The sequence below is a fragment of the Symphalangus syndactylus genome, chromosome 4, assembly GCF_028878055.3.
Source record: "Symphalangus syndactylus isolate Jambi chromosome 4, NHGRI_mSymSyn1-v2.1_pri, whole genome shotgun sequence".
Classification (NCBI taxonomy): domain Eukaryota; kingdom Metazoa; phylum Chordata; class Mammalia; order Primates; family Hylobatidae; genus Symphalangus; species Symphalangus syndactylus.
In genome coordinates this window covers 3,337,605-3,481,783 of record NC_072426.2, presented here as the reverse complement: position 1 = coordinate 3,481,783, position 144,179 = coordinate 3,337,605, and positions in this window count along the sequence as shown.

The following is a 144,179-nucleotide window of genomic DNA, read 5'->3' as shown; positions in this document are numbered from 1 at the left end:
TTGGAGCGCTAAGAGAGTAGTATTGGAAAAAGGAATATATTCAAATATAAACTACACAGAAGCATTCTGTGAAACTTCTTTCTGATCTGAGCATTCAGCTAACAGAGTTAAACCATACTTTTGATTGAGCAGTTTTGAAACACTCTGTCTGTAGAAAATGCAACTGGACATTCGTAGCGCTAAGTGGGTAATAGTGGAAAAAAGAATATGTTCAAATATAAACTACACAGAAGCATTGTATGAAACTTCTTGCTGTTCTGTGCATTCAACTAACAGAGTTGAACCTTACTTTTGATTGAGCCGTTCTGAAACACTCTTTGTGTAGAAACTGCAATTGGACATTCTGAGCGCTAAGAGGCCTATATTGGGAAAAAGAATGTCTACAAATAAAAACTACACAGAAGAATTGTGTGAAACTTCTTTCTGTTCTGTTTGTTCAACTAAAAGAGTTGAACCTTAGTTTTGATTGAGCCGTTCTGAAACACTCTTTCTGTAGAAAATGCAAGTGGAGATTCGGAGCGCTAAGAGGGTAATAGTGGAAAAAGGAATGTCTCCAAATATAAACTACACAGAATCATTCTGTGAAACTTCTTTCTGATCTGTGCATTCAGCTAACAGATTTAAACCATACTTTTGATTGAGCAGATCTGAAAACTCTTTCTGTAGAAAATGCAACTGGACATTTGAGCGCTAAGAGAGTAGTAGTGGAAAAAGTAATATATTCAAATATAAACTACACAGAAGCATTCTGTGAAACTTCTTTCTGATCTGAGCATTCAGCTAACAGAGTTAAACCATACTTTTGATTGAGCAGTTTTGAAACACTCTGTCTGTAGAAAATGCAACTGGACATTCGTAGCGCTAAGTGGGTAATAGTGGAAAAAAGAATATGTTCAAATATAAACTACACAGAAGCATTGTTTGAAACTTCTTTCTGTTCTGTGCATTCAACTAACAGAGTTGAACCTTACTTTTGATTGAGCCGTTCTGAGACACTCTTTCTGTAGAAACTGCAATTGGACATGCTAAGCGCTAAGAGGCCTACATTGGGAAAAAGAATATCTTCAAATAAAAACTACACAGATGCATTCTGTGAAACTTATTTCTGATCTGTAAATTCAGTTAACAGAGATAAAACATATTTTTGATTGAGCAGTTATGAAACACTCTTTTTGTAGAAAATGCAAGTGGAGATTCGGAGCGCTAAGAGGGTAATAGTGGAAAAAGGAATGTCTTCAAATATAAACTACACAGAATCATTCGGTGGAACTTCTTTCTGATCTGTGCATTCAGCTAACAGAGTTAAACCATACTTTTGATTGAGCAGATCTGAACACTCTTTCTGTAGAAAATGCAACTGGACATTTTGAGCGCTAAGAGAGTAGTAGTGGAAAAAGGAATATATTCAAATATAAACTACACAGAAGCATTCTGTGAAACTTCTTTCTGATCTGAGCATTCAGCTAACAGAGTTAAACCATACTTTTGATTGAGCAGTTTTGAAACACTCTGTCTGTAGAAAATGCAACTGGACATTCGTAGCGCTAAGTGGGTAATAGTGGAAAAAAGAATATGTTCAAATATAAACTACATAGAAGCATTGTATGAAACTACTTTCTGTTCTGTGCATTCAACTAACAGAGTTGAACCTTACTTTTGATTGAGCCGTTCTGAAACACTCTTTCTGTAGAAACTGCAATTGGACATTCTGAGCGCTAAGAGGCCTATATTGGGAAAAAGAATGTCTACAAATAAAAACTACACAGAAGAATTGTGTGAAACTTCTTTCTGTTCTGTTTGTTCAACTAAAAGAGTTGAACCTTAGTTTTCATTGAGCCGTTCTGAAACACTCTTTCTGTAGAAAATGCAAGTGGAGATTCGGAGCGCTAAGAGGGTAATAGTGGAAAAAGGAATGTCTCCAAATATAAACTACACAGAATCATTCTGTGAAACTTCTTTCTGATCTGTGCATTCAGCTAACAGAGTTAAACCATACTTTTGATTGAGCAGATCTGAACACTCTTTCTGTAGAAAATGCAACTGGACATTTGGAGCGCTAAGAGAGTAGTAGTGGAAAAAGGAATATATTCAAATATAAACTACACAAAAGCATTCCTTGAAACTTCTTTCTGATCTGAGCATTCAGCTAACAGAGTTAAACCATACTTTTGATTGAGCAGTTTTGAAACTCTCTGTCTGTAGAAAATGCAACTGGACATTCGTAGCGCTAAGTGGGTAATAGTGGAAAAAAGAATATGTTCAAATATAAACTACACAGAAGCATTGTATGAAACTTCTTTCTGTTCTGTGCATTCAACTAACAGAGTTGAACCTTACTTTTGATTGAGCCGTTCTGAAACACTCTTTCTGTAGAAACTGCAATTGGACATGCTAAGCGCTAAGAGGCCTACATTGGGAAAAAGAATATCTTCAAATAAAAACTACACAGATGCATTCTGTGAAACTTATTTCTGATCTGTAAATTCAGTTAACAGAGATAAAACATATTTTTGATTGAGCAGTTATGAAACACACTTTTTGTAGAAAATGCAAGTGGAGATTCGGAGCGCTAAGAGGGTAATAGTGGAAAAAGGAATGTCTTCAAATATAAACTACACAGAATCATTCGGTGAAACTTCTTTCTGATCTGTGCATTCAGCTAACAGAGTTAAAACATACTTTTGATTGAGCAGATCTGAACACTCTTTCTGTAGAAAATGCAACTGGACATTTGGAGCGCTAAGAGCGTAGTAGTGGAAAAAGGAATATATTCAAATATAAACTACACAGAAGCATTCTGTGAAACTTCTTTCTGATCTGAGCATTCAGCTAACAGAGCTAAACCATACTTTGGATTGAGCAGATTTGAAACACTCTGTCTGTAGAAAATGCAACTGGACATTCGTAGCGCTAAGTGGGTAATAGTGGAAAAAAGAATATGTTCAAATATAAACTACACAGAAGCATTGTATGAAACTTCTTTCTGTTCTGTGCATTCAACTAACAGAGTTGAACCTTACTTTTGATTGAGCCGTTCTGAAACACTCTTTCTGTAGAAACTGCAATTGGACATTCTGAGCGCTAGGAGGCCTATATTGGGAAAAAGAATGTCTACAAATAAAAACTACACAGAAGAATTGTGTGAAACTTCTTTCTGTTCTGTTTGTTCAACTAAAAGAGTTGAACCTTAGTTTGATTGAGCCGTTCTGAAACACTCTTTCTGTAGAAAATGCAAGTGGAGATTCGGAGCGCTAAGAGGGTAATAGTGGAAAAAGGAATGTCTCCAAATATAAACTACACAGAATCATTGTGTGAAACTTCTTTCTGATCTGTGCATTCAGCTAACAGAGTTAAACCATACCTTTGATTGAGCAGATCTGAACACTCTTTCTGTAGAAAATGCAACTGGACATTTGGAGCGCTAAGAGAGTAGTAGTGGAAAAAGGAATATATTAAAATATGAACTACACAGAAGCATTCTGTGAAACTTCTTTCTGATCTGAGCATTCAGCTAACAGAGTTAAACCATACTTTGGATTGAGCAGTTTTGAAACACTCTGTCTGTAGAAAATGCAACTGGACATTCGTAGCGCTAAGTGGGTAATAGTGGAAAAAAGAATATGTTCAAATATAAACTACACAGAAGCATTGTATGAAACTTCTTTCTGTTCTGTGCATTCAACTAACAGAGTTGAACCTTACTTTTGATTGAGCCGTTCTGAAACACTCTTTCTGTAGAAACTGCAATTGGACATTCTGAGCGCTAAGAGGCCTATATTGGGAAAAAGAATGTCTACAAATTAAATCTACACAGAAGAATTGTGTGAAACTTCTTTCTGTTCTGTTTGTTCAACTAAAAGAGTTGAACCTTAGTTTTGATTGAGCCGTTCTGAAACACTCTTTCTGTAGAAAATGCAAGTGGAAGTTCGGAGCGCTAAGAGGGTAAAAGTGGAAAAAGGAATGTCTCCAAATATAAACTACACAGAATCATTCTGTGAAACTTCTTTCTGATCTGTGCATTCAGCTAACAGAGTTAAACCATACTTTTGATTGAGCAGATCTGAACACTCTTTCTGTAGAAAATGCAACTGGACATTTGGAGCGCTAAGAGAGTAGTAGTGGAAAAAGGAATATATTCAAATATAAACTACACAGAAGCATTCTGTGAAACTTCTTTCTGATCTGAGCATTCAGCTAACAGAGTTAAACCATACTTTTGATTGAGCAGTTTTGAAACACTCTGTCTGTAGAAAATGCAACTGGACATTCGTAGCGCTAAGTGGGTAATAGTGGAAAAAAGAATATGTTCAAATATAAACTACACAGAAGCATTGTATGAAACTTCTTTCTATTCTGTGCATTCAACTAACAGAGTTGAACCTTACTTTTGATTGAGCCTTTCTGAAACACTCTTTCTGTAGAAACTGCAATTGGACATTCTGAGCGCTAAGAGGCCTCTATTGGGAAAAATAATATCTTCAAATAAAAACTACACAGAAGCATTGTGTGAAACTTATTTCTGATATGTTCATTAAGCTAACAGAGTTAAACCATACTTTTGATTGCGCAGTTCTGAACACTCTTTCTGTAGAAAATGCAAGTGGACATTCGGAGCGCTAAGAGGGTAATAGTGGAAAAAGGAATATATTCAAATATAAACTACACAGTAGCATTCTGTGAAAATTCTTTCTGTTCTGTGCATTCAACTAACAGAGTTGAACCTTACTTTTGATTGAGCCGTTCTGAAACACTCTTTCTGTAGAAACTTCAATTGGACATGCTAAGCGCTAAGAGGCCTACATTGGGAAAAAGAATATCTTCAAATAAAAACTACACAGATGCATTCTGTGAAACTTATTTCTGATCTGTAAATTCAGTTAACAGAGATAAAACATATTTTTGATTGAGCAGTTATGAAACACTCTTTTTGTAGAAAATGCAAGTGGAGATTCGGAGCGCTAAGAGTGTAATAGTGGAAAAAGGAATGTCTTCAAATATAAACTACACAGAATCATTCGGTGAAACTTCTTTCTGATCTGTGCATTCAGCTAACAGAGTTAAACCATACTTTTGATTGAGCAGATCTGAACACTCTTTCTGTAGAAAATGCAACTGGACATTTGGAGCGCTAAGAGCGTAGTAGTGGAAAAAGGAATATATTCAAATATAAACTACACAGAAGCATTCTGTGAAACTTCTTTCTGATCTGAGCATTCAGCTAACAGAGTTAAACCATACTTTGGATTGAGCAGTTTTGAAACACTCTGTCTGTAGAAAATGCAACTGGACATTCGTAGCGCTAAGTGGTTAATAGTGGAAAAAAGAATATGTTCAAATATAAACTACACAGAAGCATTGTATGAAACTTCTTTCTGTTCTGTGCATTCAACTAACAGAGTTGAACCTTACTTTGATTGAGCCTTTCTGAAACACTCTTTCTGTAGAAACTGCAATTGGACATTCTGAGCTCTAAGAGGTCTATATTGGGAAAAATAATATCTTCAAATAAAAACTACACAGAAGCATTGTGTGAAACTTATTTCTGATATGTTCATTAAGCTAACAGAGTTAAACCATACTTTTGATTGCGCAGTTCTGAACACTCTTTCTGTAGAAAATGCAAGTGGACATTCGGAGCGCTAAGAGGCAAATAGTGGAAAAAGGAATATATTCAAATATAAACTACACAGTAGCATTCTGTGAAAATACTTTCTGTTCTGTGCATTCAACTAACAGAGTTGAACCTTACTTTTGATTGAGCCGTTCTGAAACACTCTTTCTGTAGAAACTGCAATTGGACATGCTAAGCGCTAAGAGGCCTACATTGGGAAAAAGAATATCTTCAAATAAAAACTACACAGATGCATTCTGTGAAACTTATTTCTGATCTGTAAATTCAGTTAACAGAGATAAAACATATTTTTGATTGAGCAGTTATGAAACACTCTTTTTGTAGAAAATGCAAGTGGAGATTCCGAGCGCTAAGAGGGTAATGGTGGAAAAAGAATGTCTTCAAATATAAACTACACAGAATCATTCGGTGAAACTTCTTTCTGATCTGTGCATTCAGCTAACAGAGTTAAACCATACTTTTGATTGAGCAGATCTGAACACTCTTTCTGTAGAAAATGCAACTGGACATTTGGAGCGCTAAGAGCGTAGTAGTGGAAAAAGTAATATATTCAAATATAAACTACACAGAAGCATTCTGTGAAACTTCTTTCTGATCTGAGCTTTCAGCTAACAGAGTTAAACCATACTTTTGATTGAGCAGTTTTGAAACACTCTGTCTGTAGGAAATGCAACTGGACATTCGTAGCGCTAAGTGGGTAATAGTGGAAAAAAGAATATGTTCAAATATAAGCTACACAGAAGCATTGTATGAAGCTTCTTTCTGTTCTGTGCATTCAACTAACAGAGTTGAACCTTACTTTTGATTGAGCCGTTCTGAAACACTCTTTCAGTAGAAACTGCAATTGGACATTCTGAGCGCTAAGAGGCCTATATTGGGAAAAAGAATGTCTACAAATAAAAACTACGCAGAAGAATTGGGTGAAACTTCTTTCTGTTCTGTTTGTTCAACTAAAAGAGTTGAACCTTAGTTTTGATTGAGCCGTTCCGAAACACTCTTTCTGTAGAAAATGCAAGTGGAGATTCGGAACGCTAAGAGGGTAATAGTGGAAAAAGGAATGTCTCAAACTATAAACTACACAGAATCATTCTTTGAAACTTCTTTCTGATGTGTGCATTCAGCTAACAGAGTTAAACCATACTTTTGATTGAGCAGATCTGAACACTTTTTCTGTAGAAAATGCTACTGGACATTTGGAGCGCTAAGAGAGTAGTAGTGGAAAAAGGAATATATTCAAATATAAACTACAAAGAAGCATTCTGTGAAACTTCTTTCTGATCTGAGCATTCAGCTAACAGAGTTAAACCATACTTTTGATTGAGCAGTTTTGAAACACTCTGTCTGTAGAAAATGCAACTGGACATTCGTAGCGCTAAGTGGGTAATTGTGGAAAAAAGAATATGTTCAAATATAAACTACACAGAAGCATTGTATGAAACTTCTTTCTGTTCTGTGCATTCAACTAACAGAGTTGAACCTTACTTTTGATTGAGCCGTTCTGAAACACTCTTTCTGTAGAAACTGCAATTGGACATGCTAAGCGCTAAGAGGCCTACATTGGGAAAAAGAATATCTTCAAATAAAAACTACACAGATGCATTCTGTGAAACTTATTTTTGATCTGTAAATTCAGTTAACAGAGATAAAACATATTTTTGATTGAGCAGTTATGAAACACACTTTTTGTAGAAAATGCAAGTGGAGATTCGGAGCGCTAAGAGGGTAATAGTGGAAAAAGGAATGTCTTCAAATATAAACTACACAGAATCATTCGGTGAAACTTCTTTCTGATCTGTGCATTCAGCTAACAGAGTTAAACCATACTTTTGATTGAGCAGATCTGAACACTCTTTCTGTAGAAAATGCAACTGGACATTTGGAGCGCTAAGAGCGTAGTAGTGGAAAAAGGAATATATTCAAATATAAACTACACAGAAGCATTCTGTGAAACTTCTTTCTGATCTGAGCATTCAGCTAACAGAGTTAAACCATGCTTTGTATTGAGCAGTTTTGAAACACTCTGTCTGTAGAAAATGCAACTGGACATTCGTAGCGCTAAGTGGGTAATAGTGGAAAAAAGAATATGTTCAAATATAAACTACACAGAATTATTTTATGAAACTCCTTTCTGTTCTGTGCATTCAACTAACAGAGTTGAACCTTACTTTTGATTGAGCCGTTCTGAAACACTCTATCTGTAGAAACTGCAATTGGACATTCTGAGCGCTAAGAGGCCTATATTGGGAAAAAGAATGTCTACAAATAAAAACTACACAGAAGAATTTGGTGAAACTTCTTTCTGTTCTGTTTGTTCAACTAAAAGAGTTGAACCTTAGTTTTGATTGAGCCGTTCTGAAACACTCTTTCTGTAGAAAATGCAAGTGGAGATTCGGAGCGCTAAGAGGGTAAAAGTGGAAAAAGGAATGTCTCCAAATATAAACTTCACAGAATCATTCTGTGAAACTTCTTTCTGATCTGTGCATTCAGCTAACAGAGTTAAACCATACATTTGATTGAGCAGATCTGAACACTCTTTCTGTAGAAAATGCAAATGGACATTTGGAGCGCTAAGAGAGTAGTAGTGGAAAAAGGAATATATTCAAATATAAACTACACAGAAGCATTCTGTGAAACTTCTTTCTGATCTGAGCATTCAGCTAACAGAGTTAAACCATACTTTTGATTGAGCAGTTTTGAAACACTCTGTCTGTAGAAAATGCAACTGGACATTCGTAGCGCTAAGTGGGTAATAGTGGAAAAAAGAATATGTTCAAATATAAACTACACAGAAGCATTGTATGAAACTTCTTTCTGTTCTGTGCATTCAATTAACAGAGTTGAACCTTACTTTTGATTGAGCCTTTCTGAAACACTCTTTCTGTAGAAACTGCAATTGGACATTCTGAGCGCTAAGAGGTCTATATTGGGAAAAATAATATCTTCAAATAAAAACTACACAGAAGCATTGTGTGAAACTTATTTCTGATATGTTCATTAAGCTAACAGAGTTAAACCATACTTTTGATTGCGCAGTTCTGAACACTCTTTCTGTAGAAAATGCAAGTGGACATTCGGAGCGCTAAGAGGGTAATAGTGGAAAAAGGAATATATTCAAATATAAACTACACAGTAGCATTCTGTGAAAATTCTTTCTGTTCTGTGCATTCAACTAACAGAGTTGAACCTTACTTTTGATTGAGCCGTTCTGAAACACTCTTTCTGTAGAAACTGCAATTGGACATGCTAAGCGCTAAGAGGCCTACATTGGGAAAAAGAATATCTTCAAATAAAAACTACACAGATGCATTCTGTGAAACTTATTTCTGATCTGTAAATTCAGTTAACAGAGATAAAACATATTTTTGATTGAGCAGTTATGAAACACTCTTTTTGTAGAAAATGCAAGTGGAGATTCCGAGCGCTAAGAGGGTAATGGTGGAAAAAGGAATGTCTTCAAATATAAACTACACAGAATCATTCGGTGAAACTTCTTTCTGATCTGTGCATTCAGCTAACAGAGTTAAACCATACTTTTGATTGAGCAGATCTGAACACTCTTTCTGTAGAAAATGCAACTGGACATTAGGAGCGCTAAGAGCGTAGTAGTGGAAAAAGTAATATATTCAAATATAAACTACACAGAAGCATTCTGTGAAATTTCTTTCTGATCTGAGCATTCAGCTAACAGAGTTAAACCATACTTTTGATTGAGCAGTTTTGAAACACTCTGTAGAAAATGCAACTGGACATTCATAGCGCTAAGTGGGTAATAGTGGAAAAAAGAATATGTTCAAATATAAACTACACAGAAGCATTGTATGAAACTTCTTTCTGTTCTGTGCATTCAACTAACAGAGTTGAACCTTACTTTTGATTGAGCCGTTCTGAAACACTCTTTCTGTAGAAACTGCAATTGGACATTCTGAGCGCTAAGAGGCCTATATTGGGAAAAAAAATGTCTACAAATTAAATCTACACAGAAGAATTGTGTGAAACTTCTTTCTGTTCTGTTTGTTCAACTAAAAGAGTTGAACCTTAGTTTTGATTGAGCCGTTCTGAAACACTCTTTCTGTAGAAAATGCAAGTGGAAGTTCGGAGCGCTAAGAGGGTAAAAGTGGAAAAAGGAATGTCTCCAAATATAAACTACACAGAATCATTCTGTGAAACTTCTTTCTGATCTGTGCATTCAGCTAACAGAGTTAAACCATACTTTTGATTGAGCAGATCTGAACACTCTTTCTGTAGAAAATGCAACTGGACATTTGGAGCGCTAAGAGAGTAGTAGTGGAAAAAGGAATATATTCAAATATAAACTACACAGAAGCATTCTGTGAAACTTCTTTCTGATCTGAGCATTCAGCTAACAGAGTTAAACCATACTTTTGATTGAGCAGTTTTGAAACACTCTGTCTGTAGAAAATGCAACTGGACATTCGTAGCGCTAAGTGGGTAATAGTGGAAAAAAGAATATGTTCAAATATAAACTACACAGAAGCATTGTATGAAACTTCTTTCTGTTCTGTGCATTCAACTAACAGAGTTGAACCTTACTTTTGATTGAGCCTTTCTGAAACACTCTTTCTGTAGAAACTGCAATTGGACATTCTGAGCGCTAAGAGGCCTCTATTGGGAAAAATAATATCTTCAAATAAAAACTACACAGAAGCATTGTGTGAAACTTATTTCTGATATGTTCATTAAGCTAACAGAGTTAAACCATACTTTTGATTGCGCAGTTCTGAACACTCTTTCTGTAGAAAATGCAAGTGGACATTCGGAGCGCTAAGAGGGTAATAGTGGAAAAAGGAATATATTCAAATATAAACTACACAGTAGCATTCTGTGAAAATTCTTTCTGTTCTGTGCATTCAACTAACAGAGTTGAACCTTACTTTTGATTGAGCCGTTCTGAAACACTCTTTCTGTAGAAACTTCAATTGGACATGCTAAGCGCTAAGAGGCCTACATTGGGAAAAAGAATATCTTCAAATAAAAACTACACAGATGCATTCTGTGAAACTTATTTCTGATCTGTAAATTCAGTTAACAGAGATAAAACATATTTTTGATTGAGCAGTTATGAAACACTCTTTTTGTAGAAAATGCAAGTGGAGATTCGGAGCGCTAAGAGTGTAATAGTGGAAAAAGGAATGTCTTCAAATATAAACTACACAGAATCATTCGGTGAAACTTCTTTCTGATCTGTGCATTCAGCTAACAGAGTTAAACCATACTTTTGATTGAGCAGATCTGAACATTCTTTCTGTAGAAAATGCAACTGGACATTTGGAGCGCTAAGAGCGTAGTAGTGGAAAAAGGAATATATTCAAATATAAACTACACAGAAGCATTCTGTGAAACTTCTTTCTGATCTGAGCATTCAGCTAACAGAGTTAAACCATACTTTGGATTGAGCAGTTTTGAAACACTCTGTCTGTAGAAAATGCAACTGGACATTCGTAGCGCTAAGTGGGTAATAGTGGAAAAAAGAACATGTTCAAATATAAACTACACAGAAGCATTGTATGAAACTTCTTTCTGTTCTGTGCATTCAACTAACAGAGTTGAACCTTACTTTGATTGAGCCTTTCTGAAACACTCTTTCTGTAGAAACTGCAATTGGACATTCTGAGCGCTAAGAGGTCTATATTGGGAAAAATAATATCTTCAAATAAAAACTACACAGAAGCATTGTGTGAAACTTATTTCTGATATGTTCATTAAGCTAACAGAGTTAAACCATACTTTTGATTGCGCAGTTCTGAACACTCTTTCTGTAGAAAATGCAAGTGGACATTCGGAGCGCTAAGAGGCTAATAGTGGAAAAAGGAATATATTCAAATATAAACTACACAGTAGCATTCTGTGAAAATACTTTCTGTTCTGTGCATTCAACTAACAGAGTTGAACCTTACTTTTGATTGAGCCGTTCTGAAACACTCTTTCTGTAGAAACTGCAATTGGACATGCTAAGCGCTAAGAGGCCTACATTGGGAAAAAGAATATCTTCAAATAAAAACTACACAGATGCATTCTGTGAAACTTATTTCTGATCTGTAAATTCAGTTAACAGAGATAAAACATATTTTTGATTGAGCAGTTATGAAACACTCTTTTTGTAGAAAATGCAAGTGGAGATTCCGAGCGCTAAGAGGGTAATGGTGGAAAAAGGAATGTCTTCAAATATAAACTACACAGAATCATTCGGTGAAACTTCTTTCTGATCTGTGCATTCAGCTAACAGATTTAAACCATACTTTTGATTGAGCAGATCTGAACACTCTTTCTGTAGAAAATGCAACTGGACATTTGGAGCGCTAAGAGCGTAGTAGTGGAAAAAGGAATATATTCAAATATAAACTACACAGAAGCATTCTGTGAAACTTCTTTCTGATCTGAGCTTTCAGCTAACAGAGTTAAACCATACTTTTGATTGAGCAGTTTTGAAACACTCTGTCTGTAGGAAATGCAACTGGACATTCGTAGCGCTAAGTGGGTAATAGTGGAAAAAAGAATATGTTCAAATATAAGCTACACAGAAGCATTGTATGAAACTTCTTTCTGTTCTGTGCATTCAACTAACAGAGTTGAACCTTACTTTTCATTGAGCCGTTCTGAAACACTCTTTCTGTAGAAACTGCAATTGGACATTCTGAGCGCTAAGAGGCCTATATTGGGAAAAAGAATGTCTACAAATAAAAACTACGCAGAAGAATTGGGTGAAACTTCTTTCTGTTCTGTTTGTTCAACTAAAAGAGTTGAACCTTAGTTTTGATTGAGCCGTTCTGAAACACTCTTTCTGTAGAAAATGCAAGTGGAAGTTCGGAGCGCTAAGAGGGTAAAAGTGGAAAAAGGAATGTCTCCAAATATAAACTACACAGAATCATTCTGTGAAACTTCTTTCTGATCTGTGCATTCAGCTAACAGAGTTAAACCATACTTTTGATTGAGCAGATCTGAACACTCTTTCTGTAGAAAATGCAACTGGACATTTGGAGCGCTAAGAGAGTAGTAGTGGAAAAAGGAATATATTCAAATATAAACTACACAGAAGCATTCTGTGAAACTTCTTTCTGATCTGAGCATTCAGCTAACAGAGTTAAACCATACTTTTGATTGAGCAGTTTTGAAACACTCTGTCTGTAGAAAATGCAACTGGACATTCGTAGCGCTAAGTGGGTAATAGTGGAAAAAAGAATATGTTCAAATATAAACTACACAGAAGCATTGTATGAAACTTCTTTCTGTTCTGTGCATTCAACTAACAGAGTTGAACCTTACTTTTGATTGAGCCTTTCTGAAACACTCTTTCTGTAGAAACTGCAATTGGACATTCTGAGCGCTAAGAGGCCTCTATTGGGAAAAATAATATCTTCAAATAAAAACTACACAGAAGCATTGTGTGAAACTTATTTCTGATATGTTCATTAAGCTAACAGAGTTAAACCATACTTTTGATTGCGCAGTTCTGAACACTCTTTCTGTAGAAAATGCAAGTGGACATTCGGAGCGCTAAGAGGGTAATAGTGGAAAAAGGAATATATTCAAATATAAACTACACAGTAGCATTCTGTGAAAATTCTTTCTGTTCTGTGCATTCAACTAACAGAGTTGAACCTTACTTTTGATTGAGCCGTTCTGAAACACTCTTTCTGTAGAAACTTCAATTGGACATGCTAAGCGCTAAGAGGCCTACATTGGGAAAAAGAATATCTTCAAATAAAAACTACACAGATGCATTCTGTGAAACTTATTTCTGATCTGTAAATTCAGTTAACAGAGATAAAACATATTTTTGATTGAGCAGTTATGAAACACTCTTTTTGTAGAAAATGCAAGTGGAGATTCGGACCGCTAAGAGTGTAATAGTGGAAAAAGGAATGTCTTCAAATATAAACTACACAGAATCATTCGGTGAAACTTCTTTCTGATCTGTGCATTCAGCTAACAGAGTTAAACCATACTTTTGATTGAGCAGATCTGAACACTCTTTCTGTAGAAAATGCAACTGGATATTTGGAGCGCTAAGAGCGTAGTAGTGGAAAAAGGAATATATTCAAATATAAACTACACAGAAGCATTCTGTGAAACTTCTTTCTGATCTGAGCATTCAGCTAACAGAGTTAAACCATACTTTGGATTGAGCAGTTTTGAAACACTCTGTCTGTAGAAAATGCAACTGGACATTCGTAGCGCTAAGTGGGTAATAGTGGAAAAAAGAATATGTTCAAATATAAACTACACAGAAGCATTGTATGAAACTTCTTTCTGTTCTGTGCATTCAACTAACAGAGTTGAACCTTACTTTGATTGAGCCTTTCTGAAACACTCTTTCTGTAGAAACTGCAATTGGACATTCTGAGCGCTAAGAGGTCTATATTGGGAAAAATAATATCTTCAAATAAAAACTACACAGAAGCATTGTGTGAAACTTATTTCTGATATGTTCATTAAGCTAACAGAGTTAAACCATACTTTTGATTGCGCAGTTCTGAACACTCTTTCTGTAGAAAATGCAAGTGGACATTCGGAGCGCTAAGAGGCTAATAGTGGAAAAAGGAATATATTCAAATATAAACTACACAGTAGCATTCTGTGAAAATACTTTCTATTCTGTGCATTCAACTAACAGAGTTGAACCTTACTTTTGATTGAGCCGTTCTGAAACACTCTTTCTGTAGAAACTGCAATTGGACATGCTAAGCGCTAAGAGGCCTACATTGGGAAAAAGAATATCTTCAAATAAAAACTACACAGATGCATTCTGTGAAACTTATTTCTGATCTGTAAATTCAGTTAACAGAGATAAATCATATTTTTGATTGAGCAGTTATGAAACACTCTTTTTGTAGAAAATGCAAGTGGAGATTCCGAGCGCTAAGAGGGTAATGGTGGAAAAAGGAATGTCTTCAAATATAAACTACACAGAATCATTCGGTGAAACTTCTTTCTGATCTGTGCATTCAGCTAACAGAGTTAAACCATACTTTTGATTGAGCAGATCTGAACACTCTTTCTGTAGAAAATGCAACTGGACATTTGGAGCGCTAAGAGCGTAGTAGTGGAAAAAGGAATATATTCAAATATAAACTACACAGAAGCATTCTGTGAAACTTCTTTCTGATCTGAGCTTTCAGCTAACAGAGTTAAACCATACTTTTGATTGAGCAGTTTTGAAACACTCTGTCTGTAGGAAATGCAACTGGACATTCGTAGCGCTAAGTGGGTAATAGTGGAAAAAAGAATATGTTCAAATATAAGCTACACAGAAGCATTGTATGAAACTTCTTCCTGTTCTGTGCATTCAACTAACAGAGTTGAACCTTACTTTTCATTGAGCCGTTCTGAAACACTCTTTCTGTAGAAACTGCAATTGGACATTCTGAGCGCTAAGAGGCCTATATTGGGAAAAAGAATGTCTACAAATAAAAACTACGCAGAAGAATTGGGTGAAACTTCTTTCTGTTCTGTTTGTTCAACTAAAAGAGTTGAACCTTAGTTTTGATTGAGCCGTTCTGAAACACTCTTTCTGTAGAAAATGCAAGTGGAAGTTCGGAGCGCTAAGAGGGTAAAAGTGGAAAAAGGAATGTCTCCAAATATAAACTACACAGAATCATTCTGTGAAACTTCTTTCTGATCTGTGCATTCAGCTAACAGAGTTAAACCATACTTTTGATTGAGCAGATCTGAACACTCTTTCTGTAGAAAATGCAACTGGACATTTGGAGCGCTAAGAGAGTAGTAGTGGAAAAAGGAATATATTCAAATATAAACTACACAGAAGCATTCTGTGAAACTTCTTTCTGATCTGAGCATTCAGCTAACAGAGTTAAACCATACTTTTGATTGAGCAGTTTTGAAACACTCTGTCTGTAGAAAATGCAACTGGACATTCGTAGCGCTAAGTGGGTAATAGTGGAAAAAAGAACATGTTCAAATATAAACTACACAGAAGCATTGTATGAAACTTCTTTCTGTTCTGTGCATTCAACTAACAGAGTTGAACCTTACTTTGATTGAGCCTTTCTGAAACACTCTTTCTGTAGAAACTGCAATTGGACATTCTGAGCGCTAAGAGGTCTATATTGGGAAAAATAATATCTTCAAATAAAAACTACACAGAAGCATTGTGTGAAACTTATTTCTGATATGTTCATTAAGCTAACAGAGTTAAACCATACTTTTGATTGCGCAGTTCTGAACACTCTTTCTGTAGAAAATGCAAGTGGACATTCGGAGCGCTAAGAGGCTAATAGTGGAAAAAGGAATATATTCAAATATAAACTACACAGTAGCATTCTGTGAAAATACTTTCTGTTCTGTGCATTCAACTAACAGAGTTGAACCTTACTTTTGATTGAGCCGTTCTGAAACACTCTTTCTGTAGAAACTGCAATTGGACATGCTAAGCGCTAAGAGGCCTACATTGGGAAAAAGAATATCTTCAAATAAAAACTACACAGATGCATTCTGTGAAACTTATTTCTGATCTGTAAATTCAGTTAACAGAGATAAAACATATTTTTGATTGAGCAGTTATGAAACACTCTTTTTGTAGAAAATGCAAGTGGAGATTCCGAGCGCTAAGAGGGTAATGGTGGAAAAAGGAATGTCTTCAAATATAAACTACACAGAATCATTCGGTGAAACTTCTTTCTGATCTGTGCATTCAGCTAACAGATTTAAACCATACTTTTGATTGAGCAGATCTGAACACTCTTTCTGTAGAAAATGCAACTGGACATTTGGAGCGCTAAGAGCGTAGTAGTGGAAAAAGGAATATATTCAAATATAAACTACACAGAAGCATTCTGTGAAACTTCTTTCTGATCTGAGCTTTCAGCTAACAGAGTTAAACCATACTTTTGATTGAGCAGTTTTGAAACACTCTGTCTGTAGGAAATGCAACTGGACATTCGTAGCGCTAAGTGGGTAATAGTGGAAAAAAGAATATGTTCAAATATAAGCTACACAGAAGCATTGTATGAAACTTCTTTCTGTTCTGTGCATTCAACTAACAGAGTTGAACCTTACTTTTCATTGAGCCGTTCTGAAACACTCTTTCTGTAGAAACTGCAATTGGACATTCTGAGCGCTAAGAGGCCTATATTGGGAAAAAGAATGTCTACAAATAAAAACTACGCAGAAGAATTGGGTGAAACTTCTTTCTGTTCTGTTTGTTCAACTAAAAGAGTTGAACCTTAGTTTTGATTGAGCCGTTCTGAAACACTCTTTCTGTAGAAAATGCAAGTGGAAGTTCGGAGCGCTAAGAGGGTAAAAGTGGAAAAAGGAATGTCTCCAAATATAAACTACACAGAATCATTCTGTGAAACTTCTTTCTGATCTGTGCATTCAGCTAACAGAGTTAAACCATACTTTTGATTGAGCAGATCTGAACACTCTTTCTGTAGAAAATGCAACTGGACATTTGGAGCGCTAAGAGAGTAGTAGTGGAAAAAGGAATATATTCAAATATAAACTACACAGAAGCATTCTGTGAAACTTCTTTCTGATCTGAGCATTCAGCTAACAGAGTTAAACCATACTTTTGATTGAGCAGTTTGAAACACTCTGTCTGTAGAAAATGCAACTGGACATTCGTAGCGCTAAGTGGGTAATAGTGGAAAAAAGAATATGTTCAAATATAAACTACACAGAAGCATTGTATGAAACTTCTTTCTGTTCTGTGCATTCAACTAACAGAGTTGAACCTTACTTTTGATTGAGCCTTTCTGAAACACTCTTTCTGTAGAAACTGCAATTGGACATTCTGAGCGCTAAGAGGCCTCTATTGGGAAAAATAATATCTTCAAATAAAAACTACACAGAAGCATTGTGTGAAACTTATTTCTGATATGTTCATTAAGCTAACAGAGTTAAACCATACTTTTGATTGCGCAGTTCTGAACACTCTTTCTGTAGAAAATGCAAGTGGACATTCGGAGCGCTAAGAGGGTAATAGTGGAAAAAGGAATATATTCAAATATAAACTACACAGTAGCATTCTGTGAAAATTCTTTCTGTTCTGTGCATTCAACTAACAGAGTTGAACCTTACTTTTGATTGAGCCGTTCTGAAACACTCTTTCTGTAGAAACTTCAATTGGACATGCTAAGCGCTAAGAGGCCTACATTGGGAAAAAGAATATCTTCAAATAAAAACTACACAGATGCATTCTGTGAAACTTATTTCTGATCTGTAAATTCAGTTAACAGAGATAAAACATATTTTTGATTGAGCAGTTATGAAACACTCTTTTTGTAGAAAATGCAAGTGGAGATTCGGACCGCTAAGAGTGTAATAGTGGAAAAAGGAATGTCTTCAAATATAAACTACACAGAATCATTCGGTGAAACTTCTTTCTGATCTGTGCATTCAGCTAACAGAGTTAAACCATACTTTTGATTGAGCAGATCTGAACACTCTTTCTGTAGAAAATGCAACTGGATATTTGGAGCGCTAAGAGCGTAGTAGTGGAAAAAGGAATATATTCAAATATAAACTACACAGAAGCATTCTGTGAAACTTCTTTCTGATCTGAGCATTCAGCTAACAGAGTTAAACCATACTTTGGATTGAGCAGTTTTGAAACACTCTGTCTGTAGAAAATGCAACTGGACATTCGTAGCGCTAAGTGGGTAATAGTGGAAAAAAGAATATGTTCAAATATAAACTACACAGAAGCATTGTATGAAACTTCTTTCTGTTCTGTGCATTCAACTAACAGAGTTGAACCTTACTTTGATTGAGCCTTTCTGAAACACTCTTTCTGTAGAAACTGCAATTGGACATTCTGAGCGCTAAGAGGTCTATATTGGGAAAAATAATATCTTCAAATAAAAACTACACAGAAGCATTGTGTGAAACTTATTTCTGATATGTTCATTAAGCTAACAGAGTTAAACCATACTTTTGATTGCGCAGTTCTGAACACTCTTTCTGTAGAAAATGCAAGTGGACATTCGGAGCGCTAAGAGGCTAATAGTGGAAAAAGGAATATATTCAAATATAAACTACACAGTAGCATTCTGTGAAAATACTTTCTATTCTGTGCATTCAACTAACAGAGTTGAACCTTACTTTTGATTGAGCCGTTCTGAAACACTCTTTCTGTAGAAACTGCAATTGGACATGCTAAGCGCTAAGAGGCCTACATTGGGAAAAAGAATATCTTCAAATAAAAACTACACAGATGCATTCTGTGAAACTTATTTCTGATCTGTAAATTCAGTTAACAGAGATAAATCATATTTTTGATTGAGCAGTTATGAAACACTCTTTTTGTAGAAAATGCAAGTGGAGATTCCGAGCGCTAAGAGGGTAATGGTGGAAAAAGGAATGTCTTCAAATATAAACTACACAGAATCATTCGGTGAAACTTCTTTCTGATCTGTGCATTCAGCTAACAGAGTTAAACCATACTTTTGATTGAGCAGATCTGAACACTCTTTCTGTAGAAAATGCAACTGGACATTTGGAGCGCTAAGAGCGTAGTAGTGGAAAAAGGAATATATTCAAATATAAACTACACAGAAGCATTCTGTGAAACTTCTTTCTGATCTGAGCTTTCAGCTAACAGAGTTAAACCATACTTTTGATTGAGCAGTTTTGAAACACTCTGTCTGTAGGAAATGCAACTGGACATTCGTAGCGCTAAGTGGGTAATAGTGGAAAAAAGAATATGTTCAAATATAAGCTACACAGAAGCATTGTATGAAACTTCTTCCTGTTCTGTGCATTCAACTAACAGAGTTGAACCTTACTTTTCATTGAGCCGTTCTGAAACACTCTTTCTGTAGAAACTGCAATTGGACATTCTGAGCGCTAAGAGGCCTATATTGGGAAAAAGAATGTCTACAAATAAAAACTACGCAGAAGAATTGGGTGAAACTTCTTTCTGTTCTGTTTGTTCAACTAAAAGAGTTGAACCTTAGTTTTGATTGAGCCGTTCTGAAACACTCTTTCTGTAGAAAATGCAAGTGGAAGTTCGGAGCGCTAAGAGGGTAAAAGTGGAAAAAGGAATGTCTCCAAATATAAACTACACAGAATCATTCTGTGAAACTTCTTTCTGATCTGTGCATTCAGCTAACAGAGTTAAACCATACTTTTGATTGAGCAGATCTGAACACTCTTTCTGTAGAAAATGCAACTGGACATTTGGAGCGCTAAGAGAGTAGTAGTGGAAAAAGGAATATATTCAAATATAAACTACACAGAAGCATTCTGTGAAACTTCTTTCTGATCTGAGCATTCAGCTAACAGAGTTAAACCATACTTTTGATTGAGCAGTTTTGAAACACTCTGTCTGTAGAAAATGCAACTGGACATTCGTAGCGCTAAGTGGGTAATAGTGGAAAAAAGAACATGTTCAAATATAAACTACACAGAAGCATTGTATGAAACTTCTTTCTGTTCTGTGCATTCAACTAACAGAGTTGAACCTTACTTTGATTGAGCCTTTCTGAAACACTCTTTCTGTAGAAACTGCAATTGGACATTCTGAGCGCTAAGAGGTCTATATTGGGAAAAATAATATCTTCAAATAAAAACTACACAGAAGCATTGTGTGAAACTTATTTCTGATATGTTCATTAAGCTAACAGAGTTAAACCATACTTTTGATTGCGCAGTTCTGAACACTCTTTCTGTAGAAAATGCAAGTGGACATTCGGAGCGCTAAGAGGCTAATAGTGGAAAAAGGAATATATTCAAATATAAACTACACAGTAGCATTCTGTGAAAATACTTTCTGTTCTGTGCATTCAACTAACAGAGTTGAACCTTACTTTTGATTGAGCCGTTCTGAAACACTCTTTCTGTAGAAACTGCAATTGGACATGCTAAGCGCTAAGAGGCCTACATTGGCAAAAAGAATATCTTCAAATAAAAACTACACAGATGCATTCTGTGAAACTTATTTCTGATCTGTAAATTCAGTTAACAGAGATAAAACATATTTTTGATTGAGCAGTTATGAAACACTCTTTTTGTAGAAAATGCAAGTGGAGATTCCGAGCGCTAAGAGGGTAATGGTGGAAAAAGGAATGTCTTCAAATATAAACTACACAGAATCATTCGGTGAAACTTCTTTCTGATCTGTGCATTCAGCTAACAGATTTAAACCATACTTTTGATTGAGCAGATCTGAACACTCTTTCTGTAGAAAATGCAACTGGACATTTGGAGCGCTAAGAGCGTAGTAGTGGAAAAAGGAATATATTCAAATATAAACTACACAGAAGCATTCTGTGAAACTTCTTTCTGATCTGAGCTTTCAGCTAACAGAGTTAAACCATACTTTTGATTGAGCAGTTTTGAAACACTCTGTCTGTAGGAAATGCAACTGGACATTCGTAGCGCTAAGTGGGTAATAGTGGAAAAAAGAATATGTTCAAATATAAGCTACACAGAAGCATTGTATGAAACTTCTTTCTGTTCTGTGCATTCAACTAACAGAGTTGAACCTTACTTTTCATTGAGCCGTTCTGAAACACTCTTTCTGTAGAAACTGCAATTGGACATTCTGAGCGCTAAGAGGCCTATATTGGGAAAAAGAATGTCTACAAATAAAAACTACGCAGAAGAATTGGGTGAAACTTCTTTCTGTTCTGTTTGTTCAACTAAAAGAGTTGAACCTTAGTTTTGATTGAGCCGTTCTGAAACACTCTTTCTGTAGAAAATGCAAGTGGAAGTTCGGAGCGCTAAGAGGGTAAAAGTGGAAAAAGGAATGTCTCCAAATATAAACTACACAGAATCATTCTGTGAAACTTCTTTCTGATCTGTGCATTCAGCTAACAGAGTTAAACCATACTTTTGATTGAGCAGATCTGAACACTCTTTCTGTAGAAAATGCAACTGGACATTTGGAGCGCTAAGAGAGTAGTAGTGGAAAAAGGAATATATTCAAATATAAACTACACAGAAGCATTCTGTGAAACTTCTTTCTGATCTGAGCATTCAGCTAACAGAGTTAAACCATACTTTTGATTGAGCAGTTTTGAAACACTCTGTCTGTAGAAAATGCAACTGGACATTCGTAGCGCTAAGTGGGTAATAGTGGAAAAAAGAATATGTTCAAATATAAACTACACAGAAGCATTGTATGAAACTTCTTTCTGTTCTGTGCATTCAACTAACAGAGTTGAACCTTACTTTTGATTGAGCCTTTCTGAAACACTCTTTCTGTAGAAACTGCAATTGGACATTCTGAGCGCTAAGAGGCCTCTATTGGGAAAAATAATATCTTCAAATAAAAACTACACAGAAGCATTGTGTGAAACTTATTTCTGATATGTTCATTAAGCTAACAGAGTTAAACCATACTTTTGATTGCGCAGTTCTGAACACTCTTTCTGTAGAAAATGCAAGTGGACATTCGGAGCGCTAAGAGGCTAATAGTGGAAAAAGGAATATATTCAAATATAAACTACACAGTAGCATTCTGTGAAAATACTTTCTATTCTGTGCATTCAACTAACAGAGTTGAACCTTACTTTTGATTGAGCCGTTCTGAAACACTCTTTCTGTAGAAACTGCAATTGGACATGCTAAGCGCTAAGAGGCCTACATTGGGAAAAAGAATATCTTCAAATAAAAACTACACAGATGCATTCTGTGAAACTTATTTCTGATCTGTAAATTCAGTTAACAGAGATAAATCATATTTTTGATTGAGCAGTTATGAAACACTCTTTTTGTAGAAAATGCAAGTGGAGATTCCGAGCGCTAAGAGGGTAATGGTGGAAAAAGGAATGTCTTCAAATATAAACTACACAGAATCATTCGGTGAAACTTCTTTCTGATCTGTGCATTCAGCTAACAGAGTTAAACCATACTTTTGATTGAGCAGATCTGAACACTCTTTCTGTAGAAAATGCAACTGGACATTTGGAGCGCTAAGAGCGTAGTAGTGGAAAAAGGAATATATTCAAATATAAACTACACAGAAGCATTCTGTGAAACTTCTTTCTGATCTGAGCTTTCAGCTAACAGAGTTAAACCATACTTTTGATTGAGCAGTTTTGAAACACTCTGTCTGTAGGAAATGCAACTGGACATTCGTAGCGCTAAGTGGGTAATAGTGGAAAAAAGAATATGTTCAAATATAAGCTACACAGAAGCATTGTATGAAACTTCTTCCTGTTCTGTGCATTCAACTAACAGAGTTGAACCTTACTTTTCATTGAGCCGTTCTGAAACACTCTTTCTGTAGAAACTGCAATTGGACATTCTGAGCGCTAAGAGGCCTATATTGGGAAAAAGAATGTCTACAAATAAAAACTACGCAGAAGAATTGGGTGAAACTTCTTTCTGTTCTGTTTGTTCAACTAAAAGAGTTGAACCTTAGTTTTGATTGAGCCGTTCTGAAACACTCTTTCTGTAGAAAATGCAAGTGGAAGTTCGGAGCGCTAAGAGGGTAAAAGTGGAAAAAGGAATGTCTCCAAATATAAACTACACAGAATCATTCTGTGAAACTTCTTTCTGATCTGTGCATTCAGCTAACAGAGTTAAACCATACTTTTGATTGAGCAGATCTGAACACTCTTTCTGTAGAAAATGCAACTGGACATTTGGAGCGCTAAGAGAGTAGTAGTGGAAAAAGGAATATATTCAAATATAAACTACACAGAAGCATTCTGTGAAACTTCTTTCTGATCTGAGCATTCAGCTAACAGAGTTAAACCATACTTTTGATTGAGCAGTTTTGAAACACTCTGTCTGTAGAAAATGCAACTGGACATTCGTAGCGCTAAGTGGGTAATAGTGGAAAAAAGAACATGTTCAAATATAAACTACACAGAAGCATTGTATGAAACTTCTTTCTGTTCTGTGCATTCAACTAACAGAGTTGAACCTTACTTTGATTGAGCCTTTCTGAAACACTCTTTCTGTAGAAACTGCAATTGGACATTCTGAGCGCTAAGAGGTCTATATTGGGAAAAATAATATCTTCAAATAAAAACTACACAGAAGCATTGTGTGAAACTTATTTCTGATATGTTCATTAAGCTAACAGAGTTAAACCATACTTTTGATTGCGCAGTTCTGAACACTCTTTCTGTAGAAAATGCAAGTGGACATTCGGAGCGCTAAGAGGCTAATAGTGGAAAAAGGAATATATTCAAATATAAACTACACAGTAGCATTCTGTGAAAATACTTTCTGTTCTGTGCATTCAACTAACAGAGTTGAACCTTACTTTTGATTGAGCCGTTCTGAAACACTCTTTCTGTAGAAACTGCAATTGGACATGCTAAGCGCTAAGAGGCCTACATTGGGAAAAAGAATATCTTCAAATAAAAACTACACAGATGCATTCTGTGAAACTTATTTCTGATCTGTAAATTCAGTTAACAGAGATAAAACATATTTTTGATTGAGCAGTTATGAAACACTCTTTTTGTAGAAAATGCAAGTGGAGATTCCGAGCGCTAAGAGGGTAATGGTGGAAAAAGGAATGTCTTCAAATATAAACTACACAGAATCATTCGGTGAAACTTCTTTCTGATCTGTGCATTCAGCTAACAGATTTAAACCATACTTTTGATTGAGCCGATCTGAACACTCTTTCTGTAGAAAATGCAACTGGACATTTGGAGCGCTAAGAGCGTAGTAGTGGAAAAAGGAATATATTCAAATATAAACTACACAGAAGCATTCTGTGAAACTTCTTTCTGATCTGAGCTTTCAGCTAACAGAGTTAAACCATACTTTTGATTGAGCAGTTTTGAAACACTCTGTCTGTAGGAAATGCAACTGGACATTCGTAGCGCTAAGTGGGTAATAGTGGAAAAAAGAATATGTTCAAATATAAGCTACACAGAAGCATTGTATGAAACTTCTTTCTGTTCTGTGCATTCAACTAACAGAGTTGAACCTTACTTTTCATTGAGCCGTTCTGAAACACTCTTTCTGTAGAAACTGCAATTGGACATTCTGAGCGCTAAGAGGCCTATATTGGGAAAAAGAATGTCTACAAATAAAAACTACGCAGAAGAATTGGGTGAAACTTCTTTCTGTTCTGTTTGTTCAACTAAAAGAGTTGAACCTTAGTTTTGATTGAGCCGTTCTGAAACACTCTTTCTGTAGAAAATGCAAGTGGAAGTTCGGAGCGCTAAGAGGGTAAAAGTGGAAAAAGGAATGTCTCCAAATATAAACTACACAGAATCATTCTGTGAAACTTCTTTCTGATCTGTGCATTCAGCTAACAGAGTTAAACCATACTTTTGATTGAGCAGATCTGAACACTCTTTCTGTAGAAAATGCAACTGGACATTTGGAGCGCTAAGAGAGTAGTAGTGGAAAAAGGAATATATTCAAATATAAACTACACAGAAGCATTCTGTGAAACTTCTTTCTGATCTGAGCATTCAGCTAACAGAGTTAAACCATACTTTTGATTGAGCAGTTTGAAACACTCTGTCTGTAGAAAATGCAACTGGACATTCGTAGCGCTAAGTGGGTAATAGTGGAAAAAAGAATATGTTCAAATATAAACTACACAGAAGCATTGTATGAAACTTCTTTCTGTTCTGTGCATTCAACTAACAGAGTTGAACCTTACTTTTGATTGAGCCTTTCTGAAACACTCTTTCTGTAGAAACTGCAATTGGACATTCTGAGCGCTAAGAGGCCTCTATTGGGAAAAATAATATCTTCAAATAAAAACTACACAGAAGCATTGTGTGAAACTTATTTCTGATATGTTCATTAAGCTAACAGAGTTAAACCATACTTTTGATTGCGCAGTTCTGAACACTCTTTCTGTAGAAAATGCAAGTGGACATTCGGAGCGCTAAGAGGGTAATAGTGGAAAAAGGAATATATTCAAATATAAACTACACAGTAGCATTCTGTGAAAATTCTTTCTGTTCTGTGCATTCAACTAACAGAGTTGAACCTTACTTTTGATTGAGCCGTTCTGAAACACTCTTTCTGTAGAAACTTCAATTGGACATGCTAAGCGCTAAGAGGCCTACATTGGGAAAAAGAATATCTTCAAATAAAAACTACACAGATGCATTCTGTGAAACTTATTTCTGATCTGTAAATTCAGTTAACAGAGATAAAACATATTTTTGATTGAGCAGTTATGAAACACTCTTTTTGTAGAAAATGCAAGTGGAGATTCGGACCGCTAAGAGTGTAATAGTGGAAAAAGGAATGTCTTCAAATATAAACTACACAGAATCATTCGGTGAAACTTCTTTCTGATCTGTGCATTCAGCTAACAGAGTTAAACCATACTTTTGATTGAGCAGATCTGAACACTCTTTCTGTAGAAAATGCAACTGGATATTTGGAGCGCTAAGAGCGTAGTAGTGGAAAAAGGAATATATTCAAATATAAACTACACAGAAGCATTCTGTGAAACTTCTTTCTGATCTGAGCATTCAGCTAACAGAGTTAAACCATACTTTGGATTGAGCAGTTTTGAAACACTCTGTCTGTAGAAAATGCAACTGGACATTCGTAGCGCTAAGTGGGTAATAGTGGAAAAAAGAATATGTTCAAATATAAACTACACAGAAGCATTGTATGAAACTTCTTTCTGTTCTGTGCATTCAACTAACAGAGTTGAACCTTACTTTGATTGAGCCTTTCTGAAACACTCTTTCTGTAGAAACTGCAATTGGACATTCTGAGCGCTAAGAGGTCTATATTGGGAAAAATAATATCTTCAAATAAAAACTACACAGAAGCATTGTGTGAAACTTATTTCTGATATGTTCATTAAGCTAACAGAGTTAAACCATACTTTTGATTGCGCAGTTCTGAACACTCTTTCTGTAGAAAATGCAAGTGGACATTCGGAGCGCTAAGAGGCTAATAGTGGAAAAAGGAATATATTCAAATATAAACTACACAGTAGCATTCTGTGAAAATACTTTCTATTCTGTGCATTCAACTAACAGAGTTGAACCTTACTTTTGATTGAGCCGTTCTGAAACACTCTTTCTGTAGAAACTGCAATTGGACATGCTAAGCGCTAAGAGGCCTACATTGGGAAAAAGAATATCTTCAAATAAAAACTACACAGATGCATTCTGTGAAACTTATTTCTGATCTGTAAATTCAGTTAACAGAGATAAATCATATTTTTGATTGAGCAGTTATGAAACACTCTTTTTGTAGAAAATGCAAGTGGAGATTCCGAGCGCTAAGAGGGTAATGGTGGAAAAAGGAATGTCTTCAAATATAAACTACACAGAATCATTCGGTGAAACTTCTTTCTGATCTGTGCATTCAGCTAACAGAGTTAAACCATACTTTTGATTGAGCAGATCTGAACACTCTTTCTGTAGAAAATGCAACTGGACATTTGGAGCGCTAAGAGCGTAGTAGTGGAAAAAGGAATATATTCAAATATAAACTACACAGAAGCATTCTGTGAAACTTCTTTCTGATCTGAGCTTTCAGCTAACAGAGTTAAACCATACTTTTGATTGAGCAGTTTTGAAACACTCTGTCTGTAGGAAATGCAACTGGACATTCGTAGCGCTAAGTGGGTAATAGTGGAAAAAAGAATATGTTCAAATATAAGCTACACAGAAGCATTGTATGAAACTTCTTCCTGTTCTGTGCATTCAACTAACAGAGTTGAACCTTACTTTTCATTGAGCCGTTCTGAAACACTCTTTCTGTAGAAACTGCAATTGGACATTCTGAGCGCTAAGAGGCCTATATTGGGAAAAAGAATGTCTACAAATAAAAACTACGCAGAAGAATTGGGTGAAACTTCTTTCTGTTCTGTTTGTTCAACTAAAAGAGTTGAACCTTAGTTTTGATTGAGCCGTTCTGAAACACTCTTTCTGTAGAAAATGCAAGTGGAAGTTCGGAGCGCTAAGAGGGTAAAAGTGGAAAAAGGAATGTCTCCAAATATAAACTACACAGAATCATTCTGTGAAACTTCTTTCTGATCTGTGCATTCAGCTAACAGAGTTAAACCATACTTTTGATTGAGCAGATCTGAACACTCTTTCTGTAGAAAATGCAACTGGACATTTGGAGCGCTAAGAGAGTAGTAGTGGAAAAAGGAATATATTCAAATATAAACTACACAGAAGCATTCTGTGAAACTTCTTTCTGATCTGAGCATTCAGCTAACAGAGTTAAACCATACTTTTGATTGAGCAGTTTTGAAACACTCTGTCTGTAGAAAATGCAACTGGACATTCGTAGCGCTAAGTGGGTAATAGTGGAAAAAAGAACATGTTCAAATATAAACTACACAGAAGCATTGTATGAAACTTCTTTCTGTTCTGTGCATTCAACTAACAGAGTTGAACCTTACTTTGATTGAGCCTTTCTGAAACACTCTTTCTGTAGAAACTGCAATTGGACATTCTGAGCGCTAAGAGGTCTATATTGGGAAAAATAATATCTTCAAATAAAAACTACACAGAAGCATTGTGTGAAACTTATTTCTGATATGTTCATTAAGCTAACAGAGTTAAACCATACTTTTGATTGCGCAGTTCTGAACACTCTTTCTGTAGAAAATGCAAGTGGACATTCGGAGCGCTAAGAGGCTAATAGTGGAAAAAGGAATATATTCAAATATAAACTACACAGTAGCATTCTGTGAAAATACTTTCTGTTCTGTGCATTCAACTAACAGAGTTGAACCTTACTTTTGATTGAGCCGTTCTGAAACACTCTTTCTGTAGAAACTGCAATTGGACATGCTAAGCGCTAAGAGGCCTACATTGGCAAAAAGAATATCTTCAAATAAAAACTACACAGATGCATTCTGTGAAACTTATTTCTGATCTGTAAATTCAGTTAACAGAGATAAAACATATTTTTGATTGAGCAGTTATGAAACACTCTTTTTGTAGAAAATGCAAGTGGAGATTCCGAGCGCTAAGAGGGTAATGGTGGAAAAAGGAATGTCTTCAAATATAAACTACACAGAATCATTCGGTGAAACTTCTTTCTGATCTGTGCATTCAGCTAACAGATTTAAACCATACTTTTGATTGAGCAGATCTGAACACTCTTTCTGTAGAAAATGCAACTGGACATTTGGAGCGCTAAGAGCGTAGTAGTGGAAAAAGGAATATATTCAAATATAAACTACACAGAAGCATTCTGTGAAACTTCTTTCTGATCTGAGCTTTCAGCTAACAGAGTTAAACCATACTTTTGATTGAGCAGTTTTGAAACACTCTGTCTGTAGGAAATGCAACTGGACATTCGTAGCGCTAAGTGGGTAATAGTGGAAAAAAGAATATGTTCAAATATAAGCTACACAGAAGCATTGTATGAAACTTCTTTCTGTTCTGTGCATTCAACTAACAGAGTTGAACCTTACTTTTCATTGAGCCGTTCTGAAACACTCTTTCTGTAGAAACTGCAATTGGACATTCTGAGCGCTAAGAGGCCTATATTGGGAAAAAGAATGTCTACAAATAAAAACTACGCAGAAGAATTGGGTGAAACTTCTTTCTGTTCTGTTTGTTCAACTAAAAGAGTTGAACCTTAGTTTTGATTGAGCCGTTCTGAAACACTCTTTCTGTAGAAAATGCAAGTGGAAGTTCGGAGCGCTAAGAGGGTAAAAGTGGAAAAAGGAATGTCTCCAAATATAAACTACACAGAATCATTCTGTGAAACTTCTTTCTGATCTGTGCATTCAGCTAACAGAGTTAAACCATACTTTTGATTGAGCAGATCTGAACACTCTTTCTGTAGAAAATGCAACTGGACATTTGGAGCGCTAAGAGAGTAGTAGTGGAAAAAGGAATATATTCAAATATAAACTACACAGAAGCATTCTGTGAAACTTCTTTCTGATCTGAGCATTCAGCTAACAGAGTTAAACCATACTTTTGATTGAGCAGTTTTGAAACACTCTGTCTGTAGAAAATGCAACTGGACATTCGTAGCGCTAAGTGGGTAATAGTGGAAAAAAGAATATGTTCAAATATAAACTACACAGAAGCATTGTATGAAACTTCTTTCTGTTCTGTGCATTCAACTAACAGAGTTGAACCTTACTTTTGATTGAGCCTTTCTGAAACACTCTTTCTGTAGAAACTGCAATTGGACATTCTGAGCGCTAAGAGGCCTCTATTGGGAAAAATAATATCTTCAAATAAAAACTACACAGAAGCATTGTGTGAAACTTATTTCTGATATGTTCATTAAGCTAACAGAGTTAAACCATACTTTTGATTGCGCAGTTCTGAACACTCTTTCTGTAGAAAATGCAAGTGGACATTCGGAGCGCTAAGAGGGTAATAGTGGAAAAAGGAATATATTCAAATATAAACTACACAGTAGCATTCTGTGAAAATTCTTTCTGTTCTGTGCATTCAACTAACAGAGTTGAACCTTACTTTTGATTGAGCCGTTCTGAAACACTCTTTCTGTAGAAACTTCAATTGGACATGCTAAGCGCTAAGAGGCCTACATTGGGAAAAAGAATATCTTCAAATAAAAACTACACAGATGCATTCTGTGAAACTTATTTCTGATCTGTAAATTCAGTTAACAGAGATAAAACATATTTTTGATTGAGCAGTTATGAAACACTCTTTTTGTAGAAAATGCAAGTGGAGATTCGGACCGCTAAGAGTGTAATAGTGGAAAAAGGAATGTCTTCAAATATAAACTACACAGAATCATTCGGTGAAACTTCTTTCTGATCTGTGCATTCAGCTAAGAGAGTTAAACCATACTTTTGATTGAGCAGATCTGAACACTCTTTCTGTAGAAAATGCAACTGGATATTTGGAGCGCTAAGAGCGTAGTAGTGGAAAAAGGAATATATTCAAATATAAACTAGACAGAAGCATTCTGTGAAACTTCTTTCTGATCTGAGCATTCAGCTAACAGAGTTAAACCATACTTTGGATTGAGCAGTTTTGAAACACTCTGTCTGTAGAAAATGCAACTGGACATTCGTAGCGCTAAGTGGGTAATAGTGGAAAAAAGAATATGTTCAAATATAAACTACACAGAAGCATTGTATGAAACTTCTTTCTGTTCTGTGCATTCAACTAACAGAGTTGAACCTTACTTTGATTGAGCCTTTCTGAAACACTCTTTCTGTAGAAACTGCAATTGGACATTCTGAGCGCTAAGAGGTCTATATTGGGAAAAATAATATCTTCAAATAAAAACTACACAGAAGCATTGTGTGAAACTTATTTCTGATATGTTCATTAAGCTAACAGAGTTAAACCATACTTTTGATTGCGCAGTTCTGAACACTCTTTCTGTAGAAAATGCAAGTGGACATTCGGAGCGCTAAGAGGCTAATAGTGGAAAAAGGAATATATTCAAATATAAACTACACAGTAGCATTCTGTGAAAATACTTTCTATTCTGTGCATTCAACTAACAGAGTTGAACCTTACTTTTGATTGAGCCGTTCTGAAACACTCTTTCTGTAGAAACTGCAATTGGACATGCTAAGCGCTAAGAGGCCTACATTGGGAAAAAGAATATCTTCAAATAAAAACTACACAGATGCATTCTGTGAAACTTATTTCTGATCTGTAAATTCAGTTAACAGAGATAAATCATATTTTTGATTGAGCAGTTATGAAACACTCTTTTTGTAGAAAATGCAAGTGGAGATTCCGAGCGCTAAGAGGGTAATGGTGGAAAAAGGAATGTCTTCAAATATAAACTACACAGAATCATTCGGTGAAACTTCTTTCTGATCTGTGCATTCAGCTAACAGAGTTAAACCATACTTTTGATTGAGCAGATCTGAACACTCTTTCTGTAGAAAATGCAACTGGACATTTGGAGCGCTAAGAGCGTAGTAGTGGAAAAAGGAATATATTCAAATATAAACTACACAGAAGCATTCTGTGAAACTTCTTTCTGATCTGAGCTTTCAGCTAACAGAGTTAAACCATACTTTTGATTGAGCAGTTTTGAAACACTCTGTCTGTAGGAAATGCAACTGGACATTCGTAGCGCTAAGTGGGTAATAGTGGAAAAAAGAATATGTTCAAATATAAGCTACACAGAAGCATTGTATGAAACTTCTTCCTGTTCTGTGCATTCAACTAACAGAGTTGAACCTTACTTTTCATTGAGCCGTTCTGAAACACTCTTTCTGTAGAAACTGCAATTGGACATTCTGAGCGCTAAGAGGCCTATATTGGGAAAAAGAATGTCTACAAATAAAAACTACGCAGAAGAATTGGGTGAAACTTCTTTCTGTTCTGTTTGTTCAACTAAAAGAGTTGAACCTTAGTTTTGATTGAGCCGTTCTGAAACACTCTTTCTGTAGAAAATGCAAGTGGAAGTTCGGAGCGCTAAGAGGGTAAAAGTGGAAAAAGGAATGTCTCCAAATATAAACTACACAGAATCATTCTGTGAAACTTCTTTCTGATCTGTGCATTCAGCTAACAGAGTTAAACCATACTTTTGATTGAGCAGATCTGAACACTCTTTCTGTAGAAAATGCAACTGGACATTTGGAGCGCTAAGAGAGTAGTAGTGGAAAAAGGAATATATTCAAATATAAACTACACAGAAGCATTCTGTGAAACTTCTTTCTGATCTGAGCATTCAGCTAACAGAGTTAAACCATACTTTTGATTGAGCAGTTTTGAAACACTCTGTCTGTAGAAAATGCAACTGGACATTCGTAGCGCTAAGTGGGTAATAGTGGAAAAAAGAATATGTTCAAATATAAACTACACAGAAGCATTGTATGAAACTTCTTTCTGTTCTGTGCATTCAACTAACAGAGTTGAACCTTACTTTTGATTGAGCCTTTCTGAAACACTCTTTCTGTAGAAACTGCAATTGGACATTCTGAGCGCTAAGAGGCCTCTATTGGGAAAAATAATATCTTCAAATAAAAACTACACAGAAGCATTGTGTGAAACTTATTTCTGATATGTTCATTAAGCTAACAGAGTTAAACCATACTTTTGATTGCGCAGTTCTGAACACTCTTTCTGTAGAAAAAGCAAGTGGACATTCGGAGCGCTAAGAGGGTAATAGTGGAAAAAGGAATATATTCAAATATAAACTACACAGTAGCATTCTGTGAAAATTCTTTCTGTTCTGTGCATTCAACTAACAGAGTTGAACCTTACTTTTGATTGAGCCGTTCTGAAACACTCTTTCTGTAGAAACTTCAATTGGACATGCTAAGCGCTAAGAGGCCTACATTGGGAAAAAGAATATCTTCAAATAAAAACTACACAGATGCATTCTGTGAAACTTATTTCTGATCTGTAAATTCAGTTAACAGAGATAAAACATATTTTTGATTGAGCAGTTATGAAACACTCTTTTTGTAGAAAATGCAAGTGGAGATTCGGAGCGCTAAGAGTGTAATAGTGGAAAAAGGAATGTCTTCAAATATAAACTACACAGAATCATTCGGTGAAACTTCTTTCTGATCTGTGCATTCAGCTAACAGAGTTAAACCATACTTTTGATTGAGCAGATCTGAACACTCTTTCTGTAGAAAATGCAACTGGACATTTGGAGCGCTAAGAGCGTAGTAGTGGAAAAAGGAATATATTCAAATATAAACTATACAGAAGCATTCTGTGAAACTTCTTTCTGATCTGAGCATTCAGCTAACAGAGTTAAACCATACTTTGGATTGAGCAGTTTTGAAACACTCTGTCTGTAGAAAATGCAACTGGACATTCGTAGCGCTAAGTGGGTAATAGTGGAAAAAAGAATATGTTCAAATATAAACTACACAGAAGCATTGTATGAAACTTCTTTCTGTTCTGTGCATTCAACTAACAGAGTTGAACCTTACTTTGATTGAGCCTTTCTGAAACACTCTTTCTGTAGAAACTGCAATTGGACATTCTGAGCGCTAAGAGGTCTATATTGGGAAAAATAATATCTTCAAATAAAAACTACACAGAAGCATTGTGTGAAACTTATTTCTGATATGTTCATTAAGCTAACAGAGTTAAACCATACTTTTGATTGCGCAGTTCTGAACACTCTTTCTGTAGAAAATGCAAGTGGACATTCGGAGCGCTAAGAGGCTAATAGTGGAAAAAGGAATATATTCAAATATAAACTACACAGTAGCATTCTGTGAAAATACTTTCTGTTCTGTGCATTCAACTAACAGAGTTGAACCTTACTTTTGATTGAGCCGTTCTGAAACACTCTTTCTGTAGAAACTGCAATTGGACATGCTAAGCGCTAAGAGGCCTACATTGGGAAAAAGAATATCTTCAAATAAAAACTACACAGATGCATTCTGTGAAACTTATTTCTGATCTGTAAATTCAGTTAACAGAGATAAAACATATTTTTGATTGAGCAGTTATGAAACACTCTTTTTGTAGAAAATGCAAGTGGAGATTCCGAGCGCTAAGAGGGTAATGGTGGAAAAAGGAATGTCTTCAAATATAAACTACACAGAATCATTCGGTGAAACTTCTTTCTGATCTGTGCATTCAGCTAACAGAGTTAAACCATACTTTTGATTGAGCAGATCTGAACACTCTTTCTGTAGAAAATGCAACTGGACATTTGGAGCGCTAAGAGCGTAGTAGTGGAAAAAGGAATATATTCAAATATAAACTACACTGAAGCATTCTGTGAAACTTCTTTCTGATCTGAGCTTTCAGCTAACAGAATTAAACCATACTTTTGATTGAGCAGTTTTGAAACACTCTGTCTGTAGGAAATGCAACTGGACATTCGTAGCGCTAAGTGGTTAATAGTGGAAAAAAGAATATGTTCAAATATAAGCTACACAGAAGCATTGTATGAAACTTCTTTCTGTTCTGTGCATTCAACTATCAGAGTTGAACCTTACTTTTCATTGAGCCGTTCTGAAACACTCTTTCTGTAGAAACTGCAATTGGACATTCTGAGCGCTAAGAGGCCTATATTGGGAAAAAGAATGTCTACAAATAAAAACTATGCAGAAGAATTGGGTGAAACTTCTTTCTGTTCTGTTTGTTCAACTAAAAGAGTTGAACCTTAGTTTTGATTGAGCCGTTCCGAAACACTCTTTCTGTAGAAAATGCAAGTGGAGATTCGGAGCGCTAAGAGGGTAATAGTGGAAAAAGGAATGTCTCAAACTATAAACTACACAGAATCATTCTTTGAAACTTCTTTCTGATGTGTGCATTCAGCTAACAGAGTTAAACCATACTTTTGATTGAGCAGATCTGAACACTTTTTCTGTAGAAAATGCAACTGGACATTTGGAGCGCTAAGAGAGTAGTAGTGGAAAAAGGAATATATTCAAATATAAACTACAAAGAAGCATTCTGTGAAACTTCTTTCTGATCTGAGCATTCAGCTAACAGAGTTAAACCATACTTTTGATTGAGCAGTTTTGAAACACTCTGTCTGTAGAAAATGCAACTGGACATTCGTAGCGCTAAGTGGGTAATTGTGGAAAAAAGAATATGTTCAAATATAAACTACACAGAAGCATTGTATGAAACTTCTTTCTGTTCTGTGCATTCAACTAACAGAGTTGAACCTTACTTTTGATTGAGCCGTTCTGAAACACTCTTTCTGTAGAAACTGCAATTGGACATGCTAAGCGCTAAGAGGCCTACATTGGGAAAAAGAATATCTTCAAATAAAAACTACACAGATGCATTCTGTGAAACTTATTTTTGATCTGTAAATTCAGTTAACAGAGATAAAACATATTTTTGATTGAGCAGTTATGAAACACTCTTTTTGTAGAAAATGCAAGTGGAGATTCGGAGCGCTAAGAGGGTAATAGTGGAAAAAGGAATGTCTTCAAATATAAACTACACAGAATCATTCGGTGAAACTTCTTTCTGATCTGTGCATTCAGCTAACAGAGTTAAACCATACTTTGATTGAGCAGATCTGAACACTCTTTCTGTAGAAAATGCAACTGGACATTTTGAGCGCTAAGAGCGTAGTAGTGGAAAAAGGAATATATTCAAATATAAACTACACAGAAGCATTCTGTGAAACTTCTTTCTGATCTGAGCATTCAGCTAACAGAGTTAAACCATGCTTTGTATTGAGCAGTTTTGAAACACTCTGTCTGTAGAAAATGCAACTGGACATTCGTAGCGCTAAGTGGGTAATAGTGGAAAAAAGAATATGTTCAAATATAAACTACACAGAATTATTTTATGAAACTTCTTTCTGTTCTGTGCATTCAACTAACAGAGTTGAACCTTACTTTTGATTGAGCCGTTCTGAAACACTCTATCTGTAGAAACTGCAATTGGACATTCTGAGCGCTAAGAGGCCTATATTGGGAAAAAGAATGTCTACAAATAAAAACTACACAGAAGAATTGGGTGAAACTTCTTTCTGTTCTGTTTGTTCAACTAATAGAGTTGAACCTTAGTTTTGATTGAGCCGTTCTGAAACACTCTTTCTGTAGAAAATGCAAGTGGAGATTCGGAGCGCTAAGAGGGTAAAAGTGGAAAAAGGAATGTCTCCAAATATAAACTACACAGAATCATTCTGTGAAACTTCTTTCTGATCTGTGCATTCAGCTAACAGTGTTAAACCATACATTTGATTGAGCAGATCTGAACACTCTTTCTGTAGAAAATGCAACTGGACATTTGGAGCGCTAAGAGAGTAGTAGTGGAAAAAGGAATATATTCAAATATAAACTACACAGAAGCATTCTGTGAAACTTCTTTCTGATCTGAGCATTCAGCTAACAGAGTTAAACCATACTTTTGATTGAGCAGTTTTGAAACACTCTGTCTGTAGAAAATGCAACTGGACATTCGTAGCGCTAAGTGGGTAATAGTGGAAAAAAGAATATGTTCAAATATAAACTACACAGAAGCATTGTATGAAACTTCTTTCTGTTCTGTGCATTCAACTAACAGAGTTGAACCTTACTTTTGATTGAGCCTTTCTGAAACACTCTTTCTGTAGAAACTGCAATTGGACATTCTGAGCGCTAAGAGGCCTCTATTGGGAAAAATAATATCTTCAAATAAAAACTACACAGAAGCATTGTGTGAAACTTATTTCTGATATGTTCATTAAGCTAACAGAGTTAAACCATACTTTTGATTGCGCAGTTCTGAACACCCTTTCTGTAGAAAATGCAAGTGGACATTCGGAGCGCTAAGAGGGTAATAGTGGAAAAAGGAATATATTCAAATATAAACTACACAGTAGCATTCTGTGAAAATTCTTTCTGTTCTGTGCATTCAACTAACAGAGTTGAACCTTACTTTTGATTGAGCCGTTCTGAAACACTCTTTCTGTAGAAACTGCAATTGGACATGCTAAGCGCTAAGAGGCCTACATTGGGAAAAAGAATATCTTCAAATAAAAACTACACAGATGCATTCTGTGAAACTTATTTCTGATCTGTAAATTCAGTTAACAGAGATAAAACATATTTTTGATTGAGCAGTTATGAAACACTCTTTTTGTAGAAAATGCAAGTGGAGATTCGGAACGCTAAGAGGTTAATAGTGGAAAAAGGAATGTCTTCAAATATAAACTACACAGAATCATGCGGTGAAACTTCTTTCTGATCTGTGCATTCAGCTAACAGAGTTAAACCATACTTTTGATTGAGCAGATCTGAACACTCTTTCTGTAGAAAATGCAACTGGACATTTGGAGCGCTAAGAGCGTAGTAGTGGAAAAAGGAATATATTCAAATATAAACTACACAGAAGCATTCTGTGAAACTTCTTTCTGATCTGAGCATTCAGCTAACAGAGTTAAACCATACTTTGGATTGAGCAGTTTTGAAACACTCTGTCTGTAGAAAATGCAACTGGACATTCGTAGCGCTAAGTGGGTAATAGTGGAAAAAAGAATATGTTCAAATATAAACTACACAGAAGCATTGTATGAAACTTCTTTCTGTTCTGTGCATTCAACTAACAGAGTTGAACCTTACTTTTGATTGAGCCGTTCTGAAACACTCTTTCTGTAGAAACTGCAATTGGACATTCTGAGCGCTAGGAGGCCTATATTGGGAAAAAGAATGTCTACAAATAAAAACTACACAGAAGAATTGTGTGAAACTGCTTTCTGTTCTGTTTGTTCAACTAAAAGAGTTGAACCTTAGTTTTGATTGAGCCGTTCTGAAACACTCTTTCTGTAGAAAATGCAAGTTGAGATTCGGAGCGCTAAGAGGGTAATAGTGGAAAAAGGAATGTCTCCAAATATAAACTGCACAGAATCATTGTGTGAAACTTCTTTCTTATCTGTGCATTCAGCTAACAGAGTTAAACCATACTTTTGATTGAGCAGATCTGAACACTCTTTCTGTAGAAAATGCAACTGGACATTTGGAGCGCTAAGAGAGTAGTAGTGGAAAAAGAAATATATTCAAATATTAACTACACAGAAGCATTCTGTGAAACTTCTTTCTGATCTGAGCATTCAGCTAACAGAGTTAAACCATACTTTTGACTGAGCAGTTTAGAAACACTCTGTCTGTAGAAAATGCAACGGGACATTCGTAGCGCTAAGTGGGTAATAGTGGAAAAAAGAATATGTTCAAATATAAACTACACAGAAGCATTATATGAAACTTCTTTCTGTTCTGTGCATTCAACTAACAGAGTTGAACCTTATTTTGATTGAGCCTTTCTGAAACACTCTTTTTGTAGAAACTGCAATTGGTCATTCTGAGCGCTAAGAGGCCTCTATTGGGAAAAATAATATCTTCAAATAAAAACTACACAGAAGCATTGTGTGAAACTTATTTCTGATATGTTCATTAAGCTAACAGAGTTAAACCATACTTTTGATTGCGCAGTTCTGAACACTCTTTCTGTAGAAAATGCAAGTGGACATTCGGAGCGCTAAGAGGGTAATAGTGGAAAAAGGAATATATTCAAATATAAACTACACTGTAGCATTCTGTGAAAATTCTTTCTGTTCTGTGCATTCAACTAACAGAGTTGAACCTTACTTTTGATTGAGCCGTTCTGAAACACTCTTTCTGTAGAAACTGCAATTGGACATGCTAAGCGCTAAGAGGCCTACATTGGGAAAAAGAATATCTTCAAATAAAAACTACACAGATGCATTCTGTGAAACTTATTTCTGATCTGTAAATTCAGTTAACAGAGATAAAACATATTTTTGATTGAGCAGTTATGAAACACTCTTTTTGTAGAAAATGCAAGTGGAGATTCGGAGCGCTAAGAGGGTAATAGTGGAAAAAGGAATGTCTTCAAATATAAACTACACAGAATCATTCGGTGAAACTTCTTTCTGATCTGTGCATTCAGCTAACAGAGTTAAACCATACTTTTGATTGAGCAGATCTGAACACTCTTTCTGTAGAAAATGCAACTGGACATTTGGAGCGCTAAGAGCGTAGTAGTGGAAAAAGTAATATATTCAAATATAAACTACACAGAAGCATTCTGTGAAACTTCTTTCTGATCTGAGCATTCAGCTAACAGAGTTAAACCATACTTTGGATTGAGCAGTTTTGAAACACTCTGTCTGTAGAAAATGCAACTGGACATTCGTAGCGCTAAGTGGGTAATAGTGGAAAAAAGAATATGTTAAAATATAAACTACACAGAAGCATTGTATGAAACTTCTTTCTGTTCTGTGCATTCAACTAACAGAGTTGAACCTTACTTTTGATTGAGCCTTTCTGAAACACTCTTTCTGTAGAAACTGCAATTGGACATTCTGAGCGCTAAGAGGCCTCTATTGGGAAAAATAATATCTTCAAATAAAAACTACACAGAAGCATTGTGTGAAACTTATTTCTGATATGTTCATTAAGCTAACAGAGTTAAACCATACTTTTGATTGCGCAGTTCTGAACACCCTTTCTGTAGAAAATGCAAGTGGACATTCGGAGCGCTAAGAGGGTAATAGTGGAAAAAGGAATATATTCAAATATAAACTACACAGTAGCATTCTGTGAAAATTCTTTCTGTTCTGTGCATTCAACTAACAGAGTTGAACCTTACTTTTGATTGAGCCGTTCTGAAACACTCTTTCTGTAGAAACTGCAATTGGACATGCTAAGCGCTAAGAGGCCTACATTGGGAAAAAGAATATCTTCAAATAAAAACTACACAGATGCATTCTGTGAAACTTATTTCTGATCTGTAAATTCAGTTAACAGAGATAAAACATATTTTTGATTGAGCAGTTATGAAACACTCTTTTTGTAGAAAATGCAAGTGGAGATTCGGAGCGCTAAGAGGGTAATAGTGGAAAAAGGAATGTCTTCAAATATAAACTACACAGAATCATGCGGTGAAACTTCTTTCTGCTCTGTGCATTCAGCTAACAGAGTTAAACCATACTTTTGATTGAGCAGATCTGAACACTCTTTCTGTAGAAAATGCAACTGGACATTTGGAGCGCTAAGAGCGTAGTAGTGGAAAAAGGAATATATTCAAATATAAACTACACAGAAGCATTCTGTGAAACTTCTTTCTGATCTGAGCATTCAGCTAACAGAGTTAAACCATACTTTGGATTGAGCAGTTTTGAAACACTCTGTCTGTAGAAAATGCAACTGGACCTTCGTAGCGCTAAGTGGGTAATAGTGGAAAAAATAATATGTTCAAATATAAACTACACAGAAGCATTGTATGAAACTTCTATCTGTTCTGTGCATTCAACTAACAGAGTTGAACCTTACTTTTGATTGAGCCTTTCTGAAACACTCTTTCTGTAGAAACTGCAATTGGACATTCTGAGCGCTAAGAGGCCTATATTGGAAAAAAGAATGTCTACAAATAAAATCTACACAGAAGAATTGTGTGAAACTTCTTTCTGTTCTGTTTGTTCAACTAAAAGAGTTGAGCCTTAGTTTTGATTGAGCCGTTCTGAAACACTCTTTCTGTAGAAAATGCAAGTGGAGATTCGGAGCGCTAAGAGGGTAAAAGTGGAAGACGGAATGTCTCCAAATATAAACTACACAGAATCATTCTGTGAAACATCTTTCTGATCTGTGCATTCAGCTAACAGAGTTAAACCATACATTTGATAGAGCAGATCTGAACACTCTTTCTGTAGAGAATGCAACTGGACATTTGGAGCGCTAAGAGAGTAGTAGTGGAAAAAGGAATATATTCAAATATAAACTACACAGAAGCATTCTGTGAAACTTCTTTCTGATCTGAGCATTCAGCTAACAGAATTAAACCATACTTTTGATTGAGCAGTTTTGAAACACTCTGTCTGTAGAAAATGCAACTGGACATTCGTAGCGCTAAGTGGGTAATAGTGGAAAAAAGAATATCTTCAAATATAAACTACACAGAAGCATTGTATGAAACTTCTTTCTGTTCTGTGCATTCAACTAACAGAGTTGAACCTTACTTTTGATTGAGCCTTTCTGAAACACTCTTTCTGTAGAAACTGCAATTGGACATTCTGAGCGCTAAGAGGCCTCTATTGGGAAAAAAAATATCTTCAAATAAAAACTACACAGAAGCATTGTGTGAAACTTATTTCTGATATGTTCATTAAGCTAACAGAGTTAAACCATACTTTTGATTGCGCAGTTCTGAACACTCTTTCTGTAGAAAATGCAAGTGGACATTCGGAGCGCTAAGAGGGTAATAGTGGAAAAAGGAATATATTCAAATATAAACTACACAGTAGCATTCTGTGAAAATTCTTTCTGTTCTGTGCATTCAACTAACAGAGTTGAACCTTACTTTTGATTGAGCCGTTCTGAAACACTCTTTCTGTAGAAACTGCAATTGGACATGCTAAGCGCTAAGAGGCCTACATTGGGAAAAAGAATATCTTCAAATAAAAACTACACAGATGCATTCTGTGAAACTTATTTCTGATCTGTAAATTCAGTTAACAGAGATAAAACATATTTTTGATTGAGCAGTTATGAAACACTCTTTTTGTAGAAAATGCAAGTGGAGATTCGGAGCGCTAAGAGGGTAATGGTGGAAAAAGTAATGTCTTCAAATATAAACTACACAGAATCATTCGGTGAAACTTCTTTCTGATCTGTGCATTCAGCTAACAGAGTTAAACCATACTTTTGATTGAGCAGATCTGAACACTCTTTCTGTAGAAAATGCAACTGGACATTTGGAGCGCTAAGAGCGTAGTAGTGGAAAAAGGAATATATTCAAATATAAACTACACAGAAGCATTCTGTGAAACTTCTTTCTGATCTGAGCATTCAGCTAACAGAGTTAAACCATACTTTTGATTGAGCAGTTTCGAAACACTCTGTCTGTAGAAAATGCAACTGGACATTCGTAGCGCTAAGTGGGTAATAGTGGAAAAAAAATATGTTCAAATATAAACTACACAGAAGCATTGTATGAAACTGCTTTCTGTTCTGTGCATTCAACTAACAGAGTTGAACCTTACTTTTGATTGAGCCGTTCTGAAACACTCTTTCTGTAGAAACTGCAATTGGACATTCTGAGCGCTAAGAGGCCTATATTGGGAAAAAGAATGTCTACAAATAAAATCTACACAGAAGAATTGTGTGAAACATCTTTCTGTTCTGTTTGTTCAACTAAAAGAGTTGAACCTTAGTTTTGATTGAGCCGTTCTGAAACACTCTTTCTGTAGAAAATGCAAGTGGAGATTCGGAGCGCTAAGAGGGTAATAGTGGAAAAAGGAATGTCTCCAAATATAAACTACACAGAATCATTCTGTGAAACTTCTTTCTGATCTGTGCATTCAGCTCACAGAGTTAAACCACACTTTTGATTGAGCAGATCTGAACACTCTTTCTGTAGAAAATGCAACTGGACATTTGGAGCATTAAGAGAGTAGTAGTGGAAAAAGGAATATATTCAAATATAAACTACACAGAAGCATTCTGTGAAACTTCTTTCTGATCTGAGCATTCAGCTAACAGAGTTAAACCATACTTTTGATTGAGCAGTTTTGAAACACTCTGTCTGTAGAAAATGCAACTGGACATTCGTAGCGCTAAGTGGCTAATAGTGGAAAAAAGAATATGTTCAAATATAAACTACACAGAAGCATTGTATGAAACTTCTTTCTGTTCTGTGCATTCAACTAACAGAGTTGAACCTTACTTTTGATTGAGCCTTTCTGAAACACTCTTTCTGTAGAATCTGCAATTGTACATTCTGAGCGCTAAGAGGCCATATTGGGAAAAATAATATCTTCAAATAAAAACTACACAGAAGCATTGTGTGAAACTTATTTCTGATATGTTCATTAAGCTAACAGAGTTAAACCATACTTTTGATTGCGCAGTTCTGAACACTCTTTCTGTAGAAAATGCAAGTGGACATTCGGAGCGCTAAGAGGGTAATAGTGGAAAAAGGAATATATTCAAATATAAACTACACAGTAGCATTCTGTGAAAATTCTTTCTGTTCTGTGCATTCAACTAACAGAGTTGAACCTTACTTTTGATTGAGCCGTTCTGAAACACTCTTTCTGTAGAAACTGCAATTGGACATGCTAAGCGCTAGGAGGCCTACATTGGGAAAAAGAATATCTTCAAATAAAAACTACACAGATGCATTCTGTGAACCTCATTTCTGATCTGTAAATTCAGTTAACAGAGATAAAACATATTTTTGATTGAGCAGTTATGAAACACTCTTTTTGTAGAAAATGCAAGTGGAGATTCGGAGCGCTAAGTGGGTAATAGTGGAAAAAGGAATGTCTTCAAATATAAACTACACAGAAACATTCGGTGAAACTTCTTTCTGATCTGTGCATTCAGCAAACAGAGTTAAACCATACTTTTGATTGAGCAGATCTGAACACTCTTTCTGTAGAAAATGCAACTGGACATTTGGAGCGCTAAGAGAGTAGTAGTGGAAAAAGGAATATATTCAAATATAAGCTACACAGAAGCATTCTGTGAAACTTCTTTCTGATCTGAGCATTCAGCTAACAGAGTTTAACAATACTTTTGATTGAGCAGTTTTGAAACACTCTGTCTGTAGAAAATGCAACTGGACATTCGTAGCGCTAGGTGGGTAATAGTGGAAAAAAGAATATGTTCAAATATAAACTACACAGAAGCATTGTATGAAACTTCTTTCTGTTCTGTGCGTTCAACTAAAAGAGTTGAACCTTACTTTTGATTGAGCCTTTCTGAAACACTCTTTCTGTAGAAACTGCAATTGGACATTCTGAGCGCTAAGAGGCCTATATTGGGAAAAATAATATCTTCAAATAAAAACTACACAGAAGCATTGTGTGAAACTTATTTCTGATATGTTCATTAAGCTAACATAGTTAAACCATACTTTTGATTGCGCAGTTCTGAACACTCTTTCTGTAGAAAATGCAAGGGGACATTCGGAGCGCTAAGAGGGTAATAGTGGAAAAAGGAATATATTCAAATATAAACTACACAGTAGCATTCTGTGAAAATTCTTTCTGTTCTGTGCATTCAACTAACAGAGTTGAACCTTACTTTTGATTGAGCCGTTCTGAAACACTCTTTCTTTAGAAACTGCAATTGGACATGCTAAGCGCTAAGAGGCCTACATTGGGAAAAAGCATATCTTCAAATAAAAACAACACAGATGCATTCTGTGAAACTTATTTCTGATCTGTAAATTCAGTTAACAGAGATAAAACATATTTTTGATTGAGCAGTTATGAAACACTCTTTTTGTAGAAAATGCAAGTGGAGATTCGGAGCGCTAAGAAGGTAATAGTGGAAAAAGGAATGTCTTCAAATATAAACGACACAGAATCGTTCGGTGAAACTTCTTTCTGATCTGTGCATTCAGCTAACAGAGTTAAACCATACTTTTGATTGAGCAGATCTGAACACTCTTTCTGTAGAAAATGCAACTGGACATTTGGAGCGCTAAGAGCGTAGTAGTGGAAAAAGGAATATATTCAAATATAAACTACACAGAAGCATTCTGTGAAACTTCTTTCTGATCTGAGCATTCAGCTAACAGAGTTAAACCATACTTTGGATTGAGCAGTTTTGAAACACTCTGTCTGTAGAAAATGCAACTGGACATTCGTAGCGCTAAGTGGGTAATAGTGGAAAAAAGAATATGTTCAAATATAAACTACACAGAAGCATTGTATGAAACTTCTTTCTGTTCTGTGCATTCAACTAACAGAGTTGAACCTTACTTTTGATTGAGCCGTTCTGAAACACTCTTTCTGTAGAAACTGCAATTGGACATTCTGAGCGCTAAGAGGCCTATATTGGGAAAAAGAATATCTTCAAATAAAAACTACACAGATGCATTCTGTGAAACTTATTTCTGATCTGTAAATTCAGTTAACAGAGATAAAACATATTTTTGATTGAGCAGTTATGAAACACTCTTTTTGTAGAAAATGCAAGTGGAGATTCGGAGCGCTAAGAGGGTAATAGTGGAAAAAGGAATGTCTTCAAATATAAACTACACAGAATCATTCGGTGAAACTTCTTTCTGATCTGTGCATTCAGCTAACAGAGTTAAACCATACTTTTGATTGAGCAGATCTGAACACTCTTTCTGTAGAAAATGCAACTGGACATTCGTAGCGCTAAGTGGGTAATAGTGGAAAAAAGAATATGTTCAAATAAAAACTACACAGAAGCATTTTATGAAACTTCTTTCTGTTCTGTGCATTCAACTAACAGAGTTGAACCTTACTTTTGATTGAGCCGTTCTGAAACACTCTATCTGTAGAAACTGCAATTGGACATTCTGAGCGCTAAGAGGCCTATATTGGGAAAAAGAATGTCTACAAATAAAAACTACACAGAAGAATTGGGTGAAACTTCTTTCTGTTCTGTTTGTTCAACTAAAAGAGTTGAACCTTAGTTTTGATGGAGCCGTTCTGAAACACTCTTTCTGTAGAAAATGCAAGTGGAGATTCGGAGCGCTAAGAGCGTAAAAGTGTAAAAAGGAATGTCTCCAAATATAAACTACACAGAATCATTCTTTGAAACTTCTTTCTGATCTGTGCATTCAGCTAACAGAGTTAAACCATACATTTGATTGAGCAGATCTGAACACTCTTTCTGTAGAAAATGCCACTGGACATTTGGAGCGCTAAGAGAGTAGTAGTGGAAAAAGGAATATATTCAAATATAAACTACACAGAAGCATTCTGTGAAACTTCTTTCTGATCTGAGCATTCAGCTAACAGAGTTAAACCATACATTTGATTGAGCAGTTTTGAAACACTCTGTCTGTAGAAAATGCAACTGGACATTCGTAGCGCTAAGTGGGTAATAGTGGAAAAAAGAATATGTTCAAATATAAACTACACAGAAGCATTGTATGAAACTTCTTTCTGTTCTGTGCATTCAACTAACAGAGTTGAACCTTACTTTTGATTGAGCCCTTCTGAAACACTCTTTCTGTAGAAACTGCAATTGGACATTCTGAGCGCTAAGAGGCCATATTGGGAAAAAAAATATCTTCAAATAAAAACTACACAGAAGCATTGTGTGAAACTTATTTCTGATATGTTCATTAAGCTAACAGAGTTAAACCATACTTTTGATTGCGCAGTTCTGAACACTCTTTCTGTAGAAAATGCAAGTGGACATTCGGAGCGCTAAGAGGGTAATAGTGGAAAAAGGAATATATTCAAATATAAACTACACAGTAGCATTCTGTGAAAATTCTTTCTGTTCTGTGCATTCAACTAACAGAGTTGAACCTTACTTTTGATTGAGCCGTTCTGAAACACTCTTTCTGTAGAAACTGCAATTGGACATTCTGAGCGCTAAGAGGCCTATATTGGGAAAAAGAATGTCTGCAAATAAAAACTACACAGAAGAATTGTGTGAAACTTCTTTCTGTTCTGTTTGTTCAACTAAAAGAGTTGAACCTTAGTTTTGATTGAGCCGTTCTGAAACACTCTTTCTGTAGAAAATGCAAGTGGAGATTCGGAGCGCTAAGAGGGTAATAGTGGAAAAAGGAATGTCTTCAAATATAAACTACACAGAATCATTCGGTGAAACTTCTTTCTGATCTGTGCATTCAGCTAACAGAGTTAAACCATACTTTTGATTGAGCAGATCTGAACACTCTTTCTGTAGAAAATGCAACTGGACATTTGGAGCGCTAAGAGAGTAGTAGTGGAAAAAGGAATATATTCAAATACAAACTACACAGAAGCATTCTGTGAAACTTCTTTCTGATCTGAGCATTCAGCTAACAGAGTTTAACAATACTTTTGATTGAGCAGTTTTGAAACACTCTGTCTGTAGTAAATGCAACTGGACATTCGTAGCGCTAAGTGGGTAATAGTGGAAAAAAGAATATGTTCAAATATAAACTACACAGAAGCATTGTATGAAACTTCTTTCTGTTCTGTGCATTCAACTAACAGAGTTGAACCTTACTTTTGATTGAGCCGTTCTGAAACACTCTTTCTGTAGAAACTGCAATTGGACATTCTGAGCGCTAAGAGGCCTATATTGGAAAAAGAATGTCTATAAATAAAATCTACACAGAAGAATTGTGTGAAACATCTTTCTGTTCTGTTTGTTCAACTAAAAGAGTTGAACCTTAGTTTTGATTGAGCCGTTCTGAAACACTCTTTCTGTAGAAAATGCAAGTGGAGATTCGGAGCGCTAAGAGGGTAATAGTGGAAAAAGGAATGTCTCCAAATATAAACTACACAGAATCATTCTGTGAAACTTCTTTCTGATCTGTGCATTCAGCTAACAGAGTTAAACCACACTTTTGATTGAGCAGATCTGAACACTCTTTCTGTAGAAAATGCAACTGGACATTTGGAGCATTAAGAGAGTAGTAGTGGAAAAAGGAATATATACAAATATAAACTACACAGAAGCATTCTGTGAAACTTCTTTCTGATCTGAGCATTCAGCTAACAGAGTTAAACCATACTTTTGATTGAGCAGTTTTGAAACACTCTGTCTGTAGAAAATGCAACTGGACATTCGTAGCGCTAAGTGGGTAATAGTGGAAAAAAGAATATGTTCAAATATAAACTACACAGAAGCATTGTATGAAACTTCTTTCTGTTCTGTGCATTCAACTAACAGAGTTGAACCTTACTTTTGATTGAGCCTTTCTGAAACACTCTTTCTGTAGAAACTGCAATTGGACATTCTGAGCGCTAAGAGGCCATATTGGGAAAAATAATATCTTCAAATAAAAACTACACAGAAGCATTGTGTGAAACTTATTTCTGATATGTTCATTAAGCTAACAGAGTTAAACCATACTTTTGATTGCGCAGTTCTGAACACTCTTTCTGTAGAAAATGCAAGTGGACATTCGGAGCGCTAAGAGGGTAATAGTGGAAAAAGGAATATATTCAAATATAAACTACACAGTAGCATTCTGTGAAAATTCTTTCTGTTCTGTGAATTCAACTAACAGAGTTGAACCTTACTTTTGATTGAGCCGTTCTGAAACACTCTTTCTGTAGAAACTGCAATTGGACATGCTAAGCGCTAGGAGGCCTACATTGGGAAAAAGAATATCTTCAAATAAAAACTACACAGATGCATTCTGTGAAACTTATTTCTGATCTGTAAATTCAGTTAACAGAGATAAAACATATTTTTGATTGAGCAGTTATGAAACACTCTTTTTGTAGAAAATGCAAGTGGAGATTCGGAGCGCTAAGAGGGTAATAGTGGAAAAAGGAATGTCTTCAAATATAAACTACACAGAATCATTCGGTGAAACTTCTTTCTGATCTGTGCATTCAGCTAACAGAGTTAAACCATACTTTTGATTGAGCAGATCTGAACACTCTTTCTGTAGAAAATGCAACTGGACATTTGGAGCGCTAAGAGAGTAGTAGTGGAAAAAGGAATATATTCAAATATAAACTACACAGAAGCATTCTGTGAAACTTCTTTCTGATCTGAGCATTCAGCTAACAGAGTTTAACAATACTTTTGATTGAGCAGTTTTGAAACACTCTGTCTGTAGAAAATGCAACTGGACATTCGTAGCGCTAAGTGGGTAATAGTGGAAAAAAGAATATGTTCAAATATAAACTACACAGAAGCATTGTATGAAACTTCTTTCTGTTCTGTGCGTTCAACTAACAGAGTTGAACCTTACTTTTGATTTAGCCTTTCTGAAACACTCTTTCTGTAGAAACTGCAATTGGACATTCTGAGCGCTAAGAGGCCTATATTGGGAAAAATAATATCTTCAAATAAAAACTACACAGAAGCATTGTGTGAAACTTATTTCTGATATGTTCATTAAGCTAACAGAGTTAAACCATACTTTTGATTGCGCAGTTCTGAACACTCTTTCTGTAGAAAATGCAAGTGGGCATTCGGAGCGCTAAGAGGGTAATAGTGGAAAAAGGAATATATTCAAATATAAACTACACAGTAGCATTCTGTGAAAATTCTTTCTGTTCTGTGCATTCAACTAACAGACTTGAACCTTACTTTTGATTGAGCCGTTCTGAAACTCTCTCTCTTTAGAAACTGCAATTGGACATGCTAAGCGCTAAGAGGCCTACATTGGGAAAAAGCATATCTTCAAATAAAAACCACACAGATGCATTCTGTGAAACTTATTTCTGATCTGTAAATTCAGTTAACAGAGATAAAACATATTTTTGATTGAGCAGTTATGAAACACTCTTTTTGTAGAAAATGCAAGTGGAGATTCGGAGCGCTAAGAGGGTAATAGTGGAAAAAGGAATGTCTTCAAATATAAACTACACAGAATCGTTCTGTGAAACTTCTTTCTGATCTGTGCATTCAGCTAACAGAGTTAAACCATACTTTTGATTGAGCAGATCTGAACACTCTTTCTGTAGAAAATGCAACTGGACATTTGGAGCGCTAAGAGCGTAGTAGTGGAAAAAGGAATATATTCAAATATAAACTACACAGAAGCATTCTGTGAAACTTCTTTCTGATCTGAGCATTCAACTAACAGAGTTAAACCATACTTTTGATTGAACAGTTTTGAAACACTCTGTCTGTAGAAAATGCAACTGGACATTCGTAGTGCTAAGTGGGTAAGAGTGGAAAAAAGAATATGTTCAAATATAAACTACACAGAAGCATTGTATGAAACTTCTTTCTGTTCTGTGCATTCAACTAACAGAGTTGAACCTTACTTTTGATTGAGCCGTCCTGAAACACTCTTTCTGTAGAAACTGCAATTGGACATTCTGAGCGCTAAGAGGCCTATATTGGGAAAAAGAATGTCTACAAGTAAAAACTACACAGAAGAATTGGGTGAAACTACTTTCTGTTATGTTTGTTCAACTAAAAGAGTTGAACCTTAGTTTTGATTGAGCCGTTCTGAAACACTCTTTCTGTAGAAAATGCAAGTGGAGATTCGGAGCGCTAAGAGGGTAAAAGTGGAAAAAGGAATGTCTCCAAATATAAACTACACAGAATCATTCTGTGAAACTTCTTTCTGATCTGTGCATTCAGCTAACAGAGTTAAACCATACTTTTGATTGAGCAGATCTGAACACTCTTTCTGTAGAAAATGCAACTGGACATTTGGAGCGCTAAGAGCGTAGTAGTGGAAAAAGGAATATATTCAAATATAAACTACACAGAAGCATTCTGTGAAACTTCTTTCTGATCTGAGCATTCAGCTAACAGAGTTAAACCATACATTTGATTGAGCAGTTTTGAAACACTCTGTCTGTAGAAAATGCAACTGGACATTCGTAGCGCTAAGTGGGTAATAGTTGAAAAAAGAATATGTTCAAATATAAACTACACAGAAGCATTGTATGAAACTTCTTTCCGTTCTGTGCATTCAACTAACAGAGTTGAACCTTACTTTTGATTGAGCCGTTCTGAAACACTCTTTCTGTAGAAACTGCAATTGGACATTCTGAGCGCTAAGAGGACTATATTGGGAAAAAGAATGTCTACAAATAAAAACTACACAGAAGAATTGTGTGAAACTTCTTTCTGTTCTGTTTGTTCAACTAAAATAGTTGAACCTTAGTTTTGATTGAGCCGTTCTGAAACACTCTTTCTGTAGAAAATGCAAGTGGAGATTCGGAGCGCTAAGAGGGTAATAGTGGAAAAAGGAATGTCTCCAAATATAAACTACACAGAATCATTCTGTGAAACTTCTTTCTGATCTGTGCATTCAGCTAACAGAGTTAAAATATACTTTTGATTGAGCAGATCTGAACACTCTTTCTGTAGAAAATGCAACTGGACATTTTGAGCGCTAAGAGAGTAGTAGTGGAAAAAGGAATATATTCAAATATAAACTACACAGAAGCATTCTGTGAAACTTCTTTCTGATCTGAGCATTCAGCTAACAGAGTTAAACCATACTTTTGATTGAGCAGTTTTGAAACACTCTGTCTGTAGGAAATGCAACTGGACATTCGTAGCGCTAAGTGGGTAATAGTGGAAAAAAGAATATGTTCAAATATAAACTACACAGAAGCATTGTATGAAACTTCTTTCTGTTCTGTGCATTCAACTAACAGAGTTGAACCTTACTTTTGATTGAGCCTTTCTGAAACACTCTTTCTGTAGAAACTGCAATTGGACATTCTGAGAGCTAGGAGGCCTAAATTGGGAAAAATAATATCTTCAAATAAAAACTACTCAGAAGCATTGTGTGAAACTTATTTCTGATATGTTCATTAAGCTAACAGAGTTAAACCATACTTCTGATTGCGCAGTTCTGAACACTCTTTCTGTAGAAAATGCAAGTGGACATTCGGAGCGCTAAGAGGGTCATAGTGGAAAAAGGAATATATTCAAATATAAACTACACAGTAGCATTCTGTGAAAATTCTTTCTGTTCTGTGCATTTAACTAACAGAGTTGAACCTTACTTTTGATTGAGCCGTTCTGAAACACTCTTTCTGTACAAACTGCAATTGGACATGCTAAGCGCTAAGATGCCTACATTGGGAAAAAGAATATCTTCAAATAAAAACTACACAGATGCATTCTGTGAAACTTATTTCTGATCTGTAAATTCAGTTAACAGAGATAAAACATATTTTTGATTGAGCAGTTAAGAAACACTCTTTTTGTAGAAAATGCAAGTGGAGATTCGGAGCGCTAAGAGGGTAACAGTGGAAAAAGGAATGTCTTCAAATATAAACTACACAGAATCATTCGGTGAAACTTCTTTCTGATCTGTGCATTCAGCTAACAGAGTTAAACCATACTTTTGATTGAGCAGACACTCTTTCTGTAGAAAATGCAACTGGACATTTGGAGCGCTAAGAGAGTAGTAGTGGAAAAAGGAATATATTCAAATATAAACTACACAGAAGCATTCTGTGAAACTTCTTTCTGATCTGAGCATTCAGCTAACAGAGTTAAACCATACTTTTGATTGAGCAGTTTTGAAACACTCTGTCTGTAGAAAATGCAACTGGACATTCGTAGCGCTACGTGGGTAATAGTGGAAAAAAGAATATGTTCAAATATAAACTTCACAGAAGCATTGTATGAAACTTCTTTCTGTTCTGTGCATTCAACTAACAGAGTTGAACCTTACTTTTGATTGAGCCTTTCTGAAACACTCTTTCTGTAGAAACTGCAATTGGACATTCTGAGCGCTAGGAGGCGTATATTGGGAAAAATAATATCTTCAAATAAAAACTACACAGAAGCATTGTGTGAAACTTATTTCTGATATGTTCATTAAGCTAACAGAGTTAAACCATACTTTTGATTGCGCAGTTCTGAACACTCTTTCTGTAGAAAATGCAAGTGGACATTCGGAGCGCTAAGCGGGTAATAGTGGAAAAAATAATATATTCAAATATAAACTACACAGTAGCATTCTGTGAAAATTCTTTCTGTTCTGTGCATTCAGCTAACAGAGTTGGACCTTAGTTTTGATTGAGCCGTTCTGAAACACTCTTTCTGTACAAACTGCAATTGGACATGCTAAGCGCTAAGAGGCCTACATTGGGAAAAAGAATATCTTCAAATAAAAACTACACAGATGCATTCTGTGAAACTTATTTCTGATCTGTAAATTCAGTTAACAGAGATAAAACATATTTTTGATTGAGCAGTTATGAAACACTCTTTTTGTAGAAAATGCAAGTGGAGATTCGGAGCGCTAAGAGGGTAATAGTGGAAAAAGGAATGTCTTCAAATATAAACTACGAAGAATCATTCAGTGAAACTTCTTTCTAATCTGTGCATTCAGCTAACAGAGTTAAACCATACTTTTGATTGAGCAGATCTGAACACTCTTTCTGTAGAAAATGCAACTGGACATTTGGAGCGCTAAGAGCGTAGTAGTGGAAAAAGGAATATATTCAAATATAAACTACACAGAAGCATTCTGTGAAACTTCTTTCTGATCTGAGCATTCAGCTAACAGAGTTAAACCATACTTTTGATTGAGTAGTTTTGAAACAGTCTGTCTGTAGAAAATGCAACTGGACATTCGTAGCGCTAAGTGGGCAATAGTGGAAAAAAGAATATGTTCAAATATAAACTACACAGAAGCATTGTATGAAACTTCTTTCTGTTCTGTGCATTCAACTAACAGAGTTGAACCTTACTTTTGATTGAGCCTTTCTGAAACACTCTTTCTGTAGAAACTGCCATTGGACATTCTGAGCGCTAAGAGGCCATATTGGGAAAAATAATATCTTCAAATAAAAGCTACACAGAAGCATTGTGTGAAACTTATTTCTGATATGTTCATTAAGCTAACAGAGTTAAACCATACTTTTGATTGCGCAGTTCTGAACACTCTTTCTGTAGAAAATGCAAGTGGACATTCGGAGCGCTAAGAGGGTAATAGTGGAAAAAGGAATATATTCAAATATAAACTACACAGTAGCATTCTGTGAAAATTCTTTCTGTTCTGTGCATTCAACTAACAGAGTTGAACCTTACTTTTGATTGAGCCGTTCTGAAACACTCTTTCTGTAGAAACTGCAATTGGACATGCTAAGCGCTAGGAGGCCTACATTGGGAAAAAGAATATCTTCAAATAAAAACTACACAGATGCATTCTGTGAAACTTATTTCTGATCTGTAAATTCAGTTAACAGAGATAAAACATATTTTTGATTGAGCAGTTATGAAACACTCTTTTTGTAGAAAATGCAAGTGGAGATTCGGAGCGCTAAGAGGGTAATAGTGGAAAAAGGAATGTCTTCAAATATAAACTACACAGAATCATTCGGTGAAACTTCTTTCTGATCTGTGCATTCAGCTAACAGAGTTAAACCATACTTTTGATTGAGCAGATCTGAACACTCTTTCTGTAGAAAATGCAACTGGACATTTGGAGCGCTAAGAGAGTAGTAGTGGAAAAAGGAATATATTCAAATATAAACTACACAGAAGCATTCTGTGAAACTTCTTTCTGATCTGAGCATTCAGCTAACAGAGTTTAACAATACTTTTTATTGAGCAGTTTTGAAACACTCTGTCTGTAGAAAATGCAACTGGACATTCGTAGCGCTAAGTGGGTAATAGTGGAAAAAAGAATATGTTCAAATATAAACTACACAGAAGCATTGTATGAAACTTCTTTCTGTTCTGTGCGTTCAACTAACAGAGTTGAACCTTACTTTTGATTTAGCCTTTCTGAAACACTCTTTCTGTAGAAACTGCAATTGGACATTCTGAGCGCTAAGAGGCCTATATTGGGAAAAATAATATCTTCAAATAAAAACTACACAGAAGCATTGTGTGAAACTTATTTCTGATATGTTCATTAAGCTAACAGAGTTAAACCATACTTTTGATTGCGCAGTTCTGAACACTCTTTCTGTAGAAAATGCAAGTGGACATTCGGAGCGCTAAGAGGGTAATAGTGGAAAAAGGAATATATTCAAATATAAACTACACAGTAGCATTCTGTGAAAATTCTTTCTGTTCTGTGCATTCAACTAACAGAGTTGAACCTTACTTTTGATTGAGCCGTTCTGAAACACTCTCTCTTTAGAAACTGCAATTGGACATGCTAAGCGCTAAGAGGCCTACATTGGGAAAAAGCATATCTTCAAATAAAAACCACACAGATGCATTCTGTGAAACTTATTTCTGATCTGTAAATTCAGTTAACAGAGATAAAACATATTTTTGATTGAGCAGTTATGAAACACTCTTTTTGTAGAAAATGCAAGTGGAGATTCGGAGCGCTAAGAGGGTAATAGTGGAAAAAGGAATGTCTTCAAATATAAACTACACAGAATCGTTCTGTGAAACTTCTTTCTGATCTGTGCATTCAGCTAACAGAGTTAAACCATACTTTTGATTGAGCAGATCTGAACACTCTTTCTGTAGAAAATGCAACTGGACATTTGGAGCGCTAAGAGCGTAGTAGTGGAAAAAGGAATATATTCAAATATAAACTACACAGAAGCATTCTGTGAAACTTCTTTCTGATCTGAGCATTCAACTAACAGAGTTAAACCATACTTTTGATTGAACAGTTTTGAAACACTCTGTCTGTAGAAAATGCAACTGGACATTCGTAGCGCTAAGTGGGTAAGAGTGGAAAAAAAAATATGTTCAAATATAAACTACACAGAAGCATTGTATGAAACTTCTTTCTGTTCTGTGCATTCAACTAACAGAGTTGAACCTTACTTTTGATTGAGCCGTTCTGAAACACTCTTTCTGTAGAAACTGCAATTGGACATTCGGAGCGCTAAGAGGCCTATATTGGGAAAAAGAATGTCTACAAGTAAAAACTACACAGAAGAATTGGGTGAAACTACTTTCTGTTATGTTTGTTCAACTAAAAGAGTTGAACCTTAGTTTTGATTGAGCCGTTCTGAAACACTCTTTCTGTAGAAAATGCAAGTGGAGATTCGGAGCGCTAAGAGGGTAAAAGTGGAAAAAGGAATGTCTCCAAATATAAACTACACAGAATCATTCTGTGAAACTTCTTTCTGATCTGTGCATTCAGCTAACAGAGTTAAACCATACTTTTGATTGAGCAGATCTGAACACTCTTTCTGTAGAAAATGCAACTGGACATTTGGAGCGCTAAGAGCGTAGTAGTGGAAAAAGGAATATATTCAAATATAAACTACACAGAAGCATTCTGTGAAACTTCTTTCTGATCTGAGCATTCAGCTAACAGAGTTAAACCATACATTTGATTGAGCAGTTTTGAAACACTCTGTCTGTAGAAAATGCAACTGGACATTCGTAGCGCTAAGTGGGTAATAGTTGAAAAAAGAATATGTTCAAATATAAACTACACAGAAGCATTGTATGAAACTTCTTTCCGTTCTGTGCATTCAACTAACAGAGTTGAACCTTACTTTTGATTGAGCCGTTCTGAAACACTCTTTCTGTAGAAACTGCAATTGGACATTCTGAGCGCTAAGAGGACTATATTGGGAAAAAGAATGTCTACAAATAAAAACTACACAGAAGAATTGTGTGAAACTTCTTTCTGTTCTGTTTGTTCAACTAAAAGAGTTGAACCTTAGTTTTGATTGAGCCGTTCTGAAACACTCTTTCTGTAGAAAATGCAAGTGGAGATTCGGAGCGCTAAGAGGGTAATAGTGGAAAAAGGAATGTCTCCAAATATAAACTACACAGAATCATTCTGTGAAACTTCTTTCTGATCTGTGCATTCAGCTAACAGAGTTAAAATATACTTTTGATTGAGCAGATCTGAACACTCTTTCTGTAGAAAATGCAACTGGACATTTTGAGCGCTAAGAGAGTAGTAGTGGAAAAAGGAATATATTCAAATATAAACTACACAGAAGCATTCTGTGAAACTTCTTTCTGATCTGAGCATTCAGCTAACAGAGTTAAACCATACTTTTGATTGAGCAGTTTTGAAACACTCTGTCTGTAGATAATGCAACTGGACATTCGTAGCGCTAAGTGGGTAATAGTGGAAAAAAGAATATGTTCAAATATAAACTACACAGAAGCATTGTATGAAACTTCTTTCTGTTCTGTGCATTCAACTAACAGAGTTGAACCTTACTTTTGATTGAGCCTTTCTGAAACACTCTTTCTGTAGAAACTGCAATTGGACATTCTGGGAGCTAGGAGGCCTAAATTGGGAAAAATAATATCTTCAAATAAAAACTACTCAGAAGCATTGTGTGAAACTTATTTCTGATATGTTCATTAAGCTAACAGAGTTAAACCATACTTTTGATTGCGCAGTTCTGAACACTCTTTCTGTAGAAAATGCAAGTGGACATTCGGAGCGCTAAGAGGGTCATAGTGGAAAAAGGAATATATTCAAATATAAACTACACAGTAGCATTCTGTGAAAATTCTTTCTGTTCTGTGCATTTAACTAACAGAGTTGAACCTTACTTTTGATTGAGCCGTTCTGAAACACTCTTTCTGTACAAACTGCAATTGGACATGCTAAGCGCTAAGATGCCTACATTGGGAAAAAGAATATCTTCAAATAAAAACTACACAGATGCATTCTGTGAAACTTATTTCTGATCCGTAAATTCAGTTAACAGAGATAAAACATATTTTTGATTGAGCAGTTATGAAACACTCTTTTTGTAGAAAATGCAAGTGGAGATTCGGAGCGCTAAGAGGGTAACAGTGGAAAAAGGAATGTCTTCAAATATAAACTACACAGAATCATTCGGTGAAACTTCTTTCTGATCTGTGCATTCAGCTAACAGAGTTAAACCATACTTTTGATTGAGCAGATCTGAACACTCTTTCTGTAGAAAATGCAACTGGACATTTGGAGCGCTAAGAGAGTAGTAGTGGAAAAAGGAATATATTCAAATATAAACTACACAGAAGCATTCTGTGAAACTTCTTTCTGATCTGAGCATTCAGCTAACAGAGTTAAACCATACTTTTGATTGAGCAGTTTTGAAACACTCTGTCTGTAGAAAATGCAACTGGACATTCGTAGCGCTACGTGGGTAATAGTGGAAAAAAGAATATGTTCAAATATAAACTTCACAGAAGCATTGTATGAAACTTCTTTCTGTTCTGTGCATTCAACTAACAGAGTTGAACCTTAATTTGATTGAGCCTTTCTGAAACACTCTTTCTGTAGAAACTGCAATTGGACATTCTGAGCGCTAGGAGGCGTATATTGGGAAAAATAATATCTTCAAATAAAAACTACACAGAAGCATTGTGTGAAACTTATTTCTGATATGTTCATTAAGCTAACAGAGTTAAACCATACTTTGGATTGCGCAGTTCTGAACACTCTTTCTGTAGAAAATGCAAGTGGACATTCGGAGCGCTAAGAGGGTAATAGTGGAAAAAGGAATATATTCAAATATAAACTACACAGTAGCATTCTGTGAAAATTCTTTCTGTTCTGTGAATTCAACTAACAGAGTTGAACCTTACTTTTGATTGAGCCGTTCTGAAACACTCTTTCTGTAGAAACTGCAATTGGACATGCTAAGCGCTAGGAGGCCTACATTGGGAAAAAGAATATCTTCAAATAAAAACTACACAGATGCATTCTGTGAAACTTATTTCTGATCTGTAAATTCAGTTAACAGAGATAAAACATATTTTTGATTGAGCAGTTATGAAACACTCTTTTTGTAGAAAATGCAAGTGGAGATTCGGAGCGCTAAGAGGGTAATAGTGGAAAAAGGAATGTCTTCAAATATAAACTACACAGAATCATTCGGTGAAACTTCTTTCTGATCTGTGCATTCAGCTAACAGAGTTAAACCATACTTTTGATTGAGCAGATCTGAACACTCTTTCTGTAGAAAATGCAACTGGACATTTGGAGCGCTAAGAGAGTAGTAGTGGAAAAAGGAATATATTCAAATATAAACTACACAGAAGCATTCTGTGAAACTTCTTTCTGATCTGAGCATTCAGCTAACAGAGTTTAACAATACTTTTGATTGAGCAGTTTTGAAACACTCTGTCTGTAGAAAATGCAACTGGACATTCGTAGCGCTAAGTGGGTAATAGTGGAAAAAAGAATATGTTCAAATATAAACTACACAGAAGCATTGTATGAAACTTCTTTCTGTTCTGTGCGTTCAACTAACAGAGTTGAACCTTACTTTTGATTTAGCCTTTCTGAAACACTCTTTCTGTAGAAACTGCAATTGGACATTCTGAGCGCTAAGAGGCCTATATTGGGAAAAATAATATCTTCAAATAAAAACTACACAGAAGCATTGTGTGAAACTTATTTCTGATATGTTCATTAAGCTAACAGAGTTAAACCATACTTTTGATTGCGCAGTTCTGAACACTCTTTCTGTAGAAAATGCAAGTGGGCATTCGGAGCGCTAAGAGGGTAATAGTGGAAAAAGGAATATATTCAAATATAAACTACACAGTAGCATTCTGTGAAAATTCTTTCTGTTCTGTGCATTCAACTAACAGACTTGAACCTTACTTTTGATTGAGCCGTTCTGAAACTCTCTCTCTTTAGAAACTGCAATTGGACATGCTAAGCGCTAAGAGGCCTACATTGGGAAAAAGCATATCTTCAAATAAAAACCACACAGATGCATTCTGTGAAACTTATTTCTGATCTGTAAATTCAGTTAACAGAGATAAAACATATTTTTGATTGAGCAGTTATGAAACACTCTTTTTGTAGAAAATGCAAGTGGAGATTCGGAGCGCTAAGAGGGTAATAGTGGAAAAAGGAATGTCTTCAAATATAAACTACACAGAATCGTTCTGTGAAACTTCTTTCTGATCTGTGCATTCAGCTAACAGAGTTAAACCATACTTTTGATTGAGCAGATCTGAACACTCTTTCTGTAGAAAATGCAACTGGACATTTGGAGCGCTAAGAGCGTAGTAGTGGAAAAAGGAATATATTCAAATATAAACTACACAGAAGCATTCTGTGAAACTTCTTTCTGATCTGAGCATTCAACTAACAGAGTTAAACCATACTTTTGATTGAACAGTTTTGAAACACTCTGTCTGTAGAAAATGCAACTGGACATTCGTAGTGCTAAGTGGGTAAGAGTGGAAAAAAGAATATGTTCAAATATAAACTACACAGAAGCATTGTATGAAACTTCTTTCTGTTCTGTGCATTCAACTAACAGAGTTGAACCTTACTTTTGATTGAGCCGTCCTGAAACACTCTTTCTGTAGAAACTGCAATTGGACATTCTGAGCGCTAAGAGGCCTATATTGGGAAAAAGAATGTCTACAAGTAAAAACTACACAGAAGAATTGGGTGAAACTACTTTCTGTTATGTTTGTTCAACTAAAAGAGTTGAACCTTAGTTTTGATTGAGCCGTTCTGAAACACTCTTTCTGTAGAAAATGCAAGTGGAGATTCGGAGCGCTAAGAGGGTAAAAGTGGAAAAAGGAATGTCTCCAAATATAAACTACACAGAATCATTCTGTGAAACTTCTTTCTGATCTGTGCATTCAGCTAACAGAGTTAAACCATACTTTTGATTGAGCAGATCTGAACACTCTTTCTGTAGAAAATGCAACTGGACATTTGGAGCGCTAAGAGCGTAGTAGTGGAAAAAGGAATATATTCAAATATAAACTACACAGAAGCATTCTGTGAAACTTCTTTCTGATCTGAGCATTCAGCTAACAGAGTTAAACCATACATTTGATTGAGCAGTTTTGAAACACTCTGTCTGTAGAAAATGCAACTGGACATTCGTAGCGCTAAGTGGGTAATAGTTGAAAAAAGAATATGTTCAAATATAAACTACACAGAAGCATTGTATGAAACTTCTTTCCGTTCTGTGCATTCAACTAACAGAGTTGAACCTTACTTTTGATTGAGCCGTTCTGAAACACTCTTTCTGTAGAAACTGCAATTGGACATTCTGAGCGCTAAGAGGACTATATTGGGAAAAAGAATGTCTACAAATAAAAACTACACAGAAGAATTGTGTGAAACTTCTTTCTGTTCTGTTTGTTCAACTAAAATAGTTGAACCTTAGTTTTGATTGAGCCGTTCTGAAACACTCTTTCTGTAGAAAATGCAAGTGGAGATTCGGAGCGCTAAGAGGGTAATAGTGGAAAAAGGAATGTCTCCAAATATAAACTACACAGAATCATTCTGTGAAACTTCTTTCTGATCTGTGCATTCAGCTAACAGAGTTAAAATATACTTTTGATTGAGCAGATCTGAACACTCTTTCTGTAGAAAATGCAACTGGACATTTTGAGCGCTAAGAGAGTAGTAGTGGAAAAAGGAATATATTCAAATATAAACTACACAGAAGCATTCTGTGAAACTTCTTTCTGATCTGAGCATTCAGCTAACAGAGTTAAACCATACTTTTGATTGAGCAGTTTTGAAACACTCTGTCTGTAGGAAATGCAACTGGACATTCGTAGCGCTAAGTGGGTAATAGTGGAAAAAAGAATATGTTCAAATATAAACTACACAGAAGCATTGTATGAAACTTCTTTCTGTTCTGTGCATTCAACTAACAGAGTTGAACCTTACTTTTGATTGAGCCTTTCTGAAACACTCTTTCTGTAGAAACTGCAATTGGACATTCTGAGAGCTAGGAGGCCTAAATTGGGAAAAATAATATCTTCAAATAAAAACTACTCAGAAGCATTGTGTGAAACTTATTTCTGATATGTTCATTAAGCTAACAGAGTTAAACCATACTTCTGATTGCGCAGTTCTGAACACTCTTTCTGTAGAAAATGCAAGTGGACATTCGGAGCGCTAAGAGGGTCATAGTGGAAAAAGGAATATATTCAAATATAAACTACACAGTAGCATTCTGTGAAAATTCTTTCTGTTCTGTGCATTTAACTAACAGAGTTGAACCTTACTTTTGATTGAGCCGTTCTGAAACACTCTTTCTGTACAAACTGCAATTGGACATGCTAAGCGCTAAGATGCCTACATTGGGAAAAAGAATATCTTCAAATAAAAACTACACAGATGCATTCTGTGAAACTTATTTCTGATCTGTAAATTCAGTTAACAGAGATAAAACATATTTTTGATTGAGCAGTTAAGAAACACTCTTTTTGTAGAAAATGCAAGTGGAGATTCGGAGCGCTAAGAGGGTAACAGTGGAAAAAGGAATGTCTTCAAATATAAACTACACAGAATCATTCGGTGAAACTTCTTTCTGATCTGTGCATTCAGCTAACAGAGTTAAACCATACTTTTGATTGAGCAGACACTCTTTCTGTAGAAAATGCAACTGGACATTTGGAGCGCTAAGAGAGTAGTAGTGGAAAAAGGAATATATTCAAATATAAACTACACAGAAGCATTCTGTGAAACTTCTTTCTGATCTGAGCATTCAGCTAACAGAGTTAAACCATACTTTTGATTGAGCAGTTTTGAAACACTCTGTCTGTAGAAAATGCAACTGGACATTCGTAGCGCTACGTGGGTAATAGTGGAAAAAAGAATATGTTCAAATATAAACTTCACAGAAGCATTGTATGAAACTTCTTTCTGTTCTGTGCATTCAACTAACAGAGTTGAACCTTACTTTTGATTGAGCCTTTCTGAAACACTCTTTCTGTAGAAACTGCAATTGGACATTCTGAGCGCTAGGAGGCGTATATTGGGAAAAATAATATCTTCAAATAAAAACTACACAGAAGCATTGTGTGAAACTTATTTCTGATATGTTCATTAAGCTAACAGAGTTAAACCATACTTTTGATTGCGCAGTTCTGAACACTCTTTCTGTAGAAAATGCAAGTGGACATTCGGAGCGCTAAGCGGGTAATAGTGGAAAAAATAATATATTCAAATATAAACTACACAGTAGCATTCTGTGAAAATTCTTTCTGTTCTGTGCATTCAGCTAACAGAGTTGGACCTTAGTTTTGATTGAGCCGTTCTGAAACACTCTTTCTGTACAAACTGCAATTGGACATGCTAAGCGCTAAGAGGCCTACATTGGGAAAAAGAATATCTTCAAATAAAAACTACACAGATGCATTCTGTGAAACTTATTTCTGATCTGTAAATTCAGTTAACAGAGATAAAACATATTTTTGATTGAGCAGTTATGAAACACTCTTTTTGTAGAAAATGCAAGTGGAGATTCGGAGCGCTAAGAGGGTAATAGTGGAAAAAGGAATGTCTTCAAATATAAACTACGAAGAATCATTCAGTGAAACTTCTTTCTAATCTGTGCATTCAGCTAACAGAGTTAAACCATACTTTTGATTGAGCAGATCTGAACACTCTTTCTGTAGAAAATGCAACTGGACATTTGGAGCGCTAAGAGCGTAGTAGTGGAAAAAGGAATATATTCAAATATAAACTACACAGAAGCATTCTGTGAAACTTCTTTCTGATCTGAGCATTCAGCTAACAGAGTTAAACCATACTTTTGATTGAGTAGTTTTGAAACAGTCTGTCTGTAGAAAATGCAACTGGACATTCGTAGCGCTAAGTGGGCAATAGTGGAAAAAAGAATATGTTCAAATATAAACTACACAGAAGCATTGTATGAAACTTCTTTCTGTTCTGTGCATTCAACTAACAGAGTTGAACCTTACTTTTGATTGAGCCTTTCTGAAACACTCTTTCTGTAGAAACTGCCATTGGACATTCTGAGCGCTAAGAGGCCATATTGGGAAAAATAATATCTTCAAATAAAAGCTACACAGAAGCATTGTGTGAAACTTATTTCTGATATGTTCATTAAGCTAACAGAGTTAAACCATACTTTTGATTGCGCAGTTCTGAACACTCTTTCTGTAGAAAATGCAAGTGGACATTCGGAGCGCTAAGAGGGTAATAGTGGAAAAAGGAATATATTCAAATATAAACTACACAGTAGCATTCTGTGAAAATTCTTTCTGTTCTGTGCATTCAACTAACAGAGTTGAACCTTACTTTTGATTGAGCCGTTCTGAAACACTCTTTCTGTAGAAACTGCAATTGGACATGCTAAGCGCTAGGAGGCCTACATTGGGAAAAAGAATATCTTCAAATAAAAACTACACAGATGCATTCTGTGAAACTTATTTCTGATCTGTAAATTCAGTTAACAGAGATAAAACATATTTTTGATTGAGCAGTTATGAAACACTCTTTTTGTAGAAAATGCAAGTGGAGATTCGGAGCGCTAAGAGGGTAATAGTGGAAAAAGGAATGTCTTCAAATATAAACTACACAGAATCATTCGGTGAAACTTCTTTCTGATCTGTGCATTCAGCTAACAGAGTTAAACCATACTTTTGATTGAGCAGATCTGAACACTCTTTCTGTAGAAAATGCAACTGGACATTTGGAGCGCTAAGAGAGTAGTAGTGGAAAAAGGAATATATTCAAATATAAACTACACAGAAGCATTCTGTGAAACTTCTTTCTGATCTGAGCATTCAGCTAACAGAGTTTAACAATACTTTTTATTGAGCAGTTTTGAAACACTCTGTCTGTAGAAAATGCAACTGGACATTCGTAGCGCTAAGTGGGTAATAGTGGAAAAAAGAATATGTTCAAATATAAACTACACAGAAGCATTGTATGAAACTTCTTTCTGTTCTGTGCGTTCAACTAACAGAGTTGAACCTTACTTTTGATTTAGCCTTTCTGAAACACTCTTTCTGTAGAAACTGCAATTGGACATTCTGAGCGCTAAGAGGCCTATATTGGGAAAAATAATATCTTCAAATAAAAACTACACAGAAGCATTGTGTGAAACTTATTTCTGATATGTTCATTAAGCTAACAGAGTTAAACCATACTTTTGATTGCGCAGTTCTGAACACTCTTTCTGTAGAAAATGCAAGTGGACATTCGGAGCGCTAAGAGGGTAATAGTGGAAAAAGGAATATATTCAAATATAAACTACACAGTAGCATTCTGTGAAAATTCTTTCTGTTCTGTGCATTCAACTAACAGAGTTGAACCTTACTTTTGATTGAGCCGTTCTGAAACACTCTCTCTTTAGAAACTGCAATTGGACATGCTAAGCGCTAAGAGGCCTACATTGGGAAAAAGCATATCTTCAAATAAAAACCACACAGATGCATTCTGTGAAACTTATTTCTGATCTGTAAATTCAGTTAACAGAGATAAAACATATTTTTGATTGAGCAGTTATGAAACACTCTTTTTGTAGAAAATGCAAGTGGAGATTCGGAGCGCTAAGAGGGTAATAGTGGAAAAAGGAATGTCTTCAAATATAAACTACACAGAATCGTTCTGTGAAACTTCTTTCTGATCTGTGCATTCAGCTAACAGAGTTAAACCATACTTTTGATTGAGCAGATCTGAACACTCTTTCTGTAGAAAATGCAACTGGACATTTGGAGCGCTAAGAGCGTAGTAGTGGAAAAAGGAATATATTCAAATATAAACTACACAGAAGCATTCTGTGAAACTTCTTTCTGATCTGAGCATTCAACTAACAGAGTTAAACCATACTTTTGATTGAACAGTTTTGAAACACTCTGTCTGTAGAAAATGCAACTGGACATTCGTAGCGCTAAGTGGGTAAGAGTGGAAAAAAAAATATGTTCAAATATAAACTACACAGAAGCATTGTATGAAACTTCTTTCTGTTCTGTGCATTCAACTAACAGAGTTGAACCTTACTTTTGATTGAGCCGTTCTGAAACACTCTTTCTGTAGAAACTGCAATTGGACATTCGGAGCGCTAAGAGGCCTATATTGGGAAAAAGAATGTCTACAAGTAAAAACTACACAGAAGAATTGGGTGAAACTACTTTCTGTTATGTTTGTTCAACTAAAAGAGTTGAACCTTAGTTTTGATTGAGCCGTTCTGAAACACTCTTTCTGTAGAAAATGCAAGTGGAGATTCGGAGCGCTAAGAGGGTAAAAGTGGAAAAAGGAATGTCTCCAAATATAAACTACACAGAATCATTCTGTGAAACTTCTTTCTGATCTGTGCATTCAGCTAACAGAGTTAAACCATACTTTTGATTGAGCAGATCTGAACACTCTTTCTGTAGAAAATGCAACTGGACATTTGGAGCGCTAAGAGCGTAGTAGTGGAAAAAGGAATATATTCAAATATAAACTACACAGAAGCATTCTGTGAAACTTCTTTCTGATCTGAGCATTCAGCTAACAGAGTTAAACCATACATTTGATTGAGCAGTTTTGAAACACTCTGTCTGTAGAAAATGCAACTGGACATTCGTAGCGCTAAGTGGGTAATAGTTGAAAAAAGAATATGTTCAAATATAAACTACACAGAAGCATTGTATGAAACTTCTTTCCGTTCTGTGCATTCAACTAACAGAGTTGAACCTTACTTTTGATTGAGCCGTTCTGAAACACTCTTTCTGTAGAAACTGCAATTGGACATTCTGAGCGCTAAGAGGACTATATTGGGAAAAAGAATGTCTACAAATAAAAACTACACAGAAGAATTGTGTGAAACTTCTTTCTGTTCTGTTTGTTCAACTAAAAGAGTTGAACCTTAGTTTTGATTGAGCCGTTCTGAAACACTCTTTCTGTAGAAAATGCAAGTGGAGATTCGGAGCGCTAAGAGGGTAATAGTGGAAAAAGGAATGTCTCCAAATATAAACTACACAGAATCATTCTGTGAAACTTCTTTCTGATCTGTGCATTCAGCTAACAGAGTTAAAATATACTTTTGATTGAGCAGATCTGAACACTCTTTCTGTAGAAAATGCAACTGGACATTTTGAGCGCTAAGAGAGTAGTAGTGGAAAAAGGAATATATTCAAATATAAACTACACAGAAGCATTCTGTGAAACTTCTTTCTGATCTGAGCATTCAGCTAACAGAGTTAAACCATACTTTTGATTGAGCAGTTTTGAAACACTCTGTCTGTAGATAATGCAACTGGACATTCGTAGCGCTAAGTGGGTAATAGTGGAAAAAAGAATATGTTCAAATATAAACTACACAGAAGCATTGTATGAAACTTCTTTCTGTTCTGTGCATTCAACTAACAGAGTTGAACCTTACTTTTGATTGAGCCTTTCTGAAACACTCTTTCTGTAGAAACTGCAATTGGACATTCTGGGAGCTAGGAGGCCTAAATTGGGAAAAATAATATCTTCAAATAAAAACTACTCAGAAGCATTGTGTGAAACTTATTTCTGATATGTTCATTAAGCTAACAGAGTTAAACCATACTTTTGATTGCGCAGTTCTGAACACTCTTTCTGTAGAAAATGCAAGTGGACATTCGGAGCGCTAAGAGGGTCATAGTGGAAAAAGGAATATATTCAAATATAAACTACACAGTAGCATTCTGTGAAAATTCTTTCTGTTCTGTGCATTTAACTAACAGAGTTGAACCTTACTTTTGATTGAGCCGTTCTGAAACACTCTTTCTGTACAAACTGCAATTGGACATGCTAAGCGCTAAGATGCCTACATTGGGAAAAAGAATATCTTCAAATAAAAACTACACAGATGCATTCTGTGAAACTTATTTCTGATCCGTAAATTCAGTTAACAGAGATAAAACATATTTTTGATTGAGCAGTTATGAAACACTCTTTTTGTAGAAAATGCAAGTGGAGATTCGGAGCGCTAAGAGGGTAACAGTGGAAAAAGGAATGTCTTCAAATATAAACTACACAGAATCATTCGGTGAAACTTCTTTCTGATCTGTGCATTCAGCTAACAGAGTTAAACCATACTTTTGATTGAGCAGATCTGAACACTCTTTCTGTAGAAAATGCAACTGGACATTTGGAGCGCTAAGAGAGTAGTAGTGGAAAAAGGAATATATTCAAATATAAACTACACAGAAGCATTCTGTGAAACTTCTTTCTGATCTGAGCATTCAGCTAACAGAGTTAAACCATACTTTTGATTGAGCAGTTTTGAAACACTCTGTCTGTAGAAAATGCAACTGGACATTCGTAGCGCTACGTGGGTAATAGTGGAAAAAAGAATATGTTCAAATATAAACTTCACAGAAGCATTGTATGAAACTTCTTTCTGTTCTGTGCATTCAACTAACAGAGTTGAACCTTAATTTGATTGAGCCTTTCTGAAACACTCTTTCTGTAGAAACTGCAATTGGACATTCTGAGCGCTAGGAGGCGTATATTGGGAAAAATAATATCTTCAAATAAAAACTACACAGAAGCATTGTGTGAAACTTATTTCTGATATGTTCATTAAGCTAACAGAGTTAAACCATACTTTGGATTGCGCAGTTCTGAACACTCTTTCTGTAGAAAATGCAAGTGGACATTCGGAGCGCTAAGCGGGTAATAGTGGAAAAAATAATATATTCAAATATAAACTACACAGTAGCATTCTGTGAAAATTCTTTCTGTTCTGTGCATTCAGCTAACAGAGTTGGACCTTACTTTTGATTGAGCCGTTCTGAAACACTCTTTCTGTACAAACTGCAATTGGACATGCTAAGCGCTAAGAGGCCTACATTGGGAAAAAGAATATCTTCAAATAAAAACTACACAGATGCATTCTGTGAAACTTATTTCTGATCTGTAAATTCAGTTAACAGAGATAAAACATATTTTTGATTGAGCAGTTATGAAACACTCTTTTTGTAGAAAATGCAAGTGGAGATTCGGAGCGCTAAGAGGGTAATAGTGGAAAAAGGAATGTCTTCAAATATAAACTACGCAGAATCATTCAGTGAAACTTCTTTCTAATCTGTGCATTCAGCTAAAAGAGTTAAACCATACTTTTGATTGAGCAGATCTGAACACTCTTTCTGTAGAAAATGCAACTGGACATTTGGAGCGCTAAGAGCGTAGTAGTGGAAAAAGGAATATATGCAAATATAAACTACACAGAGGCATTCTGTGAAACTTCTTTCTGATCTGAGCATTCAGCTAACAGAGTTAAACCATACTTTTGATTGAGTAGTTTTGAAACAGTCTGTCTGTAGAAAATGCAACTGGACATTCGTAGCGCTAAGTGGGCAATAGTGGAAAAAAGAATATGTTCAAATATTAACTACACAGAAGCATTGTATGAAACTTCTTTCTGTTCTGTGCATTCAACTAACAGAGTTGAACCTTACTTTTGATTGAGCCGTTCTGAAACACTCTTTCTGTAGAAAGTGCAATTGGACATTCTGAGCGCTAAGAGGCCTATATTGGGAAAAAGAATGTCTACAAATAAAAACTACACAGAAGAATTTGGTGAAACTTCTTTCTGTTCTGTTTGTTCAACTAAAAGAGTTGAACCTTAGTTTTGATTGAGCCGTTCTGAAACACTCTTTCTGTAAAAAATGCAAGTGGAGATTCGGAGCGCTAAGAGGGTAATAGTGGAAAAAGGAATGTCTCCAAATATAAACTACACAGAATAATTCTGTGAAACTTCTTTCTGATCTGTGCATTCAGCTAACAGAGTTAAACCATACTTTTGATTGAGCAGATCTGAACACTCTTTCTGTAGAAAATGCAACTGGACATTTGGAGCGCTAAGAGCGTAGTAGTGGAAAAAGGAATATATTCAAATATAAACTACACAGAAGCATTCTGTGAAACTTTTTTCTGATCTGAGCATTCAGCTAACAGAGTTAAACCATACTTTTGATTGAGCAGTTTTGAAACACTCTGTCTGTAGGAAATGCAACTGGACATTCGTAGCACTAAGTGGGTAATAGTGGAAAAAAGAATATGTTCAAATATAAACTACACAGAAGCATTGTATGAAACTTCTTTCTGTTCTGTCCATTCAACTAACAGAGTTGAACCTTACTTTTGATTGAGCCTTTCTGAAACACACTTTCTGTAGAAACTGCAATTGGACATTCTGACCGCTAAGAGGCCTGTATTGGGAAAAATAATATCTTCAAATAAAAACTACACAGAAGAATTGTGTGAAACTTCTTTCTGTTCTGTTTGTTCAACTAAAAGAGTTGAACCTTAGTTTTGATTGAGCCGTTCTGAAACACTCTTTCTGTAGAAAATGCAAGTGGAGATTCGGAGCGCTAAGAGGGTAATAGTGGAAAAAGGAATGTCTCCAAATATAAACTACACAGAATCATTCTGTGAAACTTCTTTCTGATCTGAGCATTCAGCTAACAGAGTTAAACCATACTTTTGATTGAGCAGTTTTGAAACACTCTGTCTGTAGAAAATGCAACTGGACATTCGTAGCGCTAAGTGGGTAATAGTGGAAAAAAGAATATGTTCACATATAAACTACACAGAAGCATTGTATGAAACTTCTTTCTGTTCTGTGCATTCAACTAACAGATTTGAACCTTACTTTTGATTGAGCCTTTCTGAAACACTCTTTCTGTAGAAACTGCAATTGGAAATTCTGAGCGCTAAGAGGCCTCTATTGGGAAAAATAATATCTTCAAATAAAAACTACACAGAAGCATTGTGTGAAACTTATTTCTGATATGTTCATTAAGCTAACAGAGTTAAACCATACTTTTGATTGCGCAGTTCTGAACACTCTTTCTGTAGAAAATGCAAGTGGACATTCGGAGCGCTAAGAGGGTAATAGTGGAAAAAGGAATATATTCAAATATAAACTACACAGTAGCATTCTGTGAAAATTCTTTCTGTTCTGTGCATTCAACTAACAGAGTTGAACCTTACTTTTGATTGAGCCGTTCTGAAACACTCTTTCTGTAGAAACTGCAATTGGACATTCTGAGCGCTAAGAGGCCTATATTGGGAAAAATAATATCTTCAAATAAAAACTACACAGAAGAATTGTGTGAAACTTCTTTCTGTTCTGTTTGTTCAACTAAAAGAGTTGAACCTTAGTTTTGATTGAGCCGTTCTGAATCACTCTTTCTGTAGAAAATGCAAGTGGAGATTCGGAGCGCTAAGAGGGTAATAGTGGAAAAAGGAATGTCTCCAAATATAAACTACACAGAATCATTCTGTGAAACTTCTTTCTGATCTGTGCATTCAGCTAACAGAGTTAAACCATACTTTTGATTGAGCAGATCTGAACACTCTTTCTGTAGAAAATGCAACTGGACATTTGGAGCGCTAAGAGAGTAGTAGTGGAAAAAGGAATATATTCAAATATAAACTACACAGAAGCATTCTGTGAAACTTCTTTCTGATCTGAGCATTCAGCTAACAGAGTTAAACCATACTTTTGATTGAGCAGTTTTGAAACACTCTGTCTGTAGAAAATGCAACTGGACATTCGTAGCGCTAAGTGGGTAATAGTGGAAAAAAGAATATGTTCAAATATAAACTACACAGAAGCATTGCATGAAACTTCTTTCTGTTCTGTGCATTCAACTAACAGATTTGAACCTTACTTTTGATTGAGCCTTTCTGAAACACTCTTTCTGTAGAAACTGCAATTGGAAATTCTGAGCGCTAAGAGGCCTCTATTGGGAAAAATAATATCTTCAAATAAAAACTACACAGAAGCATTGTGTGAAACTTATTTCTGATATGTTCATTAAGCTAACAGAGTTAAACCATACTTTTGATTGCGCAGTTCTGAACACTCTTTCTGTAGAAAATGCAAGTGGACATTCGGAGCGCTAAGAGGGTAATAGTGGAAAAAGGAATATATTCAAATATAAACTACACAGTAGCATTCTGTGAAAATTCTTTCTGTTCTGTGCATTCAACTAACAGAGTTGAACCTTACTTTTGATTGAGCCGTTCTGAAACACTCTTTCTGTAGAAACTGCAATTGGACATTCTGAGCGCTAAGAGGCCTATATTGGGAAAAAGAATGTCTACAAATAAAAACTACACAGAAGAATTGTGTGAAACTTCTTTCTGTTCTGTTTGTTCAACTAAAAGAGTTGAACCTTAGTTTTGATTGAGCCGTTCTGAAACACTCTTTCTGTAGAAAATGCAAGTGGAGATTTGGAGCACTAAGAGGGTAATAGTGGAAAAAGGAATGTCTCCAAATATAAACTACACAGAATCATTCTGTGAAACTTCTTTCTGATCTGTGCATTCAGCTAACAGAGTTAAACCATACTTTTGATTGAGCAGATCTGAACACTCTTTCTGTAGAAAATGCAACTGGACATTTGGAGCGCTAAGAGAGTAGTAGTGGAAAAAGGAATATATTCAAATATAAACTACACAGAAGCATTCTGTGAAACTTCTTTCTGATCTGAGCATTCAGCTAACAGAGTTAAACCATACTTTTGATTGAGCAGTTTTGAAACACTCTGTCTGTAGAAAATGCAACTGGACATTCGTAGCGCTAAGTGGGTAATAGTGGAAAAAAGAATATGTTCAAATATAAACTTCACAGAAGCATTGTATGAAACTTCTTTCTGTTCTGTGCATTCAACTAACAGAGTTGAACCTTACTTTTGATTGAGCCTTTCTGAAACACTCTTTCTTTAGAAAATGCAAGTGGACATTCTGAGCGCTAGGAGGCCTATATTGGGAAAAATAATATCTTCAAATAAAAACTACACAGAAGCATTGTGTGAAACTTATTTCTGATATGTTCATTAAGCTAACAGAGTTAAACCATACTTTTGATTGCGCAGTTCTGAACACTCTTTCTGTAGAAAATGCAAGTGGACATTCGGAGCGCTAAGAGGGTAATAGTGGAAAAAGGAATATATTCAAATATAAACTACACAGTAGCATTCTGTGAAAATACTTTCTGTTCTGTGCATTCAACTAACAGAGTTGAACCTTACTTTTGATTGAGCCGTTCTGAAACACTCTTTCTGTACAAACTGCAATTGGACATGCTAAGCGCTAAGAGGCCTACATTGGGAAAAAGAATATCTTCAAATAAAAACTACACAGATGCATTCTGTGAAACTTATTTCTGATCTGTAAATTCAGTTAACAGAGATAAAACATATTTTTGATTGAGCAGTTATGAAACACTCTTTTTGTATAAAATGCAAGTGGAGATTCGGAGCGCTAAGAGGGTAATAGTGGAAAAAGGAATGTCTTCAAATATAAACTACACAGAATCATTCAGTGAAACTTCTTTCTAATCTGTGCATTCAGCTAACAGAGTTAAACCATACTTTTGATTGAGCAGATCTGAACACTCTTTCTGTAGAAAATGCAACTGGACATTTTGAGCGCTAAGAGCGTAGTAGTGGAAAAAGGAATATATTCAAATATAAACTACACAGAAGCATTCTGTGAAACTTCTTTCTGATCTGAGCATTCAGCTAACAGAGTTAAACCATACATTTGATTGAGTAGTTTTGAAACACTCTGTCTGTAGAAAATGCAACTGGACATTCGTAGCGCTAAGTGGGTAATAGTGGAAAAAAGAATATGTTCAAATATAAACTACACAGAAGCATTGTATGAAACTTCTTTCTGTTCTGTGCATTCAACTAACAGAGTTGAACCTTACTTTTGATTGAGCCGTTCTGAAACACTCTTTCTGTAGAAACTGCAATTGGACATTCTGAGCGCTAAGAGGCATATATTGGGAAAAAGAATGTCTACAAATAAAAACTACACGGAAGAATTGGGTGAAACTTCTTTCTGTTCTGTTTGTTCAACTAAAAGAGTTGAACCTTAGTTTTGATTGAGCCGTTCTGAAACACTCTTTCTGTAAAAAATGCAAGTGGAGATTCGGAGCGCTAAGAGGGTAATAGTGGAAAAAGGAATGTCTCCAAATATAAACTTCACAGAATCATTCTGTGAAACTTCTTTCTGATCTGTGCATTCAGCTAACAGAGTTAAACCATACTTTTGATTGAGCAGATCTGAACACTCTTTCTGTAGAAAATGCAACTGGACATTTGGAGCGCTAAGAGCGTAGTAGTGGAAAAAGGAATATATTCAAATATAAACTACACAGAAGCATTCTGTGAAACTTCTTTCTGATCTGAGCATTCAGCTAATAGAGTTAAACCATACTTTTGATTGAGCAGTTTTGAAACACTCTGTCTGTAGAAAATGCAACTGGACATTCGTAGCGCTAAGTGGGTAATAGTGGAAAAAAGAATATGTTCAAATATAAACTACACAGAAGCATTGTATGAAACTTCTTTCTGTTCTGTGCATTCAACTAACAGAGTTGAACCTTACTTTTGATTGAGCCTTTCTGAAACACTCTTTCTGTAGAAACTGCAATTGGACATTCTGACCGCTAAGAGGCCTATATTGGGAAAAATAATATCTTCAAATAAAAACTACACAGAAGAATTGTGTGAAACTTCTTTCTGTTCTGTTTGTTCAACTAAAAGAGTTGAACCTTAGTTTTGATTGAGCCGTTCTGAAACACTCTTTCTGTAGAAAATGCAAGTGGAGATTCGGAGCGCTAAGAGGGTAATAGTGGAAAAAGGAATGTCTCCAAATATAAACTACACAGAAGCATTCTGTGAAACTTCTTTCTGATCTGAGCATTCAGCTAACAGAGTTAAACCATACTTTTGATTGAGCAGTTTTGAAACACTCTGTCTGTAGAAAATGCAACTGGACATTCGTAGCGCTAAGTGGGTAATAGTGGAAAAAAGAATATGTTCAAATATAAACTACACAGAAGCATGGTATGAAACTTCTTTCTGTTCTGTGCATTCAACTAACAGAGTTGAACCTTACTTTTGATTGAGCCTTTCTGAAACACTCTTTCTGTAGAAACTGCAATTGGACATTCTGAGGGCTAGGAGGCCTATATTGGGAAAAATAATATCTTCATATAAAAACTACACAGAAGCATTGTGTGAAACTTATTTCTGATATGTTCATTAAGCTAACAGAGTTAAACCATACTTTTGATTGCGCAGTTCTGAACACTCTTTCTGTAGAAAATGCAAGTGGACATTCGGAGCGCTAAGAGGGTAATAGTGGAAAAAGGAATATATTCAAATATAAACTACACAGTACCATTCTGTGAAAATTCTTTCTGTTCTGTGCATTCAACTAACAGAGTTGAACCTTACTTTTGATTGAGCCGTTCTGAAACACCCTTTCTGTACAAACTGCAATTGGACATGCTAAGCGCTAAGAGGCCTACATTGGGAAAAAGAATATCTTCAAATAAAAACTACACAGATGCATTCTGTGAAACTTATTTCTGATCTGTAAATTCAGTTAACAGAGATAAAACATATTTTTGATTGAGCAGTTATGAAAAACTCTTTTTGTAGAAAATGCAAGTGGAGATTCGGAGCGCTAAGAGGGTAATAGTGGAAAAAGGAATGTCTTCAAATATAAACTACACAGAATCATTCGGTGAAACTTCTTTCTAATCTGTGCATTCAGCTAACAGAGTTAAACCATACTTTTGATTGAGCAGATCTGAACACTCTTTCTGTAGAAAATGCAACTGGACATTTGGAGCGCTAAGAGCGTAGTAGTGGAAAAAGGAATATATTCAAATATAAACTACACAGAAGCATTCTGTGAAACTTCTTTCTGATCTGAGCATTCAGCTAACAGAGTTAAACCATACTTTTGATTGAGTAGTTTTGAAACACTCTGTCTGTAGAAAATGCAACTGTACATTCGTAGCGCTAAGTGGGTAATAGTGGAAAAAAGAATATGTTCAAATATAAACTACACAGAAGCATTGTATGAAACTTCTTTCTGTTCTGTGCATTCAACTAACAGAGTTGAACCTTACTTTTGATTGAGCCGTTCTGAAACACTCTTTCTGTAGAAACTGCAATTGGACATTCTGAGCGCTAAGAGGCCTATATTGGGAAAAAGAATGTCTACAAATAAAAACTACACGGAAGAATTGGGTGAAACTTCTTTCTGTTCTGTTTGTTCAACTAAAAGAGTTGAACCTTAGTTTTGATTGAGCCGTTCTGAAACACTCTTTCTGTAAAAAATGCAAGTGGAGATTCGGAGCGCCAAGAGGGTAATAGTGGAAAAAGGAATGTCTCCAAATATAAACTACACAGAATCATTCTGTGAATCTTCTTTCTGATCTGTGCATTCAGCTAACAGAGTTAAACCATACTTTTGATTGAGCACATCTGAACACTCTTTCTGTAGAAAATGCAACTGGACATTTGGAGCGCTAAGAGCGTAGTAGTGGAAAAAGGAATATATTCAAATATAAACTACACAGAAGCATTCTGTGAAACTTCTTTCTGATCTGAGCATTCAGCTAACAGAGTTAAACCATACTTTTGATTGAGCAGTTTTGAAACACTCTGTCTGTAGAAAATGCAACTGGACATTCGTAGCGCTAAGTGGGTAATAGTGGAAAAAAGAATATGTTCAAATATAAACTACACAGAAGCATTGTATGAAACTCCTTTCTGTTCTGTGCATTCAACAAACAGAGTTGAACCTTACTTTTGATTGAGCCTTTCTGAAACACTCTTTCTGTAGAAACTGCAATTGGACATTCTGAGCGCTAAGAGGCCTCTATTGGGAAAAATAATATCTTCAAATAAAAACTACACAGAAGCATTGTGTGAAACTTATTTCTGATATGTTCATTAAGCTAACAGAGTTAAACCATACTTTTGATTGCGCAGTCCTGAACACTCTTTCTGTAGAAAATGCAAGTGGGCATTCGGAGCGCTAAGAGGGTAATAGTGGAAAAAGGAATATATTCAAATATAAGCTACACAGTAGCATTCTGTGAAAATTCTTTCTGTTCTGTGCATTCAACTAACAGAGTTGAACCTTACTTTTGATTGAGCCGTTCTGAAACACTGTTTCTGTAGAAACTGCAATTGGACATGCTAAGCACTAAGAGGCCTACATTGGGAAAAAGAATATCTTCAAATAAAAACTACACAGATGCATTCTGTGAAACTTATTTCTGATCTGTAAATTCAGGTAACGGAGATAAAACATATTTTTGATTGAGCAGTTATGAAACACTCTTTTTGTAGAAAATGCAAGTGGAGATTCGGAGCGCTAAGGGGGTAATAGTGGAAAAAGGAATGTCTTCAAATATAAACTACACAGAATCATTCGGTGAAACTTCTTTCTGATCTGTGCATTCAGCTAACAGAGTTAAACCACACTTTTGATTGAGCAGATCTGAACACTCTTTCTGTAGAAAATGCAACTGGACATTTGGAGCGCTAAGAGCGTAGTAGTGGAAAAAGGAATATATTCAAATATAAACTACACAGAAGCATTCTGTGAAACTTCTTTCTGATCTGAGCATTCAGCTAACAGAGTTAAACCATACTTTTGATTGAGCAGTTTTGAAACACTCTGTCTGTAGAAAATGCAACTGGACATTCGTAGCGCTAAGTGGGTAATAGTGGAAAAAAGAATATGTTCAAATATAAACTACACAGAAGCATTGTATGAAACTCCTTTCTGTTCTGTGCATTCAACAAACAGAGTTGAACCTTACTTTTGATTGAGCCTTTCTGAAACACTCTTTCTGTAGAAACTGCAATTGGACATTCTGAGCGCTAAGAGGCCTCTATTGGGAAAAATAATATCTTCAAATAAAAACTACACAGAAGCATTGTGTGAAACTTATTTCTGATATGTTCATTAAGCTAACAGAGTTAAACCATACTTTTGATTGCGCAGTACTGAACACTCTTTCTGTAGAAAATGCAAGTGGGCATTCGGAGCGCTAAGAGGGTAATAGTGGAAAAAGGAATATATTCAAATATAAGCTACACAGTAGCATTCTGTGAAAATTCTTTCTGTTCTGTGCATTCAACTAACAGAGTTGAACCTTACTTTTGATTGAGCCGTTCTGAAACACTGTTTCTGTAGAAACTGCAATTGCACATGCTAAGCACTAAGAGGCCTACATTGGGAAAAAGAATATCTTCAAATAAAAACTACACAGATGCATTCTGTGAAACTTATTTCTGATCTGTAAATTCAGGTAACGGAGATAAAACATATTTTTGATTGAGCAGTTATGAAACACTCTTTTTGTAGAAAATGCAAGTGGAGATTCGGAGCGCTAAGGGGGTAATAGTGGAAAAAGGAATGTCTTCAAATATAAACTACACAGAATCATTCGGTGAAACTTCTTTCTGATCTGTGCATTCAGCTAACAGAGTTAAACCACACTTTTGATTGAGCAGATCTGAACACTCTTTCTGTAGAAAATGCAACTGGACATTTGGAGCGCTAAGAGCGTAGTAGTGGAAAAAGGAATATATTCAAATATAAACTACACAGAAGCATTCTGTGAAACTTCTTTCTGATCTGAGCATTCAGCTAACAGATTTAAACCATACTTTTGATTGAGCAGTTTTGAAACACTCTGTCTGTAGAAAATGCAACTGGACATTCGTAGCGCTAAGTGTGTAATAGTGGAAAAAAAATATGTTCAAATATAAACTACACAGAAGCATTGTATGAAACTTCTTTCTGTTCTGTGCATTCAACTAACAGTGTTGAACCTTACTTTTGATTGAGCCGTTCTGAAACACTCTTTCTGTAGAAACTGCAATTGGACATTCTGAGCGCTAAGAGGCCTATATTGGGAAAAAGAATGTCTACAAATAAAAACTACACAGAAGAATTGTGTGAAACTTCTTTCTGTTCTGTTTGTTCAACTAAAAGAGTTGAACCTTAGTTTTGATTGAGCCGTTCTGAAACACTCTTTCTGTAGAAAATGCAAGTGGAGATTCGGAGCGCTAAGAGGGTAATAGTGGAAAAAGGAATGTCTCCAAATATAAACTACACAGAATCATTCTGTGAAACTTCTTTCTGATCTGTGCATTCAGCTAACAGAGTTAAACCATACTTTTGATTGAGCAGATCTGAACACTCTTTCTGTAGAAAATGCAACTGGACATTTGGAGTGCTAAGAGAGTAGTAGTGGAAAAAGGAATATATTCAAATATAAACTACACAGAAGCATTCTGTGAAACTTCTTTCTGATCTGAGCATTCAGCTAACAGAGTTAAACCATACTTTTGATTGAGCAGTTTTGAAACACTCTGTCTGTAGAAAATGCAACTGGATATTCGTAGCGCTAAGTGGGTAATAGTGGAAAGAAGAATATGTTCAAATATAAACTACACAGAAGCATTGTATGAAACTTCTTTCTGTTCTGTGCATTCAACTAACAGAGTTGAACCTTACTTTTGATTGAGCCTTTCTGAAACACTCTTTCTGTAGAAACTGCAATTGGACATTCTGACCGCTAAGAGGCCTATATTGGGAAAAATAATATCTTCAAATAAAAACTACACAGAAGCATTGTGTGAAACTTATTTCTGATCTGTAAATTCAGTTAACAGAGATAAAACATATTTTTGATTGAGCAGTTATGAAACACTCTTTCTGTAGAAAATGCAAGTGGACATTCGGAGCGCTAAGAAGGTAATAGTGGAAAAAGGAATGTCTCCAAATATAAACTACACAGAAGCATTGTGTGAAACTTATTTCTGATATGTTCATTAAGCTAACAGAGTTAAACCATACTTTTGATTGCGCAGTTCCGAACACTCTTTCTGTAGAAAATGCAAGTGGACATTCGGAGCGCTAAGAGGGTAATAATGGAAAAAGGAATATATTCAAATATAAACTACACAGTTGCATTCTGTGAAAATTCTTTCTGTTCTGTGCATTTAACTAACTGAGTTGAACCTTACTTTTGATTGAGCCGTTCTGAAACACTCTTTCTGTACAAACTGCAATTGGACATGCTAAGCGCTAAGAGGCCTACATTGGGAAAAAGAATATCTTCAAATAAAAACTACACAGATGCATTCTGTGAAACTTATTTCTGATCTGTAAATTCAGTTAACAGAGATAAAACATATTTTTGATTGAGCAGTTATGAAACACTCTTTCTATAGAAAATGCAAGTGGAGATTCAGAGCGCTAAGAGGGTAATAGTGGAAAAAGGAATGTCTCCAAATATAAACTACACAGAATCATTCTGGGAAACTTCTTTCTGACCTGTGCATTCAGCTAACAGAGTTAAACCATACTTTTGATTGAGCAGATCTGAACACTCTTTCTGTAGAAAATGCAACTGGACATTCGTAGCGCTAAGTGGGTAATAGTGGAAAAAAAATATGTTCAAATATAAACTACACAGAAGCATTGTATGAAACTTCTTTCTGTTCTGTGCATTCAACTAACAGAGTTGAACCTTACTTTTTATTGAGCCTTTCTGAAACACTCTTTCTGTAGAAACTGCAATTGGACATTCTGAGCGCTAAGAGGCCTATATTGGGAAAAAGAATGTCTACAAATAAAAACTACACAGAAGAATTGTGTGAAACTACTTTCTGTTATGTTTGTTCAACTAAAAGAGTTGAACCTTAGTTTTGATTGAGCCGTTCTGAAACACTCTTTCTGTAGAAAATGCAAGTGGAGATTCGGAGCGCTAAGAGGGTAATAGTGGAAAAAGGAATGTCTCCAAATATAAACTACACAGAATCATTCTGTGAAACTTCTTTCTGATCTGTGCATTCAGCTAACAGAGTTAAACCATACTTTTGATTGAGCAGATCTGAACACTCTTTCTGTAGAAAATGCAACTGGACATTTGGAGCGCTAAGAGAGTAGTAGTGGAAAAAGGAATATATTCAAATATAAACTACACAGAAGCATTCTGTGAAACTTCTTTCTGATCTGAGCATTCAGCTAACAGAGTTAAACCATACTTTTGATTGAGCAGTTTTGAAACACTCTGTCTGTAGAAAATGCAACTGGACATTCGTAGCGCTAAGTGGGTAATAGTGGAAAAAAGAATATGTTCAAATATAAACTTCACAGAAGCATTGTATGAAACTACTTTCTGTTCTGTGCATTCAACTAACAGAGTTGAACCTTACTTTTGATTGAGCCTTTCTGAAACACTCTTTCTGTAGAAACTGCAATTGGACATTCTGAGCGCTAGGAGGCCTATATTGGGAAAAATAATATCTTCAAATAAAAACTACACAGAAGCATTGTGTGAAACTTATTTCTGATATGTTCATTAAGCTAACAGAGTTAAACCATACTTTTGATTGCGCAGTTCTGAACACTCTTTCTGTAGAAAATGCAAGTGGACATTCGGAGCGCTAAGAGGGTAATAGTGGAAAAAGGAATATATTCAAATATAAACTACACAGTAGCATTCTGTGAAAATTCTTTCTGTTCTGTGCATTCAACTAACAGAGTTGAACCTTACTATTGATTGAGCCGTTCTGAAACACTCTTTCTGTACAAACTGCAATTGGACATGCTAAGCGCTAAGAGGCCTACATTGGGAAAAATAATATCTTCAAATAAAAACTACACAGATGCATTCTGTGAAACTTATTTCTGATCTGTAAATTCAGTTAACAGAGATAAAACATATTTTTGATTGAGCAGTTATGAAACACTCTTTTTGTAGAAAATGCAAGTGGAGATTCGGAGCGCTAAGAAGTTAATAGTGGAAAAAGGAATGTCTTCAAATATAAACTACACAGAATCATTCGGTGAAACTTTTTCTAATCTGTGCATTCAGCTAAAAGAGTTAAACCATACTTTTGATTGAGCAGATCTGAACACTCTTTCTGTAGATAATGCAACTGGACATTTGGAGCGCTAATAGCGTAGTAGTGGAAAAAGGAATATATTCAAATATAAACTACACAGAAGCATTCTGTGAAACTTTTTTCTGATCTGAGCATTCAGCTAACAGAGTTAAACAATACTTTTGATTGAGTAGTTTTGAAACACTCTGTCTGTAGAAAATGCAACTGGACATTCGTAGCGCTAAGTGGGTAATAGTGGAAAAAAGAATATGTTCAAATATAAACTACACAGAAGCATTGTATGAAACTTCTTTCTGTTCTGTGCATTCAACTAACAGAGTTGAACCTTACTTTTGATTGAGCCGTTCTGAAACACTCTTTCTGTAGAAACTGCAATTGGACATTCTGAGCGCTAAGAGGCCTATATTGGGAAAAAAATGTCTACAAATAAAAACTACACGGAAGAATTGGGTGAAACTTCTTTCTGTTCTGTTTGTTCAACTAAAAGAGTTGAACCTTAGTTTTGATTGAGCCGTTCTGAAACACTCTTTCTGTAAAAAATGCAAGTGGAGATTCGGAGCGCTAAGAGGGTAATAGTGGAAAAAGGAATGTCTCCAAATATAAACTACACAGAATCATTCTGTGAAACTTCTTTCTGATCTGTGCATTCAGCTAACAGAGTTAAACCATACTTTTGATTGAGCAGATCTGAACAATCTTTCTGTAGAAAATGCAACTGGACATTTGGAGCGCTAAGAGCGTAGTAGTGGAAAAAGGAATATATTCAAATATAAACTACACAGAAGCATTCTGTGAAACTTCTTTCTGATCTGAGCATTCAGCTAACAGAGTTAAACCATACTATTGATTGAGCAGTTTTGAAACACTCTGTCTGTAGAAAATGCAACTGGACATTCGTAGCGCTAAGTGGGTAATAGTGGAAAAAAGAATATGTTCAAATATAAACTACACAGAAGCATTGTATGAAACTTCTTTCTGTTCTGTGCATTCAACTAACAGAGTTGAACCTTACTTTTGATTGAGCCTTTCTGAAACACTCTTTCTGTAGAAACTGCAATTGGACATTCTGACCGCTAAGAGGCCTATATTGGGAAAAATAATATCTTCAAATAAAAACTACACAGAAGAATTGTGTGAAACTTCTTTCTGTTCTGTTTGTTCAACTAAAAGAGTTGAACCTTAGTTTTGATTGAGCCGTTCTGAAACACTCTTTCTGTAGAAAATGCAAGTGGAGATTCGGAGCGCTAAGAGGGTAATAGTGGAAAAAGGAATGTCTCCAAATATAAACTACACAGAATCATTCTGTGAAACTTCTTTCTGATCTGTGCATTCAGCTAACAGAGTTAAACCATACTTTTGATTGAGCAGATCTGAACACTCTTTCTGTAGAAAATGCAACTGGACATTTGGAGTGCTAAGAGAGTAGTAGTGGAAAAAGGAATATATTCAAATATAAACTACACAGAAGCATTCTGTGAAACTTCTTTCTGATCTGAGCATTCAGCTAACAGAGTTAAACCATACTTTTGATTGAGCAGTTTTGAAACACTCTGTCTGTAGAAAATGCAACTGGATATTCGTAGCGCTAAGTGGGTAATAGTGGAAAGAAGAATATGTTCAAATATAAACTACACAGAAGCATTGTATGAAACTTCTTTCTGTTCTGTGCATTCAACTAACAGAGTTGAACCTTACTTTTGATTGAGCCTTTCTGAAACACTCTTTCTGTAGAAACTGCAATTGGACATTCTGACCGCTAAGAGGCCTATATTGGGAAAAATAATATCTTCAAATAAAAACTACACAGAAGCATTGTGTGAAACTTATTTCTGATCTGTAAATTCAGTTAACAGAGATAAAACATATTTTTGATTGAGCAGTTATGAAACACTCTTTCTGTAGAAAATGCAAGTGGACATTCGGAGCGCTAAGAAGGTAATAGTGGAAAAAGGAATGTCTCCAAATATAAACTACACAGAAGCATTGTGTGAAACTTATTTCTGATATGTTCATTAAGCTAACAGAGTTAAACCATACTTTTGATTGCGCAGTTCCGAACACTCTTTCTGTAGAAAATGCAAGTGGACATTCGGAGCGCTAAGAGGGTAATAATGGAAAAAGGAATATATTCAAATATAAACTACACAGTTGCATTCTGTGAAAATTCTTTCTGTTCTGTGCATTTAACTAACTGAGTTGAACCTTACTTTTGATTGAGCCGTTCTGAAACACTCTTTCTGTACAAACTGCAATTGGACATGCTAAGCGCTAAGAGGCCTACATTGGGAAAAAGAATATCTTCAAATAAAAACTACACAGATGCATTCTGTGAAACTTATTTCTGATCTGTAAATTCAGTTAACAGAGATAAAACATATTTTTGATTGAGCAGTTATGAAACACTCTTTCTATAGAAAATGCAAGTGGAGATTCAGAGCGCTAAGAGGGTAATAGTGGAAAAAGGAATGTCTCCAAATATAAACTACACAGAATCATTCTGGGAAACTTCTTTCTGATCTGTGCATTCAGCTAACAGAGTTAAACCATACTTTTGATTGAGCAGATCTGAACACTCTTTCTGTAGAAAATGCAACTGGACATTTGGAGCGCTAAGAGCGTAGTAGTGGAAAAAGGAATATATTCAAATATAAACTACACAGAAGCATTCTGTGAAACTTCTTTCTGATCTGAGCATTCAGCTAACAGAGTTAAACCATACTTTGGATTGAGCAGTTTTGAAACACTCTGTCTGGAGAAAATGCAACTGGACATTCGTAGCGCTAAGTGGGTAATAGTGGAAAAAAGAATATGTTCAAATATAAACTACACAGAAGCATTGTATGAAACTTCTTTCTGTTCTGTGCATTCAACTAACAGAGTTGAACCTTACTTTTGATTGAGCCGTTCTGAAACACTCTTTCTGTAGAAACTGCAATTGGACATTCTGAGCGCTAAGAGGCCTATATTGGGAAAAAGAATGTCTACAAATAAAAACTACACAGAAGAATTGGGTGAAACTTCTTTCTGTTCTGTTTGTTCAACTAAAAGAGTTGAACCTTAGTTTTGATTGAGCCGTTCTGAAACACTCTTTCTGTAGAAAATGCAAGTGGAGATTCGGAGCGCTAAGAGGGTAATAGTGGAAAAAGGATTGTCTCCAAATATAAACTAAACAGAATCATTCTGTGAAACTTTTTTCTGATCTGTGCATTCAGCTAACAGAGTTAAACCATACTTTTGATTGAGCAGATCTGAACACTCTTTCTGTAGAAAATGCAACTGGACATTTGGAGCGCTAAGAGAGTAGTAGTGGAAAAAGGAATATATTCAAATATAAACTACACAGAAGCATTCTGTGAAACTTCTTTCTGATCTGAGCATTCAGCTAACAGAGTTAAACCATACATTTGATTGTGCAGTTTTGAAACACTCTGTATGTAGAAAATGCAACTGGACATTCGTAGCACTAAGTGGGTAATAGTGGAAAAAAGAATATGTTCAAATATAAACTTCACAGAAGCATTGTATGAAACTTCTTTCTGTTCTGTGCATTCAACTAACAGAGTTGAACCTTACTTTTGATTGAGCCTTTCTGAAACACTTTTTCTGTAGAAACTGCAATTGGACATTCTGAGCGCTAGGAGGCCTATATTGGGAAAAATAATATCTTCAAATAAAAACTACACAGAAGCATTGTGTGAAACTTATTTCTGATATGTTCATTAAGCTAACAGAGTTAAACCATACTTTTGATTGCGCAGTTCTGAACACTCTTTCTGTAGAAAATGCAAGTGGACATTCGGAGCGCTAAGAGGGTAATAGTGGAAAAAGGAATATATTCAAATATAAACTACACAGTAGCATTCTGTGAAAATTTTTTCTGTTCTGTGCATTCAACTAACAGAGTTGAACCTTACTTTTGATTGAGCCGTTCTGAAACACTCTTTCTGTACAAACTGCAATTGGACATGCTAAGCGCTAAGAGGCCTACATTGGGAAAAAGAATATCTTCAAATAAAAACTACACAGATGCATTCTGTGAAACTTATTTCTGATCTGTAAATTCATTTAACAGAGATAAAACATATTTTTGATTGAGCAGTTATGAAACACTCTTTTTGTAGAAAATGCAAGTGGAGATTCGGAGCGCTAAGAGGGTAATAGTGGAAAAAGGAATGTCTTCAAATATAAACTACACAGAATCATTCGGTGAAACTTCTTTCAAATCTGTGCATTCAGCTAACAGAGTTAAACCATACTTTTGATTGAGCAGATGTGAACACTCTTTCCGTAGAAAATGCAACTGGACATTTGGAGCGCTAAGAGCGTAGTAGTGGAAAAAGGAATATATTCAAATATAAACTACACAGAAGCATTCTGTGAAACTTCTTTCTGATCTGAGCATTCAGCTAACAGAGTTAAACCATACTTTTGATTGAGTAGTTTTGAAACACTCTGTCTGTAGAAAATGCAACTGGACATTCGTAGCGCTAAGTGGGTAATAGTGGAAAAAAGAATATGTTCAAATATAAACTACACAGAAGCATTGTATGAAACTTCTTTCTGTTCTGTGCATTCAACTAACAGAGTTGAACCTTACTTTTGATTGAGCCGTTCTGAAACACTCTTTCTGTAGAAACTGCAATTGGACATTCTGAGCGCTAAGAGGCCTATATTGGGAAAAAGAATGTCTACAAATAAAAACTACACGGAAGAATTGGGTGAAACTTCTTTCTGTTCTGTTTGTTCAACTAAAAGAGTTGAACCTTAGTTTTGATTGAGCCGTTCTGAAACACTCTTTCTGTAAAAAATGCAAGTGGAGATTCGGAGCGCCAAGAGGGTAATAGTGGAAAAAGGAATGTCTCCAAATATAAACTACACAGAATCATTCTGTGAAACTTCTTTCTGATCTGTGCATTCAGCTAACAGAGTTAAACCATACTTTTGATTGAGCACATCTGAACACTCTTTCTGTAGAAAATGCAACTGGACATTTGGAGCGCTAAGAGCGTAGTAGTGGAAAAAGGAATATATTCAAATATAAACTACACAGAAGCATTCTGTGAAACTTCTTTCTGATCTGAGCATTCAGCTAACAGAGTTAAACCATACTTTTGATTGAGCAGTTTTGAAACACTCTGTCTGTAGAAAATGCAAATGGACATTCGTAGCGCTAAGTGGGTAATAGTGGAAAAAAGAATATGTTCAAATATAAACTACACAGAAGCATTGTATGAAACTTCTTTCTGTTCTGTGCATTCAACTAACAGAGTTGAACCTTACTTTTGATTGACCCTTTCTGAAACACTCTTTCTGTAGAAACTGCAATTGGACATTCTGACCGCTAAGAGGCCTATATTGGGAAAAGTAATAACTTCAAATAAAAACTACACAGAAGAATTGTGTGAAACTTCTTTCTGTTCTGTTTGTTCAACTAAAAGATTTGATCCTTAGTTTTGATTGAGCCGTTCTGAAACACTCTTTCTGTAGAAAATGCAAGTGGAGATTCGGAGCGCTAAGAGGGTAATAGTGGAAAAAGGAATGTCTCCAAATATAAACTACACAGAATCATTCTGTGAAACTTCTTTCTGATCTGTGCATTCAGCTAACAGAGTTAAACCATACTTTTGATTGAGCAGATCTGAACACTCTTTCTGTAGAAAATGCAACTGGACATATGGCGCGCTAAGAGAGTAGTAGTGGAAAAAGGAATATATTCAAATATAAACTACACAGAAGCATTCTGTGAAACTTCTTTCTGATCTGAGCATTCAGCTAACAGAGTTAAACCATACTTTGGATTGAGCAGTTTTGAAACACTCTGTCTGTAGAAAATGCAACTGGACATTCGTAGCGCTAAGTGGGTAATAGTGGAAAAAAGAATATGTTCAAATATAAACTACACAGAAGCATTGTATGAAACTTCTTTCTGTTCTGTGCATTCAACTAACAGAGTTGAAACTTACTTTTGATTGAGCCTTTCTGAAACACTCTTACTGTAGAAACTGCAATTGGACATTCTGTGCGCTAAGAGGCCTCTATTGGGAAAAATAATATCTTCAAATAAAAACTACACAGAAGCATTGTGTGAAACTTATTTCTGATATGTTCATTAACTAACAGAGTTAAACCATACTTTTGATTGCGCAGTTCTGAACACTTTTTCTGTAGAAAATGCAAGTGGGCATATGGAGCGCTAAGATGGTAATAGTGGAAAAAGGAATATATTCAAATATAAACTACACAGTAGCATTCTGTGAAAATTCTTTCTGTTCTGTGCATTCAACTAACAGAGTTGAACCTTAATTTTGATTGAGCCGTTCTGAAACACTCTTTCTGTAGAAACTGCAATTGGACATGCTAAGCGCTAAGAGGCCTACATTGGGAAAAAGAATATCTTCAAATAAAAACTACACAGATGCATTCTGTGAAACTTATTTCTGATCTGTAAATTCAGTTAACAGAGATAAAACATATTTTTGATTGAGCAGTTATGAAATACTCTTTTTGTAGAAAATGCAAGTGTAGATTCGGAGCGCTAAGTGGGTAATAGTGGAAAAAGGAATGTCTTCAAATATAAACTACACAGAATCATTCGGTGAAACTTCTTTCTGATCTGTGCATTCAGCTAACAGTGTTAAACCATACTTTTGATTGAGCAGATCTGAACACTCTTTCTGTAGAAAATGCAACTGGACATTTGGAGCGCTAAGAGCGTAGTAGTGGAAAAAGGAATATATTCAAATATAAACTACACAGAAGCATTCTGTGAAACTTCTTTCTGATCTGAGCATTCAGCTAACAGAGTTAAACCATACTTTGGATTGAGCAGTTTTGAAACACTCTGTCTGTAGAAAATGCATCTGGACATTCGTAGCGCTAAGTGGGTAATAGTGGAAAAAAGAATATGTTCAAATATAAACTACACAGAAGCATTGTATGAAACTTCTTTCTGTTCTGTGCATTCAACTAACAGAGTTGAACCTTACTTTTGATTGAGCCGTTCTGAAACACTCTTTCTGTAGAAACTGCAATTGGACATTCTGAGCGCTAAGAGGCCTATATTGGGAAAAAGAATGTCTAAAAATAAAAACTACAAAGAAGAATTGTGTGAAACTTCTTTCTGTTCTGTTTGTTCAACTAAAAGAGTTGAACCGTAGTTTTGATTGAGCCGTTCTGAAACACTCTTTCTGTAGAAAATGCAAGTGGAGATTCGGAGCGCTAAGAGGGTAATAGTGGAAAAAGGAATGTCTCCAAATATAAACTACACAGAATCATTCTGTGAAACTTCTTTCTGATCTGTGCATTCAGCTAACAGAGTTAAACCATACTTTTGATGGAGCAGATCTGAACACTCTTTCTGTAGAAAATGCAACTGGACATTTGGAGTGCTAAGAGCGTAGTAGTGGAAAAAGGAATATATTCAAATATAAACTACACAGAATCATTCTGTGAAACTTCTTTCTGATCTGAGCATTCAGCTAACAGAGTTAAACCATACTTTTGATTGAGCAGTTTTGAAACACTCTGTCTGTAGAAAATGCAACTGGACATTCGTAGCGCTAAGTGGGTAATAGTGGAAAAAAGAATATGTTCAAATATAAACTTCACAGAAGCATTGTATGAAACTACTTTCTGTTCTGTGCATTCAACTAACAGAGTTGAACCTTACTTTTGATTGAGCCTTTCTGAAACACTCTTTCTGTAGAAACTGCAATTGGACATTCTGAGCGCTAGGAGGCCTATATTGGGAAAAATAATATCTTCAAATAAAAACTACACAGAAGCATTGTGTGAAACTTATTTCTGATATGTTCATTAAGCTAACAGAGTTAAACCATACTTTTGATTGCGCAGTTCTGAACACTCTTTCTGTAGAAAATGCAAGTGGACATTCGGAGCGCTAAGAGGGTAATAGTGGAAAAAGGAATATATTCAAATATAAACTACACAGTAGCATTCTGTGAAAATTCTTTCTGTTCTGTGCATTCAACTAACAGAGTTGAACCTTACTATTGATTGAGCCGTTCTGAAACACTCTTTCTGTACAAACTGCAATTGGACATGCTAAGCGCTAAGAGGCCTACATTGGGAAAAAGAATATCTTCAAATAAAAACTACACAGATGCATTCTGTGAAACTTATTTCTGATCTGTAAATTCAGTTAACAGAGATAAAACATATTTTTGATTGAGCAGTTATGAAACACTCTTTTTGTAGAAAATGCAAGTGGAGATTCGGAGCGCTAAGAGGTTAATAGTGGAAAAAGGAATGTCTTCAAATATAAACTACACAGAATCATTCGGTGAAACTTTTTCTAATCTGTGCATTCAGCTAAAAGAGTTAAACCATACTTTTGATTGAGCAGATCTGAACACTCTTTCTGTAGATAATGCAACTGGACATTTGGAGCGCTAATAGCGTAGTAGTGGAAAAAGGAATATATTCAAATATAAACTACACAGAAGCATTCTGTGAAACTTTTTTCTGATCTGAGCATTCAGCTAACAGAGTTAAACAATACTTTTGATTGAGTAGTTTTGAAACACTCTGTCTGTAGAAAATGCAACTGGACATTCGTAGCGCTAAGTGGGTAATAGTGGAAAAAAGAATATGTTCAAATATAAACTACACAGAAGCATTGTATGAAACTTCTTTCTGTTCTGTGCATTCAACTAACAGAGTTGAACCTTACTTTTGATTGAGCCGTTCTGAAACACTCTTTCTGTAGAAACTGCAATTGGACATTCTGAGCGCTAAGAGGCCTATATTGGGAAAAAAATGTCTACAAATAAAAACTACACGGAAGAATTGGGTGAAACTTCTTTCTGTTCTGTTTGTTCAACTAAAAGAGTTGAACCTTAGTTTTGATTGAGCCGTTCTGAAACACTCTTTCTGTAAAAAATGCAAGTGGAGATTCGGAGCGCTAAGAGGGTAATAGTGGAAAAAGGAATGTCTCCAAATATAAACTACACAGAATCATTCTGTGAAACTTCTTTCTGATCTGTGCATTCAGCTAACAGAGTTAAACCATACTTTTGATTGAGCAGATCTGAACACTCTTTCTGTAGAAAATGCAACTGGACATTTGGAGCGCTAAGAGAGTAGTAGTGGAAAAAGGAATATATTCAAATATAAACTACACAGAAGCATTCTGTGAAACTTCTTTCTGATCTGAGCATTCAGCTAACAGAGTTAAACCATACTTTTGATTGAGCAGTTTTGAAACACTCTGTCTGTAGAAAATGCAACTGGACATTCGTAGCGCTAAGTGGGTAATAGTGGAAAAAAGAATATGTTCAAATATAAACTTCACAGAAGCATTGTATGAAACTACTTTCTGTTCTGTGCATTCAACTAACAGAGTTGAACCTTACTTTTGATTGAGCCTTTCTGAAACACTCTTTCTGTAGAAACTGCAATTGGACATTCTGAGCACTAGGAGGCCTATATTGGGAAAAATAATATCTTCAAATAAAAACTACACAGAAGCATTGTGTGAAACTTATTTCTGATATGTTCATTAAGCTAACAGAGTTAAACCATACTTTTGATTGTGCAGTTCTGAACACTCTTTCTGTAGAAAATGCAAGTGGACATTCGGAGCGCTAAGAGGGTAATAGTGGAAAAAGGAATATATTCAAATATAAACTACACAGTAGCATTCTGTGAAAATTCTTTCTGTTCTGTGCATTCAACTAACAGAGTTGAACCTTACTATTGATTGAGCCGTTCTGAAACACTCTTTCTGTACAAACTGCAATTGGACATGCTAAGCGCTAAGAGGCCTACATTGGGAAAAAGAATATCTTCAAATAAAAACTACACAGATGCATTCTGTGAAACTTATTTCTGATCTGTAAATTCAGTTAACAGAGATAAAACATATTTTTGATTGAGCAGTTATGAAACACTCTTTTTGTAGAAAATGCAAGTGGAGATTCGGAGCGCTAAGAGGTTAATAGTGGAAAAAGGAATGTCTTCAAATATAAACTACACAGAATCATTCGGTGAAACTTTTTCTAATCTGTGCATTCAGCTAAAAGAGTTAAACCATACTTTTGATTGAGCAGATCTGAACACTCTTTCTGTAGATAATGCAACTGGACATTTGGAGCGCTAATAGCGTAGTAGTGGAAAAAGGAATATATTCAAATATAAACTACACAGAAGCATTCTGTGAAACTTTTTTCTGATCTGAGCATTCAGCTAACAGAGTTAAACAATACTTTTGATTGAGTAGTTTTGAAACACTCTGTCTGTAGAAAATGCAACTGGACATTCGTAGCGCTAAGTGGGTAATAGTGGAAAAAAGAATATGTTCAAATATAAACTACACAGAAGCATTGTATGAAACTTCTTTCTGTTCTGTGCATTCAACTAACAGAGTTGAACCTTACTTTTGATTGAGCCGTTCTGAAACACTCTTTCTGTAGAAACTGCAATTGGACATTCTGAGCGCTAAGAGGCCTATATTGGGAAAAAAATGTCTACAAATAAAAACTACACGGAAGAATTGGGTGAAACTTCTTTCTGTTCTGTTTGTTCAACTAAAAGAGTTGAACCTTAGTTTTGATTGAGCCGTTCTGAAACACTCTTTCTGTAAAAAATGCAAGTGGAGATTCGGAGCGCTAAGAGGGTAATAGTGGAAAAAGGAATGTCTCCAAATATAAACTACACAGAATCATTCTGTGAAACTTCTTTCTGATCTGTGCATTCAGCTAACAGAGTTAAACCATACTTTTGATTGAGCAGATCTGAACACTCTTTCTGTAGAAAATGCAACCGGACATTTGGAGCGCTAAGAGAGTAGTAGTGGAAAAAGGAATATATTCAAATATAAACTACACAGAAGCATTCTGTGAAACTTCTTTCTGATCTGAGCATTCAGCTAACAGAGTTAAACCATACTTTTGATTGAGCAGTTTTGAAACACTCTGTCTGTAGAAAATGCAACTGGACATTCGTAGCGCTAAGTGGGTAATAGTGGAAAAAAGAATATGTTCAAATATAAACTTCACAGAAGCATTGTATGAAACTACTTTCTGTTCTGTGCATTCAACTAACAGAGTTGAACCTTACTTTTGATTGAGCCTTTCTGAAACACTCTTTCTGTAGAAACTGCAATTGGACATTCTGAGCACTAGGAGGCCTATATTGGGAAAAATAATATCTTCAAATAAAAACTACACAGAAGCATTGTGTGAAACTTATTTCTGATATGTTCATTAAGCTAACAGAGTTAAACCATACTTTTGATTGCGCAGTTCTGAACACTCTTTCTGTAGAAAATGCAAGTGGACATTCGGAGCGCTAAGAGGGTAATAGTGGAAAAAGGAATATATTCAAATATAAACTACACAGTAGCATTCTGTGAAAATTCTTTCTGTTCTGTGCATTCAACTAACAGAGTTGAACCTTACTATTGATTGAGCCGTTCTGAAACACTCTTTCTGTACAAACTGCAATTGGACATGCTAAGCGCTAAGAGGCCTACATTGGGAAAAAGAATATCTTCAAATAAAAACTACACAGATGCATTCTGTGAAACTTATTTCTGATCTGTAAATTCAGTTAACAGAGATAAAACATATTTTTGATTGAGCAGTTATGAAACACTCTTTTTGTAGAAAATGCAAGTGGAGATTCGGAGCGCTAAGAAGTTAATAGTGGAAAAAGGAATGTCTTCAAATATAAACTACACAGAATCATTCGGTGAAACTTTTTCTAATCTGTGCATTCAGCTAAAAGAGTTAAACCATACTTTTGATTGAGCAGATCTGAACACTCTTTCTGTAGATAATGCAACTGGACATTTGGAGCGCTAATAGCGTAGTAGTGGAAAAAGGAATATATTCAAATATAAACTACACAGAAGCATTCTGTGAAACTTTTTTCTGATCTGAGCATTCAGCTAACAGAGTTAAACAATACTTTTGATTGAGTAGTTTTGAAACACTCTGTCTGTAGAAAATGCAACTGGACATTCGTAGCGCTAAGTGGGTAATAGTGGAAAAAAGAATATGTTCAAATATAAACTACACAGAAGCATTGTATGAAACTTCTTTCTGTTCTGTGCATTCAACTAACAGAGTTGAACCTTACTTTTGATTGAGCCGTTCTGAAACACTCTTTCTGTAGAAACTGCAATTGGACATTCTGAGCGCTAAGAGGCCTATATTGGGAAAAAAATGTCTACAAATAAAAACTACACGGAAGAATTGGGTGAAACTTCTTTCTGTTCTGTTTGTTCAACTAAAAGAGTTGAACCTTAGTTTTGATTGAGCCGTTCTGAAACACTCTTTCTGTAAAAAATGCAAGTGGAGATTCGGAGCGCTAAGAGGGTAATAGTGGAAAAAGGAATGTCTCCAAATATAAACTACACAGAATCATTCTGTGAAACTTCTTTCTGATCTGTGCATTCAGCTAACAGAGTTAAACCATACTTTTGATTGAGCAGATCTGAACAATCTTTCTGTAGAAAATGCAACTGGACATTTGGAGCGCTAAGAGCGTAGTAGTGGAAAAAGGAATATATTCAAATATAAACTACACAGAAGCATTCTGTGAAACTTCTTTCTGATCTGAGCATTCAGCTAACAGAGTTAAACCATACTATTGATTGAGCAGTTTTGAAACACTCTGTCTGTAGAAAATGCAACTGGACATTCGTAGCGCTAAGTGGGTAATAGTGGAAAAAAGAATATGTTCAAATATAAACTACACAGAAGCATTGTATGAAACTTCTTTCTGTTCTGTGCATTCAACTAACAGAGTTGAACCTTACTTTTGATTGAGCCTTTCTGAAACACTCTTTCTGTAGAAACTGCAATTGGACATTCTGACCGCTAAGAGGCCTATATTGGGAAAAATAATATCTTCAAATAAAAACTACACAGAAGAATTGTGTGAAACTTCTTTCTGTTCTGTTTGTTCAACTAAAAGAGTTGAACCTTAGTTTTGATTGAGCCGTTCTGAAACACTCTTTCTGTAGAAAATGCAAGTGGAGATTCGGAGCGCTAAGAGGGTAATAGTGGAAAAAGGAATGTCTCCAAATATAAACTACACAGAATCATTCTGTGAAACTTCTTTCTGATCTGTTCATTCAGCTAACAGACTTAAACCATACTTTTGATTGAGCAGATCTGAACACTCTTTCTGTACAAAATGCAACTGGACATTTGGAGCGCTAAGAGAGCAGTAGAGGAAAAAGGAATATATTCAAATATAAACTACACAGAAGCATTCTGTGAAACTTCTTTCTGATCTGAGCATTCAGCTAACGGAGTTAAACCATACTTTGGATTGAGCAGTTTTGAAACACTCTGTCTGTAGAAAATGCAACTGGACATTCGTAGCGCTAAGTGGGTAATAGTGGAAAAAAGAATATGTTCAAATATAAACTTCACAGAAGCATTGTATGAAACTACTTTCTGTTCTGTGCATTCAACTAACAGAGTTGAACCTTACTTTTGATTGAGCCTTTCTGAAACACTCTTTCTGTAGAAACTGCAATTGGACATTCTGAGCGCTAGGAGGCCTATATTGGGAAAAATAATATCTTCAAATAAAAACTACCAGAAGCATTGTGTGAAACTTATTTCTGATATGTTCATTAAGCTAACAGAGTTAAACCATACTTTTGATTGCGCAATTCTGAACACTCTTTCTGTAGAAAATGCAAGTGGACATTCGGAGCGCTAAGAGGGTAATAGTGGAAAAAGGAATATATTCAAATATAAACTACACAGTAGCATTCTGTGAAAATTCTTTCTGTTCTGTGCATTCAACTAACAGAGTTGAACCTTACTTTTGATTGAGCCGTTCTGAAACACTCTTTCTGTAGAAACTGCAATTGGACATGCTAAGCGCTAAGAGGCCTACATTGGGAAAAAGAATATCTTCAAATAAAAACTACACAGATGCATTCTGTGAAACTTATTTCTGATCTGTAAATTCAGTTAACACAGATAAAACATATTTTTGATTGAGCAGTTATGAAACACTCTTTTTGTAGAAAATGCAAGTGGAGATTCGGAGCGCTAAGAGGTTAATAGTGGAAAAAGGAATGTCTTCAAATATAAACTACACAGAATCATTCGGTGAAACTTTTTCTAATCTGTGCATTCAGCTAACAGAGTTAAACCATACTTTTGATAGAGCAGATCTGAACACTCTTTCTGTAGAAAATGCAACTGGACATTTTTAGCGCTAAGAGCGTAATAGTGGAAAAAGGAATATATTCAAATATAAACTACACAGAAGCATTCTGTGAAACTTCTTTCTGATCTGAGCATTCAGCTAACAGAGTTAAACCATACTTTTTATTGAGTAGTTTTGAAACACTCTGTCTGTAGAAAATGCAACTGGACATTCGTAGCGCTAAGTGGGTAATAGTGGAAAAAAGAATATGTTCAAATATAAACTACACAGAAGCATTGTATGAAACTTCTTTCTGTTCTGTGCATTCAACTAACAGAGTTGAACCTTACTTTTGATTGAGCCGTTCTGAAACACTCTTTCTGTAGAAACTGCAATTGGACATTCTCAGCGCTAAGAGGCCTATATTGGGAAAAAGAATGTCTACAAATAAAAACTACACGGAAGAATTGTGTGAAACTTCTTTCTGTTCTGTTTGTTCAACTAAAAGAGTTGAACCTTAGTTTTGATTGAGCCGTTCTGAAACACTCTTTCTGTAAAAAATGCAAGTGGAGATTCGGAGCGGTAAGAGGGTAATAGTGGAAAAAGGAATGTCTTCAAATATAAACTACACAGAATCATTCTGTGAAACTTCTTTCTGATCTGTTCATTCAGCTAACAGACTTAAACCATACTTTTGATTGAGCAGATCTGAACACTCTTTCTGTACAAAATGCAACTGGACATTTGGAGCGCTAAGAGAGCAGTAGAGGAAAAAGGAATATATTCAAATATAAACTACACAGAAGCATTCTGTGAAACTTCTTTCTGATCTGAGCATTCAGCTAACGGAGTTAAACCATACTTTGGATTGAGCAGTTTTGAAACACTCTGTCTGTAGAAAATGCAACTGGACATTCGTAGCGCTAAGTGGGTAATAGTGGAAAAAAGAATATGTTCAAATATAAACTTCACAGAAGCATTGTATGAAACTACTTTCTGTTCTGTGCATTCAACTAACAGAGTTGAACCTTACTTTTGATTGAGCCTTTCTGAAACACTCTTTCTGTAGAAACTGCAATTGGACATTCTGAGCGCTAGGAGGCCTATATTGGGAAAAATAATATCTTCAAATAAAAACTACCAGAAGCATTGTGTGAAACTTATTTCTGATATGTTCATTAAGCTAACAGAGTTAAACCATACTTTTGATTGCGCAATTCTGAACACTCTTTCTGTAGAAAATGCAAGTGGACATTCGGAGCGCTAAGAGGGTAATAGTGGAAAAAGGAATATATTCAAATATAAACTACACAGTAGCATTCTGTGAAAATTCTTTCTGTTCTGTGCATTCAACTAACAGAGTTGAACCTTACTTTTGATTGAGCCGTTCTGAAACACTCTTTCTGTAGAAACTGCAATTGGACATGCTAAGCGCTAAGAGGCCTACATTGGGAAAAAGAATATCTTCAAATAAAAACTACACAGATGCATTCTGTGAAACTTATTTCTGATCTGTAAATTCAGTTAACACAGATAAAACATATTTTTGATTGAGCAGTTATGAAACACTCTTTTTGTAGAAAATGCAAGTGGAGATTCGGAGCGCTAAGAGGTTAATAGTGGAAAAAGGAATGTCTTCAAATATAAACTACACAGAATCATTCGGTGAAACTTTTTCTAATCTGTGCATTCAGCTAACAGAGTTAAACCATACTTTTGATAGAGCAGATCTGAACACTCTTTCTGTAGAAAATGCAACTGGACATTTTTAGCGCTAAGAGCGTAATAGTGGAAAAAGGAATATATTCAAATATAAACTACACAGAAGCATTCTGTGAAACTTCTTTCTGATCTGAGCATTCAGCTAACAGAGTTAAACCATACTTTTTATTGAGTAGTTTTGAAACACTCTGTCTGTAGAAAATGCAACTGGACATTCGTAGCGCTAAGTGGGTAATAGTGGAAAAAAGAATATGTTCAAATATAAACTACACAGAAGCATTGTATGAAACTTCTTTCTGTTCTGTGCATTCAACTAACAGAGTTGAACCTTACTTTTGATTGAGCCGTTCTGAAACACTCTTTCTGTAGAAACTGCAATTGGACATTCTCAGCGCTAAGAGGCCTATATTGGGAAAAAGAATGTCTACAAATAAAAACTACACGGAAGAATTGTGTGAAACTTCTTTCTGTTCTGTTTGTTCAACTAAAAGAGTTGAACCTTAGTTTTGATTGAGCCGTTCTGAAACACTCTTTCTGTAAAAAATGCAAGTGGAGATTCGGAGCGGTAAGAGGGTAATAGTGGAAAAAGGAATGTCTTCAAATATAAACTACACAGAATCATTCGGTGAAATTTCTTTCTGATCTGTGCATTCAGCTAACAGAGTTAAAACATACTTTTGATTGAGCAGATCTGAACACTCTTTCTGTAGAAAATGCAACTGGACATTTGGAGCACTAAGAGCGTAGTAGTGGAAAAAGGACTATATTCAAATATAAACTACACAGAAGCATTCTGTGAAACTTCTTTCTGATCTGAGCATTCAGCTAACAGAGTTAAACCATACTATTGATTGAGCAGTTTTGAAACACTCTGTCTGTAGAAAATGCAACTGGACATTCGTAGCGCTACGTGGGTAATAGTGGAAAATAGAATATGTTCAAATATAAACTACACAGAAGCATTGTATGAAACTTCTTTCTGTTCTGTGCATTCAAATAACAGAGTTGAACCTTACTTTTGATTGAGCCTTTCTGAAACACTCTTTCCGTAGAAACTGCAATTGGACATTCTGACCGCTAAGAGGCCTATATTGGGAAAAATAATATCTTCAAATAAAAACTACACAGAAGAATTGTGTGAAACTTCTTTCTGTTCTGTTTGTTCAACTAAAAGTGTTGAACCTTAGTTTTGATTGAGCCGTTCTGAAACACTCTTTCTGTAGAAAATGCAAGTGGAGATTCGGAGCGCTAAGAGGGTAATAGTGGAAAAAGGAATGTCTCCAAATATAAACTACACAGAATCATTCTGTGAAACTTCTTTCTGATCTGTGCATTCAGCTAACAGAGTTAAACCATACTTTTGATTGAGCAGATCTGAAGACTCTTTCTGTAGAAAATGCAACTGGACATTTGGAGCGCTAAGAGAGTAGTAGTGGAAAAAGGAATATATTCAAATATAAACTACACAGAAGCATTCTGTGAAACTTCTTTCTGATCTGAGCATTCAGCTAACAGAGTTAAACCATACTTTTGATTGAGCAGTTTTGAAACACTCTGTCTGTAGAAAATGCAACTGGACATTCGTAGCGCTAAGTGGGTAATAGTGGAAAAAAGAATATGTTCAAATATAAACTTCACAGAAGCATTGTATGAAACTACTTTCTGTTCTGTGCATTCAACTAACAGAGTTGAACCTTACTTTTGATTGAGCCTTTCTGAAACACTCTTTCTGTAGAAACTGCAATTGGACATTCTGAGCGCTAAGAGGCCTATATTGGGAAAAATAATATCTTCAAATAAAAACTACACAGAAGCATTGTGTGAAACTTATTTCTGATATGTTCATTAAGCTAACAGAGTTAAACCATACTTTTGATTGCGCAGTTCTGAACACTCTTTCTGTAGAAAATGCAAGTGGACATTCGGAGCGCTAAGAGGGTAATAGTGGAAAAAGGAATATATTCAAATATAAACTACACAGTAGCATTCTGTGAAAATTCTTTCTGTTCTGTGCATTCAACTAACAGAGTTGAACCTTACTTTTGATTGAGCCGTTCTGAAACACTCTTTCTGTACAAACTGCAATTGGACATGCTAAGCGCTAAGAGGCCTACATTGGGAAAAAGAATATCTTCAAATAAAAACTACACAGATGCATTCTGTGAAACTTATTTCTGATCTGTAAATTCAGTTAACAGAGATAAAACATATTTTTGATTGAGCAGTTATGAAACACCCTTTTGGTAGAAAATGCAAGTGGAGATTCGGAGCGCTAAGAGGTTAATAGTGGAAAAAGGAATGTCTTCAAATATAAACTACACAGAATCATTCGGTGAAACTTTTTCTAATCTGTGCATTCAGCTAACAGAGTTAAACCATACTTTTGATTGAGCAGATCTGAACACTCTTTCTGTAGATAATGCAACTGGACATTTGGAGCGCTAATAGCGTAGTAGTGGAAAAAGGAATATATTCAAATAAACTACACAGAAGCATTCTGTGAAACTTTTTTCTGATCTGAGCATTCAGCTAACAGAGTTAAACAATACTTTTGATTGAGTAGTTTTGAAACACTCTGTCTGTAGAAAATGCAACTGGACATTCGTAGCGCTAACTGGGTAATAGTGGAAAAAAGAATATGTTCAAATATAAACTACACAGAAGCATTGTATGAAACTTCTTTCTGTTCTGTGCATTCAACTAACAGAGTTGAACCTTACTTTTGATTGAGCCGTTCTGAAACACTCTTTCTGTAGAAACTGCAATTGGACATTCTGAGCGCTAAGAGGCCTATATTGGGAAAAAAATGTCTACAAATAAAAACTACACGGAAGAATTGGGTGAAACTTCTTTCTGTTCTGTTTGTTCAACTAAAAGAGTTGAACCTTAGTTTTGATTGAGCCGTTCTGAAACACTCTTTCTGTAAAAAATGCAAGTGGAGATTCGGAGCGCTAAGAGGGTAATAGTGGAAAAAGGAATGTCTCCAAATATAAACTACACAGAATCATTCTGTGAAACTTCTTTCTGATCTGTGCATTCAGCTAACAGAGTTAAACCATACTTTTGATTGAGCAGATCTGAACACTCTTTCTGTAGAAAATGCAACTGGACATTTGGAGCGCTAAGAGCGTAGTAGTGGAAAAAGGAATATATTCAAATATAAACTACACAGAAGCATTCTGTGAAACTTCTTTCTGATCTGAGCATTCAGCTAACAGAGTTAAACCATACTTTTGATTGAGCAGTTTTGAAACACTCTGTCTGTAGAAAATGCAACTGGACATTCGTAGCGCTAAGTGGGTAATAGTGGAAAAAAGAATATGTTCAAATATAAACTACACAGAAGCATTGTATGAAACTTCTTTCTGTTCTGTGCATTCAACTAACAGAGTTGAACCTTACTTTTGATTGAGCCTTTCTGAAACACTCTTTCTGTAGAAACTGCAATTGGACATTCTGAGCGCTAAGAGGCCACTATTGGCAAAAATAATATCTTCAAATAAAAACTACACAGAAGAATTGTGTGAAACTTCTTTCTGTTCTGTTTGTTCAACTAAAAGAGTTGAACCTTAGTTTTGATTGCGCCGTTCTGAAACACTCTTTCTGTAGAAAATGCAAGTGGAGATTCGGAGCGCTAAGAGGGTAATAGTGGAAAAAGGAATGTCTCCAAATATAAACTACACAGAATCATTCTGTGAAACTTCTTTCTGATCTGTTCATTCAGCTAACAGACTTAAACCATACTTTTGATTGAGCAGATCTGAACACTCTTTCTGTACAAAATGCAACTGGACATTTGGAGCGCTAAGAGAGCAGTAGAGGAAAAAGGAATATATTCAAATATAAACTACACAGAAGCATTCTGTGAAACTTCTTTCTGATCTGAGCATTCAGCTAACGGAGTTAAACCATACTTTGGATTGAGCAGTTTTGAAACACTCTGTCTGTAGAAAATGCAACTGGACATTCGTAGCGCTAAGTGGGTAATAGTGGAAAAAAGAATATGTTCAAATATAAACTTCACAGAAGCATTGTATGAAACTACTTTCTGTTCTGTGCATTCAACTAACAGAGTTGAACCTTACTTTTGATTGAGCCTTTCTGAAACACTCTTTCTGTAGAAACTGCAATTGGACATTCTGAGCGCTAGGAGGCCTATATTGGGAAAAATAATATCTTCAAATAAAAACTACACAGAAGCATTGTGTGAAACTTATTTCTGATATGTTCATTAAGCTAACAGAGTTAAACCATACTTTTGATTGCGCAGTTCTGAACACTCTTTCTGTAGAAAATGCAAGTGGACATTCGGAGCGCTAAGAGGGTAATAGTGGAAAAAGGAATATATTCAAATATAAACTACACAGTAGCATTCTGTGAAAATTCTTTCTGTTCTGTGCATTCAACTAACAGAGTTGAACCTTACTTTTGATTGAGCCGTTCTGAAACACTCTTTCTGTACAAACTGCAATTGGACATGCTAAGCGCTAAGAGGCCTACATTGGGAAAAAGAATATCTTCAAATAAAAACTACACAGATGCATTCTGTGAAACTTATTTCTGATCTGTAAATTCAGTTAACAGAGATAAAACATATTTTTGATTGAGCAGTTATGAAACACCCTTTTGGTAGAAAATGCAAGTGGAGATTCGGAGCGCTAAGAGGTTAATAGTGGAAAAAGGAATGTCTTCAAATATAAACTACACAGAATCATTCGGTGAAACTTTTTCTAATCTGTGCATTCAGCTAACAGAGTTAAACCATACTTTTGATTGAGCAGATCTGAACACTCTTTCTGTAGATAATGCAACTGGACATTTGGAGCGCTAATAGCGTAGTAGTGGAAAAAGGAATATATTCAAATAAACTACACAGAAGCATTCTGTGAAACTTTTTTCTGATCTGAGCATTCAGCTAACAGAGTTAAACAATACTTTTGATTGAGTAGTTTTGAAACACTCTGTCTGTAGAAAATGCAACTGGACATTCGTAGCGCTAACTGGGTAATAGTGGAAAAAAGAATATGTTCAAATATAAACTACACAGAAGCATTGTATGAAACTTCTTTCTGTTCTGTGCATTCAACTAACAGAGTTGAACCTTACTTTTGATTGAGCCGTTCTGAAACACTCTTTCTGTAGAAACTGCAATTGGACATTCTCAGCGCTAAGAGGCCTATATTGGGAAAAAGAATGTCTACAAATAAAAACTACACGGAAGAATTGTGTGAAACTTCTTTCTGTTCTGTTTGTTCAACTAAAAGAGTTGAACCTTAGTTTTGATTGAGCCGTTCTGAAACACTCTTTCTGTAAAAAATGCAAGTGGAGATTCGGAGCGGTAAGAGGGTAATAGTGGAAAAAGGAATGTCTTCAAATATAAACTACACAGAATCATTCGGTGAAATTTCTTTCTGATCTGTGCATTCAGCTAACAGAGTTAAAACATACTTTTAATTGAGCAGATCTGAACACTCTTTCTGTAGAAAATGCAACTGGACATTTGGAGCACTAAGAGCGTAGTAGTGGAAAAAGGACTATATTCAAATATAAACTACACAGAAGCATTCTGTGAAACTTCTTTCTGATCTGAGCATTCAGCTAACAGAGTTAAACCATACTATTGATTGAGCAGTTTTGAAACACTCTGTCTGTAGAAAATGCAACTGGACATTCGTAGCGCTACGTGGGTAATAGTGGAAAATAGAATATGTTCAAATATAAACTACACAGAAGCATTGTATGAAACTTCTTTCTGTTCTGTGCATTCAAATAACAGAGTTGAACCTTACTTTTGATTGAGCCTTTCTGAAACACTCTTTCCGTAGAAACTGCAATTGGACATTCTGACCGCTAAGAGGCCTATATTGGGAAAAATAATATCTTCAAATAAAAACTACACAGAAGAATTGTGTGAAACTTCTTTCTGTTCTGTTTGTTCAACTAAAAGTGTTGAACCTTAGTTTTGATTGAGCCGTTCTGAAACACTCTTTCTGTAGAAAATGCAAGTGGAGATTCGGAGCGCTAAGAGGGTAATAGTGGAAAAAGGAATGTCTCCAAATATAAACTACACAGAATCATTCTGTGAAACTTCTTTCTGATCTGTGCATTCAGCTAACAGAGTTAAACCATACTTTTGATTGAGCAGATCTGAAGACTCTTTCTGTAGAAAATGCAACTGGACATTTGGAGCGCTAAGAGAGTAGTAGTGGAAAAAGGAATATATTCAAATATAAACTACACAGAAGCATTCTGTGAAACTTCTTTCTGATCTGAGCATTCAGCTAACAGAGTTAAACCATACTTTTGATTGAGCAGTTTTGAAACACTCTGTCTGTAGAAAATGCAACTGGACATTCGTAGCGCTAAGTGGGTAATAGTGGAAAAAAGAATATGTTCAAATATAAACTTCACAGAAGCATTGTATGAAACTACTTTCTGTTCTGTGCATTCAACTAACAGAGTTGAACCTTACTTTTGATTGAGCCTTTCTGAAACACTCTTTCTGTAGAAACTGCAATTGGACATTCTGAGCGCTAAGAGGCCTATATTGGGAAAAATAATATCTTCAAATAAAAACTACACAGAAGCATTGTGTGAAACTTATTTCTGATATGTTCATTAAGCTAACAGAGTTAAACCATACTTTTGATTGCGCAGTTCTGAACACTCTTTCTGTAGAAAATGCAAGTGGACATTCGGAGCGCTAAGAGGGTAATAGTGGAAAAAGGAATATATTCAAATATAAACTACACAGTAGCATTCTGTGAAAATTCTTTCTGTTCTGTGCATTCAACTAACAGAGTTGAACCTTACTTTTGATTGAGCCGTTCTGAAACACTCTTTCTGTACAAACTGCAATTGGACATGCTAAGCGCTAAGAGGCCTACATTGGGAAAAAGAATATCTTCAAATAAAAACTACACAGATGCATTCTGTGAAACTTATTTCTGATCTGTAAATTCAGTTAACAGAGATAAAACATATTTTTGATTGAGCAGTTATGAAACACCCTTTTGGTAGAAAATGCAAGTGGAGATTCGGAGCGCTAAGAGGTTAATAGTGGAAAAAGGAATGTCTTCAAATATAAACTACACAGAATCATTCGGTGAAACTTTTTCTAATCTGTGCATTCAGCTAACAGAGTTAAACCATACTTTTGATTGAGCAGATCTGAACACTCTTTCTGTAGATAATGCAACTGGACATTTGGAGCGCTAATAGCGTAGTAGTGGAAAAAGGAATATATTCAAATAAACTACACAGAAGCATTCTGTGAAACTTTTTTCTGATCTGAGCATTCAGCTAACAGAGTTAAACAATACTTTTGATTGAGTAGTTTTGAAACACTCTGTCTGTAGAAAATGCAACTGGACATTCGTAGCGCTAACTGGGTAATAGTGGAAAAAAGAATATGTTCAAATATAAACTACACAGAAGCATTGTATGAAACTTCTTTCTGTTCTGTGCATTCAACTAACAGAGTTGAACCTTACTTTTGATTGAGCCGTTCTGAAACACTCTTTCTGTAGAAACTGCAATTGGACATTCTGAGCGCTAAGAGGCCTATATTGGGAAAAAAATGTCTACAAATAAAAACTACACGGAAGAATTGGGTGAAACTTCTTTCTGTTCTGTTTGTTCAACTAAAAGAGTTGAACCTTAGTTTTGATTGAGCCGTTCTGAAACACTCTTTCTGTAAAAAATGCAAGTGGAGATTCGGAGCGCTAAGAGGGTAATAGTGGAAAAAGGAATGTCTCCAAATATAAACTACACAGAATCATTCTGTGAAACTTCTTTCTGATCTGTGCATTCAGCTAACAGAGTTAAACCATACTTTTGATTGAGCAGATCTGAACACTCTTTCTGTAGAAAATGCAACTGGACATTTGGAGCGCTAAGAGCGTAGTAGTGGAAAAAGGAATATATTCAAATATAAACTACACAGAAGCATTCTGTGAAACTTCTTTCTGATCTGAGCATTCAGCTAACAGAGTTAAACCATACTTTTGATTGAGCAGTTTTGAAACACTCTGTCTGTAGAAAATGCAACTGGACATTCGTAGCGCTAAGTGGGTAATAGTGGAAAAAAGAATATGTTCAAATATAAACTACACAGAAGCATTGTATGAAACTTCTTTCTGTTCTGTGCATTCAACTAACAGAGTTGAACCTTACTTTTGATTGAGCCTTTCTGAAACACTCTTTCTGTAGAAACTGCAATTGGACATTCTGAGCGCTAAGAGGCCACTATTGGCAAAAATAATATCTTCAAATAAAAACTACACAGAAGCATTGTGTGAAACTTATTTCTGATATGTTCATTAAGCTAACAGAGTTAAACCATACTTTTGATTGCGCAGTTCTGAACACTCTTTCTGTAGAAAATGCAAGTGGACATTCGGAGCGCTAAGAGGGTAATAGTGGAAAAAGGAATATATTCAAATATAAACTACACAGTAGCATTCTGTGAAAATTCTTTCTGTTCTGTGCATTCAACTAACAGAGTTGAACCTTACTTTTGATTGAGCCGTTCTGAAACACTCTTTCTGTAGAAACTGCAATTGGACATGCTAAGTGCTAAGAGGCCTACATTGGGAAAAAGAATATCTTCAAATAAAAACTACACAGATGCATTCTGTGAAACTTATTTCTGATCTGTAAATTCAGTTAACAGAGATAAAACATATTTTTGATTGAGCAGTTATGAAACACTCTTTTTGTAGAAAATGCAAGTGGAGATTCGGAGCGCTAAGAGGGTAATAGTGGAAAAAGGAATGTCTTCAAATATAAACTACACAGAATCATTCGGTGAAACTTCTTTCTGATCTGTGCATTCAGCTAACAGAGTTAAACCATACTTTTGATTGAGCAGATCTGAACACTCTTTCTGTAGAAAATGCAACTGGACATTTTTAGCGCTAAGAGCGTAATAGTGGAAAAAGGAATATATTCAAATATAAACTACACAGAAGCATTCTGTGAAACTTCTTTCTGATCTGAGCATTCAGCTAACAGAGTTAAACCATACTTTTGATTGAGTAGTTTTGAAACACTCTGTCTGTAGAAAATGCAACTGGACATTCGTAGTGCTAAGTGGGTAATAGTGGAAAAAAGAATATGTTCAAATATAAACTACACAGAAGCATTGTATGAAACTTCTTTCTGTTCTGTGCATTCAACTAACAGAGTTGAACCTTACTTTTGATTGAGCCGTTCTGAAACACTCTTTCTGTAGAAACTGCAATTGGACATTCTCAGCGCTAAGAGGCCTATATTGGGAAAAAGAATGTCTACAAATAAAAACTACACGGAAGAATTGTGTGAAACTTCTTTCTGTTCTGTTTGTTCAACTAAAAGAGTTGAACCTTAGTTTTGATTGAGCCGTTCTGAAACACTCTTTCTGTAGAAAATGCAAGTGGAGATTCGGAGCGCTAAGAGGGTAATAGTGGAAAAAGGAATGTCTCCAAATATAAACTACACAGAATCATTCTGTGAAACTTCTTTCTGATCTGTGCATTCAGCTAACAGATTTAAACCATACTTTTGATTGAGCAGATCTGAACACTCTTTCTGTAGAAAATGCAACTGGACATTTGGAGCGCTAAGAGAGTAGTAGTGGAAAAAGGAATATATTCAAATATAAACTACACAGAAGCATTCTGTGAAACTTCTTTCTGATCTGAGCATTCAGCTAACAGAGTTAAACCATACTTTTGATTGAGCAGTTTTGAAACACTCTGTCTGTAGAAAATGCAACTGGACATTCGTAGCGCTAAGTGGGTAATAGTGGAAAAAAGAATATGTTCAAATATAAACTACACAGAAGCATTGTATGAAACTTCTTTCTGTTCTGTGCATTCAACTAACAGAGTTGAACCTTACTTTTGATTGAGCCTTTCTGAAACACTCTTTCTGTAGAAACTGCAATTGGACATTCTGAGAGCTAAGAGGCCTATATTGGGAAAAATAATATCTTCAAATAAAAACTACACAGAAGCATTGTGTGAAACTTATTTCTGATCTGTAAATTCAGTTAACAGAGATAAAACATATTTTTGATTGAGCAGTTATGAAACACTCTTTCTGTAGAAAATGCAAGTGGAGATTCGGAGCGCTAAGAGGGTAATAGTGGAAAAAGGAATGTCTCCAAATATAAACTACACAGAATCATTCTGTGAAACTTCTTTCTGATCTGTGCATTCAGCTAACAGAGTTAAACCATACTTTTGATTGAGCAGATCTGAACACTCTTTCTGTAGAAAATGCAACTGGACATTTGGAGCGCTAAGAGCGTAGTAGTGGAAAAAGGAATATATTCAAATATAAACTACACAGAAGCATTCTGTGAAACTTCTTTCTGATCTGAGCATTCAGCTAACAGAGTTAAACCATACTATTGATTGAGCAGTTTTGAAACACTCTGTCTGTAGAAAATGCAACTGGACATTCGTAGCGCTAAGTGGGTAATAGTGGAAAAAAGAATATGTTCAAATATAAACTACACAGAAGCATTGTATGAAACTTCTTTCTGTTCTGTGCATTCAACTAACAGTGTTGAACCTTACTTTTGATTGAGCCTTTCTGAAACACTCTTTCTGTAGAAACTGCAATTGGACATTCTGACCGCTAAGAGGCCTATATTGGGAAAAATAATATCTTCAAATAAAAACTACACAGAAGAATTGTGTGAAACTTCTTTCTGTTCTGTTTGTTCAACTAAAAGAGTTGAACCTTAGTTTTGATTGAGCCGTTCTGAAACACTCTTTCTGTAGAAAATGCAAGTGGAGATTCGGAGCGCAAAAGAGGGTAATAGTGGAAAAAGGAATGTCTCCAAATACAAACTACACAGAATCATTCTGTGAAACTTCTTTCTGATCTGTGCATTCAGCTAACAGAGTTAAACCATACTTTTGATTGAGCAGATCTGAACACTCTTTCTGTAGAAAATGCAACTGGACATTTGGAGCGCTAAGAGAGTAGTAGTGGAAAAAGGAATATATTCAAATATAAACTACACAGAAGCATTCTGTGAAACTTCTTTCTGATCTGAGCATTCAGCTAACAGAGTTAAACCATACTTTTGATTGAGCAGTTTTGAAACACTCTGTCTCTAGAAAATGCAACTGGACATTCGTAGCGCTAAGTGGGTAATAGTGGAAAAAAGAATATGTTCAAATATAAACTACACAGAAGCATTGTATGAAACTTCTTTCTGTTCTGTGCATTCAACTAACAGAGTTGAACCTTACTTTTGATTGAGCCTTTCTGAAACACTCTTTCTGTAGAAACTGCAATTGGACATTCTGAGCGCTAAGAGGCCACTATTGGCAAAAATAATATCTTCAAATAAAAACTACACAGAAGCATTGTGTGAAACTTATTTCTGATATGTTCATTAAGCTAACAGAGTTAAACCATACTTTTGATTGCGCAGTTCTGAACACTCTTTCTGTAGAAAATGCAAGTGGACATTCGGAGCGCTAAGAGGGTAATAGGGGAAAAAGGAATATATTCAAATATAAACTACACAGTAGCATTCTGTGAAAATTCTTTCTGTTCTGTGCATTCAACTAACAGAGTTGAACATTACTTTTGATTGAGCCGTTCTGAAACACTCTTTCTGTAGAAACTGCAATTGGACATGCTAAGTGCTAAGAGGCCTACATTGGGAAAAAGAATATCTTCAAATAAAAACTACACAGATGCATTCTGTGAAACTTATTTCTGATCTGTAAATTCAGTTAACAGAGATAAAACATATTTTTGATTGAGCAGTTATGAAACACTCTTTTTGTAGAAAATGCAAGTGGAGATTCGGAGCGCTAAGGGGGTAATAGTGGAAAAAGGAATGTCTTCAAATATAAACTACACAGAATCATTCGGTGAAACTTCTTTCTGATCTGTGCATTCAGCTAACAGAGTTAAACCATACTTTTGATTGAGCAGATCTGAACACTCTTTCTGTAGAAAATGCAACTGGACATTTGCAGCGCTAAGAGCGTAGTAGTGGAAAAAGGAATATATTCAAATATAAACTACACAGAAGCATTCTGTGAAACTTCTTTCTGATCTGAGCATTCAGCTAACAGAGTTAAACCATACTTTTGATTGAGCAGTTTTGAAACACTCTGTCTGTAGAAAATGCAACTGGACATTCGTAGCGCTAAGTGGGTAATAGTGGAAAAAAAATATGTTCAAATATAAACTACACATAAGCATTGTATGAAACTTCTTTCTGTTCTGTGCACTCAACTAACAGAGTTGAACCTTACTTTTGATTGAGCCTTTCTGAAACACTCTTTCTGTAGAAACTGCAATTGGACATTCTGAGCGCTAAGAGGCCTATATTGGGAAAAAGAATATCTACAAATAAAAACTACACAGAAGAATTGTGTGAAACTACTTTCTGTTATGTTTGTTCAACTAAAAGAGTTGAACCTTAGTTTTGATTGAGCCGTTCTGAAACACTCTTTCTGTAGAAAATGCAAGTGGAGATTCGGAGCGCTAAGAGGGTAATAGTGGAAAAAGGAATGTCTCCAAATATAAACTACACAGAATCATTCTGTGAAACTTCTCTCTGATCTGTGCATTCAGCTAACAGAGTTAAACCATACTTTTGATTGAGCAGATCTGAACACTCTTTCTGTAGAAAATGCAACTGGACATTTGGAGCGCTAAGAGAGTAGTAGTGGAAAAAGGAATATATTCAAATATAAACTACACAGAAGCATTCTGTGAAACTTCTTTCTGATCTGAGCATTCAGCTAACAGAGTTAAACCATACTTTTGATTGAGCAGCTTTGAAACACTCTCTCTGTAGAAAATGCAACTGGACATTCGTAGCGCTAAGTGGGTAATAGTGGAAAAAAGAATATGTTCAAATATAAACTACACAGAAGCATTGTATGAAACTTCTTTCTGTTCTGTGCATTCAACTAACAGAGTTGAACCTTACTTTTGATTGAGCCGTTCTGAAAAACTCTTTGTGTAGAAACTGCAATTGGACATTCTGAGCGCTAAGAGGCCTGTATTGGGAAAAAGAATGTCTACAAATAAAAACTACACAGAAGAATTGTGTGAAACTTCTTTCTGTTCTGTTTGTTCAACTAAAAGAGTTGAACCTTAGTTTTGATTGAGCCATTCTGAAACACTCTTTCTGTAGAAAATGCAAGTGGAGATTCGGAGCGCTAAGAGGGTAATAGTGGAAAAAGGAATGTCTCCAAATATAAACTACACAGAATCATTCTGTGAAACTTCTTTCTGATCTGTGCATTCAGCTAACAGATTTAAACCATACTTTTGATTGAGCAGATCTGAACACTCTTTCTGTAGAAAATGCAACTGGACATTTGGAGCGCTAAGAGAGTAGTAGTGGAAAAAGGAATATATTCAAATATAAACTACACAGAAGCATTCTGTGAAACTTCTTTCTGATCTGAGCATTCAGCTAACAGAGTTAAACCATACTTTCGATTGAGCAGTTTTGAAACACTCTGTCTGTAGAAAATGCAACTGGACATTCGTAGCGCTAAGTGGGTAATAGTGGAAAAAAGAATATGTTCAAATATAAACTACACAGAAGCATTGTATGAAACTTCTTTCTGTTCTGTGCATTCAACTAACAGAGTTGAACCTTACTTTTGATTGAGCCTTTCTGAAACACTCTTTCTGTAGAAACTGCAATTGGACATTCTGAGAACTAAGAGGCCTATATTGGGAAAAATAATATCTTCAAATAAAAACTACACAGAAGCATTGTGTGACACTTATTTCTGACCTGTAAATTCAGTTAACAGAGATAAAACATATTTTTGATTGAGCAGTTATGAAACACTCTTTCTGTAGAAAATGCAAGTGGAGATTCGGAGCGCTAAGAGGGTAATAGTGGAAAAAGGAATGTCTCCAAATATAAACTACACAGAATCATTCTGTGAAACTTCTTTCTGATCTGTGCATTCAGCTAACAGAGTTAAACCATACTTTTGATTGAGCAGATCTGAACACTCTTTCTGTAGAAAATGCAACTGGACATATGGAGCGCTAAGAGGGTAATAGTGGAAAAAGGAATATATTCAAATATAAACTACACAGTAGCATTCTGTGAAAATTCTTTCTGTTCTGTGCATTCAACTAACAGAGTTCAACCATACTTTTGATTGAGCAGTTTTGAAACACTCTGTCTGTAGAAAATGCAACTGGACCTTCGTAGCGCTAAGTGGGTAATAGTGGAAAAAAGAATATGTTCAAATATAAACTACACAGAAGCATTGTATGAAACTTCTTTCTGTTCTGTGCATTCAAGTAACAGAGTTGAACCTTACTTTTGATTGAGCCTTTCTGAAACACTCTTTCTGTAGAAACTGCAATTGGACATTCTGAGCGCTAAGAGGCCTATATTGGGAAAAATAATATCTTCAAACAAAAACTACACAGAAGCATTGTGTGAAACTTATTTCTGATATGTTCAGTAAGCTAACAGATTTAAACCATACTTTTGATTGCGCAGTTCTGAACACACTTTCTGTAGAAAATGCAAGTGGCCATTCGGAGCACTAAGAGGTTAATAGTGGAAAAAGGAATATATTCAAATATAAACTACACAGTAGCATTCTGTGAAAATTCTTTCTGTTCTGTGCATTCAACTAACAGAGTTGAACCTTACTTTTGATTGAGCCGTTCTGAAACACTCTTTCTGTAGAAACTGCAATTGGACATTCTGAGCGCTAAGAGGCCTATATTGGGAAAAAGAATGTCTACAAATAAAAACTACACAGAAGAATTGTGTGAAACTTCTTTCTGTTCTGTTTGTTCAACTAAAAGAGTTGAACCTTAGTTTTGATTGAGCCGTTCTGAAACACTCTTTCTGTAGAAAATGCAAGTGGAGATTCGGAGCGCTAAGAGGGTAATAGTGGAAAAAGGAATGTCTCCAAATATAAACTACACAGAATCATTCTGTGAAACTTCTTTCTGATCTGTGCATTCAGCTAACAGATTTAAACCATACTTTTGATTGAGCAGATCTGAACACTCTTTCTGTAGAAAATGCAACTGGACATTTGGAGCGCTAAGAGGTTAATAGTGGAAAAAGGAATATATTCAAATATAAACTACACAGTAGCATTCTGTGAAAATACTTTCTGTTCCGTGCATTCAACTAACAGAGTTGAACCTTACTTTTGATTGAGCCGTTCTGAAACACTCTTTCTGTAGAAACTGCAATTGGACATGCTAAGCGCTAAGAGGCCTACATTGGGAAAAAGAATATCTTCAAATAAAAACTACACAGATGCATTCTGTGAAACTTATTTCTGATCTGTAAATTCAGTTAACAGAGATAAAACATATTTTTGATTGAGCAGTTATGAAACACACTTTTTGTAGAAAATGCAAGTGGAGATTCGGAGCGCTAAGAGGGTAATAGTGGAAAATGGAATGTCTTCAAATATAAACTACACAGAATCATTCGGTGAAACTTCTTTCTGATCTGTGCATTCAGCTAACAGAATTAAAGCATACTTTTGATTGAGCAGATCTGAACACTCTTTCTGTAGAAAATGCAACTGGACATTTGGAGCGCTAAGAGCGTAGTAGTGGAAAAAGGAATATATTCAAATATAAACTACACAGAAGCATTCTGTGAAACTTCTTTCTGATCTGAGCATTCAGCTAACAGAGTTAAACCATACTTTTGATTGAGCCGTTCTGAAACACTCTTTCTGTAGAAACTGCAATTGGACATTCTGAGCGCTAAGAGGCCTATATTGGGAAAAAGAATGTCTACAAATAAAAACTACACAGAAGCATTGTATGAAACTTCTTTCTGTTCTGTGCATTCAACTAACAGAGTTGAACCTTACTTTTGATTGAGCCGTTCTGAAACACTCTTTCTGTAGAAACTGCAATTGGACATTCTGAGCGCTAAGAGGCCTATATTGGGAAAAAGAATGTCTACAAATAAAAACTACACAGAAGAATTGTGTGAAACTTCTTTCTGTTCTGTTTGTTCAACTAAAAGAGTTGAACCTTAGTTTTGATTGAGCCGTTCTGAAACACTCTTTCTGTAGAAAATGCAAGTGGAGATTCGGAGCGCTAAGAGGGTAATAGTGGAAAAAGGAATGTCTCCAAATATAAACTACACAGAATCATTCTGTGAAACTTGTTTCTGATCTGTGCATTCAGCTAACAGATTTAAACCGTACTTTTGATTGAGCAGATCTGAACACTCTTTCTGTATAAAATGCAACTGGACATTTGGAGCGCTAAGAGAGTAGTAGTGGAAAAAGGAATATATTCAAATATAAACTACACAGAAGCATTCTGTGAAACTTCTTTCTGATCTGAGCATTCAGCTAACAGAGTTAAACCATACTTTTGATTGAGCAGTTTTGAAACACTCTGTCTGTAGAAAATGCAACTGGACATTCGTAGCGCTAAGTGGGTAATAGTGGAAAAAAGAATATGTTCAAATATAAACTACACAGAAGCATTGTATGAAACTTCTTTCTGTTCTGTGCATTCAACTAACAGAGTTGAACCTTACTTTTGATTGAGCCGTTCTGAAACACTCTTTGTGTAGAAACTGCAATTGGACATTCTGAGCGCTAAGAGGCCTATATTGGGAAAAAGAATGTCTACAAATAAAAACTACACAGAAGAATTGTGTGAAACTTCTTTCTGTTCTGTTTGTTCAACTAAAAGAGTTGAACCTTAGTTTTGATTGAGCCGTTCTGAAACACTCTTTCTGTAGAAAATGCAAGTGGAGATTCGGAGCGCTAAGAGGGTAATAGTGGAAAAAGGAATGTCTCCAAATATAAACTACACAGAATCATTCTGTGAAACTTCTTTCTGATCTGTGCATTCAGCTAACAGATTTAAACCATACTTTTGATTGAGCAGATCTGAACACTCTTTCTGTAGAAAATGCAACTGGACATTTGGAGCGCTAAGAGAGTAGTAGTGGAAAAAGGAATATATTCAAATATAAACTACACAGAAGCATTCTGTGAAACTTCTTTCTGATCTGAGCATTCAGCTAACAGAGTTAAACCATACTTTTGATTGAGCAGTTTTGAAACACTCTGTCTGTAGAAAATGCAACTGGACATTCGTAGCGCTAAGTGGGTAATAGTGGAAAAAAGAATATGTTCAAATATAAACTACACAGAAGCATTGTATGAAACTTCTTTCTGTTCTGTGCATTCAACTAACAGAGTTGAACCTTACTTTTGATTGAGCCTTTCTGAAACACTCTTTCTGTAGAAACTGCAATTGGACATTCTGAGAGCTAAGAGGCCTATATTGGGAAAAATAATATCTTCAAATAAAAACTACACAGAAGCATTGTGTGAAACTTTTTTCTGATCTGTAAATTCAGTTAAGAGAGATAAAACATATTTTTGATTGAGCAGTTATGAAACACTCTTTCTGTAGAAAATGCAAGTGGAGATTCGGAGCGCTAAGAGGGTAATAGTGGAAAAAGGAATGTCTCCAAATATAAACTACACAGAATCATTCTGTGAAACTTCTTTCTGATCTGTGCATTCAGCTAACAGAGTTAAACCATACTTTTGATTGAGCAGATCTGAACACTCTTTCTGTAGAAAATGCAACTGGACATATGGAGCGCTAAGAGGGTAATAGTGGAAAAAGGAATATATTCAAATATAAACTACACAGTAGCATTCTGTGAAAATTCTTTCTGTTCTGTGCATTCAACTAACAGAGTTCAACCATACTTTTGATTGAGCAGTTTTGAAACACTCTGTCTGTAGAAAATGCAACTGGACCTTCGTAGCGCTAAGTGGGTAATAGTGGAAAAAAGAATATGTTCAAATATAAACTACAGAGAAGCATTGTATGAAACTTCTTTCTGTTCTGTGCATTCAAGTAACAGAGTTGAACCTTACTTTTGATTGAGCCTTTCTGAAACACTCTTTCTGTAGAAACTGCAATTGGACATTCTGAGCGCTAAGAGGCCTATATTGGGAAAAATAATATCTTCAAACAAAAACTACACAGAAGCATTGTGTGAAACTTATTTCTGATATGTTCAGTAAGCTAAGAGATTTAAACCATACTTTTGATTGCGCAGTTCTGAACACTCTTTCTGTAGAAAATGCAAGTGGCCATTCGGAGCACTAAGAGGTTAATAGTGGAAAAAGGAATATATTCAAATATAAACTACACAGTAGCATTCTGTGAAAATTCTTTCTGTTCTGTGCATTCAACTAACAGAGTTGAACCTTACTTTTGATTGAGCCGTTCTGAAACACTCTTTCTGTAGAAACTGCAATTGGACATTCTGAGCGCTAAGAGGCCTATATTGGGAAAAAGAATGTCTACAAATAAAAACTACACAGAAGAATTGTGTGAAACTTCTTTCTGTTCTGTTTGTTCAACTAAAAGAGTTGAACCTTAGTTTTGATTGAGCCGTTCTGAAACACTCTTTCTGTAGAAAATGCAAGTGGAGATTCGGAGCGCTAAGAGGGTAATAGTGGAAAAAGGAATGTCCCAAATATAAACTACACAGAATCATTCTGTGAAACTTCTTTCTGATCTGTGCATTCAGCTAACAGATTTAAACCATACTTTTGATTGAGCAGATCTGAACACTCTTTCTGTAGAAAATGCAACTGGACATTTGGAGCGCTAAGAGGTTAATAGTGGAAAAAGGAATATATTCAAATATAAACTACACAGTAGCATTCAGTGAAAATACTTTCTGTTCTGTGCATTCAACTAACAGAGTTGAACCTTACTTTTGATTGAGCCGTTCTGAAACACTCTTTCTGTAGAAACTGCAATTGGACATGCTAAGCGCTAAGAGGCCTACATTGGGAAAAAGAATATCTTCAAATAAAAACTACACAGATGCATTCTGTGAAACTTATTTCTGATCTGTAAATTCAGTTAACAGAGATAAAACATATTTTTGATTGAGCAGTTATGAAACACACTTTTTGTAGAAAATGCAAGTGGAGATTCGGAGCGCTAAGAGGGTAATAGTGGAAAATGGAATGTCTTCAAATATAAACTACACAGAATCATTCGGTGAAACTTCTTTCTGATCTGTGCATTCAGCTAACAGAATTAAACCATACTTTTGATTGAGCAGATCTGAACACTCTTTCTGTAGAAAATGCAACTGGACATTTGGAGCGCTAAGAGCGTAGTAGTGGAAAAAGGAATATATTCAAATATAAACTACACAGAAGCATTCTGTGAAACTTCTTTCTGATCTGAGCATTCAGCTAACAGAGTTAAACCATACTTTTGATTGAGCAGTTTTGAAACACTCTGTCTGTAGAAAAAGCAACTGGACATTCGTAGCGCTAAGTGGGTAATAGTGGAAAAAAGAATATGTTCAAATATAAACTACACAGAAGCATTGTATGAAACTACTTTCTGTTCTGTGCATTCAAATAACAGGGTTGAACCTTACTTTTGATTGAGCCGTTCTGAAACACTCTTTCTGTAGAAACTGCAATTGGACATTCTGAGCGCTAAGAGGCCTATATTGGGAAAAAGAATGTCTACAAATAAAAACTACACAGAAGAATTGTGTGAAACAACTTTCTGTTCTGTTTGTTCAACTTAAAGAGTTGAAACTTAGTTTTGATTGAGCCGTTCTGAAACACACTTTCTGTAGAAAATGCAAGTGGAGATTCGGAGCGCTAAGAGGGTAATAGTGGAAAAAGGAATGTCTCCAAATATAAACTACACAGAATCATTCTGTGAAACTTCTTTCTGATCTGTGCATCCAGCTAACAGTGTTAAACCATACTTTTGATTGAGCAGATCTGAACACTCTTTCTGTAGAAAATGTAACTGGACATTTGGAGCGCTAAGAGAGTAGTAGTGGAAAAAGGAATATATTCAAATATAAACTACACAGAAGCATTCTGTGTAACTTGTTTCTGATCTGAGCATTCAGCTAAGAGAGTTAAACCATACTTTTGATTGAGCAGTTTTGAAACACTCTGTCTGTAGAAAATGCAACTGGACATTCGTAGCGCTAAGTGGGTAATAGTGGAAAAAAGAATATGTTCAAATATAAACTACACAGTAGCATTGTATGAAACTTCTTTCTGTTCTGTGCATTCAACTAACAGAGTTGAACCTTACTTTTGATTGAGCCGTTCTGAAACACTCTTTCTGTAGAAACTGCAATTGGACATTCTGAGCGCTAAGAGGCCTATATTGGGAAAAAGAATGTCTACAAATAAAAACTACACAGAAGCATTGTATGAAACTTCTTTCTGTTCTGTGCATTCAACTAACAGAGTTGAACCTTACTTTTGATTGAGCCGTTCTGAAACACTCTTTCTGTAGAAACTGCAATTGGACATTCTGAGCGCTAAGAGGCCTATATTGGGAAAAAGAATGTCTACAAATAAAAACTACACAGAAGAATTGTGTGAAACTTCTTTCTGTTCTGTTTGTTCAACTAAAAGAGTTGAACCTTAGTTTTGATTGAGCCGTTCTGAAACACTCTTTCTGTAGAAAATGCAAGTGGAGATTCGGAGCGCTAAGAGGGTAATAGTGGAAAAAGGAATGTCTCCAAATATAAACTACACAGAATCATTCTGTGAAACTTGTTTCTGATCTGTGCATTCAGCTAACAGATTTAAACCATACTTTTGATTGAGCAGACCTGAACACTCTTTCTGTAGAAAATGCAACTGGACATTTGGAGCGCTAAGAGAGTAGTAGTGGAAAAAGGAATATATTCAAATATAAACTACACAGAAGCATTCTGTGAAACTTCTTTCTGATCTGAGCATTCAGCTAACAGAGTTAAACCATACTTTTGATTGAGCAGTTTTGAAACACTCTGTCTGTAGAAAATGCAACTGGACATTCGTAGCGCTAAGTGGGTAATAGTGGAAAAAAGAATATGTTCAAATATAAACTACACAGAAGCATTGTATGAAACTTCTTTCTGTTCTGTGCATTCAACTAACAGAGTTGAACCTTACTTTTGATTGAGCCGTTCTGAAACACTCTTTGTGTAGAAACTGCAATTGGACATTCTGAGCGCTAAGAGGCCTATATTGGGAAAAAGAATTTCTACAAATAAAAACTACACAGAAGAATTGTGTGAAACTTCTTTCTGTTCTGTTTGTTCAACTAAAAGAGTTGAACCTTAGTTTTGATTGAGCCGTTCTGAAACACTCTTTCTGTAGAAAATGCAAGTGGAGATTCGGAGCGCTAAGAGGGTAATAGTGGAAAAAGGAATGTCTCCAAATATAAACTACACAGAATCATTCTGTGAAACTTCTTTCTGATCTGTGCATTCAGCTAACAGATTTAAACCATACTTTTGATTGAGCAGATCTGAACACTCTTTCTGTAGAAAATGCAACTGGACATTTGGAGCGCTAAGAGAGTAGTAGTGGAAAAAGGAATATATTCAAATATAAACTACACAGAAGCATTCTGTGAAACTTCTTTCTGATCTGAGCATTCAGCTAACAGAGTTAAACCATACTTTTGATTGAGCAGTTTTGAAACACTCTGTCTGTAGAAAATGCAACTGGACATTCGTAGCGCTAAGTGGGTAATAGTGGAAAAAAGAATATGTTCAAATATAAACTACACAGAAGCATTGTATGAAACTTCTTTCTGTTCTGTGCATTCAACTAACAGAGTTGAACCTTACTTTTGATTGAGCCTTTCTGAAACACTCTTTCTGTAGAAACTGCAATTGGACATTCTGAGAGCTAAGAGGCCTATATTGGGAAAAATAATATCTTCAAATAAAAACTACACAGAAGCATTGTGTGAAACTTATTTCTGATCTGTAAATTCAGTTAACAGAGATAAAACATATTTTTGATTGAGCAGTTATGAAACACTCTTTCTGTAGAAAATGCAAGTGGAGATTCGGAGCGCTAAGAGGGTAATAGTGGAAAAAGGAATGTCTCCAAATATAAACTACACAGAATCATTCTGTGAAACTTCTTTCTGATCTGTGCATTCAGCTAACAGAGTTAAACCATACTTTTGATTGAGCAGATCTGAACACTCTTTCTGTAGAAAATGCAACTGGACATATGGAGCGCTAAGAGGGTAATAGTGGAAAAAGGAATATATTCAAATATAAACTACACAGTAGCATTCTGTGAAAATTCTTTCTGTTCTGTGCATTCAACTAACAGAGTTCAACCATACTTTTGATTGAGCAGTTTTGAAACACTCTGTCTGTAGAAAATGCAACTGGACCTTCGTAGCGCTAAGTGGGTAATAGTGGAAAAAAGAATATGTTCAAATATAAACTACACAGAAGCATTGTATGAAACTTCTTTCTGTTCTGTGCATTCAAGTAACAGAGTTGAACCTTACTTTTGATTGAGCCTTTCTGAAACACTCTTTCTGTAGAAACTGCAATTGGACATTCTGAGCGCTAAGAGGCCTATATTGGGAAAAATAATATCTTCAAACAAAAACTACACAGAAGCATTGTGTGAAACTTATTTCTGATATGTTCATTAAGCTAACAGAGTTAAACCATACTTTTGATTGCGCAGTTCTGAACACTCTTTCTGTAGAAAATGCAAGTGGACATTCGGAGCACTAAGAGGTTAATTGTGGAAAAAGGAATATATTCAAATATAAACTACACAGTAGCATTCTGTGAAAATTCTTTCTTTTCTGTGCATTCAACTAACAGAGTTGAACCTTACTTTTGATTGAGCCGTTCTGAAACACTCTTTCTGTAGAAACTGCAATTGGACATTCTGGGCGCTAAGAGGCCTATATTGGGAAAAAGAATGTCTACAAATAAAAACTACACAGAAGAATTGTGTGAAACTTCTTTCTGTTCTGTTTGTTCAACTAAAAGAGTTGAACCTTAGTTTTGATTGAGCCGTTCTGAAACACTCTTTCTGTAGAAAATGCAAGTGGAGATTCGGAGCGCTAAGAGGGTAATAGTGGAAAAAGGAATGTCTCCAAATATAAACTACACAGAATCATTCTGTGAAACTTCTTTCTGATCTGTGCATTCAGCTAACAGATTTAAACCATACTTTTGATTGAGCAGATCTGAACACTCTTTCTGTAGAAAATGCAACTGGACATTTGGAGCGCTAAGAGCGTAGTAGTGGAAAAAGGAATATATTCAAATATAAACTACACAGAAGCATTCTGTGAAACTTCTTTCTGATCTGAGCATTCAGCTAACAGAGTTAAACCATACTTTTGATTGAGCCGTTCTGAAACACTCTTTCTGTAGAAACTGCTATTGGACATTCTGAGCGCTAAGAGGCCTATATTGGGAAAAAGAATGTCTACAAATAAAAACTACACAGAAGCATTGTATGAAACTTCTTTCTGTTCTGTGCATTCAACTAACAGAGTTGAACCTTACTTTTGATTGAGCTGTTCTGAAACACTCTTTCTGTAGAAACTGCAATTGGACATTCTGAGCGCTAAGAGGCCTATATTGGGAAAAAGAATGTCTACAAATAAAAACTACACAGAAGAATTGTGTGAAACTTCTTTCTGTTCTGTTTGTTCAACTAAAAGAGTTGAACCTTAGTTTTGATTGAGCCGTTCTGAAACACTCTTTCTGTAGAAAATGCAAGTGGAGATTCGGAGCGCTAAGAGGGTAATAGTGGAAAAAGGAATGTCTCCAAATATAAACTACACAGAATCATTCTGTGAAACTTGTTTCTGATCTGTGCATTCAGCTAACAGATTTAAACCGTACTTTTGATTGAGCAGATCTGAACACTCTTTCTGTATAAAATGCAACTGGACATTTGGAGCGCTAAGAGAGTAGTAGTGGAAAAAGGAATATATTCAAATATAAACTACACAGAAGCATTCTGTGAAACTTCTTTCTGATCTGAGCATTCAGCTAACAGAGTTAAACCATACTTTTGATTGAGCAGTTTTGAAACACTCTGTCTGTAGAAAATGCAACTGGACATTCGTAGCGCTAAGTGGGTAATAGTGGAAAAAAGAATATGTTCAAATATAAACTACACAGAAGCATTGTATGAAACTTCTTTCTGTTCTGTGCATTCAACTAACAGAGTTGAACCTTACTTTTGATTGAGCCGTTCTGAAACACTCTTTGTGTAGAAACTGCAATTGGACATTCTGAGCGCTAAGAGGCCTATATTGGGAAAAAGAATGTCTACAAATAAAAACTACACAGAAGAATTGTGTGAAACTTCTTTCTGTTCTGTTTGTTCAACTAAAAGAGTTGAACCTTAGTTTTGATTGAGCCGTTCTGAAACACTCTTTCTGTAGAAAATGCAAGTGGAGATTCGGAGCGCTAAGAGGGTAATAGTGGAAAAAGGAATGTCTCCAAATATAAACTACACAGAATCATTCTGTGAAACTTCTTTCTGATCTGTGCATTCAGCTAACAGATTTAAACCATACTTTTGATTGAGCAGATCTGAACACTCTTTCTGTAGAAAATGCAACTGGACATTTGGAGCGCTAAGAGAGTAGTAGTGGAAAAAGGAATATATTCAAATATAAACTACACAGAAGCATTCTGTGAAACTTCTTTCTGATCTGAGCATTCAGCTAACAGAGTTAAACCATACTTTTGATTGAGCAGTTTTGAAACACTCTGTCTGTAGAAAATGCAACTGGACATTCGTAGCGCTAAGTGGGTAATAGTGGAAAAAAGAATATGTTCAAATATAAACTACACAGAAGCATTGTATGAAACTTCTTTCTGTTCTGTGCATTCAACTAACAGAGTTGAACCTTACTTTTGATTGAGCCTTTCTGAAACACTCTTTCTGTAGAAACTGCAATTGGACATTCTGAGAGCTAAGAGGCCTATATTGGGAAAAATAATATCTTCAAATAAAAACTACACAGAAGCATTGTGTGAAACTTATTTCTGATCTGTAAATTCAGTTAAGAGAGATAAAACATATTTTTGATTGAGCAGTTATGAAACACTCTTTCTGTAGAAAATGCAAGTGGAGATTCGGAGCGCTAAGAGGGTAATAGTGGAAAAAGGAATGTCTCCAAATATAAACTACACAGAATCATTCTGTGAAACTTCTTTCTGATCTGTGCATTCAGCTAACAGAGTTAAACCATACTTTTGATTGAGCAGATCTGAACACTCTTTCTGTAGAAAATGCAACTGGACATATGGAGCGCTAAGAGGGTAATAGTGGAAAAAGGAATATATTCAAATATAAACTACACAGTAGCATTCTGTGAAAATTCTTTCTGTTCTGTGCATTCAACTAACAGAGTTCAACCATACTTTTGATTGAGCAGTTTTGAAACACTCTGTCTGTAGAAAATGCAACTGGACCTTCGTAGCGCTAAGTGGGTAATAGTGGAAAAAAGAATATGTTCAAATATAAACTACAGAGAAGCATTGTATGAAACTTCTTTCTGTTCTGTGCATTCAAGTAACAGAGTTGAACCTTACTTTTGATTGAGCCTTTCTGAAACACTCTTTCTGTAGAAACTGCAATTGGACATTCTGAGCGCTAAGAGGCCTATATTGGGAAAAATAATATCTTCAAACAAAAACTACACAGAAGCATTGTGTGAAACTTATTTCTGATATGTTCAGTAAGCTAAGAGATTTAAACCATACTTTTGATTGCGCAGTTCTGAACACTCTTTCTGTAGAAAATGCAAGTGGCCATTCGGAGCACTAAGAGGTTAATAGTGGAAAAAGGAATATATTCAAATATAAACTACACAGTAGCATTCTGTGAAAATTCTTTCTGTTCTGTGCATTCAACTAACAGAGTTGAACCTTACTTTTGATTGAGCCGTTCTGAAACACTCTTTCTGTAGAAACTGCAATTGGACATTCTGAGCGCTAAGAGGCCTATATTGGGAAAAAGAATGTCTACAAATAAAAACTACACAGAAGAATTGTGTGAAACTTCTTTCTGTTCTGTTTGTTCAACTAAAAGAGTTGAACCTTAGTTTTGATTGAGCCGTTCTGAAACACTCTTTCTGTAGAAAATGCAAGTGGAGATTCGGAGCGCTAAGAGGGTAATAGTGGAAAAAGGAATGTCTCCAAATATAAACTACACAGAATCATTCTGTGAAACTTCTTTCTGATCTGTGCATTCAGCTAACAGATTTAAACCATACTTTTGATTGAGCAGATCTGAACACTCTTTCTGTAGAAAATGCAACTGGACATTTGGAGCGCTAAGAGGTTAATAGTGGAAAAAGGAATATATTCAAATATAAACTACACAGTAGCATTCAGTGAAAATACTTTCTGTTCTGTGCATTCAACTAACAGAGTTGAACCTTACTTTTGATTGAGCCGTTCTGAAACACTCTTTCTGTAGAAACTGCAATTGGACATGCTAAGCGCTAAGAGGCCTACATTGGGAAAAAGAATATCTTCAAATAAAAACTACACAGATGCATTCTGTGAAACTTATTTCTGATCTGTAAATTCAGTTAACAGAGATAAAACATATTTTTGATTGAGCAGTTATGAAACACACTTTTTGTAGAAAATGCAAGTGGAGATTCGGAGCGCTAAGAGGGTAATAGTGGAAAATGGAATGTCTTCAAATATAAACTACACAGAATCATTCGGTGAAACTTCTTTCTGATCTGTGCATTCAGCTAACAGAATTAAACCATACTTTTGATTGAGCAGATCTGAACACTCTTTCTGTAGAAAATGCAACTGGACATTTGGAGCGCTAAGAGCGTAGTAGTGGAAAAAGGAATATATTCAAATATAAACTACACAGAAGCATTCTGTGAAACTTCTTTCTGATCTGAGCATTCAGCTAACAGAGTTAAACCATACTTTTGATTGAGCAGTTTTGAAACACTCTGTCTGTAGAAAAAGCAACTGGACATTCGTAGCGCTAAGTGGGTAATAGTGGAAAAAAGAATATGTTCAAATATAAACTACACAGAAGCATTGTATGAAACTACTTTCTGTTCTGTGCATTCAAATAACAGGGTTGAACCTTACTTTTGATTGAGCCGTTCTGAAACACTCTTTCTGTAGAAACTGCAATTGGACATTCTGAGCGCTAAGAGGCCTATATTGGGAAAAAGAATGTCTACAAATAAAAACTACACAGAAGAATTGTGTGAAACAACTTTCTGTTCTGTTTGTTCAACTTAAAGAGTTGAAACTTAGTTTTGATTGAGCCGTTCTGAAACACACTTTCTGTAGAAAATGCAAGTGGAGATTCGGAGCGCTAAGAGGGTAATAGTGGAAAAAGGAATGTCTCCAAATATAAACTACACAGAATCATTCTGTGAAACTTCTTTCTGATCTGTGCATCCAGCTAACAGTGTTAAACCATACTTTTGATTGAGCAGATCTGAACACTCTTTCTGTAGAAAATGTAACTGGACATTTGGAGCGCTAAGAGAGTAGTAGTGGAAAAAGGAATATATTCAAATATAAACTACACAGAAGCATTCTGTGTAACTTGTTTCTGATCTGAGCATTCAGCTAAGAGAGTTAAACCATACTTTTGATTGAGCAGTTTTGAAACACTCTGTCTGTAGAAAATGCAACTGGACATTCGTAGCGCTAAGTGGGTAATAGTGGAAAAAAGAATATGTTCAAATATAAACTACACAGTAGCATTGTATGAAACTTCTTTCTGTTCTGTGCATTCAACTAACAGAGTTGAACCTTACTTTTGATTGAGCCGTTCTGAAACACTCTTTCTGTAGAAACTGCAATTGGACATTCTGAGCGCTAAGAGGCCTATATTGGGAAAAAGAATGTCTACAAATAAAAACTACACAGAAGCATTGTATGAAACTTCTTTCTGTTCTGTGCATTCAACTAACAGAGTTGAACCTTACTTTTGATTGAGCCGTTCTGAAACACTCTTTCTGTAGAAACTGCAATTGGACATTCTGAGCGCTAAGAGGCCTATATTGGGAAAAAGAATGTCTACAAATAAAAACTACACAGAAGAATTGTGTGAAACTTCTTTCTGTTCTGTTTGTTCAACTAAAAGAGTTGAACCTTAGTTTTGATTGAGCCGTTCTGAAACACTCTTTCTGTAGAAAATGCAAGTGGAGATTCGGAGCGCTAAGAGGGTAATAGTGGAAAAAGGAATGTCTCCAAATATAAACTACACAGAATCATTCTGTGAAACTTGTTTCTGATCTGTGCATTCAGCTAACAGATTTAAACCATACTTTTGATTGAGCAGACCTGAACACTCTTTCTGTAGAAAATGCAACTGGACATTTGGAGCGCTAAGAGAGTAGTAGTGGAAAAAGGAATATATTCAAATATAAACTACACAGAAGCATTCTGTGAAACTTCTTTCTGATCTGAGCATTCAGCTAACAGAGTTAAACCATACTTTTGATTGAGCAGTTTTGAAACACTCTGTCTGTAGAAAATGCAACTGGACATTCGTAGCGCTAAGTGGGTAATAGTGGAAAAAAGAATATGTTCAAATATAAACTACACAGAAGCATTGTATGAAACTTCTTTCTGTTCTGTGCATTCAACTAACAGAGTTGAACCTTACTTTTGATTGAGCCGTTCTGAAACACTCTTTGTGTAGAAACTGCAATTGGACATTCTGAGCGCTAAGAGGCCTATATTGGGAAAAAGAATTTCTACAAATAAAAACTACACAGAAGAATTGTGTGAAACTTCTTTCTGTTCTGTTTGTTCAACTAAAAGAGTTGAACCTTAGTTTTGATTGAGCCGTTCTGAAACACTCTTTCTGTAGAAAATGCAAGTGGAGATTCGGAGCGCTAAGAGGGTAATAGTGGAAAAAGGAATGTCTCCAAATATAAACTACACAGAATCATTCTGTGAAACTTCTTTCTGATCTGTGCATTCAGCTAACAGATTTAAACCATACTTTTGATTGAGCAGATCTGAACACTCTTTCTGTAGAAAATGCAACTGGACATTTGGAGCGCTAAGAGAGTAGTAGTGGAAAAAGGAATATATTCAAATATAAACTACACAGAAGCATTCTGTGAAACTTCTTTCTGATCTGAGCATTCAGCTAACAGAGTTAAACCATACTTTTGATTGAGCAGTTTTGAAACACTCTGTCTGTAGTAAATGCAACTGGACATTCGTAGCGCTAAGTGGGTAATAGTGGAAAAAAGAATATGTTCAAATATAAACTACACAGAAGCATTGTATGAAACTTCTTTCTGTTCTGTGCATTCAACTAACAGAGTTGAACCTTACTTTTGATTGAGCCTTTCTGAAACACTCTTTCTGTAGAAACTGCAATTGGACATTCTGAGAGCTAAGAGGCCTATATTGGGAAAAATAATATCTTCAAATAAAAACTACACAGAAGCATTGTGTGAAACTTATTTCTGATCTGTAAATTCAGTTAACAGAGATAAAACATATTTTTGATTGAGCAGTTATGAAACACTCTTTCTGTAGAAAATGCAAGTGGAGATTCGGAGCGCTAAGAGGGTAATAGTGGAAAAAGGAATGTCTCCAAATATAAACTACACAGAATCATTCTGTGAAACTTCTTTCTGATCTGTGCATTCAGCTAACAGAGTTAAACCATACTTTTGATTGAGCAGATCTGAACACTCTTTCTGTAGAAAATGCAACTGGACATATGGAGCGCTAAGAGGGTAATAGTGGAAAAAGGAATATATTCAAATATAAACTACACAGTAGCATTCTGTGAAAATTCTTTCTGTTCTGTGCATTCAACTAACAGAGTTCAACCATACTTTTGATTGAGCAGTTTTGAAACACTCTGTCTGTAGAAAATGCAACTGGACCTTCGTAGCGCTAAGTGGGTAATAGTGGAAAAAAGAATATGTTCAAATATAAACTACACAGAAGCATTGTATGAAACTTCTTTCTGTTCTGTGCATTCAAGTAACAGAGTTGAACCTTACTTTTGATTGAGCCTTTCTGAAACACTCTTTCTGTAGAAACTGCAATTGGACATTCTGAGCGCTAAGAGGCCTATATTGGGAAAAATAATATCTTCAAACAAAAACTACACAGAAGCATTGTGTGAAACTTATTTCTGATATGTTCATTAAGCTAACAGAGTTAAACCATACTTTTGATTGCGCAGTTCTGAACACTCTTTCTGTAGAAAATGCAAGTGGACATTCGGAGCACTAAGAGGTTAATTGTGGAAAAAGGAATATATTCAAATATAAACTACACAGTAGCATTCTGTGAAAATTCTTTCTTTTCTGTGCATTCAACTAACAGAGTTGAACCTTACTTTTGATTGAGCCGTTCTGAAACACTCTTTCTGTAGAAACTGCAATTGGACATTCTGGGCGCTAAGAGGCCTATATTGGGAAAAAGAATGTCTACAAATAAAAACTACACAGAAGAATTGTGTGAAACTTCTTTCTGTTCTGTTTGTTCAACTAAAAGAGTTGAACCTTAGTTTTGATTGAGCCGTTCTGAAACACTCTTTCTGTAGAAAATGCAAGTGGAGATTCGGAGCGCTAAGAGGGTAATAGTGGAAAAAGGAATGTCTCCAAATATAAACTACACAGAATCATTCTGTGAAACTTCTTTCTGATCTGTGCATTCAGCTAACAGATTTAAACCATACTTTTGATTGAGCAGATCTGAACACTCTTTCTGTAGAAAATGCAACTGGACATTTGGAGCGCTAAGAGGTTAATAGTGGAAAAAGGAATATATTCAAATATAAACTACACAGTAGCATTCTGTGAAAATTCTTTCTGTTCTGTGCATTCAACTAACAGAGTTGAACCTTACTTTTGATTGAGCCGTTCTGAAACACTCTTTCTGTAGAAACTGCAATTGGACATGCTAAGCGCTAAGAGGCCTACATTGGGAAAAAGAATATCTTCAAATAAAAACTACACAGATGCATTCTGTGAAACTTATTTCTGATCTGTAAATTCAGTTAACAGAGATAAAACATATTTTTGATTGAGCAGTTATGAAACACTCTTTTTGTAGAAAATGCAAGTGGAGATTCGGAGCGCTAAGATTGTAATAGTGGAAAATGGAATGTCTTCAAATATAAACTACACAGAATCATTCGGTGAAACTTCTTTCTGATCTGTGCATTCAGCTAACAGAATTAAACCATACTTTTGATTGAGCAGATCTGAACACTCTTTCTGTAGAAAATGCAACTGGACATTTGGAGCGCTAAGAGCGTAGTAGTGGAAAAAGGAATATATTCAAATATAAACTACACAGAAGCATTCTGTGAAACTTCTTTCTGATCTGAGCATTCAGCTAACTGAGTTAAACCATACTTTTGATTGAGCAGTTTTGAAACACTCTGTCTGTAGAAAATGCAACTGGACATTCGTAGCGCTAAGTGGGTAATAGTGGAAAAAAGAATATGTTCAAATATTAACTACACAGAAGCATTGTATGAAACTACTTTCTGTTCTGTGCATTCAACTAACAGGGTTGAACCTTACTTTTGATTGAGCCGTTCTGAAACACTCTTTCTGTAGAAACTGCAATTGGACATTCTGAGCGCTAAGAGGCCTATATTGGGAAAAAGAATGTCTACAAATAAAAACAACACAGAAGAATTGTGTGAAACATCTTTCTGTTCTGTTTGTTCAACTAAAAGAGTTGAAACTTAGTTTTGATTGAGCCGTTCTGAAACACACTTTCTGTAGAAAATGCAAGTGGAGATTCGGAGCGCTAAGAGGGTAATAGTGGAAAAAGGAATGTCTCCAAATATAAACTACACAGAATCATTCTGTGAAACTTCTTTCTGATCTGTGCATTCAGCTAACAGATTTAAACCATACTTTTGATTGAGCAGATCTGAACACTCTTTCTGTAGAAAATGCAACTGGACATTTGGAGCGCTAAGAGAGTAGTAGTGGAAAAAGGAATATATTCAAATATAAACTACACAGAAGCATTCTGTGAAACTTCTTTCTGATCTGAGCATTCAGCTAACTGAGTTAAACCATACTTTTGATTGAGCAGTTTTGAAACACTCTGTCTGTAGAAAATGCAACTGGACATTCGTAGCGCTAAGTGGGTAATAGTGGAAAAAAGAATATGTTCAAATATAAACTACACAGAAGCATTGTATGAAACTACTTTCTGTTCTGTGCATTCAACTAACAGAGTTGAACCTTACTTTTGATTGAGCCGTTCTGAAACACTCTTTGTGTAGAAACTGCAATTGGACATTCTGAGCGCTAAGAGGCCTATATTGGGAAAAAGAATTTCTACAAATAAAAACTACACAGAAGAATTGTGTGAAACTTCTTTCTGTTCTGTTTGTTCAACTAAAAGAGTTGAACCTTGGTTTTGATTGAGCCGTTCTGAAACACTCTTTCTGTAGAAAATGCAAGTGGAGATTCGGAGCGCTAAGAGGGTAATAGTGGAAAAAGGAATGTCTCCAAATATAAACTACACAGAATCATTCTGTGAAACTTCTTTCTGATCTGTGCATTCAGCTAACAGATTTAAACCATACTTTTGATTGAGCAGATCTGAACACTCTTTCTGTAGAAAATGCAACTGGACATTTGGAGCGCTAAGAGAGTAGTAGTGGAAAAAGGAATATATTCAAATATAAACTACACAGAAGCATTCTGTGAAACTTCTTTCTGATCTGAGCATTCAGCTAACAGAGTTAAACCATACTTTTGATTGAGCAGTTTTGAAACACTCTGTCTGTAGAAAATGCAACTGGACATTCGTAGCGCTAAGTGGGTAATAGTGGAAAAAAGAATATGTTCAAATATAAACTACACAGAAGCATTGTATGAAACTTCTTTCTGTTCTGTGCATTCAACTAACAGAGTTGAACCTTACTTTTGATTGAGCCTTTCTGAAACACTCTTTCTGTAGAAACTGCAATTGGACATTCTGAGAGCTAAGAGGCCTATATTGGGAAAAATAATATCTTCAAATAAAAACTACACAGAAGCATTGTGTGAAACTTATTTCTGATCTGTAAATTCAGTTAACAGAGATAAAACATATTTTTGATTGAGCAGTTATGAAACACTCTTTCTGTAGAAAATGCAAGTGGAGATTCGGAGCGCTAAGAGGGTAATAGTGGAAAAAGGAATGTCTCCAAATATAAACTACACAGAATCATTCTGTGAAACTTCTTTCTGATCTGTGCATTCAGCTAACAGAGTTAAACCATACTTTTGATTGAGCAGATCTGAACACTCTTTCTGTAGAAAATGCAACTGGACATATGGAGCGCTAAGAGGGTAATAGTGGAAAAAGGAATATATTCAAATATAAACTACACAGTAGCATTCTGTGAAAATTCTTTCTGTTCTGTGCATTCAACTAACAGAGTTCAACCATACTTTTGATTGAGCAGTTTTGAAACACTCTGTCTGTAGAAAATGCAACTGGACCTTCGTAGCGCTAAGTGGGTAATAGTGGAAAAAAGAATATGTTCAAATATAAACTACACAGAAGCATTGTATGAAACTTCTTTCTGTTCTGTGCATTCAAGTAACAGAGTTGAACCTTACTTTTGATTGAGCCTTTCTGAAACACTCTTTCTGTAGAAACTGCAATTGGACATTCTGAGCGCTAAGAGGCCTATATTGGGAAAAATAATATCTTCAAACAAAAACTACACAGAAGCATTGTGTGAAACTTATTTCTGATATGTTCATTAAGCTAACAGAGTTAAACCATACTTTTGATTGCGCAGTTCTGAACACTCTTTCTGTAGAAAATGCAAGTGGACATTCGGAGCACTAAGAGGTTAATTGTGGAAAAAGGAATATATTCAAATATAAACTACACAGTAGCATTCTGTGAAAATTCTTTCTTTTCTGTGCATTCAACTAACAGAGTTGAACCTTACTTTTGATTGAGCCGTTCTGAAACACTCTTTCTGTAGAAACTGCAATTGGACATTCTGGGCGCTAAGAGGCCTATATTGGGAAAAAGAATGTCTACAAATAAAAACTACACAGAAGAATTGTGTGAAACTTCTTTCTGTTCTGTTTGTTCAACTAAAAGAGTTGAACCTTAGTTTTGATTGAGCCGTTCTGAAACACTCTTTCTGTAGAAAATGCAAGTGGAGATTCGGAGCGCTAAGAGGGTAATAGTGGAAAAAGGAATGTCTCCAAATATAAACTACACAGAATCATTCTGTGAAACTTCTTTCTGATCTGTGCATTCAGCTAACAGATTTAAACCATACTTTTGATTGAGCAGATCTGAACACTCTTTCTGAAGAAAATGCAACTGGACATTTGGAGCGCTAAGAGGTTAATAGTGGAAAAAGGAATATATTCAAATATAAACTACACAGTAGCATTCTGTGAAAATTCTTTCTGTTCTGTGCATTCAACTAACAGAGTTGAACCTTACTTTTGATTGAGCCGTTCTGAAACACTCTTTCTGTAGAAACTGCAATTGGACATGCTAAGCGCTAAGAGGCCTACATTGGGAAAAAGAATATCTTCAAATAAAAACTACACAGATGCATTCTGTGAAACTTATTTCTGATCTGTAAATTCAGTTAACAGAGATAAAACATATTTTTGATTGAGCAGTTATGAAACACTCTTTTTGTAGAAAATGCAAGTGGAGATTCGGAGCGCTAAGATTGTAATAGTGGAAAATGGAATGTCTTCAAATATAAACTACACAGAATCATTCGGTGAAACTTCTTTCTGATCTGTGCATTCAGCTAACAGAATTAAACCATACTTTTGATTGAGCAGATCTGAACACTCTTTCTGTAGAAAATGCAACTGGACATTTGGAGCGCTAAGAGCGTAGTAGTGGAAAAAGGAATATATTCAAATATAAACTACACAGAAGCATTCTGTGAAACTTCTTTCTGATCTGAGCATTCAGCTAACTGAGTTAAACCATACTTTTGATTGAGCAGTTTTGAAACACTCTGTCTGTAGAAAATGCAACTGGACATTCGTAGCGCTAAGTGGGTAATAGTGGAAAAAAGAATATGTTCAAATATTAACTACACAGAAGCATTGTATGAAACTACTTTCTGTTCTGTGCATTCAACTAACAGGGTTGAACCTTACTTTTGATTGAGCCGTTCTGAAACACTCTTTCTGTAGAAACTGCAATTGGACATTCTGAGCGCTAAGAGGCCTATATTGGGAAAAAGAATGTCTACAAATAAAAACAACACAGAAGAATTGTGTGAAACATCTTTCTGTTCTGTTTGTTCAACTAAAAGAGTTGAAACTTAGTTTTGATTGAGCCGTTCTGAAACACACTTTCTGTAGAAAATGCAAGTGGAGATTCGGAGCGCTAAGAGGGTAATAGTGGAAAAAGGAATGTCTCCAAATATAAACTACACAGAATCATTCTGTGAAACTTCTTTCTGATCTGTGCATTCAGCTAACAGATTTAAACCATACTTTTGATTGAGCAGATCTGAACACTCTTTCTGTAGAAAATGCAACTGGACATTTGGAGCGCTAAGAGAGTAGTAGTGGAAAAAGGAATATATTCAAATATAAACTACACAGAAGCATTCTGTGAAACTTCTTTCTGATCTGAGCATTCAGCTAACTGAGTTAAACCATACTTTTGATTGAGCAGTTTTGAAACACTCTGTCTGTAGAAAATGCAACTGGACATTCGTAGCGCTAAGTGGGTAATAGTGGAAAAAAGAATATGTTCAAATATAAACTACACAGAAGCATTGTATGAAACTACTTTCTGTTCTGTGCATTCAACTAACAGGGTTGAACCTTACTTTTGATTGAGCCGTTCTGAAACACTCTTTCTGTAGAAACTGCAATTGGACATTCTGAGCGCTAAGAGGCCTATATTGGGAAAAAGAATGTCTACAAATAAAAACAACACAGAAGAATTGTGTGAAACATCTTTCTGTTCTGTTTGTTCAACTAAAAGAGTTGAAACTTAGTTTTGATTGAGCCGTTCTGAAACACTCTTTCTGTAGAAAATGCAAGTGGAGATTTGGAGCGCTAAGAGGGTAATAGTGGAAAAAGGAATGTCTCCAAATATAAACTACACAGAATCATTCTGTGAAACTTCTTTCTGATCTGTGCATTCAGCTAACAGATTTAAACCATACTTTTGATTGAGCAGATCTGAACACTCTTTCTGTAGAAAATGCAACTGGACATTTGGAGCGCTAAGAGATTAGTAGTGGAAAAAGGAATATATTCAAATATAAACTACACAGAAGCATTCTGTGAAACTTCTTTCTGATCTGAGCATTCAGCTAACAGAGTTAAACCATACTTTTGATTGAGCAGTTTTGAAACACTCTGTCTGTAGAAAATGCAACTGGACATTCGTAGCGCTAAGTGGGTAATAGTGGAAAAAAGAATATGTTCAAATATAAACTACACAGAAGCATTGTATGAAACATCTTTCTGTTCTGTGCATTCAAGTAACAGAGTTGAACCTTACTTTTGATTGAGCCTTTCTGAAACACTCTTTCTGTAGAAAATGCAATTGGACATTCTGAGCGCTAAGAGGCCTATATTGGGAAAAATAATATCTTCAAACAAAAACTACACAGAAGCATTGTGTGAAACTTATTTCTGATATGTTCATTAAGCAAACAGAGTTAAACCATACTTTTGATTGCGCAGTTCTGAACACTCTTTCTGTAGAAAATGCAAGTGGACATTCGGAGCACTAAGAGGTTAATAGTGGAAAAAGGAATATATTCAAATATAAACTACACAGTAGCATTCTGTGAAAATTCTTTCTTTTCTGTGCATTCAACTAACAGAGTTGAACCTTACTTTTGATTGAGCCGTTCTGAAACACTCTTTCTGTGGAAACTGCAATTGGACATTCTGAGCGCTAAGAGGCCTATATTGGGAAAAAGAATGTCTACAAATAAACACTACACCGAAGAATTGTGTGAAACTTCTTTCTGTTCTGTTTGTTCAACTAAAAGAGTTGAACCTTAGTTTTGATTGAGCCGTTCTGAAACACTCTTTCTGTAGAAAATGCAAGTGGAGATTCGGAGCGCTAAGAGGGTAATAGTGGAAAAAGGAATGTCTCCAAATATAAACTACACAGAATCATTCTGTGAAACTTCTTTCTGATCTGTGCATTCAGCTAACAGATTTAAACCATACTTTTGATTGAGCAGATCTGAACACTCTTTCTGTAGAAAATGCAACTGGACATTTGGAGCGCTAAGAGGTTAATAGAGGAAAAAGGAATATATTCAAATATAAACTACACAGTAGCATTCTGTGAAAATTCTTTCTGTTCTGTGCATTCAACTAACAGAGTTGAACCTTACTTTTGATTGAGCCGTTCTGAAACACTCTTTCTGTAGAAACTGCAATTGGACATGCTAAGCGCTAAGAGGCCTACATTGGGAAAAAAATATCTTCAAATAAAAACTACACAGATGCATTCTGTGAAACTTATTTCTGATCTGTAAATTCAGTTAACAGAGATAAAACATATTTTTGATTGAGCAGTTATGAAACACTTTTTTTGTAGAAAATGCAAGTGGAGATTCGGAGCGCTAAGATTGTAATAGTGTAAAATGGAATGTCTTCAAATATAAACTACACAGAATCATTCGGTGAAACTTCTTTCTGATCTGTGCATTCAGCTAACAGAATTAAACCATACTTTTGATTGAGCAGATCTGAACACTCTTTCTGTAGAAAATGCAACTGGACATTTGGAGCGCTAAGAGCGTAGTAGTGGAAAAAGGAATATATTCAAATATAAACTACACAGAAGCATTCTGTGAAACTTCTTTCTGATCTGAGCATTCAGCTAACAGAGTTAAACCATACTTTTGATTGAGCAGTTTTGAAACACTCTGTCTGTAGAAAATGCAACTGGACATTCGTAGCGCTAAGTGGGTAATAGTGGAAAAAAGAATATGTTCAAATATAAACTACACAGAAGCATTGTATGAAACTACTTTCTGTTCTGTGCATTCAACTAACAGGGTTGAACCTTACTTTTGATTGAGCCGTTCTGAAACACTCTTTCTGTAGAAACTGCAATTGGACATTCTGAGCGCTAATAGGCCTATATTGGGAAAAAGAATGTCTACAAATAAAAACAACACAGAAGAATTGTGTGAAACATCTTTCTGTTCTGTTTGTTCAACTAAAAGAGTTGAAACTTAGTTTTCATTGAGCCGTTCTGAAACACACTTTCTGTAGAAAATGCAAGTGGACATTCGGAGCGCTAAGAGGGTAATAGTGGAAAAAGGAATGTCTCCAAATATAAACTACACAGAATCATTCTGTGAAACTTCTTTCTGATCTGTGCATCCAGCTAACAGAGTTAAACCATACTTTCGATTGAGCAGATCTGAACACTCTTTCTGTAGAAAATGCAACTGGACATTTGGAGCGCTAAGAGAGTAGTAGTGGAAAAAGGAATATATTCAAATATAAACTACACAGAAGCATTCTGTGTAACTTCTTTCTCATCTGAGCATTCAGCTAACAGAGTTAAACCATACTTTTGATTGAGCAGTTTTGAAACACTCTGTCTGTAGAAAATGCAACTGGACATTCGTAGCGCTAAGTGGGTAATAGTGGAAAAAAGAATATGTTCAAATATAAACTACACAGAAGCATTGTATGAAACTTCTTTCTGTTCTGTGCATTCAACTAACAGATTTGAACCTTACTTTTGATTGAGCCTTTCTGAAACACTCTTTCTGTAGAAACTGCAATTGGACATTCTGAGCGCTAAGAGGCCTATATTGGGAAAAATAATATCTTCAAATAAAAACTACACAGAAGCATTGTGTGAAACTTATTTCTGATATATTCATTAAGCTAACAGAGTTAAACCATACTTTTGATTGCGCAGTTCTGAACACTCTTTCTGTAGAAAATGCAAGTGGACATTTGGAGCGCTAAGAGCGTAGTAGTGGAAAAAGGAATATATTCAAATATAAACTACACAGAAGCATTCTGTGAAACTTCTTTCTGATCTGAGCATTCAGCTAACAGAGTTAAACCATACTTTTGATTGAGCAGTTTTGAAACACTCTGTCTGTAGAAAATGCAACTGGACATTCGTAGCGCTAAGTCGGTAATAGTGGAAAAAAGAATATGTTCAAATATAAAGTACACAGAAGCATTGTATGAAACTTCTTTCTGTTCTGTGCATTCAACTAACAGAGTTGAACCTTACTTTTGATTGAGCCGTTCTGAAACACTCTTTCTGTAGAAACTGCAATTGGACATTCTGAGCGCTAAGAGGCCTATATTGGGAAAAAGAATGTCTACAAATAAAAACTACACAGAAGAATTGTGTGAAACTTCTTTCTGTTCTGTTTGTTCAACTAAAAGAGTTGAACCTTAGTTTTGATTGAGCAGTTCTGAAACACTCTTTCTGTAGAAAATGCAAGTGGAGATTCGGAGCGCTAAGAGGGTAATAGTGGAAAATGGAATGTCTCCAAATATAAACTACACAGAATCATTCTGTGAAACTTCTTTCTGATCTGTGCATTCAGCTAACAGAGTTAAACCATACTTTTGATTGAGCAGATCTGAACACTCTTTCTGTAGAAAATGCAACTGGACATTTGGAGCGCTAAGAGAGAAGTAGTGGTAAAAGGAATATATACAAATATAAACTACACAGAAGCATTCTGTGAAACTTCTTTCAGATCTGAGCATTCAGCTAACAGAGTTAAACCATACTTTTGATTGAGCAGTTTTGAAACACTCTGTCTGTAGAAAATGCAACTGGACATTCGTAGCGCTAAGTGGGTAATAGTGGAAAAAAGAATATGTTCAAATATAAACTACACAGAAGCATTGTATGAAACTTCTTTCTGTTCTGTGCATTCAACTAACAGAGTTGAACCTTACTTTCGATTGAGCCTTTCTGAAACACTCTTTCTGTAGAAACTGCAATTGGACATTCTGAGTGCTAAGAGGCCTATATTGGGAAAAATAATATCTTCAAATAAAAACTACACAGAAGCATTGTGTGAAACTTATTTCTGATATGTTCATTAAGCTAACAGAGTTAAACCATACTTTTGATTGCGCAGTTCTGAACACTCTTTCTGTAGAAAATTCAAGTGGACATTCGGAGCGCTAAGAAGGTAATAGTGGAAAAAGGAATCTATTCAAATATAAACTACACAGTAGCATTCTGTGAAAATTCTTTCTGTTCTGTGCATTCAACTAACAGAGTTGAACCTTACTTTTGATTGAGCCGTTCTGAAACACTCTTTCTGTAGAAACTGCAATTGGACATGCTAAGCGCTAAGAGGCCTACATTGGGAAAAAGAATATCTTCAAATAAAAATTACACAGATGCATTCTGTGAAACTTATTTCTGATCAGTAAATTCAGTTAACAGAGATAAAACATATTTTTGATTGAGCAGTTATGAAACACTCTTTTTGTAGAAAATGCAACTGGACATTCGGAGCGCTAAGAGGGTAATAGTGGAAAAAGGAATGTCTTCAAATATAAACTACACAGAATCATTCGGTGAAACTTCTTTCTGATCTGTGCATTCAGCTAACAGAGTTAAACCATACTTTTGATTGAGCAGATCTGAACACTCTTTCTGTAGAAAATGCAACTGGACATTTGGAGTGCTAAGAGCGTAGTAGTGGAAAAAGGAATATATTCAAATATAAACTACACAGAATCATTCTGTGAAACTTCTTTCTGATCTGAGCATTCAGCTAACAGAGTTAAACCATACTTTTGATTGCGCAGTTTTGAAACACTCTGTCTGTAGAAAATGCAACTGGACATTCGGAGCGCTAAGTGGGTAATAGTGGAAAAAAGAATATGTTCAAATATAAACTACACAGAAGCATTGTATGAAACTTCTTTCTGTTCTGTGCATTCAACTAACAGAGTTGAACCTTACTTTTGATTGAGCCGTTCTGAAACACTCTTTCTGTAGAAACTGCAATTGGACATTCTGAGCGCTAAGAGGCCTATATTGGGAAAAAGGATGTCCTCAAATAAAAACTACACAGAATAATTGTGTGAAACTTCTTTCTGTTCTGTTTGTTCAACTAAAAGAGTTGAACCTTAGTTTTGATTGAGCCGTTCTGAAACACTCTTTCTGTAGAAAATGCAAGTGGAGATTCGGAGCGCTAAGAGGGTAATAGTGGAAAAAGGAATGTCTCCAAATATAAACTACACAGAATCATTCTGTGAAACTTCTTTCTGATCTGTGCATTCAGCTAACAGTGTTAAACCATACTTTTGATTGAGCAGATCTGATCACTCTTTCTGTAGAAAATGCAACTGGACATTTGGAGCGCTAAGAGAGAAATAGTGGAAAAAGTAATATATTCAAATATAAACTACACAGAGGCATTCTGTGAAACTTCTTTCTGATCTGAGCATTCAGCTAACAGAGTTAAACCATACTTTGGATTGAGCAGTTTTGAAACACTCTGTCTGTAGAAAATGCAACTGGACATTCGTAGCGCTAAGTGTGTAATAGTGGAAAACAGAATATGTTCAAATATAAACTACACAGAAGCATTGTATGAAACTTCTTTCCGTTCTGTGCATTCAACAAACAGAGTTGAACCTTACTTTTGATTGAGCCTTTCTGAAACACTCTTTCTGTAGAAACTGCAATTGGACATTCTGAGCGATAAGAGGCCTCTATTGGGAAAAATAATATCTTCAAATAAAAACTACACAGAAGCATTGTGTGAAACTTATTTCTGATATGTTCATTAAGCAAACAGAGTTAAACCATACTTTTGATTGCGCAGTTCTGAACACTCTTTCTGTAGAAAATGCAAGTGGACATTCGGAGCGCTAAGAGGGTAATAGTGGAAAAAGGAATATATTCAAATATAAACTACACAGTAGCATTCTGTGAAAATTCTTTCTGTTCTGTGCATTCAACTAACAGAGTTGAACCTTACTTTTGATTGAGCCGTTCTGAAACACTCTTTCTGTAGAAACTGCAATTGGACATGCTAAGCGCTAAGAGGCCTACATTGGGAAAAAGAATATCTTCAAATAAAAACTACACAGATGCATTCTGTGAAACTTATTTCTGATCTGTAAATTCAGTTAACAGAGATAAAACATATTTTTGATTGAGCAGTTATGAAACACTCTTTTTGTAGAAAATGCAAGTGGAGATTCGGAGCGCTAAGAGGGTAATAGTGGAAAAAGGAATGTCTTCAAATATAAACTAGACAGAATCATTCGGTGAAACTTCTTTCTGATCTGTGCATTCAGCTAACAGAGTTAAACCATACTTTTGATTGAGCAGATCTGAACACTCTTTCTGTAGAAAATGCAACTGGACATTTGGAGCGCTAAGAGCGTAGTAGTGGAAAAAGGAATATATTCAAATATAAACTACACAGAAGCATTCTGTGAAACTTCTTTCTGATCTGAGCATTCAGCTAACAGAGTTAAACCATACTTTTGATTGCGCAGTTCTGAACACTCTTTCTTTAGAAAATGCAAGTGGACATTCGGAGCGCTAAGAGGGTAATAGTGGAAAAAGGAGTCTATTCAAATATAAACTACTCAGTAGCATTCTGTGAAAATTCTTTCTGTTCTGTGCATTCAACTAACAGAGTTGAACCTTAATTTTGATTGAGCCGTTCTGAAACACTCTTTCTGTAGAAACTGCAATTGGACATGCTAAGCGCTAAGAGGCCTACATTGGGAAAAAGAATATCTTCAAATATAAACTACACAGAATCATTCGGTGAAACTTCTTTCTGATCTGTAAATTCAGTTAACAGAGATAAAACATATTTTTGATTGAGCAGTTATGAAACACTCTTTTTGTAGAAAATGCAAGTGGAGATTCGGAGCGCTAAGAGGGTAATAGTGTAAAAAGGAATATATTCAAATATAAACTACACAGAAGCATTCTGTGAAACTTCTTTCTGATCTGAGCATTCAGCTAACAGAGTTAAACCATACTTTGGATTGAGCAGTTTTGAATCACTCTGTCTGTAGAAAATGCAACTGGACATTCGTAGCGCTAAGTGGGTAATAGTGGAAAAAAGAATAAGTTCAAATATAAACTACACAGAAGCATTGTATGAAACTTCTTTCTGTTCTGTGCATTCAACTAACAGAGTTGAACCTTACTTTTGATTGAGCTGTTCTGAAACACTCTTTCTGTAGAAACTGCAATTGGACATTCTGAGCGCTAAGAGGCCTATATTGGGAAAAAGAATGTCTAAAAATAAAAACTACACAGAAGAATTGTGTGAAACTTCTTTCTGTTCTGTTTGTTCAACTAAAAGAGTTGAACCTTAGTTTTGATTGAGCAGTTATGAAACACTCTTTTTGTAGAAAATGCAACTGGACATTCGGAGCGCTAAGAGGGTAATAGTGGAAAAAGGAATGACTTCAAATATAAACTACACAGAATCATTCGGTGAAACTTCTTTCTGATCTGTGCATTCAGCTAACAGAGTTAAACCATACTTTTGATTGAGCAGATCTGAACACTCTTTCTGTAGAAAATGCAACTGGACATTTGGAGTGCTAAGAGCGTAGTAGTGGAAAAAGGAATATATGCAAATATAAACTACACAGAAGCATTCTGTGAAACTTGTTTCTGATCTGAGCATTCAGCTAACAGAGTTAAACCATACTTTTGATTGCGCAGTTTTGAAACACTCTGTCTGTAGAAAATGCAACTGGACATTCGGAGCGCTAAGTGGGTAATAGTGGAAAAAAGATTATGTTCAAATATAAACTACACAGAAGCATTGTATGAAACTTCTTTCTGTTCTGTGCATTCAACTAACAGAGTTGAACCTTACTTTTGATTGAGCCGTTCTGAAACACTCTTTCTGTAGAAACTGCATTTGGACATTCTGAGCGCTAAGAGGCCTATATTGGGAAAAAGAATGTCTACAAATAAAAACTACACAGAAGAATTGTGTGAAATTTCTTTCTGTTCTGTTTGATCAACTAAAAGAGTTGAACCTTAGTTTTGATTGAGCCGTTCTGAAACACTCTTTCTGTAGAAAATGCAAGTGGAGATTCGGAGCGCTAAGAGGGTAATAGTGGAAAAAGTAATGTCTCCAAATATAAACTACACAGAATCATTCTGTGAAACTTCTTTCTGATCTGTGCATTCAGCTAACAGAGTTAAACCATACTTTTGATTGAGCAGATCTGAACACTCTTTCTGTAGAAAATGCAACTGGACATTTGGAGCGCTAAGGGAGTAATAGTGGAAAAAGTAATATATTCAAATATAAACTACACAGAAGCATTCTGTGAAACTTCTTTCTGATCTGAGCATTCAGCTAACAGAGTTAAACCATACTTTTGATTGAGCAGTTTTGAAACACTCTGTCTGTAGAAAATGCAACTGGACATTCGTAGCGCTAAGTGTGTAATAGTGGAAAAAAGAATATGTTCAAATATAAACTACACAGAAGCATTGTATGAAACTTCTTTCTGTTCTGTGCGTTCAACTAACAGAGTTGAACTTTACTTTTGATTGAGCCTTTCTGAAACACTCTTTCTGTAGAAACTGCAAATGGACATTCTGAGCGCTAAGAGGCCTATATTGTGAAAAATAATATCTTCAAATAAAAACTACACAGAAGCATTGTGTGAAACTTATTTCTGATATGTACATTAAGCTAACAGAGTTAAACCATACTTTTGATTGCGCAGTTCTGAACACTCTTTCTGTAGAAAATGCAAGTGGACATTCGCAGCGCTAAGAGGGTAATAGTGGAAAAAGGAATCTATTCAAATATAAACTACACAGTATCATTCTGTGAAAATTCTTTCTGTTCTGTGCATTCAACTAACAGAGTTGAACCTTACTTTTGATTGAGCCGTTCTGAAACCCTCTTTCTGTAGAAACTGCAATTGGACATTCTGAGCGCTAAGAGGCCTATATTGGGAAAAAGAATGTCTACAAATAAAAACTACACAGAAGAATTGTGTGAAACTTCTTTCTGTTCTGTTTTTTCAACTAAAAGAGTTGAACCTTAGTTTTGATTGAGCCGTTCTGAAACACTCTTTCTGTAGAAAATGCAAGTGGAGATTCGGAGCGCTAAGAGGGTAATAGTGGAAAAAGGAATGTCTCCAAATATAAACTACACAGAATCATTCTGTGAAACTTCTTTCTGATCTGTGCATTCAGCTAACAGAGTTAAACCATACTTTTGATTGAGCAGATCTGAACACTCTTTCTGTAGAAAATGCAACTGGACATTTGGAGCGCTAAGAGAGTAGTAGTGGAAAAAGGAATATATTCAAATATAAACTACACAGAAGCATTCTGTGAAACTTCTTTCTGATCTGAGCATTCAGCTAACAGAGTTAAACCTTACTTTTGATTGAGCAGTTTTGAAACACTCTGTGTGTAGAAAATGCAACTGGACATTCGTAGCGCTAAGTGGGTAATAGTGGAAAAAAAATATGTTCAAATATAAACTACACAGAGGCATTGTATGAAACTCCTTTCTGTTCTGTGCCCTCAACTAACAGAGTTGAACCTTACTTTTGATTGAGCCGTTCTGAAACACTCTTTCTGTAGAAACTGCAATTGGACATTCTGAGCGCTAAGAGGCCTATATTGGGAAAAAGAATGTCTACAAATAAAAACTACACAGAAGAATTGTGTGAAACTTCTTTCTGTTCTGTTTGTTCAAATAAAAGAGTTGAACCTTAGTTTTGATTGAGCCGTTCTGAAACACTCTTTCTGTAGAAAATGCAAGTGGAGATTCGGAGCGCTAAGAGGGTAATAGTGGAAAAAGGAATGTCTCCAAATATAAACTACACAGAATCATTCTGTGAAACTTCTTTCTGATCTGTGCATTCAGCTAACAGAGTTAAACCATACTTTTGATTGAGCAGATCTGAACACTCTTTCTGTAGAAAATGCAACTGGACATTTGGAGCGCTAAGAGAGTAGTAGTGGAAAAAGGAATATATTCAAATATAAACTACACAGAAGCATTCTGTGAAACTTCTTTCTGATCTGAGCATTCAGCTAACAGAGGTAAACCATACTTTTGATTGAGCAGTTTTGAAACACTCTGTCTGTAGAAAATGCAACTGGACATTCGTAGCGCTAAGTGGGTAATAGTGGAAAAAAGAATATGTTCAAATATAAAGTACACAGAAGCATTGTATGAAACTTCTTTCTGTTCTGTGCATTCAACTAACAGAGTTGAACCTTACTTTTGATTGAGCCTTTCTGAAACACTCTTTCTGTAGAAACTGCAATTGGACATTCTGAGCGCTAAGAGGCCTATATTGTGAAAAATAATATCTTCAAATAAAAACTACACAGAAGCATTGTGTGAAACTTATTTCTGATACGTTCATTAAGCTAAGAGAGTTAAACCATACTTTTGATTGTGCAGTTCTGAACACTCTTTCTGTAGAAATTGCAAGTGGACATTCGGAGCGCTAAGAGGGTAATAGTGGAAAAAGGAATCTATTCAAATATAAACTACACAGTAGCATTCTGTGAAAATTCTTTCTGTTCTGTGCATTCAACTAACAGAGTTGAACCTTACGTTTGATTGAGCCGTTCTGAAACACTCTTTCTGTAGAAACTGCAATTGGACATGCTAAGCGCTAAGAGGCCTACATTGGGAAAAAGCATATCTTCAAATAAAAACTACACAGATGCATTCTGTGAAACTTATTTCTGATCTGTAAATTCAGTTAACAGAGATAAAACATATTTTTGATTGAGCAGTTATGAAAAACTCTTTTTGTAGAAAATGCAAGTGGAGATTCGGAGCGCTAAGAGGGTAATAGTGGAAAAAGGAATGTCTTCAAATATAAACTACACAGAATCATTCGGTGAAACTTCTTTCTGATCTGTGCATTCAGCTAACAGAGTTAAACCATACTTTTGATTGAGCAGATCTGAACACTCTTTCTGTAGAAAATGCAACTGGACATTTGGAGCGCTAAGAGCGTAGTAGTGGAAAAAGGAATATATTCAAATATAAACTACACAGAAGCATTCTGTGAAACTTCTTTCTGATCTGAGCATTCAGCTAACAGAGTTAAACCATACTTTGGATTGAGCAGTTTTGAAACACTCTGTCTGTAGAAAATGCAACTGGACATTCGTAGCTCTAAGTGGGTAATAGTGGAAAAAAGAATATGTTCAAATATAAACTACACAGAAGCATTGTATGAAACTTCTTTCTGTTCTGTGCATTCAACTAACAGAGTTGAACCTTACTTTTGATTGAGCCGTTCTGAAACACTCTTTCTGTAGAAACTGCAATTGGACATTCTGAGCGCTAAGAGGCCTATATTGGGAAAAAGAATGTCTACAAATAAAAACTACACAGAAGAATTGTGTGAAACTTCTTTCTGTTCTGTTTGTTCAAATAAAAGAGTTGAACCTTAGTTTTGATTGAGCCGTTCTGAAACACTCTTTCTGTAGAAAATGCAAGTGGAGATTCGGAGCGCTAAGAGGGTAATAGTGGAAAAAGGAATGTCTCCAAATATAAACTACACAGAATCATTCTGTGAAACTTCTTTCTGATCTGTGCATTCAGCTAACAGAGTTAAACCATACTTTTGATTGAGCAGATCTGAACACTCTTTCTGTAGAAAATGCAACTGGACATTTGGAGCGCTAAGAGAGTAGTAGTGGAAAAAGGAATATATTCAAATATAAACTACACAGAAGCATTCTGTGAAACTTCTTTCTGATCTGAGCATTCAGCTAACAGAGTTAAACCATACTTTGGATTGAGCAGTTTTGAAACACTCTGTCTGTAGAAAATGCAACTGGACATTCGT